The sequence below is a fragment of the Anarhichas minor genome, unplaced genomic scaffold (genome assembly GCF_050575085.1).
Source record: "Anarhichas minor isolate MPS153535 unplaced genomic scaffold, ASM5057508v1 ptg000022l, whole genome shotgun sequence".
In the NCBI taxonomy this organism is placed as follows: Eukaryota; Metazoa; Chordata; class Actinopteri; order Perciformes; family Anarhichadidae; genus Anarhichas; species Anarhichas minor.
Genome location: NW_027466468.1, coordinates 3,253,141 through 3,376,197, shown reverse-complemented (window position 1 = coordinate 3,376,197; position 123,057 = coordinate 3,253,141). Strand labels below are relative to the sequence as shown.

General features: G+C 42.9%; 7 protein-coding genes across 13 annotated transcripts; 2 read left to right on the top strand and 5 right to left on the bottom strand.

Moving 5' to 3' along the window:
• Window positions 1–3,706: 3,706 nt before the first annotated feature.
• zufsp (zinc finger containing ubiquitin peptidase 1) lies at window positions 3,707–19,880 on the bottom strand. 5 transcript variants are annotated; one of them, XM_076096568.1, is made up of 12 exons: window positions 19,769–19,880; window positions 18,503–19,028; window positions 18,326–18,427; window positions 17,694–17,744; window positions 15,900–16,010; window positions 15,673–15,782; window positions 14,877–15,045; window positions 11,804–11,992; window positions 10,560–10,725; window positions 8,652–8,809; window positions 4,186–4,406; window positions 3,707–3,913 (listed from the first exon to the last, which is right to left on the bottom strand). In XM_076096568.1, exons 2-12 carry the CDS (start codon window positions 19,017–19,019, stop codon window positions 3,866–3,868), a joined length of 1,842 nt encoding a protein of 613 aa, XP_075952683.1. In that variant the 5' UTR covers window positions 19,020–19,028; window positions 19,769–19,880; the 3' UTR covers window positions 3,707–3,865. The 5 variants fall into 5 exon arrangements, 4 of the variants coding, with proteins under 4 accessions (XP_075952683.1, XP_075952687.1, XP_075952684.1 ...); XM_076096572.1 differs by having other exon boundaries at window positions 4,270–4,406; XM_076096569.1 differs by lacking the exon at window positions 19,769–19,880 and adding an exon at window positions 19,161–19,728.
• Window positions 19,881–24,041: 4,161 nt separating this feature from the next.
• On the bottom strand, window positions 24,042–30,019 carry LOC142955191 (calcium homeostasis modulator protein 5-like). Its single transcript, XM_076096634.1, has 2 exons — window positions 29,282–30,019; window positions 24,042–28,390 (listed from the first exon to the last, which is right to left on the bottom strand). Exons 1-2 carry the CDS (start codon window positions 29,822–29,824, stop codon window positions 28,001–28,003), a joined length of 933 nt encoding a protein of 310 aa, XP_075952749.1. The 5' UTR covers window positions 29,825–30,019; the 3' UTR covers window positions 24,042–28,000.
• Window positions 30,020–30,191: 172 nt separating this feature from the next.
• On the bottom strand, window positions 30,192–34,184 carry calhm6 (calcium homeostasis modulator family member 6). Its single transcript, XM_076096519.1, has 2 exons — window positions 33,600–34,184; window positions 30,192–32,275 (listed from the first exon to the last, which is right to left on the bottom strand). The coding sequence occupies exons 1-2, from the start codon at window positions 34,143–34,145 to the stop codon at window positions 31,844–31,846; spliced, it is 978 nt and encodes a 325-aa protein (XP_075952634.1). The 5' UTR covers window positions 34,146–34,184; the 3' UTR covers window positions 30,192–31,843.
• Window positions 34,185–35,567: 1,383 nt separating this feature from the next.
• cnot10 (CCR4-NOT transcription complex, subunit 10) lies at window positions 35,568–46,785 on the top strand. 2 transcript variants are annotated; one of them, XM_076096418.1, is made up of 19 exons: window positions 35,568–35,769; window positions 37,207–37,298; window positions 38,399–38,560; window positions 38,694–38,844; window positions 38,986–39,122; window positions 39,626–39,709; window positions 39,796–39,879; window positions 40,520–40,637; window positions 40,810–40,959; window positions 41,249–41,451; window positions 41,802–41,923; window positions 42,390–42,569; window positions 43,209–43,289; window positions 43,391–43,504; window positions 43,614–43,744; window positions 43,829–43,861; window positions 44,906–45,033; window positions 45,201–45,276; window positions 46,346–46,785. In XM_076096418.1, exons 1-19 carry the CDS (start codon window positions 35,754–35,756, stop codon window positions 46,504–46,506), a joined length of 2,223 nt encoding a protein of 740 aa, XP_075952533.1. In that variant the 5' UTR covers window positions 35,568–35,753; the 3' UTR covers window positions 46,507–46,785. The 2 variants fall into 2 exon arrangements, with proteins under 2 accessions (XP_075952533.1, XP_075952532.1); XM_076096417.1 differs by having other exon boundaries at window positions 38,983–39,122.
• A 1,646-nt stretch (window positions 46,786–48,431) lies between these two features.
• On the bottom strand, window positions 48,432–57,342 carry tcaim (T cell activation inhibitor, mitochondrial). The gene is made up of 11 exons (XM_076096419.1): window positions 57,268–57,342; window positions 56,600–56,699; window positions 53,824–53,953; window positions 52,893–53,043; window positions 52,553–52,808; window positions 52,035–52,157; window positions 51,563–51,660; window positions 51,393–51,484; window positions 51,069–51,301; window positions 50,217–50,348; window positions 48,432–50,074 (listed from the first exon to the last, which is right to left on the bottom strand). Exons 2-11 carry the CDS (start codon window positions 56,632–56,634, stop codon window positions 49,849–49,851), a joined length of 1,476 nt encoding a protein of 491 aa, XP_075952534.1. The 5' UTR covers window positions 56,635–56,699; window positions 57,268–57,342; the 3' UTR covers window positions 48,432–49,848.
• A 2,338-nt stretch (window positions 57,343–59,680) lies between these two features.
• gpd1l (glycerol-3-phosphate dehydrogenase 1 like) lies at window positions 59,681–68,240 on the bottom strand. 2 transcript variants are annotated; one of them, XM_076096421.1, is made up of 9 exons: window positions 68,072–68,240; window positions 66,607–66,781; window positions 66,273–66,413; window positions 62,961–63,099; window positions 62,480–62,592; window positions 61,760–61,996; window positions 61,563–61,669; window positions 60,733–60,858; window positions 59,681–60,283 (listed from the first exon to the last, which is right to left on the bottom strand). In XM_076096421.1, the coding sequence occupies exons 1-8, from the start codon at window positions 68,113–68,115 to the stop codon at window positions 60,762–60,764; spliced, it is 1,053 nt and encodes a 350-aa protein (XP_075952536.1). In that variant the 5' UTR covers window positions 68,116–68,240; the 3' UTR covers window positions 59,681–60,283; window positions 60,733–60,761. The 2 variants fall into 2 exon arrangements, with proteins under 2 accessions (XP_075952536.1, XP_075952535.1); XM_076096420.1 differs by having other exon boundaries at window positions 59,681–60,858.
• A 1,192-nt stretch (window positions 68,241–69,432) lies between these two features.
• Window positions 69,433–119,705, top strand: LOC142955163 (oxysterol-binding protein-related protein 10-like). Its single transcript, XM_076096578.1, has 12 exons — window positions 69,433–69,677; window positions 74,602–74,780; window positions 79,344–79,423; window positions 89,103–89,195; window positions 89,733–90,111; window positions 92,733–92,845; window positions 106,878–107,042; window positions 111,267–111,789; window positions 117,306–117,492; window positions 118,391–118,573; window positions 119,055–119,208; window positions 119,661–119,705. Exons 1-12 carry the CDS (start codon window positions 69,433–69,435, stop codon window positions 119,703–119,705), a joined length of 2,346 nt encoding a protein of 781 aa, XP_075952693.1.
• The last annotated feature ends 3,352 nt before the right edge of the window (window positions 119,706–123,057 follow it).

Sequence of the window (123,057 nt, the reverse complement as noted above, 5' to 3'; positions counted from 1 at the left end):
ACTGCTACAGGACAAAAACCAAAAACAAGAGTCTGCTGTTTCATAAGCAGCGCTGTTAGTGATCCAAGTAAGACAGCATGTTCTCCAAAGTACCAGGAACATAAACAAACTCGACAGAATAAACAGAGGAGAGACAGAAAAAACAAGGACGTTGGAACCGGATGCAGCAGAGGTCCCAGGACGTCCTGATTTTAAGGCCCCAGAAATAGTGCAAGTTAAAAAAACAAACACTGGATCCTAAATTTCGCCCAAATGCAACTTCACTGCCCTTCATTAAAACCCTTTGTGCCTGCAAGATTGTCACATCTGTCCAACTCCACACCCTGAGTTTGTGAGTTCTGTTAAAAAAATGTGTAAATCCAAGCTGAAATAACCCTGATGACATCACTGTGACATCACCAGGGTCATTTTCTCTGATATGACCGAGCACTTGCGGAGCCACAGAAGATATTATACAACCGCGTTCACAGGCTGAGTGCCGTAGCACTGTAGACGGCATCCTAACGACTTTTAAAAAGGCTTGTTTTCTGAATGGAGTTTGGTTCGATCGGTGCTCAGAGATGCTAACAGTCTAGCTGTCGTCGAGGTATAAATAAGCATGATTCTTTTTAAGTCTTTATTTGTTATATGCACAACAATTACAGTGGAGCAGTTTTTGGCCATGGAATTCTTGTTCTCAGGCTTCCTCCAACAATGCTATGCTAAGTTGCAGTTAACATCCAAATGATTAGCATATATACTCTTGAGTTATGGCCCAAAATGTGTTTTTTTGAGGCCACAGCGTCCTTGACCACTAAATTCTAATCAATTCTTCCTTGAGTCCAAGTGGATTTTTGTGCCAAGTTTAATGAAATTCTCTTAAGGTTTCCCTGAGAGAATTTGCAGATGCAGATGTTAAAATAGGAATAAAATATAATGTATATAAAATATAATTATATATATGTATATATACATATATATGAAATCCTGTTGGCCTGTGTGTCGTCTGATCCCAGAGGAACCTGAAGCAGCTGACTCTGTCCACTTGATTGCCAATTAGGATTTTGACACTTTAAGATACGTCAAAAGGAAACTAAATATCGACAATCAGATCAAAGTTCAGTTTAATTATAAAACACTAAAGTATTCATCCCCTTCAAGTCAGTAGAAGCACGTCTGGACATTTTCCTACATTCCTCTTTAGAAAACTACTCAATCTCTCTCCAGCTGGAGACTGTGAGGGAACAACAATTTATGTCAAGTCCAAATACACAGTCTGGACTGGACTTCATGTCCACAAACCTCCCACACGACTGTCAGAGCTGACAGTAGGGGTCTGTTCATTTTTACCACTTGTTCTATTCAGATTTACAGCTGTGACTGTTTGCCCATTTCTATGACTGACCTTTTTTCCCTCAGGACACTTGTCTTGTGTCGCTCCCTTGATAGTTTTCAGTAAAGATGCTTGTCTCCCTTGTAATGCTACATTTCTACTTAGTATATATTTCTACTCAGTATATTGTGTAAATGCCTAAGCGCTTGTACTTGTGCTCTGAACTCAGTACACCTTCACCCTTTGTGTTAGCGTACATGCTCAAATGTATCTTGCTGTTTTTTTAATGGAAATTATATCCTTATGAGTATTTCATTATCTTTTAAATATAACTGTTTTTGAAACAGGCTATCATAAGCTTGCATCATGTAACTTGTGATCTGTGCAGCAGCTGACTGCCTGCACACATATCCTCTTCTTCTCTGTGTTGGATAACAATTCTTGTATATTCACATGTTCTATGCCTTAAGGATAAAACGTATATATCTGTGTGTCTGTTGTTACACAGATAAAGCACTTCTTTTACTTCTTTAAATGCTGTGGCCTGCCTGTCATGAAACAGGATGTTCCAGTACACAGGCCCCCAACCCTTGATCACTCTTCTTGCAAGAATAAATACTTTTAAAGACAAGTTCTGTTTAACGACATTCTATATTTCAGCTTAAAAAGACTCAACAGCGGGTAAAATCATTTTCCACCACACCCTTTTCTGTCACCAGGAACTGATTTTTTTTGGTGGTTTGGACAGACAAAAATATCCATTCGTATTTAAACTCCATTTATCACAACTAACAGTCCTAATGAGCAAATGATAGTGAAGACTGTGAGAAACTGAATTATTTTCTTTTTCAAATGTGTGAACCCTTTATCTCTACACAGGAAGTGGGTCCCCTTCATGGAGCCCGCCATCTTTCTACAGCAGCCCAGAACGGACAAACCAAACACTGTCTGTAGAGAGAGCCTGATGAAGGCCACCGTAGTTCTCCAACACGCTTGTGAAATTGCGGTAATGTTAGCAGCATAGTGCAAAAATTGGGTATCACCAGCCGCCGTCTGACTTCCGTTGCTCCTTAAGTAGTGTCATTATGGTAAAGATGGCCTCTAAGCGAACGGCGATACTACAGTTTTGCACCCGGCGGTTCACATGATCGCTGTCTTGTAATAGGGGAGAGCGTAGCTATTCACTTGGTTGCAATCTGCAACCACTGCACTAGATGCCACTAAATTCTATACTGGCTTTTTAAACACAGCTCGTATTGTCTTCTTGATGGTTTTGCCAGAAATTTGACAAACCAGCAAGGTCTCCCACTTAGTACATGACAGCCTAAATAACAGATACAGAGCGCAACGCGTCACATTCTGAAAACCAAGGCCACCCGTAGGGGAAAACAAAAGGCGCCACAATATGCAACAAAGGGCTGAAACTCTAACAAAATGCCTGTAGCTAGCTAACAAGTTAGATGTCAGCAGGTCAAAGGACTATTTTAGCACCCTATGTCTTCCAGGGTTGCAGTTAACTAAAATGATGATGGGACAAGTTAGCCGTTAGCAAGCTAATGTTAGCTATGTATGTGTTAGCAAATAACTGTAGTTAGCTATATGATGATACTTATAAGCATAATACTGCATAGCTTACTGGTGTATGCACATTTCACTATTCCACGGATTCCACACAAGTTGTATACTATAGAAATGCTTTAGTTTAACTTACATAAATATAGTTAGCCTAATCTGGACAAAATGCTAGCTGTACATGTAACGTTAGGGATACTGCCTCTCAGGATCCCCCAGTTTTCCCATTGCCTGTATCCTCAGTTCTTTTGGTTCTGCAGCTTTTACAAACTTAGTTGTGGGTTCTTTACCCTGTTGGTGGTACATACTACCACAGAGCAGCTTTTAGGCATTTTTCTCTTGGTCACCAACAGACGAAAGAGATAGGAAGAATTATTTTCCCCTCATATTCATGTTCTATTTTTTTTTTTTACAATTGTAATCATTTCTTTATGTTACTAGAGGTGGTATGTGCTTTAGAGGTGGTGGCTGGTTCTCTATAAAACACTACAAGAAAACACTGACCAGCTGTCTGACCGCCTGCTGTATTTGACCTAAAGTCACTCACCACACCTTGGTTAAACACACGGATGACCCCGTCTGGATTCTCATGTGACTTCTACAAACAGATGGCTGCTGAGTGATGATTTAGGTGTGTCACATGATAATGGATGAATCACTTATGCAATCAAATATTTGAGGTTTTATGTTTGTCCTTTGTGAGATTCTCAGATGGACTCTGTGTTTTCTTGTTGTGCAGCGTTCTTTTAAGGACAGCCAGGTTTGTTCTGCTCCATTTCCTCTCAACCAGTAACTGCTAAGTGTAAATGACTGGACAGCACGGAGTAGCACAGAGTTTATTAAAAAACTAAAATTTAAAAAAAGTGTACATTATATAATTTATTAGCAAATGACAACATTAAATAGTTCCTGAAGTGCAGAAATCAAATGCATGTTCACAGTAGAAACAAACGAGATGGAGGAGATGAAGTGCGCTCCTGTTCACGGGATCCGTTCAGCACATAATGTCCTGGAGTTCAAGATGCTGATCTGTAAAAACAAAGTGTGTTGAGAAACGGATTAAGAGAGTTTCATTTGACACTGATTCGTCGTGTGCACATCAAACTTGTCATTCAACGACTGTAAAGAGCTCCAGACGAGGGCCACAAGCAAACCAGTTTTTGTTTAATTTTGATGATAGTTTGAATCATGTTCAGTCACATTTAGTTCTAAACCTCAACTGGACTGTCATCTTATCTTATAAAGCCACTCTCACACCTACATGCACACGCACACACGTCTGTTCCACCACGACACCTCACCCGTTTCTCCTCAGCAGACATCACACCGTGCACTGCCACCACCTGGTACTGTTTGTGCTTCAGGCTGCCGGCGAACTTCCTGACCTGGCGGACGGCCGGTGAGACGGTGTCCCTGCTTAGCAGCCTCCTGGTGTCCGACGCTGAGATGCCGGGATCCAGAAGCAGTAGGCACAGGCTCCCATTCTTCTTCTGCTCCATGCCCACTATAGAGCGGCTGTGACCTGCAGGAGGACACGGTTAAAAGTGTTTGTGAAAAGTCGGGAGTCATTCTTTCTTCTTTCTCCGTTGACTATTGTACACCCGTAGCCAAACGTTTTGAGAATGAAGTATTGGTTTTCACAAAGTTTGCTGCTTCTTTTTGTACGATGTCACTATGGTATAATTACAAGTGTCAAAGGCTGTTATTGACAATTATATTAAGTTTATGCAAAGAGTCAATATTTGCAATGTTGACGAGAAGTTGCTCTCGGAGGATGTTGTGGTACCATTCTTTATTCAGGGCTGTGTTCTGAGGCTACATTGTGAGTGAGCCCTCTCCCTTGGCTGAGAAGCAACCCCACACATGAATGGTCTCAGGATGCTTTACTGTTGGCATGACACAGGACTGATGGTAGCGCTCACCTTTTCTTCTCCAGACAAGCTTTTTTTCCGGATGCCCCAAACAATCGGAAAGGAGATTCATCAGAGAAAATGACTTTACCCCTGATGTTCTGCACATCAGGGGCAGAACATCAGTCTGTCCCTGATGTTTTTCCTGGAGAGAAGTGGCTTCTTTGCTGCCCTTCTTGACACCAGGCCATCCTCCAAAAGTCTTCTTCACAACAATTGAACCTCTCTCTTTGAAGTTCTTGATGATCCGATAAATGGTTGATTTAGGTGCAATCTTACTAGCAATTCATCTGATCACTCTTCATAACATTCTGCATATGCAAATTGACATCATAAAAACTGAGGCAGCAGACTTTGTGAAAATTAATATTTGTGTCATTCTCAAAACTTTTGGCCACGGGTGTACATATTTATTTCTAAGTAAAGTACTATGGTGGACACTGGGAGGGGCGGGACTTCGCTTCTCTATTTAATAGACCTTAGAAGACAGCGAGTGTCACCAGCAAAACGCCATAAACAAACCTCCTAAATGCCAAGGAGGAATTGTAATCAACCCTCTGAACCCTAAGCAGTTTCATGGTGTGTTTTTCGCTCCTGTCATATTTTTCTCTCTGTGGCCTTGATTTTCTCTGCAATATAAAAGTCCTGCACCTCTGTGGAACAGCACAACCACAGCTAGAGGTAGAGAGAACTCAAACATGTCTTTAGTGCAGTATGACAGTTACAATGCCATAAATCCTAAAAAAGAAAAGAAACACAAGTTGAATTCCTTTGATAATTTATTTTATAAAAATTGCAAAACAATGGAATCTATATATCCAACAGTTTTCCAAGTTGCCAGAAGTGTTACCAATGTTGGAAAAATAATGGAGGCTCCCAGGGCTATAAGTATTGAATGTGTTCAGCAGCCTGCTGTTCTGTCCAAGTTTCACAGAATTGTTGTCACGTGACTGTTGGTCTCAGCCGCATCATTCATGGCTTTCTAGCTGCGCTGAGGAGCGCAGAATAAAAACAATGTCAGGATCTGTTTAGAGTAAACTGTTTATTTGGAGCAAAATTTGAAACGAGACCATTTTAAGCTTAGTTTCGGTTGCGTTTCCTGACACATGACGTGTTCAAGGACCATCAGAAAGATGCAAATTCTGGCTATGCTAAACAGTGTAGTTTTGTCTATTGTAATTTTATTAATCTATTGTAAATTTTTGGTTGATTAGACAATTAAAAAAATTAAAATTAAAATTCTCTAAACATGAATCTGTCCATTATTTTAATAGTTCAGTATTGTATGAAAGATAAGAGGTATGTTTATGCATATAGTGGCACTAATAGGCCAGCACTCATTTTTCGTTTCCACATATGTTTAAAATTAAAACGTCAATTTGAATAACTTGTGTGCATGATTATCATGCAATTGACAGACAATGTTGATATTGGCATTGGTATCAGCTGACAAGGTATGTTTATAAATGGCAGTGGCACGGCCTCCCTACTCACTGTACCTTGCACATGTTTAAAATAAAAACATGAATATATTAACCTGTGTATTATTTGAATAGCTTAGTATTGAATGCACAATAAAGAGGTATACACGGTACTAGGCCTATTTAATATAAAACACAATTTTATACAATATATATAGTCGGGGGTCCCTGCTCCATCTCTCTATCAGTTTGGGGGTCCTTGGCCTGAAAAACGTTGAAGACCCCTGGTTTAAAGGAAACATGCTTTTCCATCCCGCTGGTGGGTTTTGGGGTTCAGAGGGTTCACTGCAAACTCATATCTCATATTCATGTATTACTAAATTGCCTTTATACAAGCCCTGCTAAGAAAGAATTCAAGTATTAAAAGTATTATAATGAAACAAAGGTTGAGTATCCTATAAACAGTTTGATTTAGCTGGCAAAATATATACTCAAATGTAATTATTAAGACCTCTTGTTTCTAAAGCATTTAAAAACAAATTGTTGGTCTTTGTCAAATCCTCAGATATGTTAATACTGGGGTTTTTTTTTTAGGGAATTATTTGTGACAAATACAGGCGGTGTCTGTATCTGCAGAGACCCTGCCCTCTGCCTGTATCTTCTCTTTTCTTTTTGATTGGTGTTCGGGACTCTTCTGGGGCATCAGCATAGAGGATTTGGACCCCATATGGGAGTGCAACCCCCAGCCAATAAACAGGATGTGCAGCCCGTTCTCATTCCCAGGTCAAAGACCGGCTCATGGTATGTGTCACTCTTTAGCGTCTGAATCAAAGCGGGCGGAGAACGAGGTTGTTACATCGCCGCGTGTGTTTACAGGCTTCCGTGCTCATGTGTTTGCCCCATCGGTCTCTCTGCTGTGTGGCGCTATATATCGGTGTGTCAGCAACTGAGCGGAGAGACACAGACCGGCACAGTGTGAGCAGACAGGAATGTGCAGCAATGCCATTTCAGAAACATCAGTGAAAACAGAAAACCCAAACTCTGTTTTCACGCTGAGTGATTAGAGAAACTTGCGTAACACAAACCTGATTACCAGAACAATGAAGTTTTTCTGAAAACATGTTACTGGATGAACAAGTGTTTGTAAGAGAGCTAGGACGGAGCGTTTTACTGTGGCAGCAGTGTAGAGGGGGAGAGGGCCACTCGATAACTAGTAGTTTGCATCAGCATGCCCGGAATTATTCCATCTCAGTCTGCATTAAAAGAGCACAAACTCAAAGTACGACGACTGAAAGAAAATCTAATTCAAATAATTGTCAAAATTGAAGCAGCGGAGGCCGAGACATCTGGCTTTTACTCCCTGGATTGTACAAATCCCAAAAATGCAACTCAATAGGATCTTTTCCATCGACACTCTTGGCCTCGTCAGCCCTCATTTCTTTTAAACTCCACACCTCCGGTTTGTAAAACAATCTCAACTCAGCATCAACATCCACAGTTCCATGAGAACCGAGCAAAGCACACTGTGGGATATGATCAAAAGGTCCAGGACAAGCAAATATATGGACTTTGAGTTTGGATTATTTTGTCACACTATGCAATAGTTTTCACAGGCTGAGTAGTTCTCCTTATTACCCTTATTATCTCCTTGCTATGTGTAAAGTCTCAAGTTCTCCTTTAATGCCTCACGATATCACATTTCGCCAGTTACATCATAAGTAATTGAAATGAGGAAGCAGGATTACCTTGTTATGTCAATAACATTCCATAATGTTACTCAGTACTGCATACTGCACCTTGTGTTACGTCAGTCAACCTGAACATTGAAACCTGCAATTAGCTCCGCATTACAACACTTGTAACCGAGTAATAAAGTTTAATGCTCTTCTACGTTTAGACTTCCAAAAACGCTTTTCAATTTAGGTAATGTTATGAGCGGATCATTAAAAAGCCATTTGGGGTGAATGTTAGCCTCGAGGGAGTCAGATCAGTCTCATAACAGCCGTCGATGTGATGTCACACCAAGATAGTTCCAGGACGGCTACAGTGACACTTGACAGCAGTCAACCGTACAGGAGGACAGATACTCATCCCAACAACAATAGTGCACCCAGATCAGAATGCAGAACAAGGACAAGACGTGATGTGCTTTGAGTAAACAGTGTGGTTGTAGACACGCCCCGAGCTTAATGAATGTGAAGTGTGTGCCTATATCTATCTATCCATTAATATATCAAAATGTTGTGACAGAACACTATTTATGAATGCACGCAGAAGGATTCACTAATGTATTTGGGGATATATATGAATGACTCCGGCCCGAGAACATTATCCAATCAAAGAAGCATGTACATGCAAATGTATTAAGACCTCACCGATCCCGTACAGCTATATAGTGTGCGATGAAGGAATATAGCAAGTGATGTTGCTGCGTACCTTGGTGCTGCAGGTAAAGCGGGGGCAGGGAAGTGTGGATGAGTCTGGGGGGCAGCCGGCTGCTCCTGCCGGACTTGAAGTACTGCTTCACCCACTCAAACAGCCGGGGGTGGGTGTCACCTGGGCCGGTCGGCTTGTGGAAGTCAATGATGCGGGCACTGAAAACATAAAATACAAGCCTCAGTGTTACATTGAGCTGATAACTTCATGAAGATTTTCACTAAACTACAACTAAAATGTGACCAGAATGAGATTCTGGAGCGGTCACTGAATGGATTAAGAGTTGGCCAAAAAGGAGCTGCAGCACCTCCGGGGCCCCCTCCTGGAGCCAAATCTTGGAGGGAAACTCGCTGAAGAGCATCTGGCGGCCGTGCCTTGGTCGGTCGGCCACAGCATGAAAGAACATCAGGGAGCAGCTGTGTGAACAGACCTGGTAAACCCAAACGTGTAGTGAGGGAGAACTGGGAAAACCTGGCCGAGGCCCTTGTCCACAAGGTCTTTAACTCCCACCTCCACAATAATGTTTCTCATGGGGGAGGTTGGGGATGTGGAATCTGAGTAGGCCATTTTCCAAGCCTCCATTGTGAAAGCAGATACAAGGAATTGTCATCAGAAGGTTGTCTGTGCCTGAGCTTGACAGACTCTGAGGCCTTTCGGGCTTGGTTGGCCGAGGGGTCTCCGGAAGCAGCAGACAGGTATCAGAAGAGCGGGAGGCCAGAAGGAACGCTGCTTCAGAGGTAACCAAAGCAAAAAGTGCGGGAGGAGTTTGGGGAGGGTATGGAGAAGGACTTTTGGTTGGCCGCAAGGAAGATCTGGCAAACCGTCAACACGACTCTGGAAGGGAAAGCAGGGCTTTGCTCTGGCTGTATTCAGCAGGGGAGGAGATCTGCTGACCCTGACTGGGGATTTGATCATTTAGTGAGAAGAGCACTTTCAGGAACTCTTAAACCCGAGCAACACATCCTCTGTGGAGGACCCAGAGTTTGCAGGAGCATGGGGTACCGGGGTTGTTGCTACGAGCCATCCGGTCCTTATATAACCAGAGCGAGAGCCGTGTCCGTATTACCGGCAGGAAGTCTAACGTGCTCTCAATGGATGTTGGGCTCCGCCAGGTTTGTCCCTTGTCATAGCTTCTGTTTCTGATTTTCATGGATAGAATCTCAAGTCACAGTCGGGGGCAGGAGGAGATTGTCTGGCGGTGGGGGGCCTTGCTTCTCTGGGTGCAATTCTGTTGGCTTCATCAGACCGTGACCTTCGGTACGCACTGAGGCGGTTTGAGACGGATGAGAATCAGCAAAAGTCTGAGGCCATTGTTCTCTGCTAGAGAATAAGCGATTGCTTCCTCCGGGTTGGGAGTGAGTTGCTGTATCTGGGGGTCTTGCTCTGGATAAAAATAGAGTGTGCAGTGTCTGTCGTGGTCAACAGGGACCTGGGCCAGAGGTCAAAGCTTTCGAACTGCCAACTATGGTCATGAGAGAGTGAGAGTGAGAGAACTCTATTAATCCCTGCAGGACATTTTAACTGTTACAGCAGCTTAGAGCCGAGAACACAAAGATAAGAAGCAAAAGACATAAACTGCTTATCGAATGATGAGCAAAAAACAACAACTACTCTACATATATACATGTGTGAGGTGCAAAATTGAAAACGATAAGTTGTAGTGTAGTTATGGATCAGATAATCTTAAGAGCATGACGGTGTATGAGTCCAGGGTGAGAATGTCCACCTCCTGATCTCCCTGTCCTGAAACCGAGGTCCAGTCAGTTCAGGAGCTTAGATATCTGTAGGGAGCTTGGAAAAGAGCCGCCAGTTGAGGTGGTTTGTGCATCTGATCAGAATGCCCTCCCATTTATGTTGCATGATGGATCCTGAGGTTATGTGCTTGACACTAATTAGTGTCACGCTCACCTGATTCCCAGAGAGGTGAGGAGGGCGTAGATCTCTGTGGCTCCGATCCAGGCTCTTGTTCCATGCAGCCGCTGGTTGAAGTGGGACGCACCATGCGGATCCAGCCCTGCTCTCCAGGCCTCCTCGATCATACTCTGCACCCGAGGGATGCTAGGCACGGCCTTCTCTGGAGGAGGAGGAGAGCGTCCAGTAAATGGAATGAATGGGTACAGGTAAAAAGTTACTGGTTTTTTAATATAAGTTTATCTGCTATACATTTCTATTATTTCACATGGCTAACTGTGACAGCCGTCGATGTGATGTCACACCAAAATAGTTCCAGGACGGCTACAGTGACACTTGACAGCAGTCATTGCTGTTGTTTTGCACCCACTGTCAACAACCGTACAGGAGGACAGATACTCATCGCAACAACAATAGTGCACCCAGATCAGAATGCAGAACAAGGACAAGACGTGATGTGCTTTGAGTAAACAGTGTGGTTGTAGACACGCCCCGAGCTTAATGAATGTGAAGTGCTTCATCATGCTTCTACCGAGACCGCTTACCAAAGGGGAAATAAAGAGAGTTTGTCTTTAAATTGTTATGTTCCTAGAAAGCACTTCAGCATAAAAAACAAATCATAAAACTAAAGGCAGGTCAAAACTGATGATGCAATCTGCAGCTTGAATGAGTTCACCATTGGATTCTGGCTCTGTTGGAAGAACTCCGCAACTACCACGCCGTATTTAGTTTCCAACTGCAACAAGGAAGCGTTCTGAATTGGCTACAGCTCGGATTCACGCTGGGAGGCAGAGACGAGAGAACGACTCGTGTTTTCGTTTCATCCTCCACACAGACGGGGGGGGGACTGTGTGGAGGACAAAGAGCCGCCAGTTGAGGTGGTTTGTGCATCTGATCAGAATGCCCTCCCATTTATGTTGCATGATGGATCCTGAGGTTATGTGCGTGACACCAATTGATGGCTGTGTGGAGGACACAGGACACAGTCCTCCACACAGCCATCAATTGTTTTGCTTAAATTGGTGGCTGTGGTGGTCAGGATTCAGGTGGCGAACAAACTCGATTCATGGCTCTTTGCACATTACTCCATCTATCCATTAATATATCAAAATATTGTGACAGAACTACCCTCAATTCTCAGATATTTACCTCAACCTCACAAAGAATCAGCAATTTATTTGAAACAAGCACATATAGTAGTGCTGATTTCAGGTCAGATATTATGCAGTGGGATTGTGCACCTTGTAGGAGGGGAGCATATGCATCTGTTGTGTGTAGAGAGGAGAGGAGCATCTGGAGGTTTCTGTATCCACAGCCCCAGCTTTTATCCCCCGCTGAGGAGCAGTAGTGGTCGGTGTCAGCACTCAGCCACACGTGCACGGAGTCCTTGCATTCGGTCTGGTAATATTCATACAAAGCTCGGACCACACCTAGACAGAGAGGAAACAAGTTCAGCTCAGTACATTCCAGCAGTGTTACGGACACACACCTAAACCAGCAGCCATCACACCTCACTGATCAACATGCATCAAAGGTGCCGACAGCTAAATCAGTATCAGTATAAATGTATCAGTGAATCATTGTCCAGGTCATAAATGGAAGGGGACAGGTCTGGGTTTTTTCTTTCTTTAATTCAACCAAAACTACTCCTTATACTGTCCTATACCACAGTCACACCGATAGTTGATATACTTTGATTTATGTATATATTTATTCATATGTTTACCAGGGACAGTGCACATTAATGAACGTTTAAGTTTCCACCTCAATGTAAATGTGCTCATTTTGGTCTCATAATGGTAAATTCTTACTTAGTATATATTTCTTACTTAGTATAGATATTTCTACGTAGTATGGTATACATAGTAAAGTATATTTCTACTTCTACAAAAGAAGAATTCACCCTTGCCTGCAGGCAAAGATAACTGTAACTGTGTTGTATGAGAATGTTGCAGCCGCTTGTTGTTTTCAGTTTGAGAGTAAAATGTCCGTAACATTGGCCATCGGCCCCACACTTTGCACTTCTTCTGTATGAAGAAAGCACGTTCACTTTATACTTGGTTCTTCCTCACTGAGACTGAACGCATTCTGTTGTGGAGATTGAACCTTCTCTGCGCAGAGAATTCATATTTGAAAGACAACCTCTGGTTTTTGTAATCTGTATTTCAGCATTAAAAGACTCGCTCAAAGCGGGTATGGGATGTTTCCACCTCAGTCTGTAGTCCCTGGGCAGGTTATTACAAACTGGTGGCCTAATATAATCAATGCAATGCTACGGCAAGCACTATTGTACAGCACAATGCAACAAAACAATGATAGAATACAATAAAAAAATACAAAATACCATGCAAACGTAGCAGACATGCAGAAACAATGAGAGCAACGGCAGTGCCAGAGATGAGGTGGTGGGACTACTCGTGATTGCAGGTTTGGTTTGCTTTGTTGGAAGAGCCGAGAGTGATGCCAATTAAAATGTAGTTCCTTGGTCATTGAATTACTAGGGTGTTATTGATTAGCACTGAAAAACAAGGAACAAAAAAATAATATTCATGTAACTGGAAGAAAAATGGATCTTTGTCTCTTAAGATCGGCTTCCTGTACATGCAGAGGGCCAGTCATACACACCCACGCTCTACCGGTGAGCGATGTTCCAATATGTCCTGAGTACATGCAGATGTTAGGGATTTCAGGGGTGCTAGTGCACGTGCATTATAACCACGTGCACACACACTTTATTCCACCACAGAGTAGGAGAGACCAACGAAGTAAAAAGGAACTTAAATAGAACTTAAATAAGATCGGGTTATTAAAATAACGCTGAGGCATAAAAATGAATACCGATAATCAGTAACAATGACAACAAAAATAATAATGAGTGGGAGTGAGAGCTTAATCTGATCTGATGGTTTTGAATTAGGCTCAATTGACTTTCCCGAAAGGTTTCTCTTCACGGAGGCTTGCGAGGCAGGACTGGGTGAGGCTCGTGTGTGAACTGTCTCCGTTGTTTATATGTACCCAGGTGGTACGTCGGGGCTTTCTCCACGGGCTCAATATCAGGCCAAGTGGGTGAGTCAAAAAGAGATTAGGCGGGTTAATACACACACACACACACACACACACACGTGTATGTGTGGCATGTATTTTAGTAGCCTATCCCACAACCAGACAATAACAGATTAACTAAAAGAACATTTTGTGAACGTTGAGGGAATGCTGAAGAACTGGTTCAAGATAAGGACTGAAAAGGGAGTTGACATGCAAGAGCATGAACAACAGTCCAGATGTATTCATTTATTCATCGACGTTACCACTCCTTTTTCAGCAATTATTTTTAACAATTCAAAAATTTGAGGATTTGATTATGCATTTCCCTTGCCAACACTGCAGTACGAAACTCATTAACTGTTAGCACCCATGAGAGTGTCCATCTACTCTTAATTCCAAACTCTGCATCGGATATTCAATCTGGAGTCCTCCAAGGCTCAATTTTAAGTCCTACTCTCTTCTCTCTTAATTTCAACCAAAAGGTTCCAGGAAATATGCAACCAAAGGAATTATACCAAAGGACCCAGAGAAGAAGCGGAAAGTCTCTTCTGTGCATTCCCCTTTGCAGTCCACAGTGGTTGGGAATAGCTGCTGTGTTACTGTAACAAATATCAGAGTTGCCTAAACCTACAGGAACTTTGGTGTATCCCTTTAAACCAGTGACTCTCAACTGGAGGGTCTTTGCCTGAAAAAAAAATCAATAAAAATCCTGTGCTTTTATTTTGAAGGGAATTTTTTATGCAGCAGAGTGTCGTCTATTCACACTCCTTAACGGTATTTGGCGTTAATGCCTTGTAATGCTAATATCAGCAGAGGATAAACTGAAAGCTATACCTCCGTCAAATGACACTAAGTAGACAAATTGAAGACATCTCGGATGACATCAAACAACAGACCACAGCTCGAATTAAGGCAAGTGGTCATTTTGCATTACAAATGGACCAATCTACAGACATAACAAACAAAGCAGTTTGACTCGTTTAGGTGAAACGTGTGGGACGGGGACTTACAGGAACAATTTCTCTGCACAAGAGAGCTCCCTACACTACGACTGCAGAGGACATTTTCAGCTCAGATTCAAACTGCACCATCTTTTCATTAAATACATTTCAGAAGTTGAAAATGTTCCTCGATTCGGGTCACGGCTTGTCATTAAGGGGTGATGGTGGGTCCCGCAGCCAGACCAGTTGAGAACCACTGCTTTACACCAGCAGTGTTGTCTCTGTGTGCTTTTGCAGAATTGTGGTTCAAGGATGCGAACAAACATACCTTGAGTTCTGGTTCTGCCATCATCAACCCCTGAGGCCAGAGACTCCATCATCTCGGCCCTCTTACAGTGGAACTCTGTAGGGGCCATAAGACCCCTGGCCACATCCCTCTCCATGGTCCTCTCCATCTGTCTGCTGTAGCCCCCGCTGCCGTCCAGACCAAACTGCCTCTGCACAAACAACATATCACACAGTGGTTGACATATGTTTTATATATATATATATACACACACACATTTACTATTGGGTTGGATGTCAGCTGGGAGTATTTGGACAGCAACATAGTCTCTGTTGTTTTTGCACACTAAAATAAAAGCATGACTATGAGGATGGAGTAGGGCTGCACAACATAAGACTGCAAACGACATTTCACTCCGATTTTTTTTTTTTGTTGGTTTAAAGACACAATGAGTAGAAAACTGCAATGTAACGATCATTCTTTTTTTTTTTTTGGTGCCTTTTGTGTTCAGTTCAATGTTCAGTTTGTTCAACAAAATTTGTTTAAATTCAACAAGCAAAAAGTTGTGTTTTAGCAATTTAACACTTTATTATCCACTCATTTATCGCAAATATCGCTATCGCAATACTCAGATACGGTATTGCATATTATAATCTTATCAGTTGGGTTAGCCCTAAAAGTGACACACAGACAACCCTACGGGGTTAACAGTAAAGGAGGGATTTGTAGTTATATGTACTTATGAAACCCTCGAATGAATGCTAACTTATTGGAAATCCAACAACATCACTGTCTAAACGGTCTGCACAGCGAGTGTGCTCTCGCGTAGAATCCAGACCTGCAGCTTCTTGAACTCTTCTCTCTCCTGCTGGTCCTCCTCCAGCCTCCTCCTCTGCTCCTCCTCCTGCTGGAGCTGTCTGGCCAGCTTCAGGTCAGAGCCGGGGCTCCCTGCGGACGCACACGTGAACCAAAGGCATAGAAAGATATGACATTTATATGAGTTGGAGTTTAACAGAGGGACCTGAGTGACTTATGCAGCACGGGGGGGTAGGAACATATGCCCACCTGCAGAGTTCCCAGCAGCTCCGTGGTCTAAATGCAGTTCCACGTGTTCCTGCAGAGAGACGCTGTCACTGCAGACGACAGAGCACATAGGGCACTCGAATCTCTTCTCTCCTACAAAACAGAAACCCCATGTAGGTTTTAAACATGTTTCCTATGAGGGTTGACCACTGATACAGGTAGGTTAATGGTCCTTTCTCTGGTCCAGTCGGTGTCATCCATTAGAGGGAAATTCCACTGGAAACATTTGTGTTTAAACACCTTACAAGAGACAAATAGACACAGTATTAACCATTCATGTTTCTGCAATTCTACCGTACAGTTACTAAGATCACTGAAGCACCGTGAAACCTAACTGAAGTAGAATGAAGGAGTTGCTTCAATATTTGTGTTGTGTTCACGCAACACTGAATCAGAACCTGAATTATCTGTTGATTCCGTCGTCAGTTTCATTCATACGACTCATTCCCTTTTCTGTCTAATTGATATTTCTTCTGGCGAATGAGAGAAATGTGCACAGTTCACCCATTCAGATGACTGACTCATCACTGTCAGCGTGGATATCAGTTATTAATTGTGCTGCCCGCTGTTTGTTTGTGTCACTAAGCGTTCCTAAAAGACGACCAACAAATCTAAGTGGGTCTCATGTGGGTTATAGTTGGGATTCGTGGGTAAAGGCTTATTATAAAAGAGCAATGTACATTGTGGCAGCCCAAACCCTTTGGAACACTCATCTAGCTGGGATCCGTAAACTATGATGCTAATCTATGGATGCCTCCTAAAGAAAACCTCCTATTGACTCAGTTCGCTCTTTTATTGCCAGAATAAACACTGCTACTGTGTTATTTGTTTAAAAAAAATAATAAAAAATAGAAATGCAGGCTATTATTGTTATTATTTAAATCAAGAAGTAAAATGCTCCAGGATCATGCAGTCTTGTTGGGACCCATAAATCCTTTTATTTAAAAAATAAATAAATAAAAAACTATATTAAAAAAGATACAATACTCAAACAGTACTGTGGTTGTTGAGCATTACTTTCTGAAGTTAGGAAAATACACAATTTGACCTGAAAAAAAAAAAATCATTAGCAAATTACAAACGACCGGGGGGGACCGTGGCTCACTGGGTTAAGAGGGTTGTCTGGTAACCACAAGGTCAACGGTTCGATCCTTGACTGGGACGTGTCACATGTCAAAGTGTCCCTGACAAGACACTGAACCCCTAACAGCTCCCCGGGCTGCCTGTCATTGGCAGCCCACTGCTCCCTATATGTAGGGATGGGATCTCTATGCGAGACAAATTTCCCCCTTAACGGGATCAATATAGTATAATAAAATTAAAGAAACCCAGCATCATCATTACTTTATATTAGAAATACTGAATTTACTCAATTGATCCGTGGTTAGGAGGTCAGAGCTGTAGACTAGACAGTCTACAGCCATGCAAGAGGCAATCCGTCAGCCACAAAAGTGAACCTCATGGTGGCGCAAGAGGAAATGTCATTGGATCACCAAAGCCAGTCGGATTAATCCTCTCGGGACAGAGAATGTCTGTGCAAAAATGTCACGGAAACCCATCCAACCGCGTTATGTCGGACAGACAGATCGCCAAAACCATTGCGTCATCGGCGAGTTGACGACAGCTTTCAGGCAGCGATGTTGTGTTTTTCTTATACAGGTGAAGATACAAACACCTCGGTTGGATGGTGAGATCTTTCCTTCCCTTTCTTCATATTACCATAACAACAAAATACTGTGCCCAGCGAGCTAAAAACAAAGTCTAGAGGAGACACACCTGAGAGGCTGCTGGCTGACGGTGAAAGTGGACACGCCTCCAGTGTTGACCCTGAACAAAGAAACGGTCATGAATAAAAGGTACATGGTGTACAAGTATGTGGCTCAGGGTGTCTTTGTGTTGAGAAACAATGAACCCTTCTCTCTACCTTAATGTTTGCTGACTGGGTTATGCTATTTCATAACTGCTCGCCCTGCTGGCTTGATGTGCTCAGCTTGTCAGTCTAAACTAGCCAAACAGAGACTTGATATTGGACAACATCGACATACACATTTAAAAAAAAAAACAACATGTTTTTACTTAAAACCATGACGAAGATGGGTTTTCGTTTTCAGGGGGATAATATAGAAAATTGCCATGATATGTAAATTCTATTCAGTTACATTTCTGTAATGCCAACCATTGCTCGCAAGGGCCTTTTCGTTATTGGAAGGCCTGCTCTCTCTATGGGCCCCCTCATCCCGAGGCCCCTGTATCAACACCCCTGACAGGGTAGGTATCTGTGACCCCTTGAGAAATTTGCCCAGATCCTACAGATTCATTATGTGGCGATAACAATAGGTGACAGAGTGACCGAAAAGGAAATGTTCCAGACATGGCAGCAAAGACGCGACTCTAGGAGACACAGTTACCTTCAGCTGCACGCTGCTCCTGCAGATGTAACTCCACATGCTCCTGCAGGATGAAACAGCTGCTGCAGACCAGTGCACACATGGGGCAGGAGAACAGCTTCTCTGTAACAGATACAGGACAATTCAAGTCAACGGTGACTTTAAAGTTTGAATTAAAGTTTGAAATAGTTCAATCACCTTCTCCCGGTGAAGACCGTCGCTTCTGTTTGGCTTCACTGTGCTTGGCTTTAAGCCCATCTTTGTCCTCAACACAGTGCCTGACAGACTCCTGTCTTGTTTTAGGGCTCCATGCTGTCAAAGTCGAAGTGACGGGTGCAGCCTCCCCAGTGGATGAACCTCCGCTTCCTGGTGTACTATTCGGTTTAGGCCGCACGGAGTCTCTGGTGACACGAGAGGCACCGGTGGGTGCTGCGTCGCAGCCGTCCCCGGCCGGGCAGGACTGAGGCGTTTGGGGCTTTTTGCTCCCCATTCCAGCCGAGCGGCCCGAAGTGGATGCGAAGCGGGCCGGATGCTGCGCTCCGCGCTGCTTCTCTGGGTGCGCCGAGCTGATGTGGAAGCAGAGTTCGTCGTAGGACACACCAGAGAGGGGACAGAGTGGGCAGTGCATGTCATTTTCCAGGTGGCTGAGAAGGACATGCGTCCTCATGTCCTCCTCCAACATAATGTCCTCACCGCAGATTTCACAGGTCAGCATGGCTGCAGCCTACACACACACACACACACACACACACAGGAGTATGGAAAAGGGTCAGGTGCTGAAAGTTGGTACTGGCACAGCATAAAAAAACAGATCAAGTTAATTATAATAAAATATAACCAGCTGACAAAACACAACCTTGACTCTGTCTTCCTGAAGAGATTGTTAAGGGATGCAAATAATGTCCACATCAACTGAAATGAGTCTGAAATTGGGAACATGATTTCTTAGCAGACAATTAAGTCTCATACAATCATTAATAATCATTGGTCATTAATCTGTTATCAGCACAGATACATCAGATACAACACTAACAAAGACTAATCTGACTAAATTCATTGTAGCAGCCGGTACAGCCTGCAACACTGATTCTATTTCAGAACTACAGAGTGAGCATGAAGGAGAAATATCTACTACTTATGAATGTGTTACATAAAGGGTTATGTATCTGCCGAAATAAAGAGAGGTCTCGTACGATGAGGTAAATATGTTGACAATGATCTAAACTATCGTAAATGAGCAGATTTTTTGAATGGAACCTGGCCTACGAGGCACACTATCAGACTCTACAGGAGGCTGTAAAAATGTGTAATTGGAATCATGGTGTCACCGCGTTTCATAACGTTCTGTCACACCGTGCACACCCGGTGGCTAACGTGAGCCACACCAAGTAATTTAACGTGTGTGTTGCCTCTCGCCGTCCAGACTGTGACGTATTTGTCTCAGTACGTTAAAAATCTACTCACGGTCGATGCAATGAAGTCAGTATAGCAAAGCTAGAAGTCTGTTTCGCTTTCCTTTCCTCACGTTCCAAACCTTCAGCAAATTCAGGCTCACGGCGCCGTGCTACCAAAATAAACCGCAAGACTTCCGGCATAAACTTTCACAATAAAATGATTGCAAACAAGAAAAAAATATATATATTTAAAGAAAATAATAATACTATAATATAGTATTATTATATCATATATATATATATATATATATATATATATATATATGTGTGTATTAATTACAAGGGAAATTGCTGTCCAACAACGATATCTTCACTTCCAGGTTCAAATCGTATCGTTTATGACCATAAGAGTGATCATTTTTGTATTAGCTGGGAATAGCATTTCCACTGTTTTTATAAAGAACTTTGAGCCTATCACACTAAACCAAAGTGGCTTTAAATAACATATGTGCTTGTAACACCATTTCATTCCTATGCAAATTCAAAATCCCTCCTGCCTTATCCTGACCTTTCACCTGGCTTAAAAAAAGAGGATGCGGTTCATGGCGGCAAAAATAAATTAATAAAAAATCAGCTACACCGGATAATTTCCCTAAGTTTGTTTCCTGTGGAAACAGTATCAAATGGTTTAACAAGCACATATTTTGGGCTAAATAATAATGCAATTGACACAATAATAAATACACCTTTTAGTCAGGAAGGCACAATTCAACAGCCATTGACAACGTGACCAATGAAAGGTGCACTCAGGTGACTTGCAAAATAATTCTTGATCAGAATGAGACTACGTAAGTAAGACAAATTTATTCATAAAGCGCTTTTCACAGACAAAAGTCACAAAGTGCTTAACAGGGCAGAAATTACAAGCATAAAAAACACAATGTGACCATAGGGCCAATAATTTACATACACACAGAAAAATACAAAATTAAAACATAGTTTAAAAGCATGCACGTTCAGGTTGGTGCTGTATTTGTACTGAAAATTACAGATCTCAATGGTTCGCTGTACAAAGTGTATGACTAAACACCAGAGTGTGGTGTGCGTCCCTTCTCTTCTGGTCATACAGAAACAATGGTTTCTTATGGGTTATTTCGGGAGGCACTAAAAAAAAACAAAAAAAACATTAATTAAAACAATTTTGCATATAATAAATGAAAAAATATAGGACTTTCAACTAAAGCGATGTTGTGACGTGTGCCGCGTTTGTGATGGTTTTCCTAAACCTAAGGGGTTTTGTGCCAAAACCTATTGTTTGTTTTATTGCATAATGTCATCCCGACTGACAAAAAAAGAAACATGGTGCGGGCGATAAAGATACTTTCAATTGAAATACATTAGTTTAAAAGCTGTGCTCAGTGACACGAAAAACACACACAAGTGACACAGAGCTTTGCGTCTCTGGAAATGTCTCTGTTCAAAAGTGAAAATGTATTGAAGAAAGAAAAATGTAATCATTTCCAAAATTCACAACTTCACAGATTTCTGATGAATGATTTTGGATGTTTAATCCTGTAGCAGTGCGACTGAAAGATAAAGAAGAACAGTGCCTTAGTTTGGCTCGGGCAACGGATTTCTCTGGTCAGCAGTTTTTTTGAGCCTTCAGCGCTGTAAAACAGAAATTCTAATTAGTTGTGAACAACACTAATTCTTCAGATTATTGCTTTGAAAAAAGAAACTGTGAAAAGTGAATGAGAAAACTGTAAAACAATTAAAATGTGTGGTTCCCTTTGCTAATGTATTAAAATATATTTTTTAAAGGTAACATAACTGAGGTATGATTATTATTTAGTTTTTATATATTTTTGTCCAGTATGGTCCAGTATGAGTCCAGTATATTTTCAAATAATTTAATAAATTCATGACATATATCATTTCATTCTATTAAAACCTATTCAGTTTCAATATATTTTAATTACATTCAAACTATACTGTTTTACGTTTTGGCACCTCAAACTCTCAAAATGTCAGCTGCCAAATACAGAATGTCAAATGTCCGTTAGAATAAAATCGCAGGTGTACATCTATTAAATATGGTCTCACTAAGGAAGTACATTTAAATTAGAAAGTTTCTTCACTAAAATAAAACGATGTCTGAGTGAAAATCAGCAGAACGTTCACATAGTTACAACGAGCTCCTTCAAATCTGCTTCTTCTTTTGTCTCTTTTCTTTCCAACTTCATTCAGCCTGTATTTAATTATTATATTCATTTGTCATCAGAGACTTCTAAGCGTTGCCTTGAATTTATCATTTCATATTCCTATCAGAGCAAATCAAATCAAACACAACACACAGAGCTGCTCCCCATAAACTGAACACATTGTATGAAGACAATAGTATATTTCACAGACAGTGTGAAGGCTGTTTGGTTCTGTTTATTTGTTTGTCTTTCTGTTGTTTACCAGGATATCTCAAAAACAACATAACACACTTCAATGACACGTGGTGCAAAGTTGGGCCATGAACAAGAGAGCAAATGTTTTTTGATGGGAGAGCACCACCATGAGGACTTTTATAAAACACACCTGTTTTGGCTGAGAACTCCTGAAACATGAGGTCTCAAATCAAACCTTTTCTGGATTCCTTCATTAATAATGAATCAGCCCAAAACAGAGTTTCTGACTTGTGGTTAATATTGTATCAGCTGTGTCTTTAATTCACAAGGAAGATGAACGTTGAATCAATTTATACACAGCCTATTAACCTTTACAACTGCAGAATTTATGGATTATTATTATAATTCAGGGAAAAGAAAGACTTGTCTCTGATCATCATTGTGAATTTTTCTTTGGTCTCACACTTCACTCACAGCCATCAAATACTGTTCATAAGACCTACGTTTGTTTCATAGCTAATAACCTCATACAGTGCTGTCACTTCACTTAAAACTCATGAAGTTATGCTATAATGTGTAATTGATATTTATAACACATGTTTAGAACACTTAAATATAAATCAGAGATGCAATCCATTTTGTTTTCCCGGTCCACAGTCACATCTCACCTCTGTGATCTAATAATGCATCCAATCAGCCTGAGATTAAGTCCTCATAAACATCAATCTACATAACTGACTGCAGCCTCACTTGTCTGATATAAAATACTCTTTACATTCTCTACATTCAGATATTAATGCAGGTGTTCTGATGTATGCGTGTAGAATGATCGTATATGATTTGTTATAATAATAAACATGCCTTATTTATCATTTTTGCAATAGAGCCCTCCTTCATATGAGTTGCATGTGATGTGCAAGCTGTTGGTTTACTGACATCTGTTAAAAAGCATGGTGCTGTAAGCATGCAGTGAAAGAATATGAGCTACACCAACAAAAGGACGCCCTTTATATGTCTCTCTGTAGCTTGGATGAGTCCCATAGCGCTCTATGAATTCATGTAGGGGTGAGATACTCACCTTTACTCCTCAATTATGTACACAGTTCTGTACAAGAAAAATCAACACAAAGTAATAGTGCTTTTTTTTATTGATGGGAACTTGGAGCCAGCATGTTTATTAACCAGAGGTCGGGACGTGGGGGAGGTCAGTCTGGGCCCCAGCAGTGAACTTTATCTCTGGGGCCCTCAACAGGGCTTCTGAAAAAGACGAGGTGTCTCTTTTCGATAATATAACAAAGTGGACATTCATGTCCCAAGTCTTCCATTGAATTAAAAAACATGAAGTAAGTTTTCGTAGCAGTCATCCACCACCAGAGGGTGCAACAGATCAAAGTCTGACAGGGAGAGGATCACAATTTGGGAGTTGAATTAAGAGAAGAAGAGTTCAACCTGCTGGTTGTGGACCTCGTGAGAGCAGATGCATACCTAACATGATTATGTTTAGTGGAATAACCCTTTAATTACTTTTATATCTGCAAACCTGATAGGTTGGCGGAAAGTGAGCTGTCAAGTCTGCTGCTGCTGTCCAGGAGGTAAGTGGTTAAACTGTTTATTGGACTAATTAAGGAATATAACAAGTGGTGTTGGTGTGACGCACACAAAATGTATGGTCACATTTTTGTTATTAGATTCATATTTGAACGAATTTCTGTGATTTGCCTATCATAATTAAACTTCCTTTAGAAGTGTATTTTTATCTATGCCCAGTAGGTGGCACTGGAGCGCTGTCGATCTGCCTCGCGACCAGAGATTTGTAGGTGCGCGTTCAGCGTCTTCTCATAGCTTGAGAGGACACTGAAGCGAGAAGCCACAGCGTTTGCCTGTTTCATTTATTTCCTGTTTTTCTCAGGCACAAAATCTGTGATCAGGCCCATTCATGCTGGGACCTGTAACATTGGCCTTTTTAACATGACAGGTAGAAGCAGTGACAACTAACTGTATTTACACTAAGTTAAAGTACCAGAAGAATACAGGCAGCACAAGAGCACAGAAACCCACCTCACGTTAGATATTAGTAGGATCAGCATGTATGACAAAGAAAATGTGTTGTATTCAAATACCATGCATCACCAAACGTCCATTCTGTCTGTTTGTAAATGTTTTTGGGTCTGTTTGTTTCTTTGTAGTTGTTTTCTGTCTCTTCGTGGTCATTTTGTGTCTCTCTATAGTTGTGTTGTCTCTCTTAGTAGTTTTGTGTCTCTGTAGTCATGTTGTGTCTCTTTGTTTTCAATTTGTATCTCTTTGTAGTAGTTTTGTGTCTCTTTGTAGTTGTGTTGTTTCTTTGTAGTAAGTGTGTGTCTTTTTATAGTCAATGTGTGTCTCTTAGTTGTTTTGTGTCTCTGTGTGGCCATGTTGTATCCCTATAGTTGTTTTGTATCTCTTTGTAGTTGTTTTCTATTTCTTTGCAGTAATTTTGTGTCTTTGTGTAGTCATTTTGTGTCTCTTTATAGTCGTTTTGTGTCTTTTTGTCCTCAATTTGTGTCTGTTTGTGATCAATTTGTGTTTCTTTCTAGTTGTTTGATGTCTCTCTATAGTTGTGTTGTGCCTCTTTGTGGTTGTTTTTTGTCTCTTTGTGGTCATTTTGTGTCACTTAGTAGTTGTTTTGTATCTCCTTGTAGTTGTTTTGTATCTCTTTGTAGTTGTTTTCTGTCTCTTTGCAGTCATTTTGTGTCTCTTTGTGGTCATTTCGTGTCTTTTAGTAGTTGTGTTGTGTCTCTGTAGTCATGTTGTGTCTCTTTGTCACGGTGTGTCTGCTGGTAGTAGTTTTGTGTATCTTGTATGGGTTTGCAATATTGTGAAATGACTCCAGTCAAAGAGTCAGGGGAATGATTTTATTCCAGATTCAGAATCAGTTTTATTTGCAAGTCATGTATTGGGCTTCTAACGCTGCATACTCTTAGCCCAGGGCTATCCTACGCCCCTGTGCTTTATAGCACTTCCTCAGTTCAAATCTAAGACTTACTCTCTGGCTGTTTATCTTCTAATGAAAGGCAAGGTGCTCATATTTTGGGTGTAACATTTGACGCCCACCTTTCTTTTGAAAACCAGGTGGCTGACCTGGTGTAGTTGAGCTATAGGGGATTGCTCAAGTTTCAACTTGTCTGGGAATCGTCAGAGTTAAAGAACAAACAACAAAGACAAACAGACCGATGGTTTGCCGCAGGGTATGGTAATCCTCATAGTCTTCATCAATGTAAAGAATACAGGTTTTAAAACATATTTTTAAAAAGCTTTACAAATGCTTCATAGTCGGAAATGCAGTCAACATGTTTGTCTTAAACGACCAGTGTGTAAGATTTAGGGGTGTTTATTTGCAGAAATGCATTACAATATTCAAAATATCGTATATTATAAGAATATTTCTACAGTAGTATGTTTTTACGTTATCTGAAGGCTACTATAATTCTCCAACAGGGGAGGGGTGAGCTAGTGCAGTGATTCTTAACCATGGGGCCATGCACGCGACCTTAGAGGGCCGCAAAAAACTTTCAGTTTTGCACCTGTGGGCCGCGAGGTCCGCGGGACCGCATAGGTTATCAATTGAAGACACCAGAGATATTACTGTTCTCCATGAGACGCTCAGTTACAATATAGCTTCCCACCACCTGGTGGCGGTAATGCGTCAGTCAGTTGTTTAACAAGCTCTAATAAAGCAGAAGACGACACTCAGCTAGCCGCTAGCCTGTAGCGAAAGTTATGGATAAGTTTTTATAAAGAAAAAATGAAGACGACAGTGGTGCCATACCCCCCCCCCACCCCAAAAGTCTAAATGTGTGCGCAAGTACAATCCTGCACTGAAGCCTTCGAAACTAAAGCGACACCTAGCGACGAAACATCCAACGCTCGTGGGAAAGCCTGTTGGGCTTCTTGTTGTCTATGCAGGTTTACATACACATGATAAATAAATGTCTTTGTGATCATCACATTGTATCATCTCATTTATTTGACAAGGGTTTTGCCTGTTAAACTCCGCGAGGGCGTCCTCGATCCCCTCCCTCTCCGTTCCTACGGCTTGCTTGCGCAAACTACGTCACAAAACATGTCAGTGTTTGGTATCCCAGCATGCCCAAAATCCTCATCTTTGCAAAGAAATCATCGATTTTCTTTCATTTCTTATGGATTTTTCACAAAAAGAGCCCAAACACACACTGTCCAAAGTAGCCATAACCGCTGCAAGTCGGATCTTGCAGCATTTCGACGGAAAAAGACACATTACAGACCCGACAATGTGCTAGCGGATGTTACCATGGAGCTAGTGGCTTCAGAAAACGCTAGTACTTATAGTACAAACCTTATCTTCTTCTTCTATAAACCGTCAACCAACGTATAACCTGGCGTAACTGAGCTACCCTCATACTCGATCGTGCGCTCGGTCGCAGCCATTACGCACAGCAACCTTTATGGTTATAACGGCTAAAACAAGGATTTAACGCGTAGTGTACCAATAACTTCTCTCCCGTTTCCCATTCATACAAAGTTTTGCCGTTGTATAAATAGGTAAACAGTTTGGCTGTTCATAGTCATCTGTTAGAAAGGGACCAACCAAACTAATACAGTTTGTAAAGAAAATGACAACAATAATGACTTTTTTTAAATTCTAAAATACACATACATAGCTTTAAGTGCGGCCTAGTCTCATCCACTGCAGTTCCCATTAAAAGATTTTGTGAAGGTTGGCTCGTCCGAGCTTGTTTTAACCCCTGAAAAGGAGTTTGACATCATGCAATAAAGGATTGTAACTTTAAGGACATACAAGGATGCAAATAAATTACTATTCAGTTCAACAAAAAGAGGATCCAAATACAGGAAAGCAGGCAGATATGTAAAGTGAACAAAAGAGGAACTTTCATTTTAAAAAAAAGAAGAAGAAAAAAGCTGGTTCCAAAAAGCAAGGTGATGCAAAGGAAACACGGCCAAAAACTCAACTGATATGGCACGAGGACTACAGGTAGGGAAATCAGAAAAACAAGCGACAACCACAGAGGACCTAACAACTGAAAGAGGGAGAGCACACAGAATAAATACACAAGGGACTAATAAACTATCGAAACAGGGCTGCGATTTAAAAAAACAAAAACAGGCGGAGAAAAGGCAAAAGAAACAAGAAACAAACTACAAACAAACCTGCACAGTGACTCTGTAATGACATGGCGGGGAACCACGCTCGCTTGGCCTGCGGATCAGACAGGATTGGAATGCTGAAAGACTGTCAGGAGGATCATTACACAGACCTGACGAACACATTCAAACATGACCTCCTATTGAGACACAACATGTCCCACATGAAATGCATGTGTACAGTGGCTAGCGTGAACTGAAACACTGCCTAAAGTCTCTCACATTACACACACATACCAGGAGACGGTTAATGTGGTGTTACAGCTTAATTTATTTGCACACTTGTCAGTTTTAAAAAAAAAAATACAAATGTCATGAGTCCCTCCCCCCCCCCCCCCCCCGCGATTTTTTTTTAACAGCAAAAAAGAATACGACAATATCGAAAGGGCTCTTGTAAGTCTGTTTAAATGGGTCTCAGTGTTTTCAGTAGGCCCCGACTGCAGCTTCTTAAAGTACCTGAGTTAGTTAATTACTTACTTTGTGTTAGTGGTTGAACACCTAAATGCACGCAGTGTTACAGAGATAGGGAGAGCGAGTGTGTATAAAATAGTGGTTATGCCCTTCATTATTTCATGTGCTTACAGAAAGTTTGGCAAATACTTCGGAGTAACGCACTGAAAGGTTTTTGACAGTTTTTCTCTGTAGGAAAGCTGTTCCTGAGTCAGACTTGCACATACAATCAACTTAGAGTTAAATACCAACAGTTATGACGGTAGCACCGCCCTCTCTCAATGCATCTCTATTCCATGCTCCAAGTCCAACACAGGTCTCTTCTCCGGTGCATAGTCCCCGTCTGTCCTCTCCACGTACCGCTGCAGGGTGCTGTAACATTGGTCGCTCCTGGAAAAGGTGTAGTGTGCCGAGATCTCCTCCCAGGCCTTGTGGCTGGGGAAAGGGAACGCCTCGGGGTCCTTGTTCTCAAAGAAGCTCTGCAGGTTTCTCTCGGCCAGCTTGGTGGCGTAGTCCACCGCGAAGCTGTCGAAGCGGTCCTTCTCTTTCTCCACATAGCGCTTCCAGAACGTGAGCTGCAGGTAGCTGACTTTGGAGCGGCAGTTTGTGCAACAGGTACCGAAGAGGCCCCCGAATGCAGCAACGATGATGATACACCAGCCCAGGATCTGCAGACATACGGGGATGATATGAAGGGATGCGCACTCGATAGGGAATGCATTTAAAGGGGACACATCATGTTAATTTTCAGGTTAATACTTGTATTTTTGGTTTCAACTAGAACATGTTTATATGCTTTAATGTTCGAAAAACACTATTTTTTCTCAAACAGTCTTTCTGAATATACCTGTATTCTCCGTCCGTCTGAAACGCCCTGTTTTAGCGCCTGTCTCTTTAAGACCCCCTCCCCAAAGAGCCCAGTCTGCTCCGATTGGCTTGCAAGAAAAATATGGTGAAAATTTGCAAAGGTACTTCTCTAACCGTGTGCGGAGATACTCCGATGGGGGCTGCATATTCTAATATACCTGCATGTGACATATAGGAAAGGGAGCCAAATCTGGATTGCATGCTTTCGGATCTAAGCGGCCCACAAAAAACTGACTGGGTTGTCTTATTCCAGTTTGTGGGTATCGAATGAAGTACTCTTACTGTATGTATCGGTATCACTTCAAGGGTACTGTTCTTGGTACTGACATTGTCATTTTTTAAACGATACCCATTCCTACAACATATCCTGTCTTTTAGTCCCTAGTATGGAAGAAACTCCAAAAACCCGGATCCTAAATTTCCCATAATTCAACTGGATAGCATCTTTTATCAGATGCTCCCTGCCCGATAAACACCGTGATCTTTTGAACTCCTTAGCACGCAATTTGTAACAAATTGTGCTGTGAATTTGTGTCTATTTTGTGTCTCCCAACCAAAGCTGAGATAACCCTTATGACATCACTATGACATCATCAGGGTTATTTTCTAGACTTGAAACAGCTCATCGAGATCCACAGATGAAATGATATACCTGCTTTAACAGGATTATGAGCAGTGCGTGTCTCTCTTACCTGTGACTGGGCCCTGAACATCAGCAGCAGCTCCATGCGCTCATCATCGGACAGTTTGGACCGGTCACAGGGCACTCGGGCCAGCTCCTCCCGACACTTCGTGGTCTTGTTTTTACAGAACAAATCCACCACCACGTTATCGTCGAGGCCGCTGACAGCACACTCGTAAAAAGTCCCGTTGAGCAGGGCCACCGAGAGCCACATTATAGGGGCCACGCAAGCCCCAGTGAAGATGCTCATGAACGCCTTGAGGCAGCCGAAGCAGTTCCCCCGTGGGCACAGCTTCATGGGATTGAGGCAGCAGCCGGTGTAGAGCCTCCACAACCTGCCGCTGAAGAAGAGGCCTAAAACCAGCAGCACCGCTGCCGGGCCCAGCAGGAAAGTCAGCCCGTAGGCGAAGTTCTGGTCGTGGTTGCACGGGCACTGAAAGGAAACCATGGAGAAGACTCGCTCCCCGCCTATGGTCAGGAGAGCCATGAAGCTGTAGCCGATGGTAGCTTTCTGGTTCATGAAGAAACGCAGAACAGTCTGGAAGTTATCCATGGTGCCCGTGGGGAGGTTTCGGACACACTCCGGTGAGAAATCAAGCGAAGGGAAAGACAGAGGGCGGAAAGTGAAGAAGTTAAGTGTCTGCAGTCATTCGCTGTCCTGCGTTTTCCTCCACAGCTGAGGACAAAACACTGTCTGTGCCCCTCCCTTTAGCTGCCTCTCCTCTCTTAAGGCTCCTCCTTCAGTCAGTCTGACTCTCCCTCCCGCCCTTCCCCTTTCAGCACTCACTGTGTCGAGGCAATCGTTTGCAAAAAAATAAATCCTGCCTGTCTAGTTTTTTACCAGCCTTAGACGGTCACGTGATCGGAATGCAGCCTGAAATAATGACATGCCGGCAAAACAAACACACCAAATGAACTGAGACGATGTCAGGCTTCTGTTTATTTTCACTTTTATATGGAGCAGAGGTTAATTGATATGAAATGAGTATAAGTATGACAACTTGATTTATTTCTCTTCGTGCACACACACTCACCAAACACAACAAACAAAGTCTCAGTCCAGCGTGCACTCAGCAAGGATGAAATCTGGAATGATGTAATGTGCAAAAAAGGGGAAAAGCGTAAAACAAATCATGCAGAACGTTTGCCTTCATTCATTGTTTTGATACGTTTCCATATAGAACATACCATCGCTGCAGAGATACAGAGAGAGGCAGCAGCATCAGGAGCACAGTGCTGTGAGGAAGTGATCACATCCTCTTGGTGGTTTTTTTCTGTTCCATTCCCATAAGAGCGATTACTCAGACTAAAACACATTATACAGGAAGTGGTTAAACCACCTTTACGCATTCTGTATGAGGCACATCATTATCTGCTGCTACTACAGTAACACCATCAGTAAGGTGATCAGTTCGAGCCTCACAATTACATGAAAATATATGTATTTTTTATCTTAAATATACACTTTTATTCTTCTTTATTTGTATTACTGTTGATATGTGTCAAAGTTGCCACTTAAAGCTACTACGAGGAACTTTTACGTTGTGTTGATGTTGGCGGTCCATGTGGACAAAAGTGGTAGAGTTTCCGAGCACCAGATTCCCTTTAAAACAAATTCTCATTTTACTGCAGCAGGGTTCTGACAGTCCGTCGCGCTCAGTCCTGGTTCTGGTTCTCCTGTGCCTCACTTCCCTCTATCAATCCGGCCTGGTTCTCCAGCAGTGTGGTGTCGGTGTTGGCTCCCAGCGGGTATCGGCGGAGCAGCAAGGCGAAGCTCTGCTCCTGGCCGGAGGAGGAGCGGCTGCCTCCGAAGCTCCGACTGCAGGTCGAAGGCGACAGCAAAACTGGATCTGGTTCTGTATGCGGTTAGCTGCAGTCTGAGCTAAACGAGTTTCAAGTGAACCTGCAGCATTTTGTCTGATGTGACCAGGTGGCACAGATGACAAGCATTAAAATAACTAGATAGACAATCTTCTCTCTGGTAGTCTTGTTTACTTATGAAAGTCATTTAGAGGCATCCGCATTCAATTGAGACTGTTTCATTACCAGTTAAAAGTTCCTCATAGTAACTTGGTTGCACTTTCGTTGCGGGGTGAAGATGACACATTGAAGATCACGTTTCCTGTTTAAACCCACACTTAAAGCTCACATGAATCTCTGTCTTTACACTCTGCCTCACTGTTGCTGCTGGTCATTTTTTTAAATTAAATCCCCGCCCTGCTTTCAGTCATGTTGCCAACTGCCCTCTCGTGTCATCCATTGTGTCATTGTGTTGTTAAATAATTGAAGATTTTTATTTTTTTTGAATTGTCCTCAACAATTTTGGTTTTATGGATACGTGGTTAAAATATTCTTTTTTTCTGCTCGGCATAATTCTCGATGATCTCTTAACTTTTTTTATCTGGCGCTATCATCTGGTCAGAATTTCAATCAGTCCAATATTTTGGATTTAGACCAAATACATCAGCCTGCAGCTCAGCGGTAAGCAGGTAGTCCATTATTTAAGATTGGCGGTTTTTGGCTCTCTGGATTATCAGCACCGATCCAACACAGATGATCCTCTGATGCCGCGTCACAGTGTCACCCTACCTTCGTCTACAAAATCAAGAACAGCCGGGGTGTCGCCGTGCTCGCTCGAAATGACTGAGCCCATCCTCATCATCTTGTTGTCGGTCTCCTGCCAGCTCTCCACGTACCGGTGCAGGGTGCTGTAGTAGTGGCCCTTGGTGCTGAACTTGTAGAGGGAGGAGATCTTCTCCCACTGCTTGCAGGAAGGGGTGATGATGTCTTCGGGCGGCTTCTGGCCAAAGAAGCTCTTTAGGTTCCTCTCGGCGAGCTCTTTGGCGTGCTTGGCGCTGTACGAATCGATCAGGTTGCTCTCCTCCCGAACGTACGCTTTCCAGAACTTGAGCTGCAGGTAGCTGATGGGGGAGGTGCACCGAGCCGCGCAGCTCAGCAGCAGGTTGGACAACATGACGGAGGCGATGAGCAGCCAGCCCAGGATCTGTGGTGACACACGGTATGGATTTAGAATTCACTTACTGTAGATGTTTGTCACACATTAAAGGGATGGTTTGGTTGTTTTGCAGTGGGGATATATGAGGTTCTTATCCATAGTCGGTGTATTACCTACAGAAGATGGCGGTCAGCACGTCCCCAGTTTGGAGAAACAGACAGACAGCCCTTTACGACGGGGAACTGAGGCGTTACCGATGCTCTCTTTGAAGCCACTAGACTCCTTTGACAAAAACGGTAATTTTACCTCGCAGAACGACGGAGTTTTGGTATACGCTGCCTAGAACGTTTTCACACATTATTGTGTAACTTTGATGATTCCGAACTAATCCTTTAAAAGGTACAGTGTGATGTGCGACATCAAGCTGCGAGATTGCAGATTCCAACTAACTGAAACTCCTCGTGTGTGCCAAACGTGTAGGGAGATCTACGATGGCCGAGACGAAAAAGTGAATACGCGAAAAACCCGATCTAGAGTGTTTGGTTTGGCTTCAGTTCCCAGTCAGAAAAGACTGTCTGATGGCAAGGTGAAGCGGGGGAAATGTTCTAAATTTAGCTTACACTTCAAATGATATGGACTTTTTTTAGGTGTCTAAGAATATTCTGCTGCTGAGCCCGTCCACAGCAGTACATTGCTTTGCTCCCGTGCTGGTGCACATGTCTATTTCTCCAAACTGGGGGAGTGCGAACCGCCATCTACTAATACACTGACTATGGATAAGTACCTCATACAACCCTACAAGACATCTGAACTATCCCTTTAATACGTGAAATGAAAGGATACAATAACGAGTACGATTTTTTTTAATGCAAACTTTGCCCGTTAATGGATCCGACTGACATGACTTTTGCACACAAATAAAGGGTGCCGACTTAGGTAAACAGCAGAGAACGTCAAAGTAAAACACTTAAGTGCACTTCAAATCAAGAAAATTAATGTATCTACACATTTTTGCATAGAAAAAAATGTATCTGAACTTTTATTACAAGTTTGCTAATTATGATAACGTGCTGTACTTTAGTCTGGCATGTCAGTAAAGTCCCTCAGTCACTTTTATGTGTAGCCTATACTTCTAATATCTGAATAGCTGATTATCAACCTCTGTTTGAGATGTTATTTAAGTTAAATCTAAGTTGGGTGCAGTTTTATAACTTTTTTTCTATGATGATCATAATAATGCAGCCTAAAATATAACGGTATAATACTGTATTATCATTATTATCCACACTGCTAAGACGACTGATCAGAAATATGAAGCACTTTTTAAAAAGTGTATTGTTGGACGAATCGTGTTTGTTAGGAGACCACTGACCTGAGAGTGAGCTCTCAGTCTGAGCAGAACGTCCTCTCTGTCGACCCGCGGCACGTCGCTGCCCGTCCCGCAGGGGAACCTGTGCAGCTGCTGCTGACACGGGACCCGGGAGCTCTTGTCCCCGCACAGGTGCCTGGCGTACGCGCTCGCGTTGTTCCCGGTCATCGCGCACTCGTAGTAATTCCCGTTGAGCAGGGCCACTGCGATCCAGCTGGAGGGCGCAACCAGCGCGGCGGTGCTGATCTGGATAAGCGCCGCGCCGGCGGCGATCAGCCTCCTCCAGCGGCACAGCGCGGCCCCGCGCCGGCACGCGCCCGTCAGCAGCTTCGACGCCTTCTTGCTCAGGATGTAGCCCAGCAGCAGCAGCGCCAGAGCGGGCACGAGAAGGAACACCATGCCGTAGAAGAAGTTCAGGTCGCTGCAGGGACAACTGAAGACCGCCGAGGAGAAGATCTGCTCCCCTCCCGCGGTGAGCAGGGCCACCAACCCGAAACCGAGGTTGGTCTGTTTGTTGGCAAAGTCCAGTACCGTCTTGAACTTGTCCATCTCTGACTGCCTCGTGACAGAGCAACTGAGACTTTCACTTCCACATCTTTATTTATATCTGTTGTCACCACCTTGCCCCCCCTCCCCTCCCCTCCCCAAACCACCAGCGCCAATCCACGGTTTGTTTATGGGTTTATCACCTGTTGCGTAACGCAAGTTCCGCTCAATAAACCATAGTGCTTTATATATTTATTATTGCTCATTTGTGGCATAATTGGCTGATTTTTGTGTGTGCATGATGTCAAATACAAATATTTATAGAATTATCAATAACAAACATGGCATGTTGACGTCACTGTTCACAAAGTCTATTTATTTATTAATTTATCAATTGATGGAAAAAAGACCATGCAAGGTGTCACCTGCCCATCAGGGCTATCTAACATTCATTCATATACCGCAGGAAAACCCTGCGGCAGCAACTTGGGGTTAAGTGTCTGGCCCAAGGACACATCACCGTGGACTATAGCGGAGCCGGGGATCGAACCACCGATTCTCTGATTGAAGGACAACTCTGCTCTACCACTGAGCAGTCACCCCAAAATAACCATAGTTGCAGTATTTGTTTTTCAATACTGTGCTTAAGTAGAATTTTGCGTTACTTCACTTGAGTATTTCTAATTCATGTTACTTTCTACTTCTATTTTTACTCCTTAACTTTTAAAATGTGATTCAGTATTAGAGATTATATGATTGGACTCCTTGTTCATACTGGTCACTAAAATATAATTTCTTAACATGCTTCCAGTGGAGGTGATATGGGGTCATGGCTTTGTGCAAGAATATATTCCAAAATCTGAAGTAAATATAAAGCTTCAGCAGTCTGATTTAGTCAAATCAACCCGCACGTCAGCCAAAAGACACATTTGGAAAGCGAGCAACTACGAGTAAACAAAACAAGGGTCACTCTTTCTCATTTGAACTAATTATTAACCTAGAGGAAGAGCAGCATCTAGGAAGCAGTTCTTCTCTTTTACACATGCAATATGTATAAATATGTAGTCAGATTTCATATAAAATGGATTCAAGATTAACCATTTCTAATTCCAAGTATGTTTTGCTGCATTATTCTGTATTGAGTTGTGAATATTTCCTTTGTTTCTGATAATTTATTGTCAGTTCAGCTGACGGGTTTAAATACTACAACTCCCATCGGCTGCCGTTGCTATGGAGAAGAAGCTGGTGAGAGGCAGCGGCGTAACTAAGTACGTTAACTTCCAATTATTTAGCAACTTCCACGTATCTCCAAATGTTTTGATTTTGAATTCGTGTGTGTATGACGAACTGAAGGATGAGAAAACTGTGCACTCGTACGTGGCCGATAAAGGTCATTCTGATTCTGATTTATTGTCCTGACACGTCCGTGACAGCAGGGGGCGGTGCTGCCTTAAACCGCGTTGGTTGAAATCTGTCACTAAACGACAAAGAAGAATCTGTTTAGAGCGGACCAGACAGATTTCGGCTAGCCATCTTCGGTGTGACACACTGGAGATAAACTATTCACGTATAATTGTTTTAACGTTTCATCCGCCGGTCAACTGAATTTGATCTAGTCTAATCTTAACTACAAATATAGGATCTCTAACTGTCCTTGAAAAGGCCCCAGAAATGGCAGAAAATACAGGTGAGTGGGTTAGCTAGTGCTAGCTGGATAGCTAGTTATGGTCATTGGAGCTACCTTGAACAGACGCACTTTTTAATGGAGTCTATCAAATATAAAACTGGTACTCTAATTTGAAGGGAATCACTCGTAAACTCAGTAGGTCATTATCTTATGTTGTGCCCTGTAGACTAACGCTCGCCGCCTAAGTTAAGTCAACCCTCTCACAGCGCCTGTCCCAGTTATTGTTAGCCTAGCCGAGATGCATGTTGCCTGTGCCTGAAGACACGTTTAGGGAAAACTTAATTCAGAAATGTCGCATTGAAGTGTCTTCCTTACTGGCAAAGCAGCGTTAACGTTGCGAAAGTTTTGTTGATCAATTCGGCGTGCATAGAATCGAAGAGTCGAAGGAATATTTAGCTTTATCCCACATGCTTCTGCCAACAGTGAGCAGGCTAACATGTTAGCATAACACATTATGCTAACAGTCAACGCTATCGGGGTGAACCAGTCGTCCGGCTGAGATTTTAACTTTACTCAAATAGATTGTTTTTAGATGGATTAAATGCATTCTGAATAATAAAAATGGATCTTAAAGATTTTATAAATACGATGTTATATCACAGTGAACGTGTTATGTCCGGCGCCATAAAATGTCAGATTTTTTAACGATGTTCTCAAATTATCCGCCAACGGTCACGTCACGTACACTCAGTTGCCACTTTAAATAGCTACATTGTTACATCTGCTCGTCAATGCAAAAAAAATAAATAAAAAATCAGCCAAGAAACAAGTCAATGCATGTGGACATGGTCAAGAGCTTCAGTTGCTGTTCAGCCCAAATTCTCCTGATCTTTATTTGCGGCACAACAGTTTCTGAGAGTTCACAGAGAAAGGTGTGAAAAACAGAAAACTGTCAGTGAGCAGCAGATCTGTGGGTGCAAAATGCCTTGTTAAAAACAGGGAAAAGAGGCGCCTGGCCAGATTTGGGTTACAGTGGCTGCAGGCTCACCTTGACTGGACAGTAGAAGATAAAACTGTCTGCCACCTGGCCTAACAAATCTTGATTTCTGCTGCCACGTGCAGATGGCAGGGGGAGAATTTGGCGAGAGCAACTACAGTATAGCAGCAGTGACTAGATCTCGGTCCAATAGAGCACTTTTGGGATGTGGTCGAGCGGGAGGACAAAACTGCAGCCACTGCGCGATGCTATCATGTCAAAATGGAGCAGAATCTCTGAGAAGTGTCTCCAGCACCTTGTTAAATCTATTCCACAAATAAATCGGGGGCTGTTCTGGGTGCAAAGTTACCCCGTATTAAAAAGGCGTACCTCCTAAAGTGGCAACAGAGTGTATCTTCGGTCAATACAGGCTGGCAACACAGCTCATCCCAATTGCATTTATATCCCTATGTATTGTAAATTTGACATGTTTTTTTTTCCTCCTTTTTCATTTTGATCAGAGCAAAACGAGGCGAAGCACGACAACTCATCATCCCCTGGAGTGGCAGATCAAGAGAAGGAAATGGCAACCAGGGCTTATGAAGCGTTTTCGGTAAACCGCCTCCTCCGAACATGCTCAGAAAGAAAATCAGAACTTTCTAAAATTGAATAAAAGAAACCGCTAGGCCCAGTGTCGACGCTTATTCTCTGCTCCCCTGCTGTAGATGCAACACTTGCAGAAACACAGTTGAGCAATAAGCAGAGGTGAAGATTCATGGAGCGAGGGTCACACCAGTCTCCATTTTATAAATGTCTCACTTTTTTTGCCTTCATGGTAATGATATACACCTTGTAAATAAGCTTACTGTTTTTTTAAAATTGTGATGGGAAATTCAGTGTAATTGGTCAATCAAAAGTATAGACCCGAGCTGATCCTAATGAGGGCATATGTTAATGGTTTCATTTTTTCGCCAGCTAAAAATGAATGTGACAAACGTCGCCGGCGTAAAGTCACATCAGCTGTCGCTAATTAATCTTAATTCCGTGAGAAACTTGATGACTGAACAACATTTAATCCATGCTTCCCAAAACACCCTCCAGATCAGCAAATGTGTATCAATCCACCGAAAATAGTCCCCAAAAGAGACGCCCAATATACAAATTAAACTATATATTTGTTAGGTGGTTTTAAAGATCAGTAGAAAGCTTGGAGCTGAAAGCCACAGACAGAAATCAGAGAGTAGAGACACATTATTGGTTTAAATCTTTTCATGAGATGAAATGGAATAGAATATCACCACACTCATCCCTTTAAATTCCTAAAGACAGCAACAAACCTGACATATTCCTTCATTGCAGTCAACATGTAGTGTTTGTGACTCATCTTGTCACACACACACATTATTATTGTGTCCGAGGCGAACACGATGTTGGGCGAACATAGATCAACTCACAGGTTTATTTGAGAATACACCATGGCACATAAACACTCAGGTCACACCAATGTGTCCAAGCTGTCTTCACTGACCTGGGGCCCGTTTCATCAAAGCGAACTGCAAGCACTGAGATGTAGATCGCTGGTGGTGACAGTGAAACATGTCGTCAGTTGCACAAATCCTGGATAGATTTGATGAGCGCGACTCAAAAAATAAATGTGAGAACAAATTCCAGATTGCACGTTTGGTGTAACGGTGCCTCCTGTGTTCCTCACAGAGCGGGAAGTACGACGAGTCTCTGAAACAGCTGGACGCCATGCAGGAGCTGAACAAAGAGGACTACAAGATCGCCCTGAACAAAGCTGTCGTGGAGTTTTACAAGAGCAGTCAATCCACCACGGGGACTCTGAAGCAGACCCTCATGGCAATGAAGAACCAGGTAACTGCTGAAACGTGGGTCGCATTTTTCTCGTGCTTTGACGTTGCCGCTGAATGACGTCCCAGACAGGCGGCGCTCTGCTTCTTCGCGGTGTCGCGGGTTTCATCAGACGTTCCTGTCGTCCGTCTCTCAGGTTCACACGTCGGCAGAGGACACCGACGGGTTGGACGACGTTGAAAACAGCCTGCTGTACTATAATCAAGCCATCATCTACTACCACATGAGGCAGTACTCTGAAGCCATCGCCATAGCAGAGAGGCTCTACCAGTTTCTGGAACCGTTTGGTATGTTGTGGTGCTTTACGTGGGTTTTATTTAGGTGATTGTCTGATCAGCAGACAGTTGATCCAGTGCTGCTTTCATCATTTGTCATCATGGGTCTGTCAGCAGTTTGGCACGGAGTCATTGTGTTATTTGTCCTAGAAGAGAAGTTTGCTCAGGCCGTGTGCTTCCTGCTGGTGGATCTGTACCTGCTCACCTTCCAGCCAGAGAAGGCCCTCCATCTGCTGGCCGTGCTGGACAAACTCTCCACACAAGGAAGCAACAAGAACGGCAAGGGAGAGGTACGCCACTACACTATGGAAAGAACATTACGAATCATCGCTATACATTATTATTCATTCAAAGCCTCTTTCCCGCTGGACAAAAAACAGTCACTGACACCCACTAACATCTGGCTTTTGTTTTTAGTGGGAACGGTTACAATCTGCAATAATTCGGAAATGACGGGGGAAATGACTCGGTAGTCGCCGGTATTTATCAGCCTCAGTGCGATGCTATGAGACGCGTGTCAAAGTGAATGTATTCTAAATGAAATCAACAGGGATTTGGACAATAATTATAACTTATTTTAGCACGTTTACAAAACCTGCATTTACGCGCATATTGTGGTGTAAAGAAGTAAACTGTTGTCGGACCACACTTAAGTGTTTTATTCCGTAATCTAACTTAACAAGCTAAATATCGGAGCTGTGCTACTTGAATGGCTCCAGCTGGGAAGAATTCCGTCTGGTAATGAAACTGTGTGCGAGGCTGTTTACTGTTTGCGTGCTGCGCTTGATTCCAGAGCAACAGTTCAAACAAAGACGGAGCAAACCAGAGGGCGGAGTTCACAGCCATGATCGAGGCAGCCAAGTCAAAGATGCACCAGGCAAGAGCTCCTCGACCTAAACATCCACGCTTCCTCTGTTTCACACTTCACCGTGTGACTGTGACGGACTCTCGTTTCCTTTACAGTACAAAGTGAGAGCCTACATTCAGATGAAATCCTCCAAGGCCTGCAAGAGGGAGATCAAATCGGTGATGAACACAGCGGGGAACGTGAGTCTCGGTGTTGGTGCCACGTCATCACATTGGTTTAACAGGGATTGGGGGGGGGGGGTCTAGTCTACTTTTAAAGGAGCTGCGGACTACTTTGAGTCAGGAGAATGTTGTAATACATCGAATTCAGTGATATTCAATACATTTAGAACATTTTCTTATTGATTTTTTTGAAATTTCAAACATCGATCCACATGATTAGACACAAAATGTGCTGAAATCTTAAAACACAGAATTCAGAAAACGGTTTTGATATGTCCCTAGTCCCTCCCTCCTGAGTGGCACATAACATGTCGACTCAGTCACCGTCTGCCGCCATGCATTCACATGAAACAAACATTTAGTTTTGATATTGACTGCACAGATTCAGAAATAACTTTATTTAGACCACATAGGAATGAACACAAGAATAGCCCAGTGGAGCGATGCTTTGTAAAGCTGCCTTTCAATGGAGAGAGCAGGCGCTCTGCATCAGCCGTAGTGACGCTCACCGCGCTGAACTCGGTGTAAAGGTGAACCTCCACGTCAGTCGTCCAACACAACTCCTGCATTGACTGGAGGCCGATGTGTTTCTGAGGAGGATTAATGGTAGAAGTGTGTCCGTCTCTCTCTGACCCGTGTTTCCTGTCTCCTCCCTCAGTCCGCGCCCTCGCTCTTCCTCAAGAGCAATTTTGAGTACCTGAGAGGAAACTACCGGAAAGCGGTGAAGCTGTTGAACAGCTCCAACATCGCAGAGCATCCCGGACCCATCAAGACGGGTGACAAACCACTGTTACTCTCAAGACCGATGACACAAGCTGTGCGGCTCTGATAAGCCACACAGTCATTGTTGGCTGAATGCTGCTTCAAAACGTTGCCTTTACGAGAGATGTAACCGCGTTTGATGATTTTTCTAAAATGTGTGCTTGTGTTCCGACTTGTCTCATTCAGGCGAATGCGTTCGGTGTATGTTCTGGAACAACCTGGGCTGCATTCACTTTGCGATGGGGAAGCACAACCTCGGCATTTTCTACTTCAAGAAGGCGCTGCAGGAGAACGACCACACCTGCGCACAGCTGGGAGACGGCAGCAGCGGGCAATGTGAGTCGCAGCCGTCCATTCAACAATGGATTCCAGCTGGATTGTTTTTGGCGGGAAATCTCTTTAAAATCTGTCTAAATAAAATGTTGTTCTATCTGGTCACCATTGAAACCAAACTGACTACAGCCTGTCATCCCAAAGGAACATCGTGCTTCATACAGCAATGTTTGAAATAAGAAAAATATATGTTGTATATTCATACATCGCTTCAATTAGCACTACGGCAGTTGGGAAAACGTATTGTTATATGTAACGAGTCCCTTCTTCCTGTGTCGTCTTGGTTCTCCAGCTAAGAAGTTCACAGGCATCCCCATGTGTGCTCTACTAGCCAACAAGCGCTACGAGCTGCTGTATAACTGTGGTATTCAGCTGCTGCACATCGGCAGGCCTCTGGCAGCGTTCGAGTGTCTGATGGAGGCCGTGCAGGTGTACCACTCCAACCCCAGACTGTGGCTGCGACTGGCCGAGTGCTGCATCTCTGCTAACAAAGGGGTATGACTTGATCCTGACAGTTTAGCTTTGTTTCCATGTTGTAGTGTCTTTTCGGTAACTTTAGTTTATTTTAACAATTACTTGTTGTTACGTGAATTATGTTATGTATCAAAGAACCAAAAAGACATGTTCTGTCCCTTACATTAGCAGTGTAATATCGTATAATAATGGTTTTGTCACAGTAATTATTCAGTTTTTCTTCTGTGAGGATTTCAACACCAGTTGCAAAGTGAATTTAAACGTGCATTTCCAAATGACCTTTTTAATTCATGATCCTTTCCAGTCCAGCTTTATAAGGGTGAACAGAAAACCAGATGAGGTCATTGCATGGTCTGTGTGTTTGTTTCCAGGGGTCGGAGCAGGAGAGCAAAGGTCTACCGTGTAAAAAAGGAATAGTTCAGTCTATCGTCGGGCAGGGCTACCATCGCAAGATCGTGCTGGCGTCCCAGTCCACCCAGAACACTATCTACAGGTCAGTTTCAACTCGTCCATCCTTTGTCCTGAAGTACACAAGTGAGATGACTGATTCAGGCGTTTACATTCTTTGTCCAGCAGAGGGCATCAGTGCTGCGTTATTAGTTGTTGACGCTGTAACTAATGTAACGGCTGCTGTTAATCCTGGTTTTCTCCTTTTTAAAGGATTACTTCAACATTTGCTTTCTTGCCAACAGTGAGAAGATCAATGTTAAGTCTGTGCATTAACTATGAGGATAGAGCTGGGTGTCAATTAGCCTAGCCTAGCTTAGCATAAAGACTGGAAGCAAGGGGAAACAGCTGTACACCTACAGTACTTTTTTAATTTATCTTAAACCAGATTACAGTAGCTGTTGCCCTTTCCTTCCAGTCTTTATGCTAAGCTAGGCTAGTTGACATCCAGCTCTAGCTTCATAGTGAATGGGTTAGGGTTAAGCCCAAGGTGTGTTTGTGTGTTTGCACAGTGAGGGCCAGTCGGCAGCGATCCCAGTAGCCAGTATGGAGTTTGCAGCCATCTGCCTGAGGAACGCTCTGCTGCTCCTCCCTGAGCACCAGCAGCAGGACACCAAGACAGAGAACGGCTCCAAGAGCTCCAGTCAGTCGGGGAGCACCGAGAGCGGCGGCGAGAACAGCGACGCCTGCAGGTCAGAGAGACACGCTATCTCCGTTTGTAAACAAACAGAATCTTACGTTGGTCATGTTTTCATGTTGCTTATTGTTGTAACAGATGCTGTGTTCGTCCCGGTTCATTGTTTCCCTCTGGGTTGCCGTGCTTCAGGAAAAAGAGTTGGCGAGCACCGGATGTAATGATGTCTAGATAATCTATAACCTTTCTGACTTCCTATGGGTCAAGGCTCAACACCTAATCAAATATTAATTGCAATCACAATTTGGGCTTTCCACCATTTAAAATGGACATAAAGAAATGTGAGCTCTGCTGCATATCCAATCAAGAGCTTCTTAAACTAACAGACTGCCACCAGGGGGCATCCAGATGTTTTGGCTTCACTTTTGGGGAGCTGCCATGTTGCTGGGCAGCAGCCTCTGATAAACGTTACTGAATGTTGGGCCAAAGTCGAGCGTAGAAGAGTAATACACAAACACAACAACAATGCAGGTGCAGAAGAACCTTATTTTGATGCCAAGATTTGTTAATTGGCAGGAATGTAGTGCTCTGTTTATCTCATTTTGGGGACAACATATGGAAAAAAGGCTTTTTTCTTCTTTTAAAGTAAAAAGCAGTTTTCTCTCAATGATGTGTGTGTTGTGGTGATGTCTTGCAGTGGGAAAGGTCAGGATGCTGATAAGTTCCTGTCTGCTGCTCCATCGTCTCCTCTCAGAAAACAGGAAGTGGAAAACCTCAGGTAATGACGCTTCTCACGCACCAAGACGTTATCCGGGAGCCTTGACTAACCCGTAGCACCCAGAGGGCTGTACAGTAATGGGTTAACTGTTTGATGCCTAGGTGCTCCATCCTGGCGTGTAGTGCCTACGTGGCGTTGGCGCTGGGAGACAACCTGATGGCTCTAAACCACGCTGAGAAACTGCTCCATCAAACCAAGGTGTCGGGATCCCTCAAGTAAGTGCTGGGTCCGTTTCTCAGAGCCATGCTGTCGGTTCACCCGGCTCTGTTTCTGTCTGCAGTGTCCCGCTCCACTGTGAGTCACTCGGCTGTCTGGTTTGTTCAGGTTCCTGGGTCACCTCTACGCTGCTGAAGCCCTCATCTCATTGGACAGGATCTCTGACGCCATCGCTCACCTCAACCCGGAGAACGTCAGCGACGTGTCAATGGGGGTGCTGACCAGCGAGCAAGACCAAGGTCTGTTTGTGTTGCACATTACGTAACGAAATGTCCGATTTTCTCCTCTTTTTCTTTAACGCTCGGGTTTGTTTTTGTCAACAGGGTCCGAGAAAGGAGACGAGTCTGTCGAGTCCTGTGAGTCCACCGTAAACCTTTATTCACCATTTCAAATCTCATCTACAGGATATTTAAACAATAACAATGGATATTAAACTTAGATGATGCATCCGAGCCAGCAAGGCGTGCTAATATTAATATCCTGCCAGCAGGGCCGGTTCTAGCTTCATGGGGAAACGCTACTTATTACACATAACTAAACTATTTTAATTTAACTGAGCTGCATTGTCAAAGTCACGATCTAATCAAATATGCAAATTCTGAATAACAAACCAATAAATTGACTTTTTAAAATAGATTTTGAATTAATAATAAATGTATGAATTTTATTTATTGGGTCCACATTCGTTTGGTGACGGTTCCGGGATGATTGTGACAAACGTTAATGGAGAGCTCTGCTCCAATGAAGTTTTTATTTTTGCATTTGAAGCTTCTATCGAGGTTTCTGAATGAAGCTTTATGTCTTGTCATATTTTATGATGTCAACACCCTTACAGTCCTTATTTTGAATGAAGTAAATCATCAGATCAAATGTTTTATTTTTACTAAATCAACTTTATTTAATAAATAACTAGTCAGTGCCTCCATTTGCGTGCATGAAAGTTTAGGAAAAAGTGTTTTTTTGAAAGGCAAAACGCCATCAAATGCCACATTACACCAATCCTCTTACAATACACTGTGACTGTCACATGAGTCTGAAACAGTCCTACAGTCACCGCTGTGTTCTTAGTCCCAATAAATATTTAAACCAATAATATTAGTGAAGCCTGATCTTTATCTGCAACTGCGCAGTAATACCTTGTTTAAATAGAAGAAGAAAAAATGTGCAGCATTCAAACATCAACGTACTGTAGTGTGCAACGATTCGGTACAACACTACACAAGTATAGGTATGAAGGGTACGACTATAACAGGTGTGTGTGTGTGTGTGTGTGTGTGTGTGTGTGTGTGTGTGTGTGTGTGTGTGTGTGTGTGTGTGTGTGTGTGTGTGTGTGTGTGTGTGTGTGTGTGTGTGTGTGTGTGTGTGTGTGTGTGTGTGTGTGTGTGTGTGTGTGTTTGCAGCAGGGAAGCAGACTCCTTTGTGTTACCCCAGCAGTGTGACAGCAGCTCGGGCCATGATGCTCTTCAACCTGGGCAGCGCCTACTGTCTGAGGAGCGAGTACGAGAAGGCCCGCAAGTGTCTGCAACAGGTAACCATGACTACAGCAGGTCCCATTCAAGTCCATCAAATACAAAGCTTCTCTTCAACATCTTGTCTTCACCTTCTTTTGGAAACGCAGTTCGACTAAACGATCTCTGTTGTTGAAACCATGTCACAGTGAAGTGAGTCGGTGGTGACTTGTGTTGTGTTCCTCAGGCTGCGTCTATGGTGAACACCAAGGAGATCCCGCCTGAAGCCATCCTGCTGGGAGTCTACTTAGAGCTACAGAACGGTCAGCCCTCCGACACACACGAGCCGGGTTCACGTATCGTCACGCCACATTTAGAAGTTTCTCATTAGACGAGCTGTGTGGAAAAGCAACAACACGATAAAACGTCCTCAATCGCAAAAAAACGTTTTTACGCTCGCGTGATGTTTTTTTGTTTTGCCGAATAAATTGTGCCAGTGCGAACATTTAACTCGCATCAGCTGTTTCTGCTGTCGCCGTCTTCTTGAATATCCCCATATTGTGCTTATGTTTCTCTATACAACACTAGCCGGTATGAGAGAACAATGCAAACTTGCCCAACTGAAACAAATCCCTGAAGACCTCCATGTTTCTATCGTAGACGGTTAGATGTTTAGTTCACAACCTCTTCTTCTTCTTCTCTCTTTAATGGTAGATTAGAACCTTTAGCGCCAACTTCTGACCACACTACGCTTTTGCTGAATTCATTGGCTCCGCACTAGTTGATGGAACGTACTTAACTCACATTTCTTTTTTTTGCTGCATTTCAAACTCTCTTGACAATCAAATGGAAGCGCGGCTGCTGACACAGCGTCCTTAGAGCTCATCTTAAGTTGTTGAGTTTCCTTTCATAGTGCGGAGTAAAGGGTATAAAAATACAACAATCATGAGACCAGCAGTCGTCCTAACAGCATGAATGAATGCTGCTGCTTTTACATTATTACTGTGTGCACGCTGTCTGAACGGTCTTAGATATTGTAGTAATTACACATTAACACAAAGTTAATAAAAGAATAATAAGAACTTGTTGCAGCTGCATATGGAGCATAAACACATTGTCATGGACAGGAAGTTGTTTCCTTGTTCTTTGACTCCGATAGCTTTTTATTTAAACCCTCTTTTTGTAAACTCTGCTTCTTTAATGAGGTGAAGTAAAGCACCGAACGGCCGGCATCATAACGACGTTGCTATCACAGATTTCAAACTGCTCCGAGCTGTCGGCTCTCCAAACACTTGTGCTGGTCATACTGATGTGGGTTATTACCAGTGTTTTCTTTGTTTAGTATGTGAGGAATCGGGAGCTAAACCCCGTATCTGTGTCGTGCATCCTCAGGCAACACCCAGCTGGCCCTGCAGATCATCAAACGGAACCAGCTGCTGCCCACGGCGGTCCAGAGGGTCTCCCCAGAGTCCCGCAAGAAGCCCGTCCAGACCTTCCAGTCCGTCCAGCCCATCCAGCTGCCCTCTCCCTTCACACAAGTTCAGCGCAAATGAGCCCCCAGAGCCACCTCTGACTACCCCCCCCCCCCCTCCACGTCACTCCACTGCACACACAACACACTCACCCCCCCCCCCCCCGACGAGCCTTGGTATTTATGAAGCTGCTTCCCCTCAGCATCAGGAGCCGTTTGAAATGCTGGTGTGGCTGCTGACCGATGGGAGTAAATTCAGCTGCAGCGGTAACGTGGACTGAGACCAGCTGACTGTTTATTTCCATTTGAATGAGGAATCTGTGTGTTGTCTGAACAAGGAAAATAAATTTTATTTACTGTATGCCATGTGTGACTCTTTCTTTAGTTGTTCACTGTGGACTTACTGTAAATGTAGTAAGTACCGAGCTTCTTGTATAATAACAATAACTGTAATTATATAGCAGTGTTAAAAACTAATTTAAGTGTTTTTATAATACAAAACAACTAATAAAAGTCAATAAAATCACGGACATAAAATATGAAATCATTTAAAGTTTAAAGAGTTAAGGAAAAGTCATGAGATTAGTGCGTTTTTAAAAGACAGGATGCTGGAGTTCCAAAGCTGAGAGCCCGAGCAGCAAAACCTTTAGTGTCTCTTTAGACTCTAGAACCATTAGAGGATCTCAACAGATCACAGGTGGAGGCAGCAGCCTGACACGGCTCTAAAAACAAGCAGTAAAATCTGGGCTATTAGAATCGTATGCTACAGTGATGTCACATCAATGTCAACATGGTTATATCATAAATACAAAAGAAAAACAAAATGTTTAAAAAAAAGATATGTATTAAAATCCCACATAACAGAATAGTGAACAAAATGTGTTCTGGCGATCAGGAACAAAACAAACTGATCAAAAACGTTTTGTTACAGAAGCCAAAGAAAATGTGTAAAAACAATAACTGTATGGAGTGTTCAGTACGACCTGAGTGCACAGCTTACAATACTTTATGATTATGCATTACACTCCATACTCACCATATTCTACTGTATTATTTACTTTAGGTTTTTGATGACTTTTTATAGCAGACTCCACTAGGACGTTTTCTGCTACATAGTATTGTATGGATTATTTACGTTTAACTTTATTCGACATACTATACTATGACTGCAAAAAAAAAATGTAGACATATTAAATCATGGCTTTTTCACAACTTTTGTGAACATACTACACTAGGACAATTTTTAGATTTTATTTGTGTACACAACTAGGCGCACTAGTCAGCGTGATGACACTCCAGAGATGTGCTAAAAATATAAATCAGAATTCCTTTGCTATCGTATACGACAGCGCAGAGTTACTTTAGAAACTATCAAAATAGATCCACAAATCTCAAAATCACTGATTTTAAATATATGCGATTATTTCTGCCTCCTAAAATAAAAAAACTCTGCTTACAAATGTAACGGTTACAGTATTTAAGCAGCTGACAATGTCAGAAACAGGAGCATCATGTAATGTCTGTCTGTGTTCCTCACTGCAAAGAAGCACATAAATAGGTGGAGTGAGGTGGAGGCGAGAGAGAGAGAAAGGGAGGGGGCGAGCTCAGGGAAAGAATGGGGGGAAAGTAAACATACATGACCGATACTAGTATTACTAGTGCTGGCAGCACATCCACGCTGGGCCACAGGCAGTGAAGCAGGATGGACTCCATGGTTTCAAAACTATTGTGATTTGTGTTTCTTGCGAATGCTATGGATTCAAGCTTTGGGTCGCCCCCACCCCAAGCAGGAGTGAGCTGGCCCATTGTGGACTTGGTCCCTTCCTAAACCGCTCCCACACCCTTCTTGGATGGGGGCTGGGTTTATTGGGGATTTAAAGGTGACCGCCCACTCCAGAGAAATCCGCCGTAGAATCAACGCGCTCCAGCCGCCGCGTCCAACTCCCCGTCCGTCCGCAGTCAAGGTCTTTCTCACACTCAATAGGTGTCACAATAAACAGTCACGTCTGATGTGAGCACTTTTATTTGAGAGGAACATTGTTGTTTCACAGCTGTGGTACCGTTACAAAGTCCAAACCCGCCTCCCAGTGTGTACAGTGCTTCGAGTGATACGAGAACTCAGGACTCAAAACTGCACAGCAGCATCTGAAATGTCCAAAACATCTCCATCCGGTGAAGCGTCCCACCATCGCACATCTTAGTCCACACGCTGCATCACACAGTTAGTCCTTTCCCCTCTATGCACACAACGTAACGTAACAAGGTCTTTGTAGAAGGTCTTTGTTAATGTTCCTGGATTGTCTGGCTAAGCAACGAGTCCTCCTGTTCTGTTTTATCATCACATAAATTACAGTTACATTCACATGTATATAAATACAGTTGGATTTTCGGATTTAAATCAGCATTTCATACTACAATAGTAGCAATATTGATTATTTACGGGCATCAGTGTCCTCAGGGTCAGAACTCCAACGTCTGTACTTTCTGAAACAGAAACTCTGACAACTAACACGCACCTCACGCTGTGATTGGTCAGGTGTGAAAGCAAGCTGGGTGTGAACTCCTCTCACAAGTTGTTGTTGTTTTCATTCGTCGCACTAATACTTTGATCACTTTCTCATGTGAACTGGCGAGTGCAACCCCGCGAATGTCTTTCAGGACAGACGGCGTGGAGGCGTGCCGTTATGTTGCATATTCACATATTCATTGTCACATTGCCGCAGTGAAATGCAGATTTGAAGCAGAATATTTCGTTAGATTAAAAAAACGTGTCGGGAATTTCGGGATTGTTTACTTTCACTCAGCTTCGCTCACCTGCTCAAGTGGGTCCGTCAACCAGAGTGAGTTCCAACCCACTTATAGAACCATCGTCTAACCCTTTCTTGGTGCACTCCACACAACAACAGAACTATACTCACTTTGTCAAACCGTGCATGTTAAGGCCTCCACCCTGGTCTTAAATAAAGCTTCAGTGATATTGCACCTCTGCCAGTGTTACCCAACCTTTCTGGATTAAAGGCCCCCCCCCCCACACACACACACTTATCACAATTCAACCAAACAATATTTGGTTCTCAGACTTTTAATTTTGATTCCTGAAGCATGGATTTTTTTTCTTCTTCTTCTTCCTCTCTTGTCAATCATTTTGCGTCCCCTGAAGGGTCCGCACCCCCTGGGTTGGGAACCACTGACCTTAGCTGTCAATCAAATTCTCCTATTTGGCTTCTCCGGTAATAAAGTGGATAAAGTAGATAAAGTGCTTCTTGACTGTCAGCTTGAGTTACCCACTGAACATGAAATCTGGGGTGACCACCTGACATCTAAAACAACATCCTGTTAAACGTTGTCTGAACAACATTAAATTGCTAAAAAAGAAAAGAAAAAAGATTCTTTCCAACAGCTGGACTGACCGTGTCCCTCCAGCTCAGCTCTTCCAGTCCCAGGGGACACACAGGTCCCCGTCCTGCATGACTGAGTAGAAGTGAGAAACACAGATGTGGAGGCCCTGCATGAGGGGGGAGCGCTGCTCCACCAGCCTTCTGCAGCACAGGATCATCTGGCTGGAGCTCACACTGGGCTCCTTGGACAGACTCCTCAGAGACAGATTCTGGAGACACAGCTTCACCACAGCCTCCTCCTCTGCCTGCAGCCTGGAGACAGACACACACACACACACACACACACACACACACACACACACACACACACACACACACACACACACACACACACACTTTTTATTTTCATTTAATTTATTGAAGTTCAGTCTCAGTGACTCAGGGTTCGACTCACTGGTTTTTGCGTTGGGTGCGCTGTCGGGCCTCGGGGGCGTGGCTCTGGAGGAAGACCTGCAGCTTGGGGGGGTCAGCGTTGGTGGGGATAATGAAGTGCCCCATCTCATGAAGGCTGGGGTTGGAGCGGTCACTGTGAAGGACACAAACGACAGTTAACGAAGCGCCGATTACAATTCCCGATCTGACCTGACGATTCTGATTTTGTCCCATTCTGAAGAACTGTAACCGACAGCAAGGCTGCAGACTAACTCTTTTATGACAATAAGTTCAGTTTAAGGGACAAATACATAGAGAATTGCACAACTCTTATCCAATGTAGTGTATCGCAGCATGTTTTGCTCCTGCTAATTTCCAATGCCCGTCCCCATAGTCGGTGTAAACCATCAACACTTCTAAATGTTATGCTTTCTTATTGTCATCTACAGTGGTTATATGAAAACACACGGTTCCAAAAGATTAGGAAATAAATAATTGTATCTATATTTAAATGTGTGTTTGATTAAAAGTATTTGGAAGTTAAACAGGTCCTAATTACCTCTCTAATATGTATTTATGTTGCTGTGAAAACATTCAAGTTTCTCACGCAAGTGAGTATAACCTGGTAACGTTAGCCGTTAGCTCGGTTATAAGCAGAACTGTGCTAGGGAGAGACAGCATGTTGTCTGTGTGTGTGAGCTCAGTAACACTATCCTAATAGGAAATAAGAGACTCATCGGCCGATCAGCTGAAAAACGTGTGTTTCTACTCGGCTGCCGATCAATCGGTGCATCTTAATGCTGCCCTACTTAATAATAATACACAGCAGCGCGTCGTGTGTTTGAGGCGCTAGGGAGGTTATGGGACGGCGTACTTTTCCAACAACATGGTGAGCCCCTGCAGGCTCCTGGGGTGCAGGCGAAGGCGTCGGGACATCAGGCTCTTGTGGAAGGTGCTGAGGGTGCCGTAGTGCTCGGCGATGGACTGGACCGGTCTCAGCCTCTCCACGTGGACCACCTGAGTCCCGCCCAGGAGAAGGCTGATCCTCTCCTTCAGCCAGTCCGTCTGCTGCTGCAGGCTGCGATAGCCGGGCAGCTGCTCGAAGAGCTGGAGACACACACAGGGAGAGGACGGCTCAGAGAAAGCAAAGAGGAAACACAGAGAACACTCGGAGGCGGACGCACTGTGGCGGCTTTACTTTGGTCCACTGGTGATGGACGTCCATGGTTCCCAGCATGATGTGTCCAGAGGCGTTCATCCCGGACTGGTCAGCAAACACAACAGTGTGTCCTGGGACACAAATGAATAATCGTGACCTCATTATGGATGAAAATCATCGTGGGTCTCATTATCAGCGAGGCTCCTTACCTTGCAGGTTGATCAGGGCCTCGGGGTTCTGCTGGGACAGTCGGCTCAGACTCTGCAGCTGAGAGCACCTGTGGGACACTCCCCAGCTGCGCTGCCACCTGCACCACACAACTGATGTCACCGTCGTGGTAACATGCACAATGATTGTGACGAGTTCACGTACGGGCTTGAATTAAAGCGCAACAGTCCCCATAAGAGCCTTTACTGGTCTCTCATTTAAATCATGCTCTGCAGTGACTCACAGAGGAAAGCTTACTCCCTAATCCGGACTGGGCTGACAGAAGCAGCTATTACGGCTCTACCGTACATTCAAAGATTCTATTGAGGTTTACGAATGAACCCTCAGAATGACTCTCGTCATGTTTTATAATGCCGATCCCAGCTGACATTGGGCGAGTAGACACGTTCAAGTTGACAACAGTTTCGCTAGCAGCTCCCACAGCCCTCAGTAAGAGTTAGGGGCCAACAGTACCTGATGTCGGACAGATCAAACTTGTGACACAGCTCCTCCTTCAGCCTGTTCAGCTCTGCCCTCCGAGGAAGACTAGCGCTGTGCTTCTTCGTCGCCTCGGGCTCGTTGTTTCTCAGCCACAAGCTGAGAAAGAAAAGGCAACATGAGATCAGTCTTGGAATTCTATAAAACTACAAAAAATCTAAATATTTAATGGTGACAAACCCACATAGAATGACCTGCTGTGTAGTTCACCTCAGCTGTTTCAAGGGTCTTAAGGCCGGTGTTTTGGTTATACAGCCCATAACTTTACTATTTTTGAAGATGGATATCAGTCTCACGTCTGTGCGTGTTGACTACAGAACGGTTAGCCTAGCTTAGCATGAAGACTGGAAGCAGCGGGAAACAGTCCAAAGTTCATACAAGCGTGCTGTAAAGTTGACTCTACAGACGGACAGAAATGTAAGAAACAACAGCTCTGCGCTGTGTACTGCATGCATGCGAGTTGAGCTGCAGAGCTGAGGTCCAGTGTTACTAACATGAGTGCAGGCTCCACTCTCTTGGCCTGCTGCAGCTCCTCCTCGGGGTCTCTGAATCCAGTGAAGGTGTAGTAGCTCTTGTCCCACTTGATGGGTCTGTAGAAAGGAAGCCCGGCCCCAGGCGGACTCTTAGATGTCTCCGCACTTGCCTTCGGCCCCTTCATGTGCTCCATGGGGAGGCTGCAGGACTTCAACACGTTGGTCACCGTGCTCAACACGTCGTTTGTGTGCAGGCTGAAACTCACTGACCGGAACCCTGCGAAACCAGGCGGGAGCTTTGTTAGATTTGTAAAGACGGAACTTGGGAATATCATGAGCCGTGTTTAAGGGGAAACTGTACCCGAGGCGAGGAGGTCCGGCTGCACGTCGCTGCTGTCCTTCGTGTCCCGGACGTAAAAAGTGAGCTTCATTGGCTGAACTGAGCGGGAGCTGGACTTCTGCAGGTTGTCCAGATAGCCATTCAGCCTCTTTAATGAATTCTCATTCACTTCCTGTGAAACACAACATTGAATGTCACACAGTCTGGTGAAGCCTCCTCTCTGCATGGTGATAATTAGTCCTGTGGTCTGACAGACTGCTGTCCCTGTTAACATGCGTCTTGGGTGATCCGATCACAAGGAGACCGCTACATCAGTACACACCTGGCATTAGACTGCAGGTGACCACTTGTGATCGGATCTCACTTCCCCGCTCTATATGCTGATAAACACGTAGTAAACACATGGCTACATACAGCAGACTTTGTGACGCAACATTACAATCAAGAATTCAGGTACATTTTATAAACCTAAAAAAACAAGGTTGTTGTGTTAATGGCGGCCACCCGACGACAGATCTGTGACTATAAACAAAAAAGTATACGGTTGTACCGACAGGGATGCGGGAGTGCACAGAGGTAATGCGTCACGAGGCGGCGCAGTGAGACCCCGTGCCCCTTCCATGTCGCCCGGTGACACATTTGCGTACACGCAGCTAAAAGGACGTGGCCACATGTGGCCCTGACCACCTCAGAATGTGGTCTGAGTGATCGGATCTCAATGCCTTTTGGGTGCATTCACACCTCTACGTAAAGCGGTCCACTTGTGATCAGATCACCCAGAGACACACGTGATGCGAGGTCTGAACATGGCCTGTGTTGGTTTGGTACAAACACAAAGACTACTGACAATCTGAACACCTTGGAACGCCTCACGTCAGTCGACCGATAGTTCAATCACTTTACAGTATATCTATTTGGATTCTAAACAATTCATGATACATGAGAGACCTACCCGTTCTCTGGGATATTGGCCGAAGAAGTCAGGATGGACTGCAAAATAAAAGGGTCTGAGTGCGTTGACAGCATCGGCCCCTGACAGAGCTCTCTGATGGACTAAATGTGACACATGTTTCCTCTTCAGCCTGCAGAGGGAAAGAAAATATGGAAATGAACTGTCATCGGTGGTGGTATTGTCACATTTAATGTCTAAGTAGTTCTCTAACTAATGATTATGTTGACTGTTGATCAATCTAGCGCTGGCTTTTCAACCAACTGTTTACTCTTTACCCTTCATCCGATTCTATTCCCTGATGCTCAATGTTTTCAAGGATGGAAACTCATCAGGGGTGAAAGAAGGTGACAAAAATCCGAACCCCCCTCGGGGAAGACCGGGATCAACATTTTATAAATATCAGCTTTAAAATGAGGATGTAGTGCATGAACTGACCCTAGAATGAATGAAATCTTACTGCTACAGATAATGTAAGGGCGACATCGGTTTAGGGCACTTAAAGACGGTCAAGAGAGCGCAGAGTATTAAAGTGCATCGCATCCACTATTCAATAAAGGTCATCATCATGCAAAGTATGCACAACAACCAGCAACAACTCACATTGAAAACACAGCTTGTGTTCTATTTTGGCAGAGAGCCGATCCTAAACCCCACGAATGAGTCTCATGTTGCAAAACGAATCCACAAGCAAATTGCTGATTTACATCATCTACACAAATCACACAAATTACATATTTTAGTTTTTTTTTTAAAGTTTGCATCAATGATTTTGACTAGTGCTGGGCAACGATTCAAATATTTAATCGCGATTAATCGCATTGTTATGGCAAAGTTCAATAGTGAATTCAAAAGTAGTGTATTGCGCACTTTTATTTTAAAAGTACTGCTATATGAACAAAAGTGCAATAACATTTGGTTCACGAGATGCAGGTAGCATGTTTTATACTTAATGTGAATATAATTCATACTTTGTTGGCATCTTATTCTGAAAACCGAATGTTCGTCTGAAGAAACCGGATGTTGTCTCAGTTTGACAAACAGTTAATATACAAACAGTGGTTCTTAACCCTGGCTCCAGATCCTTTATCCGGTCAAGGATCTGGAGCCCCTAACCCTAACCGCTCTTTGTATATAAACTGTTTGCCAAACTCACTTACAAGTAATTAGTGGATGAAAAAGTATTCAGATCCTTCACTGCAGTAAAAGTACTAAAACCATACTGATGAAACAATCCACGACGAGTGAAAGTCCTGCATTCAAAACCTAAGTCAAGTATGGTAAAATCAGCACGATCTATACTTAAAGTACCAAAAGTAGAAGTACCCTTGCAGTAAATAAAATATTTAATCGCGATTAATCGCATGGATTTTTTGCGATTAATCGTGATTAATCGCATTGTTATGGCAAAATTCAATAATGAATTCAAAAGTAGTGTATTGCTCACTTTTATTTTGAAAGTACTGCTATATGAACAAAAGGGCAATAACATTTGGTTTGTAAACACTTTAAACAAATAAGGTGCTTTTTAACAGCAGTATCCCCTTTACACAGTAGCAGTTAAAATACAGTTATAATGATTCTGATAATAGATATTCAGCCGGTGTTCATAACTTTATCTTCATGTGTGTAATAGATGCAATTTGAAATATACACCTTGAAAACTGCAAACATATCTACTTCTTTTTTTGTTAAATTCTCAGTAGTGATAACTAAATGATATGCTTATTATACATATTACAAACAAAACACTTTAAAAACTCGACAATATGTATTTTAATATTGTCACTGTTGTAAATTGTTTGATTGCATGATTTACTTTTATTGTGAAGAACATGAAAACGGAAGTGTTTTTATTTTGAAGAGACAGGAAGTAGAATGGTACGTGTTCTTGACGCTAACAATATTGATGATAAGTAGAAAACCACATGTCGGGTGCAAGAGCGTGTTGTGTTCACTGTAACACTGTAATACTGCAGTTCAGACAGTAAAGTATTCCGTTCAAACAAGACGTGTCTTGGTCCTCACGAGAAGCTCCACTTCACAACAGTCACGTTTCATCTGTAACGAGACAATCGCGCTCGAGTGCGTGTGTGTGTGTTTGTGAGACAAGAGTGAAGGATGGTGACGGAGTGTAGGAGGGGTTCTGGACCCAGGGGGGGAAAGAAGGAAGTGACGCCACACGAACACAGCTGTTCACTGCTTGCTGCCTGGTTCTTGTGTTAAAAATGTCGCTTAATAATAAATAAATAAAAAACTGCGTTAACGCGCGATAATATAATTGTCGGCGTTAATTAATGAATGCGTTAACGCGTTAACTTGCCCAGCACTAATTTTGACATAACATTTTTTTTCTTGCAACATACGTGTATCCTCACGTTAATGATGCTTTTTGTGTTTTAATACATATAGTTACTATTGACCTATTGTGTACACAGACACTTTAATTTTCCAGCGTTATATTGTATACAGTAAAGGTCCTAATGTATATATAGTATTGTAGTTTTATAAGGTTACTCGTCTTAACCGTGCATCTAATTACATACATGGTGACATAATGTCACTGAGTCATCTGCTTTACTCAATATGTAATCTAAGAATCAGTATGTCTGCCCAACACTCTACCACACATGTTAGATAGATAGCCGTAGCTACAGACCTTGATGAATCCTTTAATCTTGGCCTTTCGTCTATAGCATCATGATATGAATTTATAGCTTAAGATGACACAGCTACAGTTCAACAAACACCATCACACCACGTGTCAAAGCACTGTTACCTGATGCTGTATCTCAGGAGGGAGTTGACAGACATTGCTGATGTAGCAGTCAACAGATGAGCATCAGATCATGGCCTCTGCAGCGAGTCCATCAGCAGTCCTGTTACCAAAGGACATGATTTTACACAGTACAGCTTTCAGCAGTATCCATTCATTCAAAGGAACTTTGATGAAGAACTTCAGGCAGCCAGGGTAAAATGATCAACTTTACACCACAAAGGGAAATCAATTTTAGAGTGTATCTGTTTAGTCTTCAATGATAAATACACCTTCTACACTACATATCCAAATAATAAGCAGTTTGGACTCCTCTGTTTTTAGCTGCTGTGTAGGCTAACTTGGCTAATAGTAGTAGCATGTATCCCTATGTATGACACACAATGCGCTCATCAAAAACAAATATCAAAAAATAAAGGCAAAATAATCACAGTGAGAAGGTGAGAGCTTCAGCTTTGTTTGTTTACGTTCTGTGACTTCTACTCAATGACAGCAACAAAACATGGCTCCTGTTAGCTTCTCCAGCTAACGTTAGCATACTAAGTATTAGCAGTGTGGGGGGGAATGGGCCGTCACTGTCTACCTATAGCGAGGTGGACATAAGTTACAAGTAAGGGTGGTTGTTAAATTGCTCACTGACAACAGACAGCAAGGTAACTCTGTGCCCTCACCGTGGGACCGCTAGCTTTACTTCGCCGTTCTGTTGACATTTTCCTTCTTCTTCTACTTCTTCTTCTGACGAAGCGGCCGCGCCATTCCGCCCCCTGCTGGACTCGAGGAGCGTTACGTGTCGGTGGCGAGCGATAGCAATTCATCCAGATTTAACAACATTAGAGGGTTTTATTTTTTTTAAAAGATGACCAGTTAAATGACCTGTGAAGTTACCATAATTTCATACACAAATGTTGTACTATGTACATAACTGTAGCCCATATGGCTCTACCATGTGGAATAACAACAATCAAAAGGAAGACTTAAGTCAATCAACCCTAGAATGAGAAAAAGTTATTTTTGCTGACCGTCCAACAGGACATGACTGTCTTTCGAAGTTGAACATAATCAGGGAAAAGTTTGGTATAAAACCCTTTTAAATGTAATTTAATTGAACCCATACAGTAATACCACTTCAGGGTTCAGATGCTCACCGGTGACGAACCGCAACACTTACATGTGTAGAAATACATTTAAAAAGAGTTGAGCTTGAGGCGGCTCCGCTGCCGTTTTTGCCTTGCAGAGCCCGATACTATCAAGCATCTCTTTCATTCATTTTCAGTCACATCACAGCTTTGGCTGGACCTGCAAAACTGTTCTCAATCTCAATAATGTTCCATCCTTATATTTTGCCATGCTTCTGCCTTCTGTGTTTGTTGAATGGGTCTCACTATGTAAATGCTTTAAGCTTCAATCATTCACTGTATAAATGGTGCTCATGGATTAACCCATTGAATCTAAGCTTGAAGCACAGAATTCCTGAGAGTTAAATATCCGACTGCATGCGCATGACAGCCACAGTAGACTGGTCGACTTACTCTCATCTTACACTGAATGTATCCAAAAGCGTTTGTGTGCTGATCTCTATCATGAGTCCATTTCTTCCTGAAATTAGAGTAAAGGACAGAGTGCAGGCCATCTAAGTTAAGTATTTAGGTGTGATTGTTGATAGCAACCCAATCTTGAAAAAGCTGATCAGAAACATCTCAAGAACAATAAGCACAATTTGTTTTTTTTCCAATTTATAAGAAATCAAATGAGTATAGATGCAACGCAGCTTTAAATGCACTCAATACTGTCACATTTACTGTTTCACCTCTTAGACACGTCTGTGTGTGTGTGTGTAAGCAACCAAGGAGTCTTTCGTGGATAAAGACGTTCTCGGATGGCAAAGTGAGTCATGTGACCTCAGTCCAACTGAGCATGTGTTTCACTTGCTGAAGATCGATGGCAAAAAGGCCCCTGAAACAAGGAAGTAAAGAGGGCTGCAGAGTGAAGAGTGAAGCTGCCACGTATCCGCCTTTTATTTGAGTTCACATGAACGTCTTCACCACTCTGTGCCTGTTAAAGAGGCCCGGTTATATTCAGAGAGACGGATACGACTAACTGTCAAAGTGTTGATGGGACACCTCCAAGGCTGCCTATTATTCTATGTGTATTATGAATTGTGTGATGATGAGGGTTTAACATTTGACTCTCATCTCCTTTTGAAGTCTCTGACAGGCATTTGGGCACAGGGAAAGGGACACTTCTGCACATGTGCAGTGGACTCCAAAACACAGAACCAAAACCAAGAAGACTAGTAAGAGGAGAAGTGACGCGTCATATCAGTGGAGTTGATCCATAGACTGTAGATAAGAAGTGGACGTAGTCGTCGTGACATCACCCGTTGGTTTGTGGGACTGCCGCTTTTAAAGCCTCGAGTTTCGGCGATTTTGCCGTCGCTATATTGTTTTTTTTGCAACTGATAAACAGAAGTTACCATATTTGGGATGCGGAGGAATGACAGACGCTGTATACGTCTCTGGTAGCGGCAGCTACCTGTCAGTCACAAGGTAGCCCCGCCCTAAAGCATACTCTGCTTTATGGTCTGTTTGACTCTAAATGGACCATCATTTACTAAATGAACATCATGCTGTATTGAAGAAGACTTGAAACTAGAGATTGAGACCATAAACTCATGTTTACAATGTTTACTGAGGGAATAAATCAAGAGAGAAGTAGAGTCATTTTCTCATAGACTTCTATACAACCGGAGGAGTCGCCCCCTGATGGACAGTAGAGAGAATGCAGGTTTTAAGACACTTCTTCATTGCCGTCAGTCGGCAGAACCAGAGGTTGCCGCCTGGGTAAAACATATGTAATGTCGAACGGTTACAGGAGCCTTTTCGGCGAGTATAGACCAGATTTTTACCGCGCATGTGTTGTACCCAAACGATTTGACGCGTGACATGTCCTCTTTTGATTCTCCTTGGAGCAAACCAGAGAGAGAAATCGTTCTTTGGGTCAAGTGAGGTACTGCACCCACTCCCACACACACACACACACACAGGAGGCGGCTCAAAAAGACATGAGTACAAGGTACACAACAGGTGAGATTAATGCTTTAATGGACACATTTCACTTTTACAGGACAAACAAAATAATTCAGGGTTCAAGCTGGTGCACAGCCGCTTCCCTAAACGTTCCAACGGGAAGCATCTGTGACAGACCCAACTGGACTGAGAGGACACTGAACCAAACAGTTACATAGAAGAGAACTCTATACAAGACTTCGACTTACTACTTCTTACTTGGCAACAGTTTGGCAGTTCAGAGAGAAACGCTCACAGAAACACACCTGATATATGGAACACTGAGCTAATGCTGGTTTATCCAAAGGCATGATTAACAGACATTTAAGAGGCAGAATATTAAAATGTATAGTTCTAGATGTCCCAGGAAGGATACTGGGAGGGTCGTTTTTTATTATTATTTTTATTCCTTTTGACAATGTTTAACACTAATGTATGTGCCCCTGAGTGGCAGTGAAAACGTACGAATACAAACCCTGTGAGGTTATAAAAATACTGAGACACACAAAGTAAATGTCCATTGCTGTTGTGCTTGTGCAGGACATAACTAACGTGCACCAGTATGAGCAGACTGGCTCGGAGTTGCTGATATTTCTGAGTCGTCTCAAGTAATGGACAGCACCTGCATGTTGATATTTAAGAAAGTCACTAGAGAAAACCACTGTACTGTCACAGTAAGAAAACAGTTTCCATTTCAAATATCCGGTCACAAACCTGGAAATGTTTGCAAAGGTTCGGGGTGTTGGGATATACCGGTACTGACGATAACTCTGATATTAAAGAAATGAAATGTGGATATATCTCAGGATATGAGACATCGTCTTAGATTTTGATATCGTTATATGGCATAAGTGTTGTGTTTTTCTGGTTTTAAATGTTCTATTACTTGCCATTACCCACGTAGTCACTATATCCACATCACTGATGATAATTTATCAAAAACCCCATTGTGTAAATATTTTGTAAAAATGGTGAATAGAGGTATTTGGTCCAAAATGATCTTTCATTCGTCCATATCGGTTTAACTAGAATTGATAAAGGACATTGTCTTTTTTATGACAGCATTAGTACCTAAAGCTGAACCTTGGTGTGACTGTTGATCACATGTGCTCCGGGTGGCTCTGCAGGCAGGAGATCATCTCTTGGACCGGCTTCCCCTCGAAACAAATCTGATAGACCGCCGTGAACAGAGGGAACCTGTGGAGAGAGGACGGAGAGAATCAGAGACTGGAGAGGGATCATCGGGAGGCACGCCGGAGCACCGATGGATCGAACGTGCTGTGTCAAAGCCCAGCCCAGTTTATACGCATCAAGCTGAAGACCTTTACACAGACATGAGGTTTCAGGCTGGGCCTCAGCCAGCATTCGTAGCTATACCTACGAAAAATAACGCAATGTAGTTCGTAGATGTCCTACGAAATCACTTTTTTAAAACTATTTTTTAACTAGTATTTTACAATCTTTTTCTAAAACTAACCAGCGAGTATTTTTGTTGCCCAAACCTAACGGAGCAGTTTCCTGTGAAGACGGAAAGTTTATCTTGAAAAGACTGTGTGCAAGTAACGAGCGTAAATTGACACGTGTTGCCGGATTATCGTAGGAAAACGCACTAAAAAAAAGAAGAGTAACTTTTCATATTAGATCATACGAACGATTGTACGAGGATACGTTGGATGTTTACATCCATCTGAACATCTTACTCTTAGCAAGGAAGTGTCAAACTATTCCTGTAGCTCAGAATCAGAAACTGTTTATTGCCAAGTACCGGACACATACAAGGAATTTGGCTTGGTGACTTGGTGCTCTAAACATTGCTGCAGTAAAGAGCTAAAATGATACACGGAGCCCCTTTAAATGCCAAAAACAAAACTTCAGACAGATGGGTGGATGAATGTACGTACTTGTCCACCAGGCCCTTCTGTTTGAGGATGTGGTAAACCTCGGCTGAGGTGGCAGGACCCTGCAGCTTCTGACCGTTCAACATCTCCTTCTCCAGCTCCTCGATGCTCTAAGAGTGGAAATAAAAATAAAAAACATGACGCGTGCAAAGTGTTTCACAGTCACGCTGCAGAGACATCAGACTCCGCGTTGCGCCTACCTTCCCCGTTTTAGAGAAGGCCTCCGCCACTCGCCGGTTGCGGCCGCCGTAGCACGTGGTGATGAGGTCGGCCACGCCGCAGCTCTCCAGGAAGGTGGCCGTGGAGACGGTGCCGTTCTTGGAGAAGAGTTTGGCGAAGGCTATCATCTCCATCAGCCCCAGGCGGATCACGGCCGCCTTGGTGTTGTCGCCGCACTGCAGCCCGTCGCAGAAGCCCGCGCCCACCGCGACGATGTTCTGCTCCGGAGATGAAGACAGGGAGAGCACACACATTCACACACACAGTCCACTACGCGCACCTGAATGCATCGGCAACCAATGACTTGGACGGTGGTGGTGGTGGTGTCGTCATCACACTGATGTTCCGGTTTAAGGTGAGTAGTAGTAGTACACCATTATTATAGCTAGATTACATCATTTGTTTTTATCACAGAGGAATAGAAAATCTCAAACACTGCTCTGAGACGCTGTCAGATACAGACACTTTTTTATTTCCTTTATAAAATTGCCCCGTTATGCTGAACACGAGTTCTTTTCTGTACCATTCTTGCCAGTTTCCCATTTGTACCACTGACAATTTAAATCTGAGCAAAAACAGCAAGGTTCCAACACTTTGGATGATTTGACTACTAATAACCCTGATACACAATAATCAATAACTACAGAAATAGCAGTTTCCTCAGTCTCATGTGTGTTCAGTGTGCGAGTGTGGTTGTGTACCTTCAGCGCTCCACACAGCTCCACTGTATCAGCATCATCCACCACTGTGATTCTGAAGTTTGGAGTCTGCAGCAGCTCTTTGAACAGCAGGCCGTTCTCCAGAATCCTACTGCCTGAACACACACACGCACACGCACACACATTATTATATGGATTATGGATTCTTTTTTTAAGACAGCCATTAAGCTCTGTGTGAACAGTACATATTGTCAGCTTCTTGACGAACAAAGAAATCGTCTGAAACTCAGCTTCAAACTGAATCATTTAAAAATAGAAAACACACAAAATATGACTCACCCTCCTATTTATTTTTAATGCCGCTTCCTAAAATAGATACTCCTCTTTTTGCAGCCCAGGTTGGAAACTAACATCCAGACACAGCATTGGTCAGGCTCAAATTCATAATATGGGCTATTTTATTGCTTAACTATTATTTTCTATAATTTCAGAGTTACTGCACAGCCGCTTGTGTCCCTCCTACCGATAGTGGTTTCACAGAACTTCTCGTCGGCCACTTCGTTGGCGATGTTTGCTCCCATGAGGACGCTGACGTCAATCCCCATCTTCTCTCGGATGATGTCGGAGATGAGCTTCAGGCCCCCAGGACCCGCATCTATACCCTGACAGACACGGAGACAGACGGACGAGAGGAGCGTGAGACGGCAGGAAGAAGGTGAGACATGGTAGCTGAGGGGAGGCGGAGGGTACGACATGTACGTCTAAGTATTGTGTTAATGCCACGCACACTCTTGTCGTTGCAAACTAAGAGGCCATAACACTTAATAACCCCAGGTGTTTAACATCAGCAGAACATGATGATGATGAGGAGAAGAACAGTAGACACAACGTCTCATCCTTCACACTTTCATCTCATCTTCCCCTGACTCCCTCTGCTGCTCCCGATTTGGACTGAAATGTGTCTCTGAAGCACAAAAACAGTGACGCAGGTTCTGACTCACACAGAGACACCAAACACACCACACACACACACACACACACACACACACACACACACACACACACACACACACACACACACACACACACACACACACACACACACACACACACACACACACACACACACACACACACACACACACACACACACACACACACACACACACACACACACACACACACACACACACAGGAAGTGTTAATAAGTTGAATTTAACAACTATAAAACCGTGGCGCTTTGAGGATATGAAATGACTGATTATTAACCGCTGCAGCCACTGAAATGCTACTTTTAACTATCAAACACATTATAAAGCTTTGTATTTACATAGTAACGCATACATTTAAAAGTTACAGCCCAACATGTCGACAGATGTGTTTGGTGCTTGTTTCCTGGAGTCAGATTAGTTATATCCCTGTTTGTCCAGTATTAGAGAATATGTTGGGACTGGAACCACTTTCGCTCCGTATCATCCCCTCTTTCCTCCCCGCTTCCTGTCTTTCTCCAGCTGCCCTAATAAAGGCAATGAAAGCCCTTAACTCAAAAATAGTAACATCAGCCAAATAGTAAAAGTATCTCAATGGGGTCGTGTGACCCAAACGTTTTTACAGTTTGGATGTATTGTGTAGTTGTTAAATGTGGCTGCATGGGAGCTGTCCGGTGCTGAACACTTTCACCTCCACATGTGAACGACCTTGTTGCCTTGCGGTCACTTGTATTTGGCTTGTAGCTATTTCATTGAATATTATTTGGCCAAATTTAGTTCAAAGACAGATTTATAATGAATGTGCTCGTTGCCATATCTGCTTTTATTGAAAAAGAAAAAAAGGAGAACTTCCAGACATGATAATCTACTATTTTCTGAGCTAAGGGAACAAACTTTTTTTAAAGTGTTTTGGGGTATGTTTGTATTGGTTGAAATGACGGTTATATTCTGAAGGGTCAGTTATACTCAAAACTGACAGCGAGGCAACAGCTGTGGCCTAGTTTGCTCCTAACTTTCTCTCCTGAGAGGAATTGAGGGTAAATACAGCCTCGGTGTCTCCCTCAGTCCCACAGCGCCTAAAGCCTGAGATGATATAAACCCAGGCTCTCCATAATGGGCCCCGTCCTCAGCCTTTCTACCTGGGGAGAGCCGGGGATTTATTTCCTCCAACATGTACACACACTGTACACACACACACACACACACGCACACACAAACAAGCTGGAGAGATTGTGTGAGCTTTCATCTCTGTCATCTGGGTCGCAGTGGAAACGCAGCTGACCGTTCTGTTTGAGAGGAATTATATGTTCTATAAATAGCAGGTTTCAGCAGATTTACAGCCACTTCAACGGTGTGACACAACCATACAACAGATCCTGATGAAAACTTGTGCAGTAGCTAAATTATATTTAAGGATAATGTTGTTGTTGGTTTTTTTTTTTTATTATTATTTTTTTTTTTTTTTTAAATCGGTGTGAAGATTCGCTTCTTGTTTCTAATGCTAGTTCTTTCAGGGTTATGTAGTTTTGCAATGACACACTAATGTGTGTGGTCAAATCTTTGGCAGCATTTTACCAAAACATGGACTTTTAAGTTTAGTTTTTATAATGTAGAAATATATAACAATTAGGGCTCAATTCAATTCATACAATACAAAATGTTTTATTCGTCCCTCAAGGGGTATGAAGGCAAATCCGAGAGCACAAATGAGATCGCGTGTGTAGAGGTTCCGCGGGTGCAAATTAATCAGCCGCGTGCGTATTTTACTTTGACGAGCGCTTTTATATCACTTTTATATCTCCTCGCGAGCAGAGATTGCTGCCTGCGAGGAGAAAACCATGCTTTGAGCACGACTAGTATCACTGCTCTTTTGCTCGCGAGTAGATTTTCTTTTTGACACCCAGTCACCGTTGTATAACTAAATTGAATTGGTTACAATCCTCGTCTTTGGATTGGGTGGATATCACTCTGACACAGACGCTCGGGGGCGACTAGATATGCATAATAGCATTTATCCTGCTCAAAATTGTATTGTCACAAGTCAGAGTGGTAATAAAAGAATTCCACAATACTACAAATTGTAAATTGAAAATATTTACATTTACTCGCGGAAACTAAATTCATGATGTCTTTAAATCCTTAAAAGTGGAAAAACTCCCGTTTCAGATATCTACAATCTCATTTTTGTAGTACCCTTCCTCCAACCAGGATGTGAATAAAGCTGAGAGTCCACAATCATCATACAACCGGAACTTGAATATGTTTTGGTAACTAGCTGGGTCTCGTCTAGTCTGGTCTTTATGTCCCTGCCTCTGCAAAAGTATTTTTTATCCCCGGTGGGGACAAAATGAAGTCAGAAATAGACTTTTAGTGTCAGCTCAGTAAATGGACCAGGGCTGGCCTCCTTCCTGCCTGAGATGAGGTTAAAAGTCAGAGAGAAGTCTGTCATCAAAGCATTCTCATACTGACACGTAGGTGTACACTGTAGCCTATTTATGTTTATGTTAACAGCACTTTGTGCTATTTTAAAGAGGTGTGTTGGCATGCCTGGCAGAGTGGCGCTATCCATGGTGCTGAAAAAGGAGGATTTAATTCTGGCATGTTTAACTAGCAGTGAACCTGTTTTTTATCCGCTATGTGTCAGCATGAGGAAAAGACACGGCACGAGAGGGGAAATATTGTGCAACTTGATGAATTACATTTTTATTTCTTCGATTTTTTAAACAGATTCAAATATTCCTGCCAATGCAGTGGTTAAGTTCCAAAAACATGTTTTATCAGAGTTCACAAATATTCTACAAATGCTCCTTTAAAGCAGAGGAGCAGCGTGAGTCAGAGGACGGTACCTTTATGAGTGTGATCCCCCGAGCTTTGGCAGAGACGCAGCCCACCATCTCGTCGCAGAGGTTGCGGATGAACTGGTGGGGGACCACGAACACCAGCAGGTCGGCTCCCTCCGCGGCGTCCCGCAGCTTCGGGACAGCCACCTGTGAGGGCCAAACAACAAGGGACACGCGGATCAAAACGAAGCACGGGGCGGGGCCTCCTATAGTCTCAGCGAGCACTGATTTGGATACAAAACGGTCTTAAATGTGGTTGCGACACTGTGTTGATGGCTTCTCGCTGACTGGAAGTTCATCACAGCTAGAAGAAGATTGTAATCCTCTCTCGATCTCTCACCACATTCTCGGGCAGTTTGTATCCGGGCAGGTACTTGACGTTCTCGTGCTCCGTGTTGATGATGTCGGAGAGCTTCCTGCCGTCGACGTTCTCCTCGAACACCCACATCTTCACCGTGGTGGCGAAACGAAGCGACGTGGCGTTGTTTCCGATTATCCGGGCGATGGCCGAGCCCCTGCAACCAACGCAGAGGTCAGGAGGTCAGCTAGCTTTCACTTGCTGTATACGTTTAGCCCCCAACTTTACCTCCACGGAACGCTTACTGAACCACAAAGGGCCGCTGTGAGACCAGACTGGTGACATTTGAAAGCGTTCACTCCCTGCACTCTTAGAAATAAGGGTTCCAAAAGGGTTCTTCCTGAAGGGCTGAGGCTCTAGCCCCCGACGTTAATTATCCTGCAAACGTCCCTGGTTCAAGACCCCCCCCTCCACCGAAATGCCATTGAGCAAGGCAATGACTTCTTCTGGCTTGCAGAGACCATGTCCTCTGACCTCTCACCTAAAAGGTATATATAGAGTGCTGCAGGAATGACTGAGACTACAAAATGTCATCACACCAAACACTAGTCCACCTTTACAGCCTTGGGTATATACTCGCACCCATGTGACTGTGGTATAGTTCGTTTAAAGCCTAACTTTAGCTTTATACTTAAAAAAACATAAAAGTGGTGTTTATTTGTGAGGATTATCTTGCTGAACAAAACGCAACAATCCAAAAATCCAATGGACAAATCCCATTGGCTGTTTTGTGGAGGGAACCAGTGCGATGCTAACTTCTGGGTTGGCCTCCAAAAACATGTCATCCCTGCAGCACTCTATCTTTACTATCATCACACCCAGCCCTGTCAGTGTCCAGTCATGCTCTGAAATACACCATCAACAGTCCGTGTATTCACAGATGTAACGTCTCAACCAGGGGCGTAAATATAGGCAGTGCAGGCAGTGTGGTTGCACTGAGGCCTGAAGGGTGGCGGCGGGTCCCATAGAGAGAACAGGCCCTACAACTATGTGTTGGGCAGAGAGTGAGCCCTAAGTGATTCAAATTGTCACCACAGAAAATAAGCCAATAAAAACACTACCTGCACTGCCATTTGCTATATAAACCCTTTAAAAGGCAAACCTGTCTCTGTCACGGTTTTCAGTTGGTAGCAATCAATAAAATGAATAATTTCGTATTTTCTTTGGTATTTTTTGTCATAAACTGATATGCAATGATGATTGCTGGGTAATGCGTTTTGATGTTGTCCAATGTCAAGTTTCTATTCAATCACGTGAAGAGACAATACCATTTACGGTAGCTAGTTTAGGCGCCAAATCTCTCAAGACTGACGAGCTGGGCACATCCGCAAGCCGAGCGAGCGGTCATCCCTTTTGAACATGAAGTAGGCGGCACTAAGGACCTGGTCCTAACAGGTTGCAACAGCGCATCATGTCCCCCATCACCCCAGCCCGCCTGACAGCTTACCAGTTTCCGGAGCCGACGATGCACACTTTGAGCGGGGAGGCCATCAGTGATGTTTTCCTGTGTTCAGCCGAGCTCTCTCGTGACTCCTCCACGCTGGCTAGAGCATGAATGTGGGGCTACAGAAGATGCAGCTAGCCGCTTCACGAGCGAACGAGACGAGCTCGAGCAGTGCGTCTTCTTCTGATGACGTCGTAGTATGCGCCGCGCGCGCACAAGCCTGTTGGAAGTTGTAGTTTTCGTGTGTGTTGACGTAAACGGTGCCTCCAGATTACATAACAGGGTGACTTAATTATGGATAATGATTAACATAATTTGTAATGAACAATGGTTATGATTTATAATACTTATGCAACAGATATTGTGTTTTTCATGATAAATATAATAAAATACAAACACCTTTATTGGGCTACTAAAATGACCTTATAGAAGACGGAATGTATTGATACCTGAGGCTTCACAGTATTTATTTATTGGGAAGGAACAGGTTTTACCGGTTCATCACAATTACATGCATTAGAAGTAATTAAAAAAACAAAAACATTTTTGGATTGTTGGATTCCCCGTTGCTTACTCTGTATATTATTATTATTATTATTATTATTATTATTATTATTATGTCTTTTTAATTGGTATATTTGCATTCTTACAGTGTATTATTTCATTAGTTAAAAATACAAAGGGGGGGGGAATCCATATGTGTAACATTATTAAATATAGCCTAACTTTATGGTTAATAATATAAGTCAGCACCAGCGGCCACTTTTCCAAACCTGCATGTTAGGAAGAAGAGAAGTGTATCTACAATACATATTTTCTAAATATAAAGGAGTATCCGTGCATGTACTTTTTGATATCGTTAAGCCATTTGTCGCCGTGATGTTTCTTTAATAATGGTGGAATAACATAAAATAACACAACCCACAGTTTGGATGCTCTCAGCCTGTGAAGCTCTCTAAGGTTTTACTGCATTACTGATTCCCTTGTTGCCGGTTCAGTGTGTGTGGGGGGGGGACCAACCCGGGATTTCCAAAATAAAAAACGCAATAACGTCAGAGAGGGAGGGAGAGAGAGCGAGAAAGAGAGAGAGAGGGCGCGCTCCGCAGTGAAACAGTCGGAATATCCCTCCAGTCTGTAAACAGTGTCACAGCAGACTGGAGTAAAGCTCCACTTGTGTCTCACTCTCTCTCATCGCTGCATCACTTTGCCAAAAAAAAAAAGAGCTGCATCAAATCTTTGACTTCAAATCTGTATCTCTCTTTCTATCTCTCGTGCTCTCTTTCTCTCTCTTTGGGTCTTTGCGCTGAAAAGCGTTCTCAAGTGGAAACGAATCGAGGACAGCAAGCGGGCAGCAAGCAAGCAGCATGAACCGGCCAGCGCGTCAGGAGAGCCCCGCTTGGAGCCCCTGCAGGAAGCAGCAGGAGCAGCAGCAGCAGCGGGTCGGCCAGCCGCGCAGCCTGGCTGCGACGGAGCAGCGAGCCGGGTCCGGGACCACAAGGGACGGCGGAGCGGGGTCGAGCCCCCCGCTTCACAAGCCAGCCCGTAGCAAGCGGCACCTGGAGGGGATCCTGAAGAAATACACGAACCCGCTCCAGGGCTGGCAGAGCAGGTAGGTCACCGGACTGACGGACAAAGTGTGTTCAAATTAATTTTGGGGTCACCGTGCGTTGTCTTTTTAATGTCCAACCTCTAATATTACTATTAGTCCGAGCAGTTCAATTATGACCATGCTTCCTAACAGATGGACAGAAGTGTTTGATCACCTTGGATCACCTCTTGAGGATCTCAGACTGGGGCCATTATTTCCCTATGTGAATGTTTAAAAACTGATTTGATGCCTTTTTTATTATTATTTATCTTCTAAATGTTATTTGATTAAAATGTTTGGCCCATAGATATTGAGTTAATCCCCGCCCCTCAGCCTATCTATCTGTGGTTACAGAATTCATATAAAAGCAAACATGTATCTTTGACAAATTCACCTGCAGCATCAGTTTTCGACAAAACTTTATTCAAATGTTCTGTATTCAACCAATATTGCATAATAAACAACTTCGGGGTGACATCCCACAGAATCTGTCAACTGGGTCAGTAAGATCAGGTCATATTTCCACCAGTTCCTCTATGTGTGTGTGTGTGTGTGTGTGTGTGTGTGTGTGTGTGTGTGTGTGTGTGTGTGTGTGTGTGTGTGTGTGTGTGTGTGTCTGTGCACATTCTTCCATTCATTCAGTCTGAACCTGCTTCAATGGCTCATTGAGAGGAGAAGCGGGGGTGGGAGTCCCAGAAACACTGAGTGAGTCATCCAGCATCAGGAAAGCCCTGCGCTCCTTTCCTGCATCTCAATACTCCCTCTCCTCTCCTCTCCTCTCCTCTCCTCTCCTCTCCTCTCCTCTCCTCTAAATGCTCACTCTCTGTCTCACTCTCCCACTGTCCTATAGTGGATCGATAGGAAGAGCATCCAAACGTGTAATGAGCTCTATGATCACATTTTGACAATGTGTGGTATAGGCTTACTTACTTCCGCACACACTCACACACACTCACACACACACACACACACACAGACACATTCATACACTGCTGACCTCGACTCAGAAACACACAAGAGTTTGCGTGTGTGTGTGTTTGCACCAGCGTGCGTCAGCAGGTTATGTGTTTGTGCGTGTGTTTTGAATATGATATAAATATCCCTGTTATTTATAAAGCTTTAATTTTGCGTTTCCGTGCCTGGAGACAGACGGACGGTGTCGTGTTTGTACCGTCGAAAAATGATTGCTGCTTTATTGTTGTTTCTCAGTCCGTCAGAGTCGATTTAGTTGTTGTTATTTGTTGTGACGGGGCGGTTGACGGAGAATGAACCAACTCGGCCAGAGAGTTATAGCTGCTTTCAGTATGGCTGCCAAACTTGATTAACAATGTAGTCTCAGGAAGTCTTTTTCAGTTAGGATCTTTCCATGATAGGAAAAAATTGTGACATACCAACCCCTCGGGGTTACAAACATGCACAAAACACGCCAAACTAGGGTTCCTGCCAGTGTACTTAAGCCCCCCCCCCACACCACCACCACCACACAACCACTTTCTTTGGCCCAGATCTTCTATGGGTGACGTGCCATTGTCCCGACAGCCCATTATTCCAAAAACACCAATAGTCCGAAATGTCCAACCGAGGCCCATTTGTCCGACAGCTCGTTATCCCGGCAACAAATGCCTGTTGTTCCGAAGGTCAATCGCGCCCGAAAAACACACACTCAGAAGCACATGGCTAACTATTATTCTTCCGCCATGGTGGAAGATAAAAGTTAATTTCCAGCACTGGGCCAAAGGGTCTATATAATATAATATTTTCTCATGAACAAAAGCCTGAATTGTATCTGTGTTTTTTCTTAAAACTTTAACTTTGAACGAGCGTGATAGACAGAGAGAACAGCTCAGCTAAAGCTACTGAGATCACCTATCACTGACTTAACTGCCATCTCTCTCTGCCAACCTTGCTCTTTTGTTATGTATGTGGGAGTGGCCATGATACTGCGTACGAAGAATATGTCTGTCTTATTTAAAATTCTGTCTCTTCTCTGTCTCTCTTCCTTTGTTACTCCAGTTTATCTGAATCTGTCAATTATTTTCTCACCCTATATATAATTTCTCCTTTTTTCCTAAATACCGCTATCTCTCTGTGCGTCTCTCTTTATCTGTCAGCCCCCCCCCTGCCTGCTGCTGTTATTTAAGTGAACTGTTTTTCATCCTCCTGTCTCAGGCGTCCGCACTTCCAGTAGCTGCTCCGCTGTGCACACTTGACTGGTGGATTTAGTGCCTTAGTGAGGGTTACATGGCCTAATGGTTGGCTGGACACCTCGCTGACAGATGAGTGAGGTGTCGGGGTCGGAGAAGGATCAATGCACTCACCGGCCGAGCTGTTCATTTAGCTTCCTTTTTTTGTCCAGCTCCTACTTCACCTTCCAGTGTTTGCTCAAGGAGACAACATGCATGATATCTGCATTCTACACCTCCATCTGGTCCAGTCGAATGACCTCTCTACCTACATACGGCTGGGCTGGTTTCACTACACTGAAGCCAGTTCCTGTCATCTTTGTATTTCACTCCCATTGGAGGTAGTCAACGTTGACTTATTTGTCACATACTTCAGTTACACCACTTCCGTTGTTATTTTAACCCAATAACTTATTTGTCATGTAACTTTGATTCTTAAGTAACACCACCTCCGTAGTTTTTTTTAACCCAAACGTTGACTTATTTGTCGCTTTACTTTTGTACTTAAGTGACACCACTTCCATTGTTATTTTAACCCAAAGGGTGATTTACTTGTTTCGTAACTTCTTAAGTAACGCTACTTCTGTAGTTATTTTAAGTCAAAAGTTGACTTATTTGTTATGTAGCTATGCAACTGAGGCTGACACTTTAACATACTGCTCTCCACATTTTTTTTACATTTGACTTTACATCTGACTTTCGGCACATAACTGACTGGCTGGACACAATGAAAGCAGTGCTAAGCCACACACACAGTGGACAGGATGAACCCTGCCCTGCCTGGCTGCATCCGGCACCTTCCTGCAGGGTTGTGCCGAGGTGTGGGTCATTTTATTTTACGTTTTGGAACGTAACCGCCGCGAAGCAATCGGAAAGTAACGTTTTATTTCTGATTCACTGCTTTGTTCTCACGAGCATTCATTCATTCCTTATACCTCGCTCGACCATCCTTTACCCCTCGCTCGTGGAGCCGAGGAGGAGTGGCCAACTTTGAATGCTGTGTGTTTACAAACAGCAGGCGACAAATGTAACATATTGTACCTTTAACCGTGGTGCTGTTACATCATGAAACAGATTCATCTTTCAGTGATTTGTAATGGTTTTGGAAGGCACAGACGGGTGATCAGAAAATGCTTCTATGTGTGATTGTGCGGTGCGTAGTGATTTTGTCATTTTCTTTGGAGCACATTGAGCGACATTGTCCATGCAAGTGTCAGCAGTGTTAACATGACATTATACTCTGCCATGTCCCCCCCCCCTCTACCTAACACACAAAAATGAAGTAGACAGGAGCTTATTGATTCACACTGCTTTATGCTTGGGTTGCTGATCATTTACATTTTGGTAAGGAGGGGAGGTCTGCCCGCTGCATGCCACACAGTCACATAACAGCAGTGGAGCGGAAGAAACAGATTGCTGTGTGAAAACAGATTTAAATTATTCATAGTGGCCTCTTTCTTCTCATCGCTGGGTATCCTTGTCTTATAGTAAACCTTTGTGCTTTTTTTTTCTACCCCTGTAGCACCCATTCACTCTCTTCATCCATCCCAGCTTCAGTCCCCCCCCCGTCAGAGGTTCTCATCAGTGCTTAGAGATACTGCTTCATGGCCATATTAAGACTCCAGGGTGAAATAAGTCAGCCCTCAGTAGCTTGCATATGAGCTCCATTGTGAGATGGAATAAGATTTGTCCTCACTCTCATCACCAGTGGAGAACGCTGACTGAGCAATACTGCACAAACAGTGGTTGTGATTGTGTGTGTGTGCGCGTGTGTGTGTGTGTGTGTTTGTGAGACAGAGACAGTGTGAGCAGGAGGTTCAAAGGGGAGAGATAAAATATAACAACCGGAGCACAACAATGACTCTCAATAGATGCGCTCTTATGATGTTTCAAGCCACAACACTGCAGAGGACGTTACAGTGATTTGTTCGTGTCTCACTCCCTCACCGTGTCTCTGAATTTAAAGATGAATAAGAGAATTGTTAAGTTTTGTTTTATGTGTAGTGAGCTTTCCCAAGTCAGAGAGTAAGAGAAGCAAGAGTGGAGTTGTGAATATCTCTGGATTTAGTCATTTTATTAGTTTTTGAAATCAAACAACAAAACAGATAAGAAGGCAAACACAAAAACAACAAACACACGATCATTCAAGCATGCAAAGAAGAATATCATCTGCATATGGTTAAACTTGATGTTATTACCACCTCTGTGGTTGCACCTGAAACCATTGTTTTATGTCTGTTCTTTTATCTGTACTTTATCAGAAAAGGTCCAAGCAAAGGGCTGAGAGAGAATGAGACAGAGCGAAGTTCAGCTTAGATACAATTTATTTGAGTTGATGGCAACTATACTTGTAAGTGCAAAACCTCGTGAGTAAGTCAATAAGAATAATTCATGAAAACACCTGTTTAACAAGCTTAAACTTGCAGAAAAGTGATGTTATTAATCGTTTTGTGTCCCCCATCCACTACTGGTAGGTTTTAACCATAGCGCACTTCTTAAGCCAATGGTAAATTGTTATGAACAACTTAAAGCTAAACTGTTTAGCCTAATTGGCTACATTTGGCTAATTGCCACATTAGAATTTATCAGATTATTGTAGATTTACTGGCTGACATGGCAACCCTCACTCCCAAACCAGCTCCTCCGTCCTCTAGGCCCTCTCTGTCCCAACCATTTTGCCTTTGCTCTCGCCCAACCACTCTCCATCTCATGTTTCTTCTTTTGACGGTCTCTTTATGTCTCTCTCACTTTTCCTCCTGCAGATATTTTGTACTGGACCCAGAGGTTGGCCAGCTCCAATATCATCTGAATGAACTCAGTAAAAGCCAGCGACCTCCCAGAGGGTCTCTGCCTCTTCTTGGAGCAATGGTGGTCTCCTGCGACGAGTATCCCTACATGTTTACCATTCAATCCACTACTGGGGACGCCTACAAACTCAGAGGTAAGAGAATGGGTCTTTATGTCTTGTGCAAAAAGAGATTTTTTCTCATAAGATTGGAAAATGGCCAGAGATGGGAATTCTGTCACTCAGCGATGTTGCTGTTCCTCCCACTCATTTGTTGTCATAATAATAATAATAATAACTTTATGTATATAGCACCTTTAGACTTTCTTTTCGGCATGACAGCTAACCACGAACTGACTCTCTGTCAGAAAGCACTATAGCAACAGCCTTGACAATGGCATATTGAATTAAGACACATGGTGCATTGTTTATCTTTATACAGTATATTGGGTTAAAAAAGTGGGAGAAAATACGATAAATGTCTATGCAACCACTGAAAACAAGTATGTTATTATTATCTTTAAGAGTGGTGAAAATCAGAACAATTTAGTAGTGATTGTTGAAAACCGGGACATTTTAGTCATGTTTGGTCACCTTACCACCTGTTCTTTGTTTGGATTATCAATTAGTTTGTTTCTGGCTGCTACTGGCTGGTCCTGGCTTCCATGTACCTCCTGGTTTGTTTTCTGTCTGCTAGCGTTAGCTATAGCAGTAGTGTTAGCAACATAGCTACCCTTAGCAGCCTGGCTACTTTTCAAAGCAGAAAACGAGCAAACAAATCCCAATTTGAATTAGAAACCAGTATTTCTGTGAGAAAGAATTTTATTGAATTAAATGAAACCAGAATTAGCTAGCTAGTGCACTACGCAGTCCCGCCACCTCACTCCCCACCGCTAAGACGCTACTTCCTGACTTTTAAAACTGCTTTTCTCCTGCAAATAATTTGTGTAGCCCAATGTGTTAGAGTTAGACCATAGTGAAGGGACTAACACAGGGGTGTCAAACTCAATCACAGAAAGGGACAAAATTTAAAACTTGGACTATGTCGAGGGCCAAACAGGGTCAACATTTATTCAACAATATGGACAGGATATTGGTTAAAGTGCAAAAAGAAAACGTATTTCGGCCTTCTTCTCCTGAAGCTGGAAGTTTAGCGCAGTGAGATGCTTCCTTGCACAAAAAGGCCAGCTCACATCGCCACTTTTCGTCCCAGAGCTCCGTGGTGTCTTTCCCTTTGCTTTTCAAAACCTTGCAGATTTCCTCATGCAACTATGTGTGTGTGTGTGTGTGTGTGTGTGTGTGTGTGTGTGTGTGTGTGTGTATGTCTGACACATGAAGAATACTGTGTGATTGGCTGACCGCAGGGGTCACAGTATTCCTGTGGGACTGTCAGAGTTGTGTGAGTTGCCAATCTCCATACGTGACAGCTGTAATTTCCTGTTCACGCTCTCCTCGCCTGTCTTGCCTCTCCCTCACTCTCTTTGTCACAATGGTGGCTTTTTGACGGAACTGTGTTCAAGTCAGATTAGATATGTCGATCCCTCTTCCTCTGTGTAACCTCACAAAGCTTTCATTTCTTTCTCATCAGCAGAAAATTAAAGATATAACCAGTCCAGAGTACATTTGGCTTCTCTGGTCTTGTTTGTGAGATCTTTAATTTGCCCCTCAAACACATCGTTACAATCTGTTCTATCAGAGAGGCAGGTCTGGCATTCATACAAACAGTTGTTAGTGCCAGAGTTGTTGTGGAGGCAGAAAGTTATTTCTCATTAGCTGAGTTAAATCTTACAACGATATAAAATAGTGACATGGCAAAGAATGTGTGGAAAAAAACACAGTCCATGTTAGCGACTGCATGTCGCTAACATGTATAGTAACATGTATAGTAGAGAAACTCCCCTGTGGCCACGCAAGAAAATGAATATCCCATGGCTCATGGTTTAAAGAGGAAAATGCTGTCCACGTCCCTCCATGTAGGTACTTTGCCAGGTTCGTGTTACACAGACACATCTGAGATGCCGTCATTGGAAACTGTTTGGAAAAGAGCGGGCACCTCCAAAAAAATACTTGGCAGGTGATTAGAAAAAAGAGCGGGAGAAGAGCTAAAACATCTTTTTCATCGAGAAAGTGCGGATATTTGCATTCATGACAAAAGCAAACAGTTCAAAAAATATATTGACGCACGAATTAATCACACAAAGAAATGCCCCCAGTATGTAAAGGCCTTTATACATTAACCCTTGTGTATATGACATCATTTTGTATTGAAAATGTTCTCTTAGTATTTCAGTTTCTATTGAGTCTTGATTAAAGATTCCGAGCAAGAATGCTATATCCTGAGTCGTGTGTGGTTGTGAAACAAGTCTGATTCGCTATCTACTTGATGGTACAACACTTTGACTAGGACAAACATTTGATCAGATGTTACACCGTATTTTTTCATTCAGCAGGGGTGCAAACAACAAGAATAAATCTGGCAATGATATTGTTTTTAATCCCTTTCGATGCTCATTGTGTGCATGTAACTTGCTGGGGGATGAGTGCAAGAAAAGACCCAAATGCAGAAAGTACAGGCAGACAGGAAGAACAGATACCAGTACCAGTATAGGTTCAGTGTTCAGGATTCAGGATGCAATTCTCAGAGTTAGAAGTTCAGAGGCTGGATTGCGACGGCATGAAGCGACATTGACTGGCCGGGAGCAGCTGGAGATGGGCCGTCACTGCAGGGCTGATGAGGGAAAGTGGAAACAGGTGAGCAGGTGGATAGCAGAGTCAGACCCAATTCCACTGGACCCCCTGAGGCCTAATGCTATATGTTTCAGACCACTCTGAGGTTGGAATCTTCCCCGTTAAAATGTCTAAGTTCCGACCTCTAAGAGGTGACACACCTTTACCGGAACCAGCTACCTAATTACATGGAGACATATTTTGACATCATTTTACATCCAGAACAGGTTTTACTAGTATGTGTTATGTGTGGCAATGATACTTTAAATTTGCTTTTAAGTTGATGGTTTACCATTTATAATGTGCGCTTCCATTGTTGTTTTGCGTCAGACAGCTGCTTCTTTGTGAAGTCGGGGTAAATGGATTTGGCTCGAATTTCCAAGCGGGAAGTCAGACTTTAAGGTGGCGTTACATTGTACCTTTTCTAGTAGGAGGTATTAGAGTTCCGAGTTGTCTGGAATGCAGCATTAGCCCTGACCCCTGACAGATATTATTGATGTCACCTGAAAAGGGCTTGAAATGGTATCATGGTATATTGCGACATATCACATTACCCTGACAATGCCATTGTGGGTCTGGGACTTTTTATTTTACGTTTTTTACGACCACTGGTTTTAGAGTTGTGCACAGGATTGCCAAGAAGAATGGCAGATGCAAGTCTAAGGTTGTGGGGGCCACGGATGGCTGTCATATACGAATTAAACACGCTGACATAGTTAGATTATTTTAACTACAAACATTCTTGTGGGCGTTGGTTGTGGAGGTGATGTACGTGACGCACAGATTTTGAGAAACAGCGTAGTTTATTTAAATTCCCTACCCCCACTTGTTTTCTCTCTCTTGGGAGATGGATAATTGTCTTGAGTTTCCAATTATAATCATAACTCCTTTCAGACACCCATTACAAGGGTGAATGCAGGAGTGCTTTAATAAAAAGCCTGGCAGGGCCTGTTCTATATTGAGAGGACGTTAAGGGTCATAAGGCGTGGCTGGTATGGCAATAGCAATTAGGCTCAATCTCTGTTCAGAAGTTCAGAGATGTCAAGGAAGGGCCAGAGATACCAACAAGGGTGTCCAGCAGGCTCCTGTGTTTTTTCTTTTATCTGTCTTCCTCCCTATCCAGCTTCCTCTGCCTCCTCTCCTGCCTTTTGTGTAATTCTTTAGGTACTCTACTACTTTTTTTTTTTTTTTTTTGCGATTTAAAATCCTCAGACAGTTGGTTTTAGGTCGTGGATGGCCCTGAAGTAGAGGTACTGGGCACCTCATCAGGCTCTTTTGCAATATTTGATGAGGAATCAAACAATGTTGTTCAGAGGCTTGATGTAGCTCAGTGGGTGGAGTGCTCGTCCGGCGGTTTGATCCCTAATGCTAAGGGTTGGTTAAATGAAGAGGTCAATTTCATTTATGTACCTGTATGTATATGACCGTTGAAATAGAGTTTGAGCTTTAAATTATGGAAATGGTCAACAGCTGATTTTAACATAATTATTATGTGTATTTGAAATGAATAACTGTTGTCTGTAATAAAATATAATTAAACAGATTTTTTATTATTTAAGGACTTGTTAGGTCCCTTAGCAAGGCTCTTGCGTACCACCAGATCCGAGCTCATGTACCACTACAGTTTGGGAATCACTGCTTCTTAAGCTCTAATAAGTATCTGGGGCAGCAGGACAGTGTATGTGGCTCAGGTAATCGTAATGAAGGATCGTCACCCACGTTCCGGTTCATTGATGTGGGGTTTTTTGGACACCTCTCTATATACGGCTTTGGTTATACACACAATAGTTGTTAGTATCAGTGCTGTTTTGGGTGTTTTCCTGAAATTAGCTGACAAGAAAAATATAGAATAAAAGCAGCCCTCCCCTTTAACAGTAAACGCACTGATTATAACTGGCATAACCTTCGATGTGCAGGTTATTTCCTGGCTCAGGGACTGACATCAGGAAACACTAATTTTGATGCTGTGTCTCTGTTTTCTGTTCCTGTTAGCGCTGGACGCCCAGGAGCAAGAGTTGTGGATGACTCAGCTACAGCTGTGTTCCCGACGCCACTCTGAAAGCAGCGCCAAGGTATTCACACACTCACACTCACACACACACACACACACACACACACACACACACACACACACACACACACACACACACACACAAACACACACACAATCCTCTTCTCGTCTCTGCCTCCTTATTGGATTACAGCTATTCCAAATGTACAGAGAAGTGTACATTTGGCCAGACAGGCAGGTGTGGTTTCTGGGCATAATGGAGCCAGACATTTCCATCCACTATATGCTCCAGTTCAGCTGCTCATTACAGCGAGGTTCATCTTATTCAGCCTTTCTGTGCTGCTTTACCCCTCTGTTCTCAAACAGCTGAACCACCAGCCAATGATGTCACTAATGGTTTGTGCTCCCGGCCACCATTTTGCACTCCCAGGTACATTAAAGGTAATGCTTACTCTGGGTTATGATGTGTGCTGTGACATTAAAAGATAAGAGCATTTTTTGTCTCCTCTAAATGGACAAGCTACAGAAACATACACAAGCTGTGTGCTTTGATGCTGTTAGTTTTCGCACTACACTAAATTACACAATTTACCGCTCGGCTCCATCTCACTGCTGAAAGCCTCCAAACAGCAACATCTGTTCAGTCCCTTTCACACACAGCAAATCCAAGAGCATAATACCTTCTATCTGGACATCTGGGTTGCTTTAATGTGCTCCTGCATGGGCTTAAGTCGATATTTGTCAGGTTTTGGTAAATACATTCTCTTAATAGCTTCAGAATATGACTAATGTAAGACTGACCACAGACTGTCTCACAATGCATTATGGGTAAAAGAAGTTACTTCAGAGAGGAGAAAAATATGGCACTCCGCCAAGTATGGTAGAAAGATAACAGAAGAGAAAAACAGCACACATCCAACAGTTGTTAGAACAGTTAAAAATAATCAGAAACATTTGAAGAATATGTTCCAAGAATGTAAAAAAGTAATGGATAAACGGTTGAAATAGGTAGCTAAAATTAGCTATACATTCTCTTCATAGCTTCAGAATATGACTAATGTAAGATTGACTTACAGCCAAGTATGGCAGAAAACAAGAAAAAGGTAAACAGCATATATCCAACTAATGGGTAAACTGTTCAAATAGTTAGCTAAAGGTTAGCTAAAAGTAATGAAAGCCGTTACCCTTTCAATTACCCTGTGAATTGCATATGCTAATGACTAGCATGAATCCCTAGTGCTAATTGCTGTTTTAGGAACACCAACATTCCTGTTTGTACCAGTTCTGCCTGGCGAAGCCAATGTGGAAGTGTCTTAAAACTTTCTGACCAGCAGGGGCGACTCCTCCAGTAAAAAATGTCTGATTGTATAGAAAATGACTCTACTTCTCTCTTGATTTATTACCTCAGTAAACATGAGTTTATGGTCTCAAGCTCTAGTTCCAAGTCTTCTTCAATACAGAAAGATGTTCATTTAGTAAATTATGATCCATTTAGAGTCAAATAGATCATGAAGCAGAGTATGCTTTAGGGCGGGGCTACTGTGATTCACGGGTCGAAACCACTACCAGAGCCGTATACGGCGTCTCTACGTCACTCCTCCACAGTCCAAATATGGTAACTTCTCTTCATTGCTTGCCAAAAAAACAACATGGTGCCGGCCATAATCCAAGATGGCGACGGGGAAATCTCTGAACTCGAGGCTTCAAAACGGCAGTCCACAAACCAATGGGTAACGTCACGATGACTACTATGTCCACTTATAAACAGTCTATGGTTTGTACAAGCGTTTCCTACACACACATTTTGAGCTATAACACTTGCTTCCAAAAATGAGAAATCCCTGCCTTACTCCATTTCCAAATGTTGGCTCTGTCACCTCGAGTCTTCCTCAAGGTAAGCTCATCAGGATGCTAGGGCGAGAGCTTCACCGGCCGAGGGGGGAGGATGGCAGAACTAATAATACACTTCCTGCATCATTGACGAAAGTTTTCTCAGTGGCCTACATATGAGGTCAAGTTGAGGAATTGATTTGTCAGCCTGGCCACTAGCTCTCTGTGTTCATTTAGGTTCTGGGAGCAGCCTGTCTGCTGTGCCTGTGATGAGTCATTCACTGAAGATGTTGGAGTGTGTCTTCACTCGTTTCCCCCAGCTTAGATGGAGAGAAAGAGAGAGAGGGATTCATCGGCTGTTTCTGCTTGCGATAATTCACAAAAGGTCAAAAAAAATGTATGCATGTGTCTCATAGACTTTATTTAGAGATGGAAGACGCCTCCACTTCCTCCCACTGTGCAAAAATGAAGCCCAAATATCCCAGATACGGGCGCTGCCATCTTGCACTTTTGACGTCATTTGAAGCCTATAGTCGGTAGTGATCGGGGAGACCAGTCACAGTGTCGACACACATATGCCCGAGCCAAGCACGGCCAAAGCTTGTTAGCGTGAGAGCCACTTAGCTGCTGCGTTAGCACTAACCATACTATCTCTATAAATACATTTATGATCTATCTATCTATTCCGATCCATCTGTCTGTCTGTCCATCTTTCTATCTATCCGTCTGTCTGTCTGTATTACCGTCTATCTATCTATCTATTTATCTATCTATCCATATATCCGTCTTTCTGTCTGTCCATCTATCTATCTGTCCATCTTTATCCATCCATCCATCTATCCATCCATCCATCTATCCTCTATCCATCTATCCATCTGTCCATCTATCCATCCATCCATCTATCCATCTGTCCATCTATCCATCCATCTATCTATCTGACCTGTGATTTGTGTTTCAGAAATGGAAGCTATCTTGCGACATGTTCAGTGGCTGTATGAACCGTAGAGCCGTCACGACATCTATTTTTATAAACAGTCTGGGCCTCATACTACCTGTGTCTCTATTAGAAGTTTTTTTGTTTAAAGGTGGAGCTGAGAAGATGTCAACAAATCCTCATACCTGAGCGACAACATACGTTTTTTTTGTCATTGCATTCTAAACCGACCAGCATGATCATCACCAAAATAAGTATTTTTTTGTTTGCCACCTCAACAATTAAGGCAAAGGGTCCCAACCTTTCTTAGCCAAATTTAGGTCTGTATGTATTTGTGACCGTGGCTATTTAAAACAGGTCAATTAAGAGTTATGAAACAACGTATCAAATTTCAAACATCTAGCATGAACCTGTATTTTGCTTTTACAGTATGCTAAACAAGAGTAATAAATCAGCTTCACAAAGTTCTTTCAATTTTTTCAAGCACAAGCTGCACCTTTGGGTAACCAAATACTTTACCCGGACCAAAACTCCTTGTAGCACATGACTGCATGATAGCTTCATGAGCTGTTTGACAGGGCTGACTGGCAGATCTACAGAGATAACTTAACAGTGGAATAGGTCGGCCGTCTCCAGTGTCAAAGTCAGACAATTTGTACGCATCTGCTCATTTTTCTGTGCTGAAACAATGTCAAAAGGAATGTCAGCATGGTTGATTTTAAGTGTTTCAACAAACATACAATGCTGTAAGCTCGAAGATGTACTGGTGCATCTCTTTTTCCTGCTTGTGTGATTTTGCATCACGTCCAAATTGTTACTGTAGCTAATTACTACTATTACTGTTATAAACCAATAAATCCTCCCATGTTCCTCCAGCAACATTTCGATTCTCCGGCTGTGTCTGCCGGGTGGGATGAGTGCATAGCGAGAGAGGGGTTGTGATCATCTCATTTTCCTCTTTTCCATTACACTGTACTTTTTTACAGAGCGATGAGAGAGAAAAAAAAGGCTCATGAGGCATGTGAAGTATACTTTTTTTATTTTTATGAAGGGATACGAGGAAGCTCCCAGCAAAAGCAATGCAAAGTCTGCCCTCTCACTGGCACACAGAGGAAATCCTGCTCTTAAACAGGCAGAAGCCCAGAGAGGCTTGATATTATACCTGTGGGGGATACAGTATGGTAGGTCAGATGTTGTTGAGTCAAAACAAATGGGGCAAAGTGTCTCTTTAAGACAAAAAAAATACACAGCAAATGTTCCATTCGGTTCACCATCTGTCACACCAGAGGCCCCTACCTGAGAGCTGAGTCCCAGCACTCACCTAGCCCTGCTTGCATTGCACGCTACTGCCCAAAGTAAAAGCTTTTAACCTCCTAACCCTCTGGCTCAGGCCCCTGCTCGGAAATGAAGAGAGAATACCTCTGCAACAACAATATATATATATATTTTTGTTGATGCCGCTTGAATTGTGCCATGAATTTCACATATGATGTTTGTCACTTTCTTACAACAAAACTTTCTTGACATGTAAAATGACCTTTACATTTAAAAAAATCATATGTGAAATTCATGGCACAATTCAAAAAAATGATTTGTTGACACCGTATATATTTATTTTCCAAAATAAGGTCCCACGGTGGTCCAGCAGAAGGGGTGGGACTTCGCCTCACTATAGACGTCCTCAAAGTGATATTTTTAGGCCCTCCTCTCCTGAACAGCAGCCTCCAGAGGCTTAGCTCAGCCCTTTCAGACAGAGCTATTAAACTTCAATATGGACACTGGAGACACATTTTAATACCTGTTGTAAATATAATCAGGTTAAATCATATTTTAATGCAGGGTGTAAAGGGGCTCTTTGAGTAACAGATTGATGCATTAAAAGGCTTATCAGATGCCAGAAACTGCAACTTTTCGTGATGCTCACACATGGTTTTACAATTCTGGAAGGTTATGTTGGCAACTATTTTAATTTACGTTGTGACGATCGCGAGTTAACAGTAAGAATACGGTGTTCATGTAACTCTGTAATCTACCAGGAATGTGCGCTTGCGTGTATGTGATTGGTCAATGCAGCGCCATGCCGAATGATGTTGCGTTGCATTGCAGAAAAAGTTGACGATTGACTGATTCGACTTCTTTGCCGGACGACCCTGCATTTTATTTATCAGCGCCCTCTACATTGGCAATCATTGGCCACAATGGACTGCCCCCATAGACTGAAAGATCTTTCATACAGGGCTGAACACGGCAAATGGGATAGTTATTCCTTATAAGATTATTAAATGCAACTAAAAAGCACTAAGCCTTGTTTATACTCTAGCGCAGGGGTCACCAACCTTTTTTTAACTGAGAGCTACTTCAAGGGTACCGAGTAGTACGAAGGGCTACTTATTTGATACAAACTTCCTGAATAACAAAATTGCACAGATCACCTTAATAATAATAATATATGTGAAGAGACTGTTTGATCACATGTCAGTTAATTATTCCTCACAATAATTATTAAGAATGATTTCCACAACAATGATGGTATAGCTACACATGCATATTTAAACATGCAACTTTTATTTCTGTTAATCTGTTTCAACATTTGAAAGTCAGAGGTATCACATCTCTGATATTTTTGTATCATCACATGATTAAAGCCGGTTACTTTTGCACATAGCGCCTGCTGGTGAATGATCCAGTGGTAATGTAGAAATTATGGGTCACCTTTGTATTGCGCAATGAAGCCTGCATGCCGGCCCGTCATCGCGGGAGCCCCGTCTGTTGTCACCGACACCAGCTTTTCCAACGGTACCTTTTTCTCCACGAAGAAACTAGTAAAAAGTCTCGTCTATATCCGAGCGGGGGATCCAACCCTCCGAGGCGCGCGAGCGTCTTCGAGCGCCCGCGCGCCTCCGGGTACCCAACTCTCTTATGACAAGAAATATTGTCATTTTAAAATCTACACTAATGCAAGCGTTTTTGATTTAAAAAAACCAGCAACTACAATTTTAGACGGAGCTCCATGGTGACTCGTGCTATTTTTAGAACATGCCTTACGGGCGACTCACGTGGTCCCAAAAAGAACAGCATGGAACAGACTTGCAAATCCTCAACGGTGAGAAGAATCAAATTTGTGGCAAAACGTGACAATGTCATTTTTGGCCCTTGCGCCAAGAGCACTACTGCAAGCCTTAATCTATCTTTAGAGATGGGTTTTGTGGGTGATAGATTGGTGTGAGATCCTATGAAACTTGTTTTCTCACTCATTAATGTGACTCATCCATGTTGGATTGCTGTAACTTAACTAATAAACTGCAAATACTCTTGTTCTGGGCTTTGTTGCAGTTACCAAACAGCTTCAGGCACATTACCATACCATCCCCTGATTTACATACTGTATATCTAAAGACATCAAAAACGGATTCATTGAGATTTATAATGGGGCTTACAGATATGCATGTATATAAAAGTTTTAAAAAATTACAAACAAAATATTTTATTGCATCTGGATTTAATCACTGAAAATAGAAGGTGTAAATTGAGCCTCGCAGCCTCATAGAAAATCCATAGACTACAGAACATAAGCAGACATCTCGTCTCCTGGTGAGGTGTGTTTACTCCTTGTTTTGCTTTTGAGATGAACCCTTTTATCTGTGACAATTACAAGTAGCCCACATAAGAGACATTAAGGCAGTGAGTGTACACAGTAATGTCACACCAACAGTAGTGTGTATTTTAGCCTCATATAAGATAAGGAATGGTTATTCTGCGTGTAGTCCAGCATCACTGTCCACACACCAAGTGAACTGATGAGGTCCCTCTAAAACCCCTTCTACATATCTGCACTTCATCTGCACTACAGAGAGATGACTGATGGACCCAAACAATAATCAAAGAAAGAGTTTGAGTATATTGTATTGGAGGCAGTGTGTGTGTGTGTATGTGTGTGTGTGTGTGTGTGTGTGCATAGATGATTTGAACTGTGATAGCATTGTGTCTTGTAATAGCTCTTCTCTCGCCATTTCATCAGCAAGCGCCGATGACTCACCCTCCCCTGAGAGCAGCACGTGTGCGGGTGAGGCACGATCTGAGCGCTGGTTGTGTGTATGTGTGAGAGTGTCGGAGTAAGTGATAGACAGTGCATGGAAAGTACTTAGATCTGTTTTAGCCGCATCTTGGCCAGCATACATATGCAAAACGCACAAGTAGACGTTAAAGAACTGCTAAACCCTATTTTATTTATGAGGACTCTACAATATTGTTCTTAAAGGGATACAAAGATGGGAAGATTCCTCCGCACAGAGGAAATGTTGCTGCTTATCACTTGAGGGACTATAATATAAATAATAGCTGAATTTGCAGCTCCCCTTGGCTTTAGAGGGCTTTATAGTGAGTTTCAGCTCATTGTTTGGCTGTCCGGCCCTCAACCTTACTGTTTTGGTTCTCTCTCACAGCGCTCATAGTGTGTCTTTCAGCCACAGCAGGCAGAAACAGTTAGACACTAGCTGGTTAATATAGTGGAGCATTGAGCAGTTAAAGAGACAGATATTTCCTTCAAGGGTTGGTAGAGACCAAAATCAGTGCTAAAAGTAAACAAGTAGACAAAATAAAAACAAGGCAGGTTTAAGAGGTTTCTCTCTCCATTTTGAAACCAATACTCAACAGTCTTACTGGTAGAAATCACAGAATGAGGCAGGAACAGCAGGTTATTTACAGACAGCAGCCTCAGTAGACCATAGTGCAATTCAGCCTCAAGGCATGCTGTGAATTGTCCCAAACTGATTACCAATTGTCACAGCCATAGAGGTAGAAGCATATCAAGCAGCATGATAGAGAGTAGGAAAAAATATATATATTATCAAATTAACTATAACTAACCCTTACGTCTTCTATGATTTATTGCAATGTTGTACAATTTTAAAGTGTTGGTTGAAAGAAGCCACCCACCAAAATATTTTGCTATTCCAAGAGCCTTGCCCGTCTTGCAAAATAGAGTTTGTTCGGAATGTGGTCCCTAGGGGTAAGCCTTGAAAATGGTGGCATGTATGTTCAGCAATCTTTATGCCAATCTATATGTCAGATTTTAAAATGACTTGTGGGCAAAGTTGACGGTGTGCTAGCAGAAATCTTATTGAGTGTCCAAGATGCAAAGGGTTCTTCTTGGGAGCATTGACTGTCTGTGCTCCCAAAGCTTCATTGCAATCTTTCCATTACATTGTGGCTATTGTATTTCAAGTGGATAGTCAATCATTCATATTCATCCTCTGGGGATCATGGATGACCGTTCGCTTTTTAGATTGTCTCATGGACGAAAAGGATTGACAAGAGGAAATTTTGACCTGATGGTCGTGGTAAATGAAAGAGGAAGGGGTCCCCAAAATCATGAGGATTGACTTTCAAATGACCATAAATATTCATACCAAATTACAGGAGAATCTGTGCAGTTGTTGTTCGGATATCTCGCCCCGGAACAAAGATAAACTGACAGACTGACAATCGAACGCTGCCATTCTAATGGGCTGGATATTGTCCAAAATTAGCCTGACCCGAGCATGGTGAGACAGAACTAATGCCACAGCGATCCTCTCAGCCACATGGGTGCAGAAATGATAAATTATCACCAATGTGCACTGTGTCACTGTTATGCCTCTCTACCTCTTTTTTTACTCCTCTTTCTCTATAGGTCCTTCGGTACCCATCTGTTTTCTTCATACTGTCTGTCTGGGTTAAAGTGGACGTATCATGCTCATTTTCAGGTTCATCCTTGTGTTTTGGGTGCCTATTAGAATGCTTTAATGTTCAAAAACCCCAGCGCTAGCGTTAGTCGCTAACAGTACCTGGCCCTGCTGGGTCACGACAGCCAAAATGCCAAACTCCATGCTCCAAAAAATGGTCTTGTGTAGATGGCAACCCACAATTTGCGAAACTATAGCAAGATGGTTAAGATGAGGCATTGACCTCGAAGCGAGTCTCGCAAGAGTTTTTGCAAGTTTTACCAAATCCTTGGTAACCATCTAGACACAACATCAAAGCAGTAGTACACAAAACCAAAAGGTGATTTACATCCACTTCTTATCTACAGTCTTTGATTGGCACAGACCACAAATGGGGAAACACACAAGCCTGTAAAGTGATCATTAAAACAAGCTCAAATAATTTTAGGGTGTCAACAAAGTCAGTGCAGTTGGGTTATTGGTTCACAGTACAAAAACACAATCAGAATTGATCTTAACACTGAGTTGAACCTGCTATGGATTTCTTTGCTGCTGCACTGATTGCAGCGTTTCCATGTATACACAGTATGTGTCCGACTGAGCCCTAAAGACTGGAAATCAGAGGTATTAATGTGTGCAGTTTCTGGGAAAGGGATAGAGGAAATAGCTGTAGTCACTGTTGGACCGAGTGCGCATCACAGCTCATCTCACACACTCATTAAACAAGCTGAGATGTCCCAGTGGCCCTGCTCTGTAGCAGCAGTGTCAGTACTAATTACCTCCTGGGATCAGAGAGAAAACCTCATCATCCCATGTCTCTTTCCTCTTTGCCGCTCTTCCTTTGTTCTCCTTCATTATCCAGAAGAAGTCAAACATTCTCACACTGTCCTCTTTTCTACAGTGTCCCTCTGGTTTATCACCCTTCAACTACCTTTCTCTCTCTGTTCAAATTCTCACTGCCCACGTATTTTAATCTCCATCTCTTCACAACCAGGGCTGGTCGTGTGAAACTCCTTTAAACCGCAACGTGACAACTGCAGAGGCCGTCACTGATTCTGTTTACTGAAGGTCTCTCCAGAATTATGCGGTGTCAATCACAGCATCCACTCTGTATCTTGTGGCAAGTGGCAAGAGTTTGACATGGCTGCAGTGAGAGAATATATGCCCCTCTCTGTGTCACTGCTGTGAGGCAGTAGAGGTTACAACTCAATGTTTTGGACAAAGAGCTCTTCCCATTAGTTTCCTATATTATTAATTTGTTTCTGTGTGTGCAGGTGACGATCCAGGCTGAAGGTCAGCAGAAGAGCCTGGTCAACTCGATAGAGTCCCTTCCCCCTCGAGGTGGACCCCTATCTTCTCTGGATGAGGTAACATGCCATTTATTGTGTAGGCCAGATAAGTAAGCAATGACAAACGGCGATATGATAGTTTTCGGCGATATGATAGTTTTCCTTTAATGGCTCCTCTTTGCTTAAGAGCCATGACCTGGCTTATGAAAAAATGAGCAATTTCAAAATTTCCAAGGAATAATTTCCAAGCAAGATAACTAATTCATGCTCTCTGCTGCATGAATGCCTTTGGGGATCAGTACAAACACTATTTCAGATACATTCATTTGCCTGCTCTCTATTTTTTTGTGACATCTTGAACTTGGACAGCATTTGGGTGGAAGAATAGCTAAGGAGTAACTCGGAGTGTCCAAGACTGCCAGTTGAGTTCAATGGTACGCTTAGCCTAGCCTGAAGCTGTAGTGTTTTTATTTGCAACACGTGGGCCCACAACACTTAGCTTTTTTAACATAAGCTAAAGCTTAAATGTTACTTTTGGTGAAACTGGAAGCATCTCCCCCTGCTCCTCTTACTCACCTTCTTTTCTTTCTCTCTTTCCCCTTTCAATGGATCAAGGACCTACTCCTTTTTAAGGCCACCTCTGCAGCCACTTTGAGCTGCCTGGGGGAGTGCCTCAGTATGCTGCAGCACAATGTTGTCCAGGCCCTCAACCAGAACCAAAACCAGAACCACTCCCCTAGTCCCAGCCTCAGCCCCAGTTCAGCTGGTTTGAATCAGGCGGCTCCCGCAGAAAGAGTCAAGTCGTGGAGTCAGCGCTGCAGCTCCAGTGTGAACCAGGGGGAGCCCGGTGTTCTCAGGTCCAGCAGTCAAAGCCCGACTCACGGCTTTCGTGAGAGCCAGAGTCCCAAAGACAGCAGCAACAGCAGCAACAGCGGAAGGCAAGAAAGTGGCCACAACCACATCCAAAGCCAGAGTCAGGGCCATGAACATGCAGGTGAGTTGACGGATGGCTGGTCAAATTTGAATAATCAGGAGGCAAGGATGAATCTTTTTGTGTCTTTGACCTGGATACGTGATCTGAATCACAAAAAAAGCTGGTAAATCAGATGTAAATGTATGCAGAATGCAGTGCATCATCCGGGAACCACCTCTGGAGGTGGCTTCTTAAAATACCCTCTGACTGGTGATGCTTCCCTTCATAAGCCCGCCACAAGAGCAAATGAGTCTCATTCACTCCTTTTTCTTTGGTCTATTGTTAGCAGGATGCAGTACTTTGTGGAGATGGAACGGCCTCTCTGCACGTTGCACATTAGTCAATGTTTGATGGAAGGGTGAATGATAGTAAAATGTTTTGGGTGAATGGACTAAAGGCTGGAAGGAATCCATAAAACATAAAGTTATACCTCACAGATTCTTTATAGGTGTTTGAAGTATGTGATGTATATTTGAGTCCAAGCAGCCATGACCAACTTTGGCTGAAAGCCCAAGGTCATATGGTTATGATCTGTTTGATAGCCAGCTCTAAAAAAAAAAGTGCTTTGTCTTCAGTTATCACCAGAACCTTCTTGATTTTTGCTTCGTTTGAATGTCAGGCAGCGTGACATGATTTTGTATTGCTACCTGGCTGCCCCAACGATGGAAATATTAGTTGGTTTCTGCTCAACAAACCCGACTGTTAGGTTAAAGCAGGATGTCTCTACTTGAACGACTGACGGAAACGTTGCCGTGGATGGTTATGGATCCTGTAAGACCCAATAATTTAATAATTTCCTGGAAATGTAGTAACTCCTGAAAATGTGGTACAATTTGCACTTAACCTGATACAAATGTAGTAAAACCCATTAATGTAATAACTTGACCAATAATGTGATCAAATTTCCTGGCTGATATTAGAGTAACATTTTTAATAATAATGTAATACTTATGATGGTTTAATCATTGACAAATGTAAAACAAGATGCTTCTTTCCTAGAAATCTAAAGTGCAACTTTATCAAACGTATAAAACGTATTTTATTAACGTATTTTATTCTCATGTAAGCCCAGTGGTTCCCAAACTACTAAACTTACACAAATTTGACCACAGACACACATTTAATAAGTACCCCATCTGATAGGATTACTGCTTTTAAATGTTTTACGACTGAAAGTGTATAAAACTCATAAGCAAAATAGTCATACATATTGTCATTTTGTTACTTATGGATGCAATTAAAATGTAAAAATAATTGAATATCCTTTATGTTTGGAAATGTAAACTCTAGACTTTGAACAACAGATGGCAAGTGGTACGTTGTTACCAGGTAGCAACGCATTAAACTAAAATCCCTGTCAATGGGAAATGCTGGTAAAGCAGAGTTAGCATTACTTAAAAATGTTATTTCAATATCAGTCAGTACATTTTACTAAATCATTGAGTTTTATCAGGTTGCATTTGCAGACCTTATTACATTTTTCGGAAAGGTCATTAAATTATAGGGGCTAGAGTCCCCAAATGAATCTGTACCACCAGTATAAGGTAACAACTTGTTGTGCACAAGAAATATTTAAAGCCGTGGTCACTCTTGTCTCTTCAATGTGACTTTTGTCATCCGATTGTGCCAGGACGCATGTCTGTATACGCTCCGAGATCAGATCTTGCTCGCATTGGGATCCGATCAGCCAGAGATGCTCACATTGTGTCAGGATCTCACTGAGGTGTGGACAACATGTGGGCACAATCCGGAAAATGTATCAAATGTAGGTCTCCATCATCGTCCTCCCACAAAAGAGTTCCTCTCCAGTGGACAGAAAAGGGAAAAGAGGGAAAATGGTTTTGAGCACAGCTGAGACCCGCTGTGAGCCCTGTTAAGTTACTGCTGAATCAAAACCCAACATTTCCTGATTGGGCTGCTTCAAAATAAAAGCTTTTAAATGATAAAATAGCTGCTGACTTTTATTGGGAAATATTTATAGGAAAATGAGTTTATCACATAATTAGCTGAGCTTTAGCTGCTATTCTTCAATTGCAACAGGACTACTAATACCACAGGGAGGACTAGTAAGCAGTAAAAATAACAAAGAATTTATAGGAAAATAAATGTTTATCCAGCCACTCCTTTGACCACAAAATATATCCAATCACTATCCGATCAGGCGGGTTGCAATGAGGACAGCTTAGTTCCAATCACAAAAGTCGCATTGTAAAGACGTGGAACGTGTAAACACGGCCTGAAAGCAAAGGGCAGCTGTAAAAATGTACTTAGTGTATTCCTGCTCTCCAAAAGGTGAACCTTCTGCACCTTGAACACATTTGCTTTTATCCAGACCAAAACATCAAATTTGCACTTTCAGTCCACCCGAGGTAATAAACCCTTTTAATGACCCAATGCCACAGTCTACATTTTGTCCTCACCACTAGTAAGACTCCAAGAATAGCATAATCACCAATACGTGTTTCTGCCGTTGAGTGAGTGGTTAGACGACCGGTTATGAGACAAATGGAATGCCTTCTAATTTGTGAATCCCAGTCTCAGCTTTGCTATCCTGCTGCTGCCTTGTTGCCAAGAGGAGAAGATTTGAAAAAAACCTTTGTATTAATTGTTTTGATGGTGATGCTATTGATATTTCTCTACAGATAGTTCCACTGGATGGTCCAGATCTCTTTCTGAGAAGAATAATGGCGCACAAACACCTCTCTCCTCCTCTACCTGGCCTTCTTCCACCCAAACACACAAGGACCCTTCTGAGGTAATCCAAACCACATTACTGCTTCATACATCTCCTTGATTATTATGCAAATTTAAATGGCAATATACGGTGTCAACATAATTCTACTAGCTGTGCAATTTTTTAAAATCCACAGTTCTATATGCTGTTCTTCTTGCTTGACGATGCATTGACTTTGCTTCGGTGATCAAAGTTAATTACATTGCTCTTCTAATTGTTTGCATTACTCTCAAGCGCATTTATCAAAATGCTTATTGTGTAAACCCTCACATACAAAATATTGCACTCAACCATCAGAGCTTTCTAAACATAAACGTGATATGATATTTAATTTAATCTTTTGAGTAATCTAGCATTTTCATATTGCCACAGGATCTGATATCAGGTAAATGGCTGGTTGTACCAGTAAGCGTGCATTTCATATAGGTCTCACAAACAGCTTCAACACTTCTTTCACTTGAAGCCACCAGCACATGACAAAACACATACTGTAAAAAGAAGATGCTGCCCATCACTGTGTGCACACCGAACCAGTTCTCTCTGGTTTGAAGGGCGAGGCATGGTGCAAAGTGTTCAATTTATCAAAGAAAATCTTGAAATGATGAGGTCCAGTGTCGTCGAGTGGCAAATCAAGCCAATGATTTGAAAAGTGCCAGACGAACAGATGTGGGTACTTTGCACAATGCTGTGTAGCAACCCATGCTCCTCTGTCAAGCATTGCTGATGCTCCAGCAGAGGCAAAGGACACACAACACTCCCCCAAAAAAGTGGTCGTCTAACCCATGTTTATCAAGACATGCCAGCACTGTCTTTGTGATATCATTTTCTGTCCAACTCGAGCAGCCCAAAAAATATATTATCTGGCATCATGGCTCAGCATCGGTAATAGCTGCCCTCAAACACATCTCCAGCACAAAGTTGCAGCTGATTGTGGTACATTTGTCAATCAGCACACACAGTTTTAGTTTTCATTTTTTTACCAGCGGCTGTGGTTTCAGGTCGTCCGTCCGTACCATTGTCATGAAGGAGATCTCTCGTTCGTGAGGTCACTGTGACCTCTCGTGCGTCCCAATCTCGGGAACGCGTTATCTCAGGAACACCTGGAAGGAATGTCTTCAAATTTGGCACAAAAGTCCACCTAGACTAAAGAACTGATTAGTTTGTGGTGGTCAAAGGTCACTGTGGCCTCACAAAACCCGTTTTTTGGCCATAACTCAAGAATTTCTATGCTAATTATGATGATTATGTGTGATTCACTCAAATGTCAAATTATGAAGTGATGACATTTTGCAGGGACATGGAAGTAAACCTCAACTTCCCCAGTTGGTGGAACCATACAACAGCGAGTTCATTTGGTTTTTGACCATTTTTTTCTTAATCTTTGCTGCAATTTGGTATATTTATGTTATATACAAACCAAATTGTAAAATGATATATTATATTTATATATATATATATATATATATATATGTAGATCGATCTTGGCGGAGTGCAAAGCCCACATTTACTCCATTTAATTCTTGTATGCTCACATCAGTTGTCATATCTGATAATGGATGGCCACGCCTACATATTTTATTGGCTGCTTGTATTGTATTCAGCCCCTTGCATTTTTAAATTGTTCCATTTTGCGATGCCCTCTTTCCAATCTACGCTGCGTTTAAGTGACACCTCTGTGTTCCTAGATTGTGATTGCCTATACAACTGATGTTGTTGTTGTTGTTGTTGTTTTAGCTTTGTCAGTTTGTCCAAAAGCAGATATTAAACACCCACTCCACTCAGTTGACATTCTCAGTCCTTGCTCTTTCTGAGCAGCCAGCGACGTGCTAAACTCTTTGCCCCCAAGCGTTTTCTCTTGGACAATGAGCTTCTAAAGTACAAAATGTTCCGTGCACAAAAATAACATAATTTGCTCCTTTTACCAACAGTCGGGCAGTTTATCGTGACTGATTGTTAACGTCATAGCTGGCTGTAGTAGTATGTACTTGCAGTTGTATGCTGCATCAACAGGCTTTGCGTTGCTAGCAATGCGTTCCCTTGTCTGGTTGTTCTAGATTTGACTCACATGGCTGTTGTGTTATTGTCTGACTCTTTGTGTTGCCCCTTTTGAGCCAGGCTAACATCAGTGTAGCGTTGCTCACGTAACATAACAAACTGTGGACGCTGTTGCCAACAGATAAAATTGGGCAGACAAAAGCGGAAGCAGAGTGAGCAAAGTTGCATCACGTAGTGCACCCTGGGTATTGTAGTTCTGATTGTGGATCTCTCAGAGTAAGGAGTAAAATGTAAGAGTGATGGAGCTGTATACAAGCAGGTGCCGGCCCACTTCGAACACCGATCCTCATGCCAATTTGTACAAGTCGAGGTCCTGTGATGTTCTCTTTCTGCCTTCCTCTCCCTCTCTCCTGTAATGAGTGCCATCAATCTTAGTCCTTGGACCAGAGATGGCCTTAGTGAAGTATTGATGTCTGTTATGCTTCTCTGCCTCTGTTTTTGCTCCTCTTTCTACTTTGGTATCCATCTGTTTTCTTTCTACTGACTGTCTGTGTTAAAGGGGACATATCATGCTCATTTTCAGGTTAAAAGAATATGTATTTTGTGTGCCTACTAGAACATGTTTACGTGCTTTAATACTCACAAAACACATCACTTTTCTCATACTGTCTGTCTGAATATACCTAAATTCAGTCTCTGTATGAAACGCTTTGTTTTAGCGCCTGTCTCTTTAAGCACCTTTCCTGAAAAAAAACCCTGGGCTGCTCTGATTGGCTCGCCAGTTGGAAAAGTGAAGGCAATGTGGACATTTCTTAAACTTGCAATCTTTCTACTGACCCAGCAAGGGGGGACAACTCTGGTTGCAATAACAAGTCTGTTTGTATAGAAGTCTATGAGAAAATGACTCTACTTCTCACTTGATCTATTCCCTCAGTAAATAATATAAACATTAGTTGATGGCCTCAGTCTCTAGTCTTCTTCAATACAGCATGATGTTCATTTAGTAAATTATGGTCAATTTAGAGTCAAATAGACCATAAAGCAGAATATGCTTTAGAGCGGGGCTACCGGAGTCGTATACGGCATCTCTACCACACTCCTCCACAGTCCACTAATGGTCACCTCTCATACAGACGCTAGCCGATGGTGAGTCTGCATTTGACGAATTGGGAGTGAGAACGGGTTGTATGGACACCTAACAGTAGAAACACTGACCAGAACTATAAAAGTGGCTGGCAAAGAACACTGACTCAAATAAATATACTCTACTGGTACAAAATGTTCATGGCATTACCACTAGCAAGACGAGACCATGACAGGCTGCTAGTTTGTTAAATCCATAAATGTTCTCCAGATCTAAAAGTGCCACAATTTACGTCACGGTTTTAACAGTCCATCCAGTTCATTTCCCATGGTCCTTTGTTTGTTGCCGCTGTCTCAGCCGAGTGACAGCTGGTTCATTTCTCTGGACCTCCCTCATCATCTCTGATTGACATCACATAGCAGCCTTTCCCTTCATGCTGCCAGGCCGTCTACTGGCTCACTAATTCATTTTCTGATCAACTTGGATTCAGTGCCATCCTACCGATACACTTAGACAGCACACGCTATGTGATGATGGAAGTAAATTATTTTTTTCTTTTCCTGGAGCTTTTTCCTGGACCTCGAGTTGGCTCAGGTGTCATCATGTCACTGCATGAACACAGGTGGAAACAGCTCACCATCTTCTTCCTGTTCACATCTGAACTTTCATGTGTGGGGGTTGACGTCACGGTCCAAGTCTGAGAAGGGCAGTTTGGTTAAAGAGTGGTCAACACATTCTCACTCCCGACTCGTCAAATACCGCCGCTAGGTCAGGTGGCCCTAAGCTTCAAACCATGACACTCTAGGTACCCCTTTAACGTCGTAACGTATGCTCGTTACATGCATACAGTGTCTTTTTAAAATAAACTTCCAACATAGGTTTACATAGTTTTTTGGTTTACTTATACCAAATCTAACCTAACCAAGCATAAGTACTTGGTTAGGTTTCTGCGATCATGGTTTGGGTTAGAACACGTAAAATAGATACAATTGTTACGTAAGTGCATAAATTAAGTCCAGAAGTTATGAGACAGAACCATGGTGCAATAAGTCAACGTTGACTTGGTTTCAGACAGAACACTTCCTGTTTGTCTGGTCCATCCAGCCTCCCCTCCCAACCACCCTACGCGGACTTTCTCTGCTCTTTATACCGCGCCGGTTGCCTTGATCGTCTAACAATGACGCGGTTGGGTTTACATTGGAGATGACAGAATGTTGCACGCTTATACGGACTCTGAAGCGAGCCTCGGTGCGTCTGAGGGGCACTGACCAAGCGTCGGTGTTTAGGCCCTTTTGGAGTGAGACCAGCTTGTCTGAGTACTGGCGTCAGATGGGCTACAGCTTTTGTCAGGGCAAATCTGTTCAACATGCCTCTGTAGTACTATATCACTCAGTAACCTCAGAGCAATATGCTTTGGGATTCATTATCTAACTCTTTAACTGCTTCCTAACATCAGTTAATACAAAGGCAGGGCCACGTTGTAGCTGTGACATCCACTATATACCACAGCGATATAAGTGAAACCGGACCAATAAATAAAGATCATAAAGCAGCCACTCCGCTCACGCATCTCATGGTGAAACGGAGCGGTGCATCTCTCCGTCTCTGGGATCGCCTTGTGTGTAGGACCAGGGCCGTAAAGAACAGCTGTACAGAGCTCTTCCACCACCATTAGGTGAGCAGTAAATATCCCTTAGAGGGGAAGAGGACAGCGCTATATTACATCTAGACGGCAGAATCTCACACGAGGGGAGAGAGGTGTAAACCATCTGCATTCAGACCACCTGCACACCCAGAGTGAAGTGTACGGCGGGAAAGAAAATGGAGAGAAATAGCAACATTTTACCAGTACAGGGAGATCATTCTTGTCGTCAGACTGAGTGCTTTTTTCCTTTCAGTTTCCAGTCTTTTCAGTCCATCATTTCAGTTGCTTCATTTCTCCATCTCTTTCTTTTATCCTCATTTCATCTTTAAAACAGCATTTTTTCCCAAACACCAGGGGGTGCCAAATAGCACAAGCCTGTGCGTGATCATTTCTGGGATTTCTGTGATGATGATGTTGAACGTCAGAACTGTAACTGTGACAAAGGAGTAACAACTCGCACCCTATCAGTTTGATACTAAATCCTATGAGGTAATAAATAAATAAAAAATGAAAGTAGGGTCCAGCAGAAACCGTTTGCTCGACTACAGGAAAATTGACATATTTTTCTTAAAATATAATATAATAATATATAATATAATATATATATATATATAATATATAATACCAACTTTTTGCTCAATATATACGGTTTGACCTATTAAAGTCCCGGGGCTTATAAATTATTTCAAATTAAATAATGTTTAATTGACATGAAAATTTGGATTACAAATTGACCAGAATGCAGGTGTTTGACACTCAAAATGAACTGCGGAGGTCTTACACATCGCTTTATATGTGTGTCCCCCTCAATGTTGAAACAAAACCTAAGCCCTTGAATAGCTGAGGGTGACAAAAGACTCCAAGACATGACAAATTGAACACTTATATCAATAAGCCATTAATCAGTCCAGTAAGTGCGGTGCAGTGCGGACGAGAAGAGCAGCTTTAAATCAAGGTATAACACCACGATGGTGTTGATGTGTGTTCAAAGCCGCGGCTCAGGGATGGTGCCACACACCACGGACTTGGGCTCAGTGCGCTGGGCAGAGAAGCCGCACATGCACAGCAGACTGGAACAGAACATTGTCACAGAAGAGAGGAGTGCATCGGTGGGCGATGCTGTCTGTCTCTCAGCGGGGAAATCAAAGCAAACACAACTCTTTAATGACATTTAGCAGATGTGCATGTCAGTGAGGAAGTGGTGTGTGACAGTTGGAGGAGGCCGGTTCCGCAGCGCTCTGGGACAATACCTTCACAGTTTACTTGAGCGAGCTTTTGGTCCGAACACCTCCAGGGTTTGGGTGACAAAGTACATGTGTTTAATCGTAAAAATGTTTCTTTTTTATTTAAACTGTGTGGATTTAAATTGTATTTCAATGTGTGTTGCACTCACTGTGTGCAGTTAGGTTATAGCTTGTAGTCTGTAGTTGTAGGTTGGGGGATTTTATAGTTAGAGTTAACAGACCTGGAACTTTCAATCAGATTTCTGGCACCATCAAGCCTCTGACTTAATTAGTGATGTTTGATAAACCGCCTTAACCTTTTCAATTATGACATCTTTTCTCATATTTATCAGGTATGGCCACCATTTTTTTTTCCTTTGGTGAATGCAATGGGCCTCCGTAGTCCCACCAGGGTATTCCACTATCGATGCTGCTCTCCAGAACACTGGAGTATGTGGTGTAGAATTGGGACACCGCTATAGTCCTTCACTGCAACTCTACTCGAGCCTTGCGTGAGAATGAAATGGCGTGCTCAAGTAAAGTCAGGATATGCCTGTGTGCACTCCAAAAAAAAAAAAGCACTCCATCCACCGTGACACACACACACATACCTCTATGTTGTATACACTGGTCTCTTGTCCTCCCGCAGTCACTCCATGGAATATTCCATCTCTTTTCTGTCTCCGTCATCACTCTTCTCTGAGGATTCACTCATTTATTATTCAGGAGGAAGGAGCTTTTGAAAGATTCCTGCTTCATTCTGCTGGGACACACGTAACATGCTAACACACACGTTTACTCGCATCCATCCATTCATAGCGTTGACAACACATAAAAGCTTCAAATACATTGACACGGTCAAAAAAATTACAATTGAGGCAAAGAGTATGCTTTGTATGGGGGGGGGGCAAAACCGGGGAAGCACATCAAATACTTTGGGGGGGGGGGGTCTTTTATTTTGTCAATAGAGAGAGCTTTACACATTTAGCCACTTGTTAGCAACCGCCTTTGTTAAGACACGAGTGGCTTCAAAATTCATGACCAGGGTATTTACTTACGTATTTCATGTAGTATAAAACAAAACTTAAAATCTCTTAAGCTTGCGTTAACCACAGACCTTGTTTCTGGCATCTAACCAAAAACCTGTTAACAAAAAAAACCGACTTCGAGACGCAGGAACCGGAAGTGCAAACATGCCGACACATTTCCTGGTTTAAGGACTCATTCCAATACCAGCTGCTCTGATTCAACAATGTCGGGCAGAAACAAGCGTGCATGTAGGCTGAAATTAAACCGAGTAAGAGGAGAGGACCCGTATTCTGCTGAAGTGCACACACAGCGAGTGTGATGATGCAAGTTTTTGTAAGGAGGATTTGCATTTTGCTTAAGAAGTCAGCTGTTTGTTTTGGTGATTACTCTCACTCTGTTTGCTCGTTGATGGTTGGAAAAATGTTTTTTTTTTTTCTTTTTTCTCTAATACTCCCTAACTTTGTTGTTAATATAACAAATGATGGTTATTTGTGACGGGGGGAGGGTTAGTTATTGTCCCCGTCACTCAAAAAACTATTTGTATCTCTAGGGAGGGTCAGGAAAAATAAAACACAAAAATGAAGTCCCACCCCAGCCACCAGCCCCTCTGGTGAATCACGAACACTCCCTATGAATGCAATGAAGCAGCTACACACACACACACACACACACACACACTTCTACAATCATCCACACAAGCCAGCATAGACAATTTACACATATATTAAGTGTCTATAAACACAAAAAACTACACTTATATCATAGTGTATCCAAATACCTGTTTTGTCCATCATGACAAGGTGGTGATCTGCAGAAGAAACCGGTTGATCCCATAAGCTGCTGGTTGCCATGACAGTGAACATGGAATTAATAGTTCAACCTGAATCAATCTGATGGAAGGAGTGGAGGGGGGGGATTACCAAGAGATTAGAATGGAGTTGACAGAAGTCTCTCATCTTCCGTTGGTTTTTCGTCCCACTCACCTCACTGCTCTCAATCCGTCTCTTTAGGTAGCATGTAAATGTGAAATCATGTGACCTTATGACCCTGTGTCTGAATGCCTTGTTGCATCATCTGTTTATCTTCAAATTCCTTGTCTCATCTTTCCACTGTACAATAAAAGTTTTTAGAAAAAACAACGGTAAGAAAAAAGTGGGAGATAGTCATGTGTTTGGTCTGCTGCTGATCAGCCCGCTGGGAATAAACACGAGTCATGGGGTATGAGAAGGATTAGGAGGATAGACAAATACCCATGTGCACAAAGGCACAGACTCCAAAATGGAAATACTTATTCGTTCAAATGCCTCAAGTATATATTTCATATACTATATAGGTTTAATGTCTCATGTCTCATGTCTCATGTCTCATAGCCTCACTAGCAGAAACGCAGAATGCCACGTGGTTAACGTTGTGAAACAATTGGTTAGTTTTAGGCAACAAAACAGCTTGGTTAGGTGAGAAAGAAGATCATGGTTTGTGTTAAATAATAATGTAACAACGCAACGTGACAACATAAAGCGAAACTACATAACAAGCTTTAAGTCATTGCTTACTTTTGGTTTCACAGGGGACATGGACAGCGGTTTCCTGAGTGAATGTCCTGTGTTTGTTTGACCCACTCCACCCGCCCTTAGTAGAGTTTCTCCCCTGTTAAACTTGTTATTATACAACATAACTTTCAATAACTGTCGCATGATGTTCACATCACTTGCTCTATGCGTCGCTCGTTGTACTTCATCACTTGTTCTGACCGAATGCAAAAAAGTCGATATTCAACATATCAGTGGTTTGCAGTAAATGTCAACATTTTTTCCCAGGCTTTCAAATTTTTTTTCAAAAGTTAAAAATAACTTAAAGTTTATGTTGATTGAGAAGGCCGCATAATTATTGAGGACGACTCATCGATTGAACCTGAATATAGCACAATATATAAAATGTAAACATGTAAAATAACAGTGAGCTGCAGAGCAGTGTCCAGCAGCAATGCAGCGCTGTGTGTACTGATAGTTCTGTTAGCTGTTAGCCAACACACTGCAAACTGTTATCCCCCCTCTGTGGGCGCAGGGTGGCGGATGGGGGGGGGTCAGAGATGTACTCAGCTGTGTGATCACTTGTGGCCCCTATCAGCCAGGGACTGGAAAAGCATGTGAGTTAGGAGTCAGCAGTCGGTACAAAACAAGCAATAAAGTAAATAGTAAATGCACTTGTACTTGTAAGCACCTGTCTAGTCTTCCGATGCCTCAAAGCACTTTAACATTACATGTCATTCACCCATTCACACCCATTCATACACTAATGGCAGGGGCTACCATGCAAGATGCCACTATCCATTAGGACTAACTACCCATTTACAACACATATACAGCCAATTGGGGCTAAGTGTCTTGCCCAAGGACACACCGATCTTCTGACTGGAAGAGTGCAACCACGAGAGCTCCTTGAGCATGCAGCCATAACTGGCCAGCCACAATGTTATGCAGTTTTGCAGCAGAATGGTCCCCTGGCGGATATAATGAACTGGGACCATCCCTTGAGGTTTCCATAAGTGTTTTCTTTCTTCTTTTAAAAAAAAAAACTGCATAACTGGGCTGCCCGTTAACACCAACACGTCATGTGCACCGTTGCTGAGTTGACAATAAGCGCATAAGGAGCAGCTGCACTCAGCCCTCAGCCCACAGTTGCTTCCATAGTGGTAATTACACAGACTGTACCACAGCACTGTGTAGCCAAGGGTGGATGGAGGTATAGAAGGAAGAGGGGGATGGGACGCCGGAAAGAGGACATAAAAGTGAACGAGTGAAACAGGCACGGAAGGAGCACCGAGGGAGGGAACGGGAGTGAGTGAGGGGAGGCAGGAGGCAAGAGGGAGATGGTGAGAGGAGGAGGAGGAGGAGGAGGCATTGGAGTAGGGCGGGTTCTGATGTAACACAGTGTGTATGTGCAGGGGGCGGGGCTTATGTGAAGAGGGAGGCCGGTGGGGATAGAGAGGATTGTCGGCATCACTTTTAATCTGCCTGTCAAAAGTGTAGCAGGCAGAGCTCTACTATACTCTCCCGCCTTCTCTCTCTCTCTCTCTCTCTCTCTCCGTCCATCTCCTCCTTCCTCCTCTTCTTCTCATCTCACCTCACTTTCGTGAATGTCTGTCAGCCTCTCCTCACTCTGGCTCTGTCACCCTGCCCTCGGCTCCGTCTGTCACTTGCTGTGGTAGTGTCGGTGCTGGGACATCAGCGAGGGTCTCTCCCACTACCTCTCTGTCTGTCTTACTCCGGATGGTGGACATGAAATCTAGCAGGACTCCCAACAAGTCAGCAGTGGTTGCATGCCAGCCCAACAACGTGAGTGGGAAATCACTACTGTGTGTGTGTGTGTTTGTTTGTGTGTGCATGTGTGTGAGTGTGTGCGCACATGTTGTGATATTAGTTCATCATTTTGTTCTGTTACCAGAGCGATGATCCAGAGAGTGGATGGATAATAGTTGTTTGTCCATAAAAGTTGGCAGGATTATATTGTATGTTTGTGAATCTGTATGGCCAAGAGTGTGGGACTGTGTGTGAATTTTGTGTGAAATGTGATGTGTTTAAATGGCAGGGTGGGCAGACGGTTGAAACAGCCCAGCCATTTACAACTTGTATTAACTTTCCTGGAGCTGGGCATTGGAGAGGAACTGGGCACACAGATAAGTGAGTGTGTGTGTGTGTAGGTCTGTAGGTGTGTGTGTGAGAGAGACAGAGGGAATGTGTGTGGCACATTCTTACATAACCTCAGAGTAAACCCCATTGTTAATGAATTATTCAAAAGAAATATTTTCCTATTTTACATTCTCGGGCTTAAAGGGACAGTCTGAGAGTTTTGTTACTACTCTTGTTTGTTGTCTTACCCAAAGACTTGGTCAGTGGCCCAACGCTTCAACGTGACAACATTCGCTCGATACATGCATACACTGCCTTTTCAAAAAAAACTTCTGTCTTCATAGGAGAAAGCTCAGGTTTAGGCAACAAAACTACTTGGTTGAAAAAATGTGGTGCACTGAAGCTGCAACCTCTGGGTCTGAAAAGTGAAGCAAATGTGGAATTGTCTTAAATTTGCATTCCTTCTAATGGCCAGCAGGGGGCGACTCCTCTGGTTGCAAAAATAAGTCAGATTGTATAGAAGTCTATGAGAAAATGACTTCTCTCTTGATTTATTACCTCAGTAAACATTGTAAACATGAGTTTATGGTCTCAATCTTTAGTTTCAAGTCTTCTTCAAAACAGCAGGATGTTCATTTAGTAAATTATGGTCCATCATAACAGACCATAAAGCAGAGAATGCTCTGGGACGGGGCTACCTTGTGATTGACCGGTCGCTACCACGGCGTTGTCCGGTCTGGGAGTTGTCCGTGTTTTCGTCTTAGAAAGACCATAGTTAGTAAATTGTAACTCTTTTGGTATCATAAAAATTATTCAGCGTTCAGTTGAACTTAGCTCCACCCTCTCGTGTCACATTTGGTTGCAATAAAACAAGATGGTGGGCCAGTTTGAGAGTTGCAATGCGCCATTCACGCACGACTAACATTATGAATAATTTGAATCCTCCAGCATGACTTAATTTACCTTCATTGCTTATTTTACTGCCAGACTATTCTGAGTATATATTTGTACATGATTTGTGAGAAATCAGTCTTTCCTCAGAAACCTCGTGGTCTGGTTAAGCCCCCAAAAATGTATGTTGTTACAACCCTCAATATTAATGGGAGTTAGCAGGATTTCTGCTAACATAAAGTCATGATCGCCGGACAGTATCATTACTATGCACACGCAAGATACTAACGGAATGTAACCTTTTGCCTTATTTATGATGATTTAGGGTGATGCAGAGTTATGTTTTGTGCAAAAGCAATTCAAAAGTTAATGTGCACTTGTTGCGTACAACCAACACATACAACCAGACATAATATTATATATTTCCAACTCAGACCTTATTAAAATGACGCATAGGACAACTACATTGATAGCTGTAAAAATGAGAAACAAACCACTGAGTTAATTTGTCTTTTCTATATCTCCCAGTAAAGGTAATACAGAAATGAAAACACAGTCTCTGTAAGATCTGGGATGATACACACTTGCTTAGGGATATTTTGAGTCACAAATCATAGTTATTTATTGATGATATTTAATATCAGGATACTTTTTTATTCTGAACAAACAATGGAACTATTAGTAATGCTGTTTGTTGCCTAAAAGCAGGGCTTTAAATAAGTATTACATCTTTACCCGTTTTTTAAATTGCTCCCCCCTTTTTTTAGACTCAGTTCTGCAGTCACAGAAAACAAATGTATTCATTAAAAAATGAAATAGAAGGGAAACGTAGCACTTGTATAACAAACGTTACGGTACCTTTAAGGACATGTGATGTCTACGATCCTGCACCTGATGCTGTTCTCTCCTGTGGACAGGGAGCAGCGTTTACATTCATTCAGGTCAATGGGCAATTTAAATGTTGCTTTGGTCACAAGTTTCACTTGTCTTGTTTGTGAATTTAGTTTTTCATTTGGGGAAATATTTTGTCCTGCCTATGATTTTGGGTTCACATTCATGATTTAGATGATACATTCACAGAATAATTGTTTTTCATGCTAGATATTTCCAAAAACTTTTTTTTCCCATTACTCTGAGTTTAATTTCATGGCATATCCATGAACTTGAGCCTGGTATGATCAAACATCATGATTTATTTTTTTACATGTGACGAACTTCATGGAGCTGGATTGTAACTCACAAACTAAACCTGTGTGACAGTCCCTGTACTATTTTTCTGCTTCCACACGTTACAGTATTAAATCACAAAGACTAATGAGTAATGGGCCAGTGGAGGGATCTCTTTTGAGTCCCCTCTATGCTGTGGGGCCTGGGGGCTCCTTCTTACATTATGCATTAGCAACAATAAGAGTACGGCTCTCTTTCGCCTCAGCTGCTGCAGATTGAGGATCCAAGTGGCTGCAGAGTGCTGGGAGGCTGGACAGGGAAAGCCGTGATGGACTCAGGAATCTCTCCAAAACCATACTTATAATAATGCACATTCAAATTGAAATGGTTCCATTTTGAAGCCACAGTTTCCTCTTTTAATGTCAGACTCTTCAAATGGGGTCCTTAAGAATCTTTCCCTTTTTCGTTCAGTTAGAATGGTTCGATGATATTAACCTAATCTGGAAATAGGAGGGCAGCGACTGAGAGGCCAATTTGTCCTGTTCTTCTGATCGATCGATTCATTTCATGCTCCAGCTGAGGATGTACAGCAAAGTCAATAGGCAAAGGAACAGACAGAAGAAGGGAAATTAGATAGACGGAAGAGAGGGTCGAGAAAGGATGGTAGTTGTCTTTTCACCAGACCAGCTGACAACACTCTTGATCTTTAGTCTCCCATGTACCTTTTGTCAGAGAGGGCTAGGTCAAGAGGACCAGGGCACAGAAGACCATATTCCAGCCCAACCCGGTTGCCAGAAAAAATGTTGGCATTGTACATTTCTGCAAACCAACGGGATACGTTGAATGTCTACGTTTCTGAACCAAAATAATGTTTCATGAATATGTTTCATATCAGCCTCGCATCACGCTTGCAGAAACGCACAAGCGTGGACAGAATGAACAGAAAATGATCAAACACAAACTATTGCCTCAAAGCCGAAAGCGCTTGATTATCTAAAGTTATCTAAGTTTTCCCTGCTTGGAACTAAGTACAACAAACACAACTACAAACAGCCAAAGGCAAAAAGGTATGTGGAAGGGTTGTCCCCATCCTTTTGACCACACAGTGTACACCTTTAGAATTACACGATGAGAGTGTTTGTTGAGCTGGACTTTGTTTTGCTCTTCCAAAAGTCCCAAACAAACGTCTAAATAGATAACGGAACTTGCCGATATGTGCATTAAGTCTGCCTACATCTGTCTATGTCCCTGTAGTCTGACTCACCGGATGTAGACTGGGTATAAGACTGCCATTGGCGTTCTACTCCCCTCTTCGCTATCTGTGCTATCTATTTCACAAGGCCCTCTTCTTGCTAGTTTTACCAATAGTCATTTGTGTCTCCGCCACCAGGGACAGCAGCAGAGCCAAACCAGCAGCCAAGAAACCCTGGATCCCTGCGACGAGACCACAGACACAGAGGACAATGAGGAGGAAGACCTGGGAGTTCTGGATGACCAGAGAAGCATCATGCTTCACCTCCTGTCCCAGCTGAAACTTGGCATGGACCTCACACGGGTAAGTGTAAGATTCTACCTTCATCAATTAGGTTTTAGGTAGCGTGTGAAAAGACCAAACCTTCAACGAGATAGACCCTGTCCAAGAAACAATGCTGTCAGCCAGTTCCCAGTGCTGAGCGACAAGGTCCAAGCGAGAGTGTGCTGTAAAGCTTACTACGGTCAGAGCCGCGAGCTGCCTTCATCCGGGGCCTTTCCAAGCCGACATAGAGCGGGCAAAGGCTATTGAGTTGGGAGTGTGAACAGGTTGGATTAATGAACCCAGCCCGGCAGTTTAGACCAGCGCAAATGGTAGACTACAAAACGCTGCAGCGTTACTAGTTGTTACCACCAGTGTACCGTGGTGAAACTAGTGTCTATATTTGGGCCAGTGCTATAAATAATACACCATCTCGTCTTCATTTAACACTTGCCTTCCTCTTTGTCCCCCCCGCCCTGGTTTTTGGTTGTAGTTAGTCAGATGTCCTCTGGTCATGTGATTGTGATGACTCTCTCAGACCAGTGAGCTCAACCTGATTACTGCTGGACCAGTGCTCTGGATCACAGGGATAATGTGCCAACGATGTGCAACAGAAGGGGATTCTGACCTTGAATACCTGAGAGACGGGGGGGTCTGTGGGCAGATTATGAAAGAACCATTTGCTCTTGCCATGTCCATATTGACTCGTGGTGTTGCAGTGTGACAGGGATCGACGTTTTGACTCAGGCCCTCCGGTGTGGCTCGATCAAAACGTCACATTTGACCGCGAGGTGTCATCATATGGACAGTCAGGTTGTGTAACGGGCTTGACTTTATGTAATCTGAAGGACGATAGAGAGTTTCGGCAAATTACGAAGTAAAACTTTCCCCATCACATGACATGAAACCACACCGTACCATTGGAGCTGTTAGTGGACCTATAATACATATGGGCCAGTTCATGTGTCAGTCCCCTGATGATGTTTGTCAGGAAAGAGATGGGAAAGGACAGTGCTTGCTATCGCATTATTGATTCTACTCCTGCCTAAAATACACATAGAGCTGTCAAACAGCCCTCTGTCTTAGTTACCATGATATAACTTTATTGATTTATCAAGCTTTAGCTGGGATGTGTGTGTGTATTTTTTTTTGTTTGTGTGTATGAAATGCCGGTGTGTCACCAATGACTAGTGTTAATACAAGTGTTCTTCAGGATCGTAAGCTATAGGTGAATATAATTGTCCATAAAAGCCCAAATTTGATCTAAGTTGTTGCATTTTCCGAGGCAATCATACTTTACTTTTACTTTTATTAAAATGACTAAAAGAGTGTATGAGTGATGTGATGGAGGCCATGCTATAAGGAAAGCAAAAGGATGAAAGGAAAGAGAAAATAAATTTGATACCGCTGTCACATTCCACTGCAGCAAGACAACGAGATACAAACTCACTTGCCTTGGATGAATCAACCGGCAATATAGACAATGAAAATGCATTTCCTTTCAAATGTAATCGACAATGCAGTTTCCTTGTATGGGAACCTAATTTCTAAGATTTCAGGCTGGTGTTTAAGGATAAGAAGGCATCGGTACTGGAGGTATTCAAGGGTGCTTTAGAGACACATGAGTCACATTATGGATCAGGTTTCTTTGGATCCCCTCAGACGTCAGCCTGTCTTTCATGTTGAAAGCAAAAACACCCCTGTTCACTTGTGTATCTTTTTCATACAACCACAACTGTAGGACGTCTGCACAATGATTTTTTTATTGAAAGACAAGAGACAATATTAGACAATACATAGACATAACAACAAGAGATTGACAAGAACAGTGGGATAAAAGCTAGCAAACATCATATAGTCAGTGTATGTGTATATGTTTGTGTGTGTGTGTGTGTGTGTGTGTGTGTGTGTGTGCGTGTGTGTGTGTGTGTGTGTGTGTGTGTCCTTGAGCCTTTTGAGATGGAAGGAGAAAAAAAAAAAATAATAATAATAATAATAATAATAATTAAAAAACAACAAAGTATGTGTGCATATGGATGTTCATGTATGCATGTACATGGATTTTAATTGGTTGTCAGGCAAGAAAAACAACAAAACAAAAATCAATAATAGCAATAAATACATAAAAAAAAGAAAAATAGATATATACCATACAAATTTTAATATTAATAGGATGGGTGATGTCACGTTTGCAGAAACATAGTGAGGGATGACCAGGTGGAGTGGTGTTCTGTTGTATTGTATATGTATGTAGATATTCTGACGAATGGCTGCAGCTAACGGTTCAATGAAAATGGTGAAAAGTGAGGGAGAGAGTGGGCATCCTTGCCTAGTCCCCCTGTGCAGTGTGAAACTTTGTGAAGTTTGTCCATTGGTGATGACAGTGGCTGAAGGTGAAGTGTACAGAATTTTAACCCAGTTAATAAATGATTCCCCAAAGCCAAATCTCTTTAATGTGCTTGTGAGAAATGTCCAGTTTACTCTGTCGAAAGCTTTTTCTGCATCTAGGGAGGCTATGATGGTACCAGTTTGTTGTAATGATGAGTAATTGATTAAATTAAACAGTCTGCGTGTGTTAGTGGATGAATGTCTACCTTTGATAAAGCCGGTTTGATCTGGATGAATTATGGATGGAGTGACTTTGTCTAATCTGTGAGTTAGGGCCTTAGTGATGATTTTAATATCTACATTGAGAAGAGAAATGGGACGGTAACTAGAAGGAAGAGTTGGATCTTCGTTTGGTTTGAGGAGGAGTGATATACTGGCTGTGTTCATGTTGGCTGGAAATTGCAAATTTTGTTTTATTTCAGTTATCATTTTGTTAAAGAGTGGAGCTAGAATGAACCAGAAGTGTTTATAGAACTCAGCAGGGAAGCCATCGGGACCTGGTGCTTTGTTATTGGGCATAAGATTGAGTGCAGTAAAAAGTTCGTCCTGTGTTAATGGTGAGTCAAGTATGTTGATTTGTTCTTTGTTAAGCTGTGGTAGATCAATGCTGTTGAGAAATGAGTTGATGTCTTCTTGATTTGGGTTATTTTTAGATGAATATAGATTGGCATAAAAACTTCTGAAGATTTTATTTATTTCATCGGGTGAATTTGTGGGCTTCCCTGCAGAGTCCTTGATGATTGAGATTGTTGTTTTTTCTTTATTTCGTTTAATTTGATTTGCCAAATATTTACCGGATTTATTGCTATGGTGAAAATGTTCTTGTCTAAGTCTGTGTATGAGGAATTGAGTTTTATTATTTATAATTTCATTTATTTGGAATTTGTACTTTCTTAATTCGTTCTGGGTTTCCGTTGTTGGGTTACTTGCATCAATGGTTTCGAGTCGGTTGATTTGTTGTTCCAGTTCAGCTTCTTGTTGTTTTTCTTTCTTTTTTTTGTAAACGGAGAATGAAATGATTATTCCTCTTAAAACTGCTTTCCATGTTTCCCACAGAAGGGTTGGTGATGACTCTGGGGAATCATTTATTTCTAAGAAGGATGCCCACTCTTTTTTAATAAGACTGTCAAACTGAGGGTCTTTGAGAAGAGATGTATTGAAGCGCCATCTAGTGATAGGTTTATGTAGGGTAACTCTGTTCCATATAAATGTTACGGGAGCATGGTCGCTAATAATGATAGGATGGATTTTTGAGTCTGAAATATTAGATATGATTGAATTGCTGTTGTGGAAGAAGTCAATGCGTGAATATGAGTGGTGAACTGGTGAGAAGTATGAGTATTCTCCTGAGTTTGGGTGAGTTTGGGTGTATCATGTGTGGATGTGTGTGTGTGTGTGTATGCGGAGCCGTAGGGGCGCGAGAGAGAGAAAGAGAGAGAGAGAGTGTGGAGGGGTCTAGAAAAGCCAGGGGGTGACGTCCTTATCGCGGTACAATTGTCCATCTATGTATAGTTTGTCCAGTGATATTATTGCTTTCTTTCCTTCTTTCATCATGTGTTTATGGATTGGAAACAAAACTTCGCGTCGTTGCATGATTTCTTTGGGATATTGATCGTTGAGTCCATAGTCCGTTCCTTTGAGCTGCCTGCCTTGTTGTCTGACCTGATCTTTTTGTTTGTAGTGTTCAAACTTAGCGATGATTGGCCGTGGTCGGTTATTGTTGTTCCTTGGTCCCAGACGGTGTACGCGGTGGAATGTGATGTTGTTGACGGTCTCTGCGGGTAGTTTGAGTTGTTTGGACATGAATTCTTTGATTGATTTTTCTACACAGTAGATTTTACATGTTTTTGTTGTCATCTCTGTCCATCCCTCTGTCAGGTGGTGCTCCCTACCTTCATCCTGGAGAAGCGCTCCCTGCTGGAGATGTACGCCAACTTCATGGCTCACCCCGACATGTTCCTCTCCATCACCTCTGGCTGCACGCCAGAGGAGCGCTTTGTCCGCTTTGTGGAGTACTACCTGACTGCCTTCCACGAGGGCCGGAAGGGCGCCGTGGCCAAGAAGCCCTACAACCCAATCCTGGGTGAGAACTTCCACTGTTCCTGGTATGTGCCTCGGGACCGGGTTCGACCTCTCAGGACTACCAACTGTACCGCGCCCATCTCGGCACCCACGGCCACTTCTACCATTCCCGGGTCCCCACAGAGGGGGACGGACGGCAGCAGCAGAAGAAACTCAGACTGCTATCGTGTTCGGTTCGTGGCAGAGCAGGTGTCCCACCACCCACCTGTGTCGGGCTTCTACTGCGAGTGCAAGGAGAAGAAGATGTGTGTCAACACTCACGTCTGGACCAAGAGCAAGTTCCTGGGCATGTCTGTTGGAGTGTCCATGGTCGGGGAAGGTAAGACGTGTAGCCTGTTCTAAAAAAACAAGTGTGTGCCTGATTTCCAGAGCATTGCAAATAATTGCACAAGGAACATGGTTACAGGTTGATATTCTCCTGACCTTGAAGAGCTGTTTCTTCCATTTGTTTGGGATTGTAATGCGGTGCAGATGGTACAAGAGTGCACACTGTACTCTGTATACCTACGAACAGTAATGCACTGTAATTCGTATACAACCCACGTTATCATTTTGTGTGTACACCACGTAATCGTGACCCAGGACAGGTGATGTAGTACAAAGAGGGGAGGAAAAGTTGGGGTGGATGGGTGGGTCTAAAAACACCAGACCTTCACTCAGGCAGGCTGGTCTCATCCAGCGTTCGTAGCTATACCTAATAAAATGAGTGTGGCGTAATTGGTAGGTACCCCACAAAATCATTGCTTATGTTATCAACTTAATCATAAACGAGGAAGTATAGAGACCGCAAAAGCCAGGGGCGGGTGGGAGGGGCAGTGTTTGGGTCCAACAATCAGCGATCTTTGACCCGGGAGACTGCTGTTAGGTCCCCATTTGGAACAAGAAGTCACACTGATTTATTTATCAGGTAACTTGCGTACTTCCGTAACGGCACTTCCGTAGTTATTTTGACCGAAACGGCGATCTTTTCCTAAACCGAACTAAGTGGTTTTGTTGCCTAAACCTAACTTAGTTGTTTACTGTGAAGACAGAAGTTTATTTTGAAAAGACCATATGCATGTAATGATCGGAAATGTATATGTATTTCTGGCTTTCGTAGGAAAACGCACAAAAAATGAGTAGTAACTTTTCTTAAGATATCATACAAACTGTTGTATGAGGATAAGTTGACCCAGGAGACCGCTGTTTGTGTCCCGTGTGAAACCAAAGTCAACGTCGACTTATTTGTCACATAACTACCATTCTTAAGTAACGTAACTTCCTTAGTTATTCTAACCCAAACGTTGACCTATTTCTTTGGTAACTTCTGAAATGAATACTTTAGTCGTTATTTTAACCCAAACCACGATCTTTTCTGATACCTAACCAAATAGTTGTTTGGCCTAAACACCACAGGGTGTTGTCCAAACACACTGATTGCTTGTGTTTCTGGACATTTGTAGGAAAACACAATCAAAACCCAACAAAAATAATTGTAAGTTATCATACAAACTGTTGGATCTGGCAGAAATGTCTTAATAATGTTGGATGAAATAAATAAATTGCCAGTACCAGAAACCAGTAGACATATTTGGATCATTATTAAAAGAAGTTCGTGGGGTTTTGAATAACAATAACGAGAAAAATGTCAGAGCAGTCTGTTGTCAGATGGATTAAATGGTTAATCATTACCGCAATCTGACATCCACAGCTGTTTGCAGACTCTACGAGAGCATCCTTCAGCTGATTAAATCCCCATAGCTCTCCGAAACAGCAGCACTCGTATGTGTGCTCCATCTGCAGCCTCTAATTGGAAAACCGTTTCAGCAAAACAGAGTGCTGTCATCCACGTTTGCATTTTGTGTTCACATTGATTACATCTTACACAGCTAACGCCAGGCTGCTGCGAAACTAGACAGACACTAGACACCCATGCATCGGATGAGCTGACTTCAAACCTATTCCTCAAGTTTATGTGTAGGACAGCGTCGGGCAAGGATAAGGTGACATCCTGAGGATGTAGTGAGTTCAGAGGGACAAATCCTCCTCACATCACTGAAGTCACTTAGAATCAGTGGCCTCCGCCAGTCCTCTCTCTGCATCAGTCATTTTTTAGAATAACAACTGTCAGCTTTTATGAAATCATGTAAATGGTTTAAACAAATAGCTTCTATATCTTTTGGCAGCAGTTTGGCAACATATGAGCATAACCAAATTTAACTGAATGTAACCTCAAGATAACTTTAGGACAATGTAACTAAAGGCAACCAGCAAAATAGTGTTACTTATTTTATTAATAAGTGTGTGTGTGTGTGTGTGTGTGTGTGTGTGTGTGTGTGTGTGTGTTTATTAAAGAGAGAGAGAGAGAGAAGAAAGCAGGCTAGTGTGGTTGCTTAGCCTCGGGCCAGTGAAAGCTAGCTGTAATTAGGCCAGCAGTAAGCATTCATTAGCGGGGACCAGTCCTCGATGACTCCTCCTTATCACGTTTTACTTTTAGAAATTTGCAAAAGTTTGATAACTTGGTACACAGGAGATAAACATCACACAACTTCATATGACAAGAGCTGTTGTACGTTTAGTGGTGACGATGTCACGGTCCTAAACCCGCGAAACGTCGTGAGAAAAAACTCCCTTCGCCGCACAGCCAGCTTTGCCGCAACAGCACATGATGCCTTTCGACATGCAGATGCAGATGTACGAATACAAATACGTGCCACGTGCCTAAAACTCTGGGGAAAAGCCACTTTACTCCATGTCCCAGGAACCGAGGGGATCCTCCACTCATTGCCAGACGCAGGTTGATGCTGTTCGCTCTGCCGTTGCTGCTTTAGAAACACGGCCAAAGGGAAAGTTCATGCCAGAAAACACACGCGCACAGGAACTCCATGAGACCATTGCGCAGTGTGTGGCTGCATGACCGTGTTACAAAATGTGATTTTGATAAACACTGATTAAATGATCCGTGACCAGCTAATTTAACTTGCGACCAATCCCAGCGTCAATGCTGCATGCTGAACCAGATTCAACACCGGATAAAGCGGTTACAATTGCAACAAAAGTAGAATCGCTTGTTCAACAAGCCAAAACAATGGTAGCAGATAGTAGTGTCCCAGGATAAGCTGTGTAGCGCTGTTCACATGCCTCTTAAAAGATTTTTTTTTTTTAATTAAAAAAAACGTACCCTCACCCAAGTCCTCCCACCCACTGCTACATCCTCCTGCACCTGTTTGTTGGTGTCGTTCTGAAAAACATCTAGCTAATTTTCCTCAGTGCCCTGAAGCCAAAGACAGCCTGTAAAAGGCTCTCTATACAAGATGCAGAGCATTAATACAGCAGCAAACAGCTATTCACTATGTAAAGATATAGTGAACTAATGTCTAACTGAGCAGAGAATGAAGTCACTCTCCCTCTGTATTGTAGTCCGAGCTTGTCTGTGCGTCGTTGACGTAGCGCATGCCTTTTATTGTATGTTAGTCATGTGAGCGGGCCCCACTGGCTAACTCATACAGCGCTTACAGCCGATAACGTCGTCCTGACCCGCAGCGTCGTCACAGAGGCGCAGCACCCACCGTTTCGGTTCCCCTTCAGGTAAACACAGTTGGCTGTCAGCACTGTTGCCACTGTTTGCACTATTATGGTCCAGCCGCCGCCATGTTGGGAGCCGTGTGGAGGCGATGAATATGCTTGTAATTCCATATTTTGCACCTCTAAATGTATTGCTGATGAACAGACTGGTGGAAGGTTGGTAGGGTTAATGATATCAACTCAGATGTGAATGTTTTCATAAGAAGTGCTCTCATGTATAATTACGATGTCCTGATTATAGGAGAACATTCTTCTTATAAAGTGTTGCTATTCACGCTGCCTTTATGCATGACATGAAATTACAGATCTGTTATTTCTGATGTCACAATTAAACTTAATGTTAAGCTTAATGTTGATATGGCACACTTGACAAGAACATCGAAAAAAGGTTGCCGACCTCTGCAGCTGTGAGATACAGAACAGGCCCAAACTCTTTCTTAGTCAGCGATGACAACATCTGGAATGCATGTCACCGTGCCCACTTTCCCTCTGCAGCTGAACAAGACTGTAGCACTTCCAGGCTGCCGCACATCCTTGTTCACCGCTCTCACCCTCGGAAAAAAGCCACGTGTTAAATACAAGCCTGAGTGGCACACAAGGACAATGTTATGCTATGAACTGTACTGTTTTGTGATAAGAAATCTAAACTAACCAGTTTCCTTTCCTTTATTTACGACATATCAACCTGGATTAATCTGTCAGCTCCCTGTGTAGCAGCGGCTAGAGCATGACTGACTGACTGCAGCATGGGGGTCTTTGTTTCACAGATGCACAAATACACACATGCATGGATGCACACAATCAAGTGAAAACATCTGGGGGGAAAAATCACACACTATAGGAAATAAGAACATTGTGTATGTTTTCTGCTTGTGGGTCTTTTAGATGAGGAAGTGTGTGTCCATATGTGTGTGTCTTGGGCAAACAGATGTGTATGTGTTAGACCTGGGCCCATGGCAGCAGACTGGGCACAGGACAGCTGTCTGTTATATAAGCAGCAGAGAGGGAGGGCTGGACGGGAGCTCACGAGGGACAGGAGGCAGCCTAAATCAGAGCCAAAGCGGGATTCTGAATCGCAATGCAATGGCATTGTTTTAGCTCCTCTGACTTTCTCAAAATCCATGGAAGCTAGAGACAGGAACTCAGGAGGGTGAGTCCAACATACAACAAGGCTCACCATAGTCAGTAGGATTCATCCTCTGGGGACCAGGAATGTCTGTATGCAACGTCATGGCCATCTATCCAGTGTGTGTTGAGTTATTCTATTCTGGACCAAAGTGGTGCCATCCCCAGAGCAATGCAGGGCAGCATGGCTAAAATAACTCTGCACAAATCTGCAGCCAGAGGCAGATGGCGGTTTTCACAGCTCCGTTTATGTTTGTGGAGATAATGAAAGTTCATTCACACTGTATCCGCTAACACTGCCACTTTTGATTCGCAACACGGCAAAAAATAGTAAATCTGCAAAACAAGTGCTATATTCATCACAAGGGATTCCAAGAATATAACACGAAACCCCACTTTTGCTGGAAATAGAGGTCATGACGGCGCACAGAATATCGTTCTTTTTACTCCACTTCAAATATGTAACTGCTATGTTTTGTCTTTGTAGATTCACATGGTGTCTGAAGGTCTATTGTCTGAATCACAGCAGTAATTCTACATTAACAACCCGTTCTCACTCCCAACCCGTCAAATACCAACGCTTGGTCAGCGTTTCTTGGGGTCTGATACCGACACACCGAGGCACACTTTAGTGTCGTTACGAGAAGCACCGCGCTTTCAACTCACTCCAATACAAACCCACTCAAGTCATTATTAGACAGAGCAACCAACGTAGTATATAGAGTGAGGAAGTTCACTCTGAGAGGATGGGATGAGAGGATGTTTGGGTCTTACAAACAGGACTTTCACCCAGGAGACCAATGTTTGTGTCCTGCAACCAAGTCAATGTTGACTTATTTTATCGTAGTTTTGTTTTGTAAATTTCGAACTAAGGCCAGTTACATAAAAAACATCTATTTATTCTAACCCAAACCACAATCTTTTCTTAAGCTTAACGAAGTACTTTTATTTTGAAAATATACAATGAATAACTGACACATCCAAAACTGATGCTACAGGGGTACCTAGAGGCTCATAGTTTGAAGTGTAGGGCCACTGACCAAGCGTCGGTATTTGACTAGTTGAGAGTGAGAACGTGTTGACAATAAACATCCGCAGGTGGTTCTTCCTGCTGTCTCTCCTTTCAACCTGTCCTGTTTCTCCCAGGCGTGCTGTATTTGTTGGAGCATGATGAGGAGTATGTTTTCACACTGCCCTGTGCCTACGCCCGCTCCATCCTGACCGTGCCGTGGGTGGAACTCGGGGGAAAGGTCACTATCAACTGTGCCAAGAGTGGGTACTCTGCCACTGTCACTTTCCACACCAAACCCTTCTACGGAGGAAAAGTACACAGGTAGGCAGAGAGCTAATGGTTTAGAAAAAACCCTATTTTGTGCCAAAAAAAGCCACCAAAATCCCACTCTCTCCTCCCACCTCAGCACAAACACATTCGTTTGGAGCCAAGAAATTACAGGTGCAAAATAGATTAGCACCGTGTAATTGTATAAAAACAAAAAGCTATCCCAACCACTGGCATTGTGACCACAATAAAGTAGAGCCTGTGTCTCTGCGAATACTGTATGTGTCTAAGCATATGTGCATAAAGACAGATATTATTAGTACTCCAATAACATTTCTTTCTGTATTTCAAGTGTCTTGAGTGATTTTATTTATTTGCAGCATTTTTTATGCCTCCGCACTGGCAACAGCCATGGCTGGAGGCATAACATTTCGGGGTTGTCCATCCGGTCCATTATTCCTGAACACCTTGAGGGAATTTCTTCAAATTTGGCACTAACATCCACCTGAACTCTGAGTTTGAAGGGGCACCCGGCTTTTAAAAGCAATGGGAGTATTGTGAGTCTGATGATGTTATAGGAGTGAAGTGCTTAATCAAGGATTGTTTTAAGGAATGTAGACTGATTAGTATCAACCGTGGTGTGATAATAGTGGGATGGTACAATGAACCATTTACAGATTCAAAGAATGAGCATCCCATTGACTTGTATTTGTCCTCAAGGAGGGAATCTTATATCTACATTGTCTTTGAGCCAACAGGGTAGCAAAACACCTGCTGGTATATTTTGCAGATGTTCGGAACATGCTGTATTATGTGATAATTACTTGTTGAAAGGCAGCACATTCTAACAAAATATACAGGTGGCAACCTGTACAAAATGTTGCTGATAATAATAACATGGCTGTGCTCGTCAGTCACGAATGCTAAAGAACCCGATGTTTATTCCTCACAGAGTAACAGCAGAGGTGAAGCACAACCAGACAGGAAACATCGTGTGCAAGGCCCAGGGGGAGTGGAACGGGATGCTGGAGTTCACCTACAGCAACGGGGAAAGCAAGGTGATTGATACCTCCAAGCAGCCAATCATCAAGAAGAAGATCCAGCCTCCAGAGAAGCAGGGCCCGTATGAGTCACGGTGAGTCTTTGCGTTTCACTTCAACACGTCAAGTCTATTTTGTTCATTTAAAGTTAAACACTGTTTTAAGTGCTTCCACTATTGTAAATCGTAAGATACGTATAGCTCTGTCTTGGTGCATTATCAGTGTGGCGAGCGCAGCTTGTAGCAAACTAAAGCTGTTGCTCAGCTGCTTTTATCTTCATGCTCGACTTGGCCTTATATGTGAATGGGACCAGGGTCTCGTCTCAACAACTGACAGATCAGAACTTTTGCAATTAAGCCCATAAACGACTGTGTGGCGTAAATGGAAAATGCAGCGCTTTTAGCAGATTTCTTAATGCCTACTGCTCAATCATCAAGTTGCCGATGGCCACCCCTGATGAAGTCACACTGTTGCACATGTCTTTTAATGACGCCATTGTGTAGCGAGCTGTATTTCATCTGTTTCCCAGGCATAGCAATGACGAGTGCTCTTGTTCTGTGTGTCCCGGATCTGTAGACGTCTTTGGCAGCACGTCACAGCGTCGCTGAAGGCGGGAAATATGGACGCAGCCACAGAACACAAACACCGCCTGGAAGAGAGGCAGCGCAGGGAGGGCAAGCAGAGAGCTGCGACCAAAACCCCCTGGAAACCCAAATATTTTATTAAAGAGGTGAAGAAGAGTGCACGCCAGTGACATCCACCGTCTTAGTGTCACTAGAAGTGGCCAGTAACAGGTTCTATTGCCATCACAACTTAGTGATTTGTGATTTTGGGCTAAATAAATTGAATTGAACTGACACAATAAGAAACAGACCAGGTCAAGCAAAAGGTAAAGAAAAAGGTTTTATTACTCTATTGGGCCCTTTCCAAAGTGTTGTCAGACACTGATAATAACAAGCTGAGCCTACGTGGAGTTCCCCCGAGCGATTACATTACAACCCGTCTGCAGTGTTCTCCCTCAATACTGGACCAATTTCAGAGAATTGCTGTCCCCATTAGTCACTTAGACACAAAAACACGGGGAAATAGGTGGGAAAATACCCTTTAAGTTGAGTTGCTGTTGACTCTTTCATTCTGCATGTGTGTGTGTGTGTGTGTGTGTGTGTGTGTGTGTGTGTGTAGGGTGAAGGCTGGGTCTACCACAACCCTCTGTGGAAAGCTCACTGACCAGGAGCCTCGGAAGCAGCTGTCCAATCCCAGACGACTAGAGGGGAGCGATCGAGGCCGAGGGCTGGCCGACAAAAGATGCAAGGAGAGAGGGAGAGAGAGAGAGACTGAGAAGAGGAGACGGAGAGAACAGAACAAGTGGTACCAAAGACAGGAGGGAAAAAAAGGACACACTTCCAGTCCTGTCCAATCAGAGACATGTTGGCTCAGCAGTGAGTTGAGACCGATCTTACACGGGTACAGCCACTTTTGAGATTACAGTATTACAGACGGAACGGACACAACGGGACAATTTTTTTCTGATACTAGATCCAAACAACCCCCCCCCTCACTTTTTAGTCGTTTGCACAAAGTACTAAACAACCTTGTCGGTCACAACAGTTTTGCACAATTCACTGTACAGTATAGCGTAAACTGCATACGTGTGAGCAATGTGTGTGTGTTTATGTTTAGATGTACGTTTGTCAGAATGGATGGATGAACTATTTAGCCACTATGAAAAACAACCCAGGGTGGAATGTAGTCGGACTAGTTTCTCTTTTGAGCTGAAGCTGTAGCGCACTGATCTTCTCTGTGTTGGAACTCATTTCAACTTTGTATGACAGAGAGCTTTCTTTTCTTCATGAAGGGAAGGCTCCATCCTTGATCATATGGAGGTTCACTTTCACTGTCATAACATCTAATAAAAACCCTCCTGTCAACCATTATGTTACAATAGACATGGGCTGGGAAAAGAAGTGCATCTGTGCCCCATTATACACCAGCTAAATAGCTCACTGGGACATTTACTATGCTGCAGTTTGATCCTGAAGCTGGGAAAAGGTTCTAACTTTAATGGGTCACTTCACCCATGTTACTGTGTTAGCCGGCAGAAATACTCGCTCACTTGCCTCTAGTGGTATCACTCCATGCAGGGACTTTTAGTTTTATTTGTCCAGGTCAGATGACAGATTTACATGACACTCTCACTTATTATATTTCATTTATTTATTGGATGTGGGAGAGCTGGCTCAAACATGGTTAAAATCAAGATATGAGCCGTGCGGTTTTACAGCTAAATGAAACAAAGTGTAGTCGTACAAAGTCATCTTTGCTGCTTTAGCTGTTACTTTAGCTGTGAGGTTTCACTATTTAGCCTGTTGACTTTGAATTCTGTGTCCATAGATGAGCGATTAAAGGTACTGATTACAATTCATGTTTAAATGTAAATTTTGACCAGAGTTCCGTCTTTGCTTTTTATAAGTTTGATGGTTTGGTAAAGTTACTACAAGGAACTTTTCCCTGGTTATGAAACGGACTCAATGTAACGAGACCAGAAACTCTTTCAGCTCAGACTCCAGCAAACGCCTTCAAACCTCCGGCGGGAGGTGTGGAGCTCGGCACCAGGCCAGGAGCAGAGCTGCGCCACGTTTTCTTTTTTTTTGCCGGTCCCAGCTGATCTAGATGGGACCAGCAAAGACCAGGTGGTGGTCGGGAGGATCTTTCACGTTGTCCAGGACGAACTTATTTATCGACTTCGGCGGGAAGTGCCTGTGCTGGGGGACGGAGAGTAGCTGCATCTGGGCAGCTGGAACCGTCTGCTGTTTCAGAGCCTGGAGCTCACCAAACCGTCAACACCGACACCATGCTGCTGGAGGCCCAGGCCCTATTAATGGGCCCACTGGAGGGAAGGGAGGCACGGGAGAACCAGGACTCACTGTCAGAACCTGCTGCCAGTAAAATGAGTGGTTTTCCAAAGGGACTTTCCAAAAGCTGATCTTAACAACATGAAGCTGCGGTGCTCACAGAAACACTACTGCCTTCGTCCACTCGGGCCGCCAAAATCGAGACAAAATGAAAGTTCCTTGTAGTAACTAACTTGAGTTGGCCTCCTGCAGTTATCTGGCTCCTCCTACTAATGAGCTGCTCTACCTCTGACAAGGTGTGTCAAATCAAAACTCCATCACCTCAAAGAATCCAATAATATATCCGCTTTCTTAACCCTCCAACTTTTCCCACACACTGTTCCTCAAACAGCTGCATCTGACCAAATGAAGTCACAAGTAATGGTTGATGTGTATAGGAATGCCTAAGTGTCTGCTATTTGTAACTGATAAGTGCCATACTGCACTTTGTAGATACATTTGTAGTGAGGGTCAGGACCACTGCACCAGTGTGGTGTGAAATAGTCCAGTACTTATGGGAGTACCTGACCAAAATGGATTATTGTAGTACTTTGAAGTCCAGTCGTGTGGATCCAAGTATGTGAAGTAGATGACTCATCGCTAAAACAAGCAGTCCTGAAGTATGATAATCTGTAGTATTTTGATCTGCAGCGTCGTAGCTCTAAACTATTTCTCTCTATTCTCAATCTTTGATAGAAGCAGCGTTAACTGGAGCCAGGCTCCTCCTGAAGCTTTGACACCTTGTCCTCCATCTGATCTTTGTAGTAAACAAACCTATGCAACACATGACTGTAGACCGTAGTCTCAGGGTGGGCGGGGGACTGAACAAGCTCTGTATTTGTTTTTCAAATAAAGATCTCTTATCACATCTGTCGTCTCCTGGATTGTTGGGTGCTTCTTCATTGTCTTGATTCACCACATGGTACACTTACAAAGAACAAGTTGAATTCACCTACCATGTTTAAGTTGGAACAACTTCCCAAAATGAAGTAAACGTAACATAAGGTGAAAATATTTACTTACATTTTTAAGTAAAATCAACTTGTCCGATTTTACAGTCGGGGCAGGCTGTTAAACATACAGAGGTGAAGTACCAGTGCAGTACATAATACCAGTAATTCAACAGTGTGAACATACTCTAAGTAAGTTATACTCAAAGGTTAAAGTTGACATAGTGCAGAATGACACACTTCATATTGTTATATGTACATACTGTATATGTATTATACACCTTAATACAGTCTGTCAAATCTGAAGCTCTAAAGAAACTCATACCTGTGATCATATACACGTAGAGGAGAAATATGGTGCACATGTATTGAGATCCTCCTGGGTTGTACATCAGAAAACTACTTGAGTAGATGTATTTACTTACTTTTCACCACAATACAATATAAGACATGATCTAAAGAGATCCACAGCTGAACACGTGGAATAGTGGAACACCTTCACACTTGGCGAACAGAGAAATGGACACTACTGCCATCATGTGAAAACTGCATTAATATGTGCACGCTGCCATCTGGTGAGCAAACTGAAACAGCACCATTGGCAGGAATAAGAAAACACTGAAAGAGTTCCTATGCCAGGGACCCCCGACCTTGACATCTTAGCTCCATCGATAAGGGGAGTACGCCTGTGAAATGGGGGGGGACAAAGCATTGTGCAGCAGGAACAAGCACTTCAGT

Excerpts from the sequence above, each read along its gene's own strand:
- calhm6 (XM_076096519.1), bottom strand. The coding sequence starts at position 34,145 with ATGGACAAGTTCAAGACGGTACTGGACTTTGCCAACAAACAGACCAAC. Across the intron at positions 32,276-33,599 it reads GACTGAGAGCTCACTCTCAG|ATCCTGGGCTGGCTGCTCAT; the intron begins GTCAGTGGTCTC and ends GTGTCACCACAG.
- LOC142955191 (XM_076096634.1), bottom strand. The coding sequence starts at position 29,824 with ATGGATAACTTCCAGACTGTTCTGCGTTTCTTCATGAACCAGAAAGCT. Across the intron at positions 28,391-29,281 it reads TGTTCAGGGCCCAGTCACAG|ATCCTGGGCTGGTGTATCAT; the intron begins GTAAGAGAGACA and ends GTATGTCTGCAG.
- cnot10 (XM_076096417.1), top strand. Across the intron at positions 38,561-38,693 it reads TCATGGCAATGAAGAACCAG|GTTCACACGTCGGCAGAGGA; the intron begins GTAACTGCTGAA and ends TCCGTCTCTCAG. Across the intron at positions 40,960-41,248 it reads AGACGGCAGCAGCGGGCAAT|CTAAGAAGTTCACAGGCATC; the intron begins GTGAGTCGCAGC and ends TTGGTTCTCCAG.
- gpd1l (XM_076096420.1), bottom strand. The coding sequence starts at position 68,115 with ATGGCCTCCCCGCTCAAAGTGTGCATCGTCGGCTCCGGAAACTG. Across the intron at positions 66,414-66,606 it reads ACAAACTGCCCGAGAATGTG|GTGGCTGTCCCGAAGCTGCG; the intron begins GTGAGAGATCGA and ends TGGCCCTCACAG. Across the intron at positions 61,997-62,479 it reads AGCTGTGTGGAGCGCTGAAG|AACATCGTCGCGGTGGGCGC; the intron begins GTACACAACCAC and ends TCTCCGGAGCAG.
- tcaim (XM_076096419.1), bottom strand. The coding sequence starts at position 56,634 with ATGTCTGTCAACTCCCTCCTGAGATACAGCATCAG. Across the intron at positions 52,158-52,552 it reads AGAGTGGAGCCTGCACTCAT|CTTGTGGCTGAGAAACAACG; the intron begins GTTAGTAACACT and ends TTTCTTTCTCAG. Across the intron at positions 51,661-52,034 it reads TTTGATCTGTCCGACATCAG|GTGGCAGCGCAGCTGGGGAG; the intron begins GTACTGTTGGCC and ends TGTGTGGTGCAG.
- zufsp (XM_076096568.1), bottom strand. The coding sequence starts at position 19,019 with ATGCTGACCTGTGAAATCTGCGGTGAGGACATTATGTTGGAGGAGGAC. Across the intron at positions 15,783-15,899 it reads AGCTGCTGGGAACTCTGCAG|GGAGCCCCGGCTCTGACCTG; the intron begins GTGGGCATATGT and ends GTGCGTCCGCAG. Across the intron at positions 8,810-10,559 it reads CTCACCTCTCTGGGAATCAG|TGCCCGCATCATTGACTTCC; the intron begins GTGAGCGTGACA and ends TTATGTTTTCAG.
- LOC142955163 (XM_076096578.1), top strand. The coding sequence starts at position 69,433 with ATGAACCGGCCAGCGCGTCAGGAGAGCCCCGCTTGGAGCCCCTGCAGG. Across the intron at positions 74,781-79,343 it reads GGACGCCTACAAACTCAGAG|CGCTGGACGCCCAGGAGCAA; the intron begins GTAAGAGAATGG and ends TGTTCCTGTTAG. Across the intron at positions 107,043-111,266 it reads TTGGCATGGACCTCACACGG|GTGGTGCTCCCTACCTTCAT; the intron begins GTAAGTGTAAGA and ends TCCCTCTGTCAG.